The sequence below is a fragment of the Salmo trutta genome, chromosome 4, assembly GCF_901001165.1.
Source record: "Salmo trutta chromosome 4, fSalTru1.1, whole genome shotgun sequence".
Lineage (NCBI taxonomy): Eukaryota > Metazoa > Chordata > Actinopteri > Salmoniformes > Salmonidae > Salmo > Salmo trutta.
Genome location: NC_042960.1, coordinates 43,622,987 through 43,767,165, shown reverse-complemented (window position 1 = coordinate 43,767,165; position 144,179 = coordinate 43,622,987). Strand labels below are relative to the sequence as shown.

At 43.8% G+C, this 144,179-nt stretch overlaps 2 protein-coding genes and 1 long non-coding RNA gene across 4 annotated transcripts in view; 1 reads left to right on the top strand and 2 right to left on the bottom strand.

The window, feature by feature from the left end:
* Positions 1-42,603: 42,603 nt before the first annotated feature.
* LOC115192403 (PR domain zinc finger protein 5-like) lies at positions 42,604-109,513 on the bottom strand. The gene is made up of 16 exons (XM_029750875.1): positions 109,245-109,513; positions 108,402-108,485; positions 106,536-106,658; positions 105,028-105,196; positions 104,717-104,894; positions 103,977-104,075; positions 103,729-103,850; positions 101,435-101,514; positions 99,205-99,289; positions 98,947-99,104; positions 95,296-95,389; positions 77,646-77,806; positions 73,170-73,263; positions 57,526-57,611; positions 45,872-45,976; positions 42,604-42,922 (listed from the first exon to the last, which is right to left on the bottom strand). Exons 1-16 carry the CDS (start codon positions 109,341-109,343, stop codon positions 42,758-42,760), a joined length of 1,902 nt encoding a protein of 633 aa, XP_029606735.1. The 5' UTR covers positions 109,344-109,513; the 3' UTR covers positions 42,604-42,757.
* Positions 109,514-127,963: 18,450 nt separating this feature from the next.
* LOC115192406 (protein NDNF-like) lies at positions 127,964-139,483 on the bottom strand. 2 transcript variants are annotated; one of them, XM_029750881.1, is made up of 4 exons: positions 139,121-139,483; positions 132,172-132,375; positions 131,596-131,720; positions 127,964-130,099 (listed from the first exon to the last, which is right to left on the bottom strand). In XM_029750881.1, exons 2-4 carry the CDS (start codon positions 132,369-132,371, stop codon positions 128,706-128,708), a joined length of 1,719 nt encoding a protein of 572 aa, XP_029606741.1. In that variant the 5' UTR covers positions 132,372-132,375; positions 139,121-139,483; the 3' UTR covers positions 127,964-128,705. The 2 variants fall into 2 exon arrangements, with proteins under 2 accessions (XP_029606741.1, XP_029606740.1); XM_029750880.1 differs by lacking the exon at positions 139,121-139,483 and adding an exon at positions 138,416-138,817.
* A 3,164-nt stretch (positions 139,484-142,647) lies between these two features.
* LOC115192408 (uncharacterized) overlaps positions 142,648-144,179 on the top strand; it is a 7,221-nt gene continuing 5,689 nt past the window's right edge. Inside the window, exons 1-2 of the long non-coding RNA XR_003877922.1 lie at positions 142,648-142,849; positions 143,377-143,545. This is a non-coding gene — a long non-coding RNA (uncharacterized LOC115192408). The remainder of the gene's footprint in view (positions 142,850-143,376; positions 143,546-144,179) is intronic.

Genomic DNA, 144,179 nt, shown 5'->3' with positions numbered 1-144,179 from the left:
AATCAGGGGGGAGTTGTAACCTATAACAAACCTTGTTCAATCTCCTCAGGACTTCAAATGGCCCCACAAACCGCGGACCCATCTTCCAGCAGGGCAGGTGAAGGGGCAGGTTTCGGGTCAAGAGCCAGACCCAATCCCCCGGTGCATAAACCGGGGCCTCACTGCGATGGCTGTCGGCACTCGCCTTTTGCCGCCTGATGGCTCGTTGAAGACGTACATGGGCAGCGTTCCATGTCTCCTCCGAGTGCCGAAACCATTCATCCACCGCAGGAGCCTCGATCTGGCTCTGATGCCATGGTGCCAAGACCGGCTGATACCCTAGCACACACTGAAAAGGGGTAAGGTTAGTGGAAGAGTGGCGTATGGAATTTTGGGCCATCTCTGCCCAGGGGATAAACGATGCCCACTCTCCCGGCCGGTCCTGGCAATAGGACCGCAGAAACCTACCCACCTCTTGGTTGACTCTTTCCACCTTCCCTTTACTTTCGGGGTGGAACCCTGAGGTAAGGCTGACCGAGACCCCCAGGCGTTCCATAAACGCCCTCTATACTCTAGACGTAAATTGGGGACCCCGATCAGACACTATATCCTCAGGCACCCCGTAGTGCCGGAATACATGGGTGAACAGGGCCTCCGCAGTCTGTAGAGCCGTAGGGAGACCGGGCAAAGGAAGGAGACGGCAGGACTTAGAAAACCGATCCACAACGACCAGGATCGTGGTGTTACCCCGTGACGGGGGGAGATCCGTCACGAAATCCACCGACAGGTGTGACCACGGTTGTTGCGGAACGGGAAGGGGTTGTAATTTCCCTCTGGGCAGATGTCTAGGTGCCTTGCACTGTGCGCATACCGAACAGGAGGAGACATAAACCCTCACGTCCTTGGCTAACGTGGGCCACCAGTACTTCCCCGTAAGGCAGCGCACCGTCCGACCGATGCCAGGATAACCAGAGGAGGGTGACGTGTGGGCCAAACAGATCAAACGATCGCGAACATCAAACGGCACGTACATGCGCCCAACGGGACACTGGGAGGGAGTGGGTTCTGCACGTGACGCCCGTCCGATGTCCGCGTCCACCTTCCATACCACCGGTGCCACCAGGCATGAAGCTGGAATTATGGGAGTGGGCTCTGTGGACCGCTCCTCTGTATCATACAGCCGGGACAGTGCGTCTGCCTTGACGTTCTGGGAACCTGGTTAGTGGGAAAGAGTGAAAACAAAGCGTGTGAAAAACATGGCCCACCTAGCCTGGCGTGGGTTCAGTCTCCTCGCTGCCCGAATATACTCCAGATTTCGGTGGTCAGTCCAAATGAGGAAAGGGTGTCTAGCCCCCTCAAGCCAATGTCTCCACGCTTTCAGAGCCCCGACAACAGCTAACAACTCCCTATCCCCCACATCATAGTTTCACTCCACCAGGCTGAGCTTCTTCGAAAAGAAAGCACGGGGCGGAGTTTTGGTGGTTTACCCCAGCGCTGAGATAGCACAGCCCCTATTCCAGCCTCGGATGCGTCCACCTCAACTATGAACCCTAAGGAGGGATCAGGATGCGCCAGCACTGGAGCCGTAGTAAACAGAGCCTTCAGGTTACCAAAAGCTCTGTCCGCCTCAGCCGACCACCGCAATCGCACCGGTCCCCCCTTCAGTAATGAGGTAATGGGAGCCGCCACCTGGCCAAAACCCTGGATAAACCGGTAGTAGTTGGCAAACCCTAAAAACCGCTGCACCTCCTTTACCGGGGTTGGAGTCGGCCAATTACGCACGGCTGAAATGCGGTCAGTCTCCATCTCCACCCCTGACGCGGACAAACGGTACCCAAGGAAGGAGACGGACTGTTGAAAGAACAGACATTTCTCCGCCTTGACGTAAAGGCCATGCTCCAACAGTCGACCAAGCACCATTCGTACAAGGGACACATGCTCAGCGCGGGTAGTGGAGTATATTAGAATATCATCTATATACACCACTACACCCCGCCCGTGCAGGTCCCTGAAGATCTCATCCACAAATGATTGGAAAACGGATGGAGCATTCATTAACCCATACGGCATGACGAGGTACTCATAGTGCCCAGAAGTAGTGCTAAATGCCGTCTTCCACTCATCCCCTCCCTTGATACGCACCAGGTTGTACGCGCTCCTGAGGTCCAATTTTTTGAAGAAGCGCGCCCCGAGCAATGACTCTGTCATACTGGCGATCAGAGGCAGCGGGTAACTGTATTTAACAGTAATCTGGTTCAAACATCGATAGTCAATGCATGGGCGTAAACCTCCATCCTTCTTCTTCACAAAAAAGAAACTCGAGGAGACAGGTGAAATGGAGGGCCGAATGTATCCCTGTCCCAGAGATTCAGCGACATATGTTTCCATCTCCTCCTGTGACAGAGGATACACGTGACTCCTGGGAAGTGCAGCGCCCTCCAGGAGATTTATCGCACAATCCCCCGGTCGATGGGTGGTAATTGAGTCACCTTCCTTTTACAGAAGGCGATTGCCAAATCGGCATATTCGGGAGGAATGTGCATGGTGGAAACCTGGTTTGGACTTTCCACCGTTGTGGCACCTAAGGAAACCCCTAAACACCTCCCTGAACACTGACAGGACCATCCCTTGAGAACCCTCTGTTGCCACAAAATAATAGGATCATGAGAAGCCAACCAGGGAAGACCCAACACAACGGGAAACGCAGGAGCGTCAATCAGAAAGAGACTAATACTCTCTTCATGACTCCCCTGCGTTACCATAGCAATGGGAGCTGTGACCTCCCTAATCAGCCCCGACCCCAACGGACAACTATCTAGGGCATGTACAGGGAAGGGAACATCAACGGGAACAATAGGAATCCCTAATCTATGGGGCAAGGACCGATCAATAATGTTCCCAGCTGCGCCTGAATCTACTAGCGCCTTATGCTGGGAATGCGGGGAAAACCCTGGAAATCCTATAGATAACCACATGTGAGCAACAGGGGGGTCTGGGTGAGTCGTGTGCCTACTCACCTGAGATGTACCTCCAGTGTTCCGCCTACCACCTCGACTACCTGGAAAACCTCCCCAGCAGTGTGCCCTCTGCGGTCACCTCTGGTGCATGGAATGTTTCCCCCTCCGGTCTCCCTAGTACCAGCCCCGCCCAACTCCATAGGTGTTGGGTCTAAGGGACTGGAGGATGGAACCAACGGACCCCGATCCGGACGTCCGTGGGAGGCCAGCATGTTATCCAGCTGGATCAATAAGTCCACCAGCTGGTCCAGGTGGAGGGTGGTGTCCCTGCAGGCTAGCCTCTTTTAACTCCCCACGAACGTCCTCTCGCAAACCACACCTGTAGTGATCGATCAGGGCCCCCTCATTCCATCCCGCACCAGCCACCAGAGTTCTAAAATACAGTGCAAACTCCTGAGCGCTCCTCATCTCCTGTCTTAAATGTAACAAGCGCTCTTCCGCCGCTCTTCCTTCTGGTGGATAATCAAATACTGCCCGAAAGTGGAGAAGTCCTCGTAGTCATCCCGAATCGGGCCTTCCACTTCCCAGATGGCGTTGGCCCACTCCAGGGCTTTACCAGTCAAACAGGAGATGAGGGCGCTCACTCTCTCGCGTCCCGAGGGTGCCGGCTGGACAGCCGCCAGGTAGAGCTCCAGCTGGAGTAGGAACCCCTGACACCCGGCAGCTGTTCCGTCATACGCTCCTTTGAGTGAGAGCCGAATCCCACCGGATATTGACGACGGATGGGTATGATCTAGAGGTGCGCCTGGCGGTGGTGTGGCTGGGTCGACGGGACATCCTTTTCTCTCCACTCTCTCCATGGTCTGCAGCACGCAATCCATGGCAGTCATGAGACTCTGGATCATACTCGCCTGCTGCTGGACGCGCTCCTCTATACGAATAGGAGGGCTGGCTGCTCCTGCTGACTCCATTGCTGGTCGGTGATTCTGTAATGGATTTCTTTAGAGAAGTAGAGGAGTCAGGCGCAGGGATAAATGTAAACAAACGTGTTTACTCAAAATATCAACAAATCTTCTCATAGAAAAATACATGGTTTGGAGAAACACCTCCAACCACACAAAACAGGAAACAATCACCGACAAGACAAACAGGAAATGCAGAGGGTTAAATAATGAACATTATTAGGGAAATCAAAAACAGGTGTACACAATAAAGACAAAACCAAACGAACAGTGGAACATCGATTGGTGGCAACTAGTAAGCCGGTGACGTCGACCGCCGAACGCCGCCCGAACAAGGAGAGGGGCCGACTTCGGCGGGAGTCGTGACAACTTTCCTCATCATCCTTCCTTGTCTTCAATATACACTCAGTGGACAGTTTATTAGGTACACCGTCTAGTACTGGGTCGGACCTAGAGAATGACCGATATGGATATTTTGGTATTTTATTAGGATCCCCATTAGCTGTTGCAAAAACAGCAGCTACTCTTCCTGGGGTCCACACAAAACATAAAACATAATACAGAATGACATAATACAGAACATCATTAGACAAGAACAGCTCAAGGACAGAACTACATACATTTTTAAAAAGGCACACGTAGCCTACATATCAATGCATACACACAAACTATCTAGGTCAAATAGGGGAGAGGCGTTGTGCCGCGAGGTGATGCTTTATCTGTTTTTTGAAACCAGGTTTGCTGTTTATTTGAGCAATATGAGATGGAAGTTCCATGCAATAAGGGCTCTATATAATACTGTACATTTTCTTGAATTTGATCTGGATTTGGGGACTATGAAAAGACCCCTGGTGGCATGTCTGGTGGGATAAGTGTGTAAGAGCTGTGTGTAAGTTGACTATGCAAACAATTTGGGATTTTCAACACATTAATGTTTTTTATAAAAAGAAGTGATGCAGTCAGTCTCTCCTAAACTCTTAGCCAAGAGAGACTGGCATGCATAGTATTTATATAAGCCCTCTGATTACAATTAAGAGCAAAGTGTGCTGCTCTGTTCTGGGCCAGCTGCAACTTTACTAGGTCTTTCCTTGCAGCATTGGACCACACGACTGGACAATAATCAAGATTAGACAAAACTAGAGCCTGCAGAAATTGCTTTTTGGAGTGTGGTGTCAAAAAAGCAGAGCATATCTTTATTTGCCGGCTAGACCTCTCCCCATCTTTGCAACCATTGAATCTATATGTTTTGACCATGACAGTTTACAATCTGAGGTAACGTCAAGTAATGTAGTCTCCTCAACTTGTTCAACAGCTACACCATTCATTCCCAGATTGAGGTCTAGCACTTAAGGAATGATTTGTACCAAATACAATGCTCTTAGTTTTAGAGATGTTCAGGACCAGTTTATTACTGGCCACACATTCCAAAACAGACTGCAACTCTTTCTTAAGGGTTTCAGTGACTTCATTAGCTGTGGTTGCTGATGCGTTTATGGTTGAATCATCAGCATACATGGACACACATGCTTTGTTTAATGCCAGTAGCAGGTCATTGGTAAAAATAGAAAAGAGTAGAAGGCCCAGCGAGCTGGCCTGCGGTACACCACACTTTACATGTTTGACATTGGAGACGCTTCCTAAGTTTGCCCACTTTGCCAATAAAATAATCATTAAAATAATTGGCAACATCAAATGGTTTTGTGATGAATAAGCCATCACTTTCAATGAAAGATGGAGTGGAATTTGTCTTTCTGCCCATAATTTCATTTAACCTCTTATGGCTAGGGGGCAGTATTTTCACGGCTGGATAAAAAACGTGCCCGATTTAATCTGATTATTAGTCCTACCCAGAAACTAGAATATGCATATAATTATTAGCTTTGGATAGAAAACACTCCAAAGTTTCTAAAACTGTTTGAATGGTGTCTGTGAGTATAACAGAACTCATTTGGCAGGCCAAAACGTGAGAAGATTCTGTACAGGAAGTACCCTGTCTGACCATTTCTTCCCCTTCTTTATTATCTTTATCCATTACAAAGGATCTCTGCTGTTACGTGACACTTCCTACGGCTCCAATGGGCTCTCAGAAGGCGGCAAAAAGCTGAATGACGTAATTCAAAGCCCTGGCTGAAACACACGAGCGCTTTTGCTAAGTGGTCTATCAGAGGACAAAGGGCTTAGGCGCCAGCACTGCCCGCCCCCGCCTTTCTGTTTTTCCTTCTGTTTACAGACACGCAGATTCCCGGTCGGAATATTATCGCTTTTCTACGAGATAAATTGCATAAAAATTGATTTTAAACAGCGGTTGACATGCTTCGAAGTACGGTAATGGAATATTTAGAATTTTTTTATCACGTTATGCACCATGCGCACGACCGTGATTTACCATTCTGATAGTGTCTAGAACTCACGAACAAAACGTCGCTGATGGAACATAACGATGGATTATTTGGGACCAAACCTACATTTGTTATTGAAGTAGAAGTCCTGGGAGTGCATTCTGACGAAGAACAGGAAAGGTAAGACCATTTTTCTTATAGGAAATGTGATTTTGGTGAAGGCTAAACTGGGTGGGTGTCTAAATAGCTAGCCCGTGATGGCTGGGCTATGTACTTAGAATATTGCAAAATGTGCTTCATCCGAAAAGCTATTTTAAAATCGGACATATCGAGTGCATAGAGGAGTTCTGTATCTATAATTCTTAAAATAATTGTTATGCTTTTTGTGAACGTTTATCGTGAGTAATTTAGTAAATTGTTAGTAAATTCCCCGGAAGTTTGCGGGGGGTATGCTAGTTCTGAACGTCACATGCTAATGTAAAAAGCAGTTTTTTGATATAAATATGAACTTGATTGAACAGACATGCATGTATTGTATAACATAATGTCCTAGGTGTGTCATCTGTTGAAGATCATCAAAGGTTAGTGCTGCATTTAGCTGTCTTCTGGGTTTTTGTGACATTATATGCTAGCTTGAAAAATGGGTGTCTGATTATTTCTGGCTGGGTACTCTGCTGACATAATCTAATGTTTTGCTTTCGCTGTAAAGCCTTTTTGAAATCGGACAGTGTGGTTAGATTAACGAGAGTCTTGTCTTTAAATAGCTGTAAAATAGTCATATGTTTGAAAAATGGAAGTTTTCGGATTATAGAGGAATTTGTATTTCGCGCCACGCCCATCATTGGATATTGGAGCAGACGTTCCGCTAGCGGAACATCTAGATGTAAGAGGTTTTAAAGTACTCTAAAGTTTTTTTCATCATTCTTTATATCATTGATCTTGGCTTCATAATAAAGTTTCTTCTTCCTTTTGTTGAGTTTAGTAATATAATTTCTCAATTTGCACTAAGTAAGCCAGTCAGATGTACAGCCAGACTTATTAGCCACTCCTTTTGCCCCATCTCTTTCAACCATACAGTTTTTAAATTCTTCATCAATCCATGGAGCCTTAACAGTTCTAACAATCAGTTTCTTAAAAGGTGCATGTTTATCAATAATTGGAACAAGCAATTTCATAAATTCATCAAGTGCAGCGTCAGATGTTCCTCGTTAATCACATCAGACCAACAAATATTTTTAACATCATCCACATAAGAGTCACAGCAAAATATTTTGTATGATCTCTTATACACTATTTTAGGCTCAGCTGTTGGAACTTTGGCTTTCCTGGATACAGCCACTATATTGTGATCTCTGCATCCAATGGGTACGGATATAGCTTTAGAACAAAGTTCTACAGCATTTGTAAAAATGTGATCGATACATGTGGATGATCTTGTTCCTGTAGTGTTTGTAAACAACCTGGTAGGTTGATTAATAACCTGAACCAAATTACAGGCACAGTAAGAAGCTTCCTCTTGAGCGTACAGCTTGATGAAAACCAGTCAATATTCAGGTCCCCAAGAAAGTAGACCTCTCTGTTTACATCACATACACTATCAAGCATTTCACAATTATTATTTAGATACTGACTGTTAGCACTTGGTGGCCTATAGCAACACCCCAAAAGAAAAGGCTTTAGATGTGCCAAGTGAACCTGCAACCACAACACTTCAATAACACTTGACGTAAGAACTTCTCTTCTCTAAGCATTACAGGGATATGGCTCTGAATATATACAGCAACTCCTCCCCCATAAGCATTTCTGTCTCTTCTTGTCATAAATGGTGGGTGTAGCTGGTGTATGCAGTCAGGCGCAGGAGAGCAGAGAATTGGGAGCAACGTAACTTTACTTAGAATAATGAATGGTGCAAGGTAAAACACTACACTTGCCAAACACAAACACACGAACATCAACTTTTACGCACGGGCAAAAAACAGCACCCGTCGAAATAACCAGTCACCAACATTACCGAACATGACATAAAACAAGTCGTGACAGTACCCCCCCCTTGACGCGCGGCTCCAGCAGTGCGCCGACGCCGGCCTCGGGGACGACCCGGAGGACGAGGTGCAGGGCGATCCGCATGGAGACGGTTGAACTCCCGCAGCATCGAACAGTCCAACACGTCCTCCACCGGCACCCAGCATCTCTCCTCCGGACCGTACCTCTCCCACTCCACGAGGTACTGAAGGCCCCTCACCCGACGCCTCGAGTCCAGTATGGACCGAACTGCATACGCCAGATCCCCCTTGATGTCCAGAGGGAGCGAAGGAACCTCCCGCACCTCAAATTCCTGGAGCGGACCAGCCACCACCGGCCTGAGGAGAGACACATGAAAGGAGGGTTTAATACGGTAATCGAGGGGAAGCTGTAGCCTGTAACACACCTCGTTTATTCTCCTCAGGACTTTGAATGGCCCCACAAAATGCGGACCCAGCTTTTGGCAGGGCAGGCGGAGGGGCAGGTTTCAGGTCGAGAGCCAGACCCGGGCACCGGGGCCTCACTGCGGTGGCGGTCTGCGCCAGCCTTCTGACGTCTCACGGCCCGCTGAAGGTGCACATGAGCGGCGTCCCATGTCTCCTCTAAAGTGCCTAAACCAGTCATCCACCGCAGGAGCCTCGATCTGGCTCTGATGCCACGGCGCCAGGACCGGCTGGTACCCCAGTATGCACTGGAAGGGGGAGAGGTTAGTGGAGGAGTGGCGGAGCGAGTTTTGGGCAATCTCTGCCCAGGGTATGAACGCCGCCCACTCCCCCGGCCGGTCCTGGCAATAGGACCGCAGAAACCTACCCACATCCTGGTTCACTCTCTCCACCTGCCCATTACTGAAAACCTGAGGTAAGGCTGACCGAGACACCCAGATGTTCCATGAACGCCCTCCAGACCCTTGACGTGAACTGGGGACCTCGATCAGATACTATGTCCTCAGGCACCACGTAGTGCCGGAAGACGTGTGTGAACAGAGCCTCCGCAGTCTGTAGGGCCGTAAGGGAGACCGGGCAAAGGGAGGAGACGGCAGGACTTAGAAAACCGATTCACAATGACCAGATCCAATTTAGTGAAGAAGTGCGCCCCGTGCATTGACTCAATCGCCATGGCGATAAGAGGTAGCGGGTAACTGTACCTCACCGTGATTTGATTGAGACCTCGATAGTCAATACACGGGCGCAGACCTCCATCCTTCTTCTTCACAAAAAATAAACTCGAGGAGGCAGGTGAAGTGGAGGGCCGAATGTACCCCTGCCCCAGAGATTCGGAGACATATGTTTCCATAGCCGCTGTCTCCTCTTCTGACAGGGGATACATGTGACTCCTGGGAAGTGCTGCGTCTATCAGGGGATTTATCGCACAATCCCCCCGTCGATGGGGTGGTAATTGAGTCGCCTTCCTTTTACAGAAGGCAAGAGCCAAATCAACATATTCAAAGGGGATGCGCACGGTGGAGACCTGGTCTGGACTTTCCACCATAGTAGCACCGACGGAAACCCCTAAACACCTCCCCGAGCACTTTCGTGACCACCCCGTGAGAGACCTCTGTTGCCACGAAATAGTGGGGTCATGACAGACCAACCAGGGTAAGCCCAGCACCACGGGAAATGCAGGAGAATCAATGAGGAAGAGACTGATTCTCTCCTTGTGACCCTCCTGCGTAACCATGCCCAGTGGAGCGGTGGCCTCCCTAATTAGCCCTGACCCTAATGGTCGACTATCTAGGGCGTGTACAGGGAAGGGCATGTCCACAGGAACAATGGGGATCCCTAAACTATGGGCAAATGATCTGTCAATAAAATGTCCAGCCGTGCCTCAATCTACAAGCGCCTTATGCTGGGAATGCGGGGAAAAATCTGGAAAATGAATAAACAAAAACATGTGAGCCTGGCACCGACTCACCTGGGGTGACACGAGAGTGCCCTGCCTACTGCCTCGACTCCCAGAGGAACCTCCCCAGCACCGACCGTCAGTGTGCCCTCTGCGGCCACAGATGGTGCATGGAACGGCCCCTCCTCCGGTCGCCCTAAGTGCAGCACCTCCCAGCTCCATGGGCGTTGCAGCGGTGGTGCTGGGGGATGGAACCAACAGACCCCGATCTGGACGTCCGCAGGTAGTCAGCAGGTTATCCAACCAGATGGACATGTCCACCAGCTAGTCAAAGGTGAGTGTGGTGTCCCTGCAGGCCAACTCCCTACGGACATCCTCACACAAACTACAACAGTAGTGATCGATCAGGGCCCTGTCATTCCATCCCTCACTGGCGGCCAGGGTCCGAAAGTCCAATGCAAACTCCTGTGCACTCCTCAACTCCTGCCTAAGGTGAAAAAGCCGTTCACCCGCCGCTCTACCCTCAGGTGGGTGGTCGAAAACTGCCGGGAAGTGGCGGGTGAACTCCTCGAATTGGTCCAACACCGCTTCTCCTTCCCCCCATACGGCGTTGGCCCACTCCAGGGCTTTCCCTGAGAGGCAGGAGACAATGGCGGACACGCTCTCACGGCCCGAGGGAGCCGGGTGAATGGTTGCCAGGTAAAGCTCCAGCTGGAGTAGAAACCCCTGACATCCCGAAGCCGTCCCATCATACTCCCTTGGAAGAGTGAGCTGAATCCCACTGGGACCAGGTGAAGGAGGGGTGGGTAGTGGTGCCATTGGTGCCATTGGTGGTGTAGGCGGAGGTGCTGGAGGCACTCCTCTTCTCTCCCAGCGATCCATCGTCTGCAGGATGCGATCCATGGCGGTGCCGAGATGTTGCAGCATGGCCGCATGCTGTTGGATGCGCTCCACGACCCCTAATACAGGGTTGTCTGCTCCTGGTGACTCCATATTCTCATGGGTGAGGGATTCTGTCATAAATGGTGGGTGTAGCTGGTGTATGCAGTCAGGCGCAGGAGAGCAGAGAATTGGGAGCAATGTAACTTTACTTAGAATAATGAATGGTGCAAGGTAAAACACTACACTTGCCCAACAAAAACACACGAACATCAACTTTTACGCACGGGCAAAAACAGCACCCATCGAAATAACCATCGGCGATGGCTAGTAGATTGGCAACGCCGAGCGCCGCCCAAATAAGGAGAGGAACCGACTTCGGCTGAAGTCATGACACTTCTATAAATGGTATATCCTTATATCGCTAATTCAAATTAATTATCTAAGTGAGTCTCATGAATGGCTAATATATGAATGTTATCTGATGTTAGCAAGTTATTGATTTCATGAACCTTATTTCTAAGGCTACATATATTAATACGGGCTATTTTCATCCCTTTCCTGGGTAGCTATTTATGAGAGATAATATTGACATAATATTGAAAAGAGCAGATAAAGCAAGAGAAAATAATATACATTCTGCAGTCCATAAATCAATTGTTGTGTGTATGTGTGCACTGCGGGGCTACGAACCCATAGGCTTGGCTCTCTCATCCCTTTAGGGCCGATAACGATTTTTTGGGGGGTTAAAGAGGACGATGGCCAATATTTTAAACTGATATTCAACATCATTAAATGTGAAAAATTTGATGACAACATTTCCCAGAGACACCCATGTATGCATTAAACCCTGAAATCTCCATCCCTAACTATAACATTTATAGCTCAGTTGGTAGAGCATGGTGTTTGCAACGCCAGGGTTGTGGGTTTGATTCCCATGGGGGACCAGTATGGAGAAAAAATAATAATAATGATGTATGAAATGTATGCATTCACTACGGTAAGTTGCTCTGGATAAGAGTGTCTGCTAAATGACTAAAATGTGAAATGTATTTTCCGACAAGATAGAACTGTCCTGGCTATCCCTACCCCCATTAAACAGCCCTGCACCCCTCACAGCAACTTTCCCAAGCATCCCACCATTTCTCATTCATCCAGATAGCTGATGTTCTGAAAGAGCTGCAAAATCTGGACCCCTACAAATCAGCCGGGCTAGACAATCTGGACCCTTTCTTTCTAAAATTATCCACCGAAATTGTTGCAACCCCTATTACTAGTCTGTTCAATCTCGCTTTCGTATCGTCTGAGATCCCCAAAGATTGGAAAGCTGCTGCGGTCATTCCCCTAGTTCAGAGCGGGAGACACTCTAGACCCAAACTGCTACATATCAATCCTACCCTGCCTCTCTAAGGTTGTCGAAAGCCAAGTTAACAAACAGATCACCGACCATTTCGAATCCCACCGTACCTTCTCCGCTATGCAATCTGGTTTCCGAGATGGTCATGGGTGCACCTGTCACACTCAAGGTCCTAAATGAAATCATAACCGCCATCAACAAGAGAAAATACTGTGCAGCTGTATTCATCGACCTGGCCAAGGCATTCGACTCTGTCAGTCACCACATTCTTATCGGCAGACTCAACAGCCTTGGTTTCTCAAATGACTGCCTCGCCTGGTTCACCAACTACTTCTCAGACAGAGTTCAGTGTGTCAGATCGGAGGGCCTGTTGTCCGGACCGCTGGCAGTCTCTATGGGGGTGCCATAGGATTCAATTCTCGGGCCGACTCTCTTCTCTGTATACATCAATGATGTCGCTCTTGCTGCTGGTGATTCTCTGATCCACCTCTACGCAGACGACAGCATTCTTTATACTTCTGGCCCTTCTTTGGACACTGTGTTAACTAACCTCCAGACGAGCTTCAATGCCATACAACTCTCCTCCCATGGCCTCCAGCTGCTCTTAAATGCAATTAAAACTAAATGCATGCTCTTCAACCGATCGCTGCCCGTACCTGCCCGCCCGTCCAGCATCACTACTCTGGACGGTTCTGACTTAGAATATGTGGACAACTACAAATACCTAGGTGTCTGGTTAGACTCTAAACTCTCCTTCCAGACTCACATGAAGCATCTCCAATCCCAAATTAAATCTAGAATCGGCTTCACTCTCCTTCACTCAGGCCGCTAAACATGCCCTCGTAAAACTGACTATGCTACCGATCCTTGACTTCGGCATTTACAAAATAGCCTCCAACACTCTACTCAGAGAACTGGATGCAGTCTTTCACAGTGCCATCCGTTTTGTCAGCAAAGCCTCACATACTACCCACCACTGCAACCTGTATGCTCTCGTTGGCTGGCCCTCGCTTCATATTCGTCACCAAACCCACTGGCTCCAGGTCATCTATAAGTTTTTGCTAGGTATAGCCTGCCTTATCTCAGCTCACTGGTCACCATAGCAGCACCCACCTGTAGCAGGCGCTCCAGCAGGTATATTCCACTGGTCACCCCGCCTTTCCTTCCAGTTCTCTGCTGCCAGTGACTGTAATGAACTGCAAAAATCACTGAAGCTGGAGACTCATATCGCCCTCATTAACTTCAAGCACCAGCTGTCAGAGCAGCTCACAGATCACTGCACCTGTACATAGCCCATCTGTAAACAACCCATCCAACTACCTCATCCCCAAACTGTTATTTATTTATTTTGCTCCTTTGCACCCCAGTATCTCTACTTGCACGTTCATCTTCTGCACATCTATCACTCCAGTGTTTAATTGCTATATTGTGATTATTTCGCCACTATGGCCTATTTATTTCCTTACCTCCCTTATCCTATCTCATTTGCACACACTGTATATAGACTTTTTCTATTGTATTATTGACTGTATGTTTGTTTATTCTATGTGTAACTCTGTGTTGTTGTTTGTGTCGTACTGCTTTGCTTTATCTTGGCCAGGTTGCAGTTGAGAATTTGTTCTCAGTTAGCCTACCTGGTTAAATAAAGTTTAAATAAAAATTAAAATGCAGAAATTGTTTAAATCAAACAATTAATGTCACTTAATTTTTAGCATTATAACTATATAACAACATAATAGTAATAATTGTATTTCAATGGTAAAGCTCTTGACAGACTGGGTAAATTAAGATGGCATAGGTCTACTCACAATACAGTGAATGCTTCATTTTCAATAGGAGTGTGTGCATGCATTGTGTTATTGAGCTTGTTTTGGCTGATCAGTGGAGTCTGTGGTGCTACAGATGACAATCTGTTTGCCTTCCACTGATCAACAACATTGCATAGAAGCATCATTCCAGCATGTCACGCCTGTATGGAAGGACATCATATAAGCACTGCTGTTAGTTTGAGACTATAAAAGAACATCTATTCAATGCAAATGGGTCCAACGTAACGCCATGATTTGTGATCACCGATAGTTATGAAATTAGAATTTTTTGTCATTTTCCGTGATCGGGAAAAAGTTGTATTTTTCAGCTGTCAGGATGCATCTCTAAACAACTCAGCTGCCAGGATGAAATTTGAAACCACTCAATTGGCTAGTTCAGCTATCCGTTAAGAAATTGGCAGGTTGAAACTTGATCATACTCCATCGCTCATATCACTTGCTGCTGTTTACTGCTACTATGAGAACTAGCTCAATGGTGATGACATTTGCTACCAAGCCATGAATGTGCATAATATCTAGAGGCTAGGGAAAAAGATGAAACGACGATGCACGTTCTGTATGAATGACTGAAATCTACCCATAGTTTGAGAAGTGAGACTGCACACACATCTACAGCTTTCTTGGTCCATAAACATGCAGGCAAATTCTTAGTAGCTAAACCTATTGCCAACCTTTATTTAGGCATTTAAAACACTCCGTTCTTTCCCTATTTACGACAGTCATCTAATCTGACTACCAACTGTCCATTTACGGATACGATTGTGGCTGGTCAGTTCAGCACACCAGTAAATAGTTAACGTTACACTGCAAGTCAGATGGCTCGTTGCCAAAAATGTTGTGTGTTCAAAACCAGCTCCTATCTGATATCTTAGCACCAAGTTTATCTAGCCAGCTAGCTAGCATAGTAGCTAACACAGCTAGCTAGCTAACACCACAGATGAGAGGGTTAGTTATCGTAATCTTTGCTAACAGGTCAAGCTATCTGCTTAGCTAACTTGCTTATTGCATGCATGTCTGAGCACGCTGACACAAGCCATATTATTAGTGAATGAACTAAACTAATGTTTGCAACAGGAGTTAGATTTTGGTCACTGTGTCAATTTATCCATTTATCAATACTGCACCTTTCTGTTGAGAGAATGAGCTAGCTTGCTGGAGCTGATTTTCCCAGTTAGACATTCCTCTGCATTGTGCAGTAGCTGCTTTGCAATGTATAGGGACTATCGGCAAGTAGCCAATAGCCGATAGACAAGAAAAGGCCAATACTGACACAATATATCAGCTCGGCCGATTATTGGTCATTCTCTAGTCGGACCCTGCTTTGCCTACAGATCAGACTGCATTCTTTGGGGCATGGAAACATTGCCCAATTGGTATTAAGGGACCTAACGTGTTTCAGGAAACGTGTTGGCGATCGTGTGCCCACTGGAGATGCTTCTTCTTGTTTTTAGCTGATAGGAGTGGAACCCGGTGTGATCGTCTGATGCCCATCTGTGACAAGGACCGAATAGTTGTGCGTTCCGAAATGTGGTTCTGCACACCACTGTTGTACTGCTCCTTTATTTTCCTGTTTGTGGCCCGCCTGTTAGCTTGCATGATTCTTGCCATTATCCTTCGACCTCTCATCAACAAGCTGTTTTCACCCACAGGACTGCCGCTGACTGGATATTTTTAGTTTGTCGCACCATTCTCGGTAAACCCTAGACACTGTCATGCATGAAAAGACCAGGAGGACGCCCGTTTCTGAGATACTGGATCCCGCACGCCTGGCACAGACGATCATACCACGCTCAGTCTCTTAGGTCACTCGTTTTGCACATTCAAACGTTCAATCAAACAGTAACTGAATGCCTCGATGCCTATCTGTGTCACGTGTGCTCCCTCTCTGGCCTCTAGGTCACCGGGCTGGTCATTATGGCACACACCTGTCACCATCGTTGCGTGCACCTGCACTTCATCAGACTCACCTGGACTCTATCACTTCCCTGATTACTTCCCCTATATATGTCACTCCCATTGGTTCCTTCCCCAGGTGTTATTGTTTCTGTTTCAGTTTCATGTCTGTGCGTTGTTCGTTGCGTTTATTTATTAAAAACACTCACTCCCTGAACTTGCTTCCCGACTCTCAGCACACATCGTTACAGAATAACGCTTCATAAGCATCAGGGAGTGTTTTTTTTTTTTTTTTTAATTGTGTCAGGTGGAATGACATCAGGTCCGGGAGCCGCTACCGGCTTTCATGCCTCAGCCGGATCGCCAGGCTCCCCTGCCTCAGCCAGCACATCAGGCTTTCATGCCTTTGTCGGATAGCCAGGCTCCCCTGCGCCCACCGGCTCGTCAGGCTTTCATGCCTCAGCCGGATCGCAAGGCTCCCCTGCCTCAGTCGGTTTGTCAGGTTCCCGCGTCCCAGCCAGCGACAGGTTCCCGTGCATCAGCAGTGGTGACCAGTCCGCTCCTGATCCCCAGGATCGTCCCTTGGGTTGGCGTCCCATGTGTACTGTCACGTGTGCTCCCTCTCCGGCCTCTAGGTCACCAGGCTGCTCATTATGGCACACACCTATCACCATCGCTACGCGCGGCATCAGACTCACACGGACTCCATCACTTCCCTGATTACTTTCACTATATATGTCACTCCCTTTGGTTCCTTCTATAAGGGCACAAGGCGAGACCAAATGCAGACACAGGAGGCAGATGGTTGAGCTCCGATATGTATTATACCAAAAGTGGTAGGCAAAAGGCAGGTCGGGGACAGGCAAGAGTTCATAAGCCAGGTCAGAGTCCAAACAGTACCAGGCGATAGGCAGGCTCGAGGTCAGGACAGGCAGGGGTTCAGTGAACAGGTCAGAGTCCAAACAGTACAAGGGGACAGGCAGGCTCGAGGTCAGAACAGGCAGAGTGGTCAGGCAGGCGGATTCGGCGTCAGGACAGGCAAGGGTCAAAACCAGGAGGGCTAGGAAAAAACCTAGACTGGGAAAAATAGGAGCTAGGAGAAACACTGGTTGACTTGGAAAACAAGACGAACTGGCACAGAGAGACAGGAAACACAGGGATAAATACACCGGGAACTAATGGGGAAAACAGGAGACACCTGGAGGTGGGTGGTGACAATCACAAAGACAGGTGAAACAGATCAGGGCATGATACCTTCCCCAGCCGTTATTGTTTCTGTTTCAGTTTCATGTCTGTGCGTTGTTCGTGTTTCGTGTTATGTTTCGTTTATTTAATTAAAACACTCACTCCCTGAACTTGCCTCCCGACTCTCAGCGCACATCGTTACAATCTGCCTCTTCATATAGCAAATCACGTGACTCACTGTCTGTAGGTGCAAACCATTTTCTTGTACAGGGTGATGTACCTAATAAATTGTCTGGGTTGTATATTAGAATTACCGAGACGGCAGCCATATTAATCATCTGGCAGCGGCACAGCAACTGCAGGAAAGGTGTTCTCTCTCTTCACGGACAACCACACAAGTGTAGACATTTTAGAAAAACATTCCCAAGTTCATTATGGAACTGTTTGTTGCTAATGTACATTCATGCTGCGTCTTAATGAAAAACATGGCTGTGTAGCTTTGTTCCTGCCCCAACATGGTTAGAGGCAGTCAATGTTGAATTGCCTTTGATACTCTCATAAAAGCTGCTGGCTGTTGTGATTTATCACGCTGGTTAGGCGGTGATATGAGGATAGATATGGAAAGGGCCGACGTTTCAGTATATGACACGGCTTTCTAAAAATAACAGTCCCTCATCAAACCCTGAGCGCAGGCCATAACTCAAAAAGCATGTAACCAATTACAGGCCTCTCCCTGTATTTCAGATTTCTAACTAATAAATCATTTCTAATATTGTAGTGATGATGGTGAGCTGGAAGGCTGTGTGGCGTCACTTTGCCACCCGCCGTCCTCTCACTACACCAAAACATCTCTGAAATGCTTTGAACAGAACCTGGCCATGTTTAATCACCGGTGCTGAAAGACGGACATCAGGAAAATGGAGTGAGGTGATCACAACTCAGGTGATTTTACGCATCGAAGCATTTGACGTGGTGATGGACTCGAAATGACTCAGGGGCTCCATGTCCTAATGGGGCTGTGGTTACCTAGTGTGTGTGTGTGTGTGTGTGTGTGTGTGTGTGTGTGTGTGTGTGTGTGTGTGTGTGTGTGTGTGTGTGTGTGTGTGTGTGTGTGTGTGTGCGTGCACTATGATGTAAGGGCTGTGTATTCCATCATGGCTGTAGTGGAGAGAGGGCTCATAGGAGCCCCTGTCAGTGTGGAGTCATTGCCTGCTACCAAATAGGGTAATCTGTAAGAGGCTTGAGATTCTGTACAGTACATTAAGGAAGACTGGCTTGTCAGTTGAAACTTACTCTAAGATGTATGAGGCCTGTTGTATCATAGGCCTGACCCTAACCCTCTCCCTAAACCTAGCTTAATGTCCACATCCAGGCTCAACCCTAAACCAACCCTAACCCTAAGCCTATGATCCATGTTTTTTGGGGCCAAACCGGTAACAGGCTTGTAGACTAAACACTAAAGTAATCCCGTGGTGCCCACGGCAGGAGAGAGGGCATTCAGTGTTACTCACTGGCATCTGCAGACTGGGGACTGAGGTGTGAGGGGTGACATTGCCCTGCGTCAAACAGACATAAGGGAAAAGAGCACAGGGAAAACTGATGTCATGCAGCACACATGGCTGCGTTGGGGCGGTGAAATAAAACTCTCCCCCTGCCCAGGCCATGTGTTTGACGTGAAACATTCCAGAAGCGTTAAAATTATTCCTGAACGAAACCCAATCCATCCCCCTTCTTTCCCAGTGCTCACTCCGGTTCGGTCGGGTTTGATCATGCCACCGCAGTTCAAAGTTGTCCTCCATGAAAGGCTGCTGTTTTTCCCCTGTTTACTTCCTGCATTACAGGTAAACGTCCATAATAATTTATGTCTCCTGGTTTGGGAGAAGAACATCTTTGATGAATGAACCACCCATATGAAAGGAGACCAAGAAGTGTTTCTGAGGAGCTCAGGTTATTCATTAAAGACCCTCCACGCTCCACCAGAACCATAACATCAGTTACCTCCCTCAAACAGCAAAGACTTCTGGAGGATTCTCCACTGGAGCCTCACTAGCACACCTGAAAGACCTGAAAGGGCACAGACTGCTGGGAAATTCCCTACCCAGAGGCCTATCACAGAGACATGCCATAGAGAGGAGGTCTGTTGCTCTCTGAGCTCAGACTACTATGTAGCATGTAATTACCTGACTTAGATATATCCTTTACTCTATCTCAGAACTCACAAATCAAAGCCAATACTAAAAGGTGAGAAAATGAGACTACTCCTCAGCGATAATTAAAGGAAGTATTATTGAGAGCTATTTAGCGTAGAATGAGTAAGTGGATGTGACTTTACGCTATGTGCATGTGAATTGCCTGACTTTAAACTATGTGTTTCCTAACTATAGAGAGAGTGTTATTGCCTGTGACTAAAGAGCATGTGGGATTTTAGTTAGTGTGTGGACTGATGTTGGGTTTTCCTATTTTGCCCTGACTCAGGGTGAGACAGAGAGGGACAGAGGGCAACTTAATGAGATGTATGAGAGGTGACTTGATGACAGACGCCAACGGGGGACCTTATACAAACAAACCCACTGAAGACAATGTCAATCAACAGGCCCAGATTAGAGCTCAGAGTTTCAGGCTATTGCTCAAGACTAGAATCCTTCATCTCCCCTTGAAGAGGACAAAGCGCAAAGAACTGAACTAACCCATAGATAGACTACAGCACAGCAACCTAGAACAGGCCGCAGACATAACTTCTGTCCCGTATGACTGTGAGAAGACTGCATTCTTTAAGGCTCGTACATCCCTGTGTTTAAGGGAATCGTTCAACAACACCCACTGAGCACAGACGTCAATTCAACGTCTATTCTACATTGTTTCAACATCATTTTTGTGAAATGGAATGGAAACAATGTTGAATCAAGAAGTGTCTGATGATTGTTTTGTCCATAGAGCTATTATATCATAGCCTCCCATAGTGACTAATCTGATAGTGATTAGGGCGAGTTGATGGGCAAGTTTTGCTGTTTAAAGCATCTGGTCTCTGTGAAGTTTATAAAGGCTGTCTGACTGTCTCTGGCTATTCCCCAGAGCCCCACACATAGAGATTTCTATCACCAGAAACCAGGTGTTTATTTATAATTGGCTAGCTGGGCAAGCAATCTGAAATACCAGACTTATTCCCTGAAGTACCTAACTACCATGGAGATTGTATGTCAGACGTCAATTGAAATACAGTATTCTGTAGAATATTGATGCAGGAATGTTTACAATTGTTGTAGTGAACTACAGCATGGGCTTTGGTCTGGTCTATCTCTTGATGAGCGATGACAGTTGTGAAAATAATGCACAATCAGATACAAAAGAGAAAGTGGGAAAACAGCTTTCTGATAGCATCTGATTAAAGAAACATCTATGTTCTATGTTCTATGATTTATGTCTCCACAAGCAGCTGATCTGTCAATGTTTAAAAAGCCTTTGTGCTTTTGTCATCCTGGGAAGCCCCCTTTTGCTGGTGATGAGGTGAGGTGTATATTTGTGTTTCTTTGTTTTTAACGACCAGTAGTTATTGTTAATGTGACTTTGGACCAGTGGTGTGGTAGGATGTACTACTTGCACAGTGTCGATGTGGAAAGCAGGACGTTAATAGAAGTGACCTCAGCTTCTCAACAGTTTACGTTAGACAATGTGGCATTGGTATCAGGATAAGGGCGTGGAAGGCTACCTTTCTCTATAAACTAGAAAACCAGATCACTGTATAGACCGCATGCAGTATATCTGACGTAATGACAAACTGATGACATACACTATGTGATATCTGTATCGAACAAGAAGATTAACCAAGAAAAATATATTGTTTTCTGGTTTCGTAATATTGTTCTTTTACGATGGACAGGAACTTGTAGCATTACACACTATAATGCATGCAGTCACACGGACCCAGGCAAGCACAAACACAAACACACGCACATACACGCACGCACGCACGCACACACACACACACACACAGACACACACACACACACACACACACACACACACACACACACACACACACACACACACACACACACTCATACACTCATACATTCTCGCTCTATCTTGCTTCAGGGGTGAAGAGTGCATAAACACGTGTGATTTCCATGGTCTCTGCTGATAGTTAGCTTTGTTTTACAGACCTGCCTTACTCATAAATCTACAGCTGTTTCTTGGGTGTTTTTTTATAAAAGTGAAATCACCCATTTTATATTTATAGATCTCACAAGCTCTTTTCCACACTCCAGCAACACTTGTAAATGCAATCTCTCTGTGGAGGGTTTTATGGAGTAACCCAATGATTTGCAAGAGGAGCCAGAATGGATTTGGGTTATTTTTCAATAGCTGCATGTGTGTGTCAGAGCAGGTCCAGTAATGTACAGTCAGGTCCAAAATGATGTGCCTCCTTGATAAAGAAGAGCAAAAAAGATTGTATAAAATAGATAATACAAATACTGAGCTACAATGTGTGCTCAAACAATTAGACAATTTGATTATTTAATACTAATACTATTGCTCAGAGAAAAATATTTAGTTTAAAAGAAATACATATAAATATCTAAAAGGTAGGTTTAAAACAATTTGGTAGCCTTGTTTTCAGTAGTTTGAGCAAATCAAATCAAATGTTCTTGGTCGCATACACATTTTTAGCAGATGTTATTGCGAGTGTAGCAAAATGATTTGTAGAAAATATAAAATATATTTAGATTTGTTTAACACTTGTTTTGGTTACCACATGATTCCATTTGTGTTATTTCATAGTTTTGATGTCTTCACTATTATTCTACAATGTAGAAAATAGTAAAAATAAAGAAAACCCCTGGAATGAGTAGGTGTGTCCAAACTTTGACAGGTACAGTATATACAGTATATTTACAGTATACAGTGCGTTCGGAAAGTATTCAGATCTCTTGAACTTTTCCACATTCTGTTACGTTACAGCCTTGTTCTAAAATGGATTTAAAAAATGATTAAAAAATACCTGTTTAACTTAAGTATTCAGACCCTTTTCTATGAGACTCAAAATTGAGCTCAGGTGCATCCTGTTTCCATCGATCAACCTTGAGATGTTTCTACAACTTGATTGGAGTCCACCTGTGGTAAATTCAATTGATTGGACATGATTTGGAAAGGCACACACCAGTCTATATAAGGTCCCACAGTTGACAGTGCTTATCAGAGCAGAAACCAAGCCATGAGGTCGAAGAAATTGTCCATAGAGCTCCGATACAGGATTGTGTCAAGGCACAGATCTAGGGAATGGTACTAAAAAATGTCTGCAGCATTGAAGGTCCCCAAGAACACAGTGGCTTCCATCATTCTTAAATGGAAGAAGTTTGGAACCACCAAGACTCTTCCTAGAGCTGGCCACCTGGCCAAACTGAACAATCGGGGGAGACGGTCCTTGGTCAGGGAGGTGACCAAGAACCCAAAGCTCTAGAGTTTGTCTGTGGAGATAGGAGAACTTTCCAGACGGACAAACATCTCTGCAGCACTCCACCAATCTGGCCTTTATAGTTGAGTGTCTAGACGGAAGCCACTCCTCAGTAAAATGCACGACAGCCTGCTTGGAGTTTGCCAAAATGCACCTAAAGACTCTCAGACCATGAGAAACAAGATTCTCTGGTCTGATGAAAACAAGATTGAGCTCTTTGGCCTGAATGCCAAGCGTCACGTCTAGAGGAAACCTGGCACCATCCCTATGATGAAGCATGGTGGTGGCAGCATCATGCTGTGGGGATAATTTTCAGTGGCAGGGACTGGGAGACTAGTCAGGATCGAGGCAAAGCTGAACAAAATACAGAGACATACTTGATGGAAACCTGCTCTAGAGTGCTTAGGACCTCAGACTGGAGCGAAGGTTCACCTTCAAACAGGACAACGACCCTAAGCACACAACCAAGACAACACAGGAATGGCTTTGGGATAAGTCTCTGAATGTCCTTGAGTGGCCCAGTCAGAGCCTGAACTTGAACCTGATATAATATCTCTGGAGAGACATGATAGCTGTGCAGAAACTCTCCCCATCCAACCTGACAGAGCTTAAGAGGATCTTCTGTGAGGAATGGGAGAAATTCCCCAAATGCAGATGTGCTAAGCTTGTAGCACCATACCATAGACTCGAGGCTGTAATCGCTGCCAAAGATTCTTCAACAAAGTACTGAGTAAAGGGTCTGAATACTTACACTACCAGTCAAAAGTTTGGAGACACCTACTCATTACATAGTTTTTCTTTATTTATAGTTTTTTCTACATTGTAGAATACTATGAAATAACACATGGAATCATGTAGTAAACAAAAAAGTGTTAAACAAATCAAAATATACTTTATATTTCAGATTCTTAAAAGTTGCAAACCCTTTGCCTTGATGACAGCTTTGCACACTCTTGGCATTCTCTCAACCAGCTTCATGAGATAGTCACCTGGAATGCATTTCAATTAACAGGTGTGCCTTGTTAAAAGTTAATTAGTGGAATTTATTTCCTTCTTAATGCGTTTGAGCCAATCATTTGTGTTGTGACAAGGTAGGGGTGTTATACAGAATATAGCCCTTTTTGGTGAAAGACCAAGTCCATATTATGGCAAGAAGAGCTCAAATAAGCAAAGAGAAATGACAGTCCATCATTACTTTAAGACATGAAGGTCAGTCAATCCGGAACATTTCAAGAACTTTGAACGTTTCTTCATTTGCAGTTCCAAAAACCATCAAGCGCTATGATGAAACTGGCTCTCATGAGGACCGCCACAGGAAAGGAAGACCCAGAGTTACCTCTGCTGCAGAGGATACGTTCATTAGAGTTACCAGCCTCAAAAATTGGTTATTGGAAAAGTGGTTATTCTTGGAAAACGTAATGCACACGGCTACAGTAACATAAAGTAATGGAAATACTATTGTATTATTTTAAACAGTAACTTTGTTTGTATAGTAATGATACCCAAGACCTTCACGAACACGACCAAATTATTTTTTTTCCAATCGCATTTATGAAATATATTTATTAGACTGTTAGAATGTTGGAGTCAAAATGATTCCTCATTGGCAGGAAGGGGAGTGAAACGAGGCCTTTCTAGAGTTAACAAGGGCCCCAGGACCAGTAGAAGCAAAACAGCCCCATAACTTAAAAGATCCACCACCATATGTACAGTAGGTGTGAGGTTCTTTTCTGCATATGCATCCTTCTTTCGAGGTCCAACCAATCACTGGTGAGCCTCATCTGACCATAGCAATCCAACTGCCAATGCCGTTTAGCAATCTCCTGGCGTTTACATTTTTTGGGTGCTCTCATGGAGGTGGCGTCTATCTGCAGATTTGTAAACTTGGTGACCGCAACATTCGTCCAAGTTCTGTAATTCTCCAACTGTGGCCCTTGGACTTTTCTTTGCGTCCCGAACCATCTTCCTCACTGTGCATGGGGACAAGCTACACTTGGGTCGTCTACCAGGCAAGCTTACCACTGTTCCAGTGGTTTTGAACTTCTTCATTGTTGCCCTAATAGTGGTTAGTGTTTTTTTGTACCCATTAGCTGATTTATGAAAGTCAACAACCATTTGTCTCTTTTCCATTTGTAAGTTCCTTGCCTTTCCCCATGGTGATGGATGACAAAAGGATTGTTCATGCGTGTTGCCTCATTTTTATACCTCAGTGAAACAGGAAGCCATGGAAGGACACAATACAGTTCCTTAAACTGAGATTAACTTAAAAAGTTAATGCAGATTTAATGCAGTCTTTAGGGGTCTTTACATAGATTTTTTTTAACCTGTTGAACAAAATCTCTTTCTCTGAGCAATTGTATTAATATAAAATAATATAATCTTCAGCAAAACATAGCATATAATATAGCTCAGTATTTTCATTTTGTTTGCTAATCTTTTTCAATGGTGCCAATCATTTTGGAGGTCACTGTATATGTGACTTGATAATGATTGGGAAGTCAGACCAGAGTTGGAAAAATAGACCCACCTGGTGGGAAAAAGCCTATATTTTTAGTTTTCAAAATCAACTTTAACAAAACCGCAAAATAACAAATTTTCTGTAACAACACATTTCAAAACAAAGTTGTCCCTCAGTGAATGCTGTTGTAAGTCTGTCTGTTGTTTGATTTAGTGAAAGGGTAAGGTCACTGTGTCTATGACATTAGTACAGATGTAGGATCTTAATTTGATCACCCTGTTGCAGGAGAACTTTAAAATATGTATTTGAGGTTTAAAAAGGTTTCTGATGTTTGTAATTTCCACTTTAAAATATCAGACTTGATTTTACCTTACCAAAAATGTATCAAAGCCTACAGAAATATCCATTAATTATAATCCACATAATATTTCCGGTTTCCTGTTGCTGCATGAATGATTTTCTGCTGTGGCAAACTGGCTCAAATTAAGATCCTACATCTGTATGGACCTTATGGTCCTCACTGAAATCAAAACCACAGAAAAAAAACATTGGAGACATGAAATGTATTTTGGCACCACTGACTGCTCATGGGCCATTTGATATTTAACCCCAACTATGTGTTCATCAATATTCAATTAGTTATCTCAGTAATTAAGCACTTGATAAAAATCTCATCGTGTGTTAGACATCAGCGTCTTTGTCCAATTAGACACGTCTCATGTTGTAATTGTATGCATTTTTCTTACAGCACTCACAATCATAAAACCTGAAATCATATCATGATTCTTCCCAATTAGACACGTCTCATGTTGTAATTGTATGCATTTTTCTTACAGCACTCACAATCATAAAACCTGAAATCATATCATGATTCTTCCCATTCTTCCCATCTGCACCAGACAAATCCAACATGGCAGCCGAACACAGCCAACATAACCTAAACAGGCGATCCGATCACAGCCAAAGAAAATTTGTTACATGGCACCATAGAGTAAGACAGTTCCTCACTTCAGCATTGGCATGCAGCGGTATACATTTATACATAAACATCAGGCATTTCAGGGCTTCTGAAGGTTCCTCTCTCCACTTATAGAGGCTCAACTGTGACACATGATACGTACGCTGCTTATTAAACAGAGCTTACTGTAATTACCCTCACAGACACTTCAGTTGGAGCCGCTTTCTTCCATGTCTTCTCCTCCCAGAGTGATGAGTGAAGTGTAATGGGTTTCATAATGTGTTACAAAGAAATGACAGACTGTTGAAAACCGGGGGACAGCTACGACAAGAACTTGCTCCTTACAAACTCAATTAAGCCAAACACTTTTTGTTTAGCACTTGATGAACATGGTAAATGAAACCTAATCTTCAAAGTCGTGTTCTTTTAAACTGCCCCAGTATTTATTAAGTCTACGAAGTTAATGTAAGTGATATGGCAGTGTAATTATGTCTTATATGCAGTAATATAGGAGAATGAATGTATAAATGAATCAGCATGCTACACGTGATTAAAGCCGGAGCTGTGCAATATAGGCCTAGCTGAGGACGTGAAAAATCATCTTATCGTTCAACATACAAACCATTCATGATAGGTGAAAACAGAGGAGGCCATCGAGATTAAGGCAGGAGAGCCCCAAACCCTCCTGTAGTCAATGACATGATGCTGGATGCCACTGTGCTTCCCCAACTGACATCATGTACACAGTTTATGAAAGGAAGTCTTTCTCTGTGTTTACCTGTTTATACCGAGAAGACAGAGCAGATAAGGGCTTTGTGAAGCAGAACAAGTCAACCTGAAGATAATCGCCATGTTGAAAGATTACGATTAAGATTGAGATTGGGATAAATGACCCCGTTTTGAATCCATCAACATCCTTTGTTTAACCATGCCACTAAAACAAGGAAGTACTGTAATGGAATTAGTATAGCTTCAGTGTACCTTATGGACATCCAGAAGTCAATAAACATACAGGTACAGTATTATAGCTGACCAGTCAGACTAAATGTGATGCAACATGTAACCCAGCCGTGTAGAGGCAGGAAGCAAGGTTTGCCCTGTGCCCACAGCAAGCTAAAAATGGCATCAGGAGCTGGTCCTGGACTGCTGCGAGTGTTTCTGGTTCTACATGTGTAGGCTTCCGACACCTCACTCCGGACCTGCAGAACACACAGAACACAGAAATGTGTTTTACCGAAACATCTGGCAGCATGCAGGTCTTTCTCTGCTCCCTTGCCAATTAGTGTTTTTCATCACTTCAAAAACCTCACTCCTACACATTCCCATTCTGGCAGACAGAGCACATCACCTTCCTCTCTCTGTTCTGTTCTGAACCTGCTCTCCCTCACCAGGCTGGACACACAGGGACACAAACATGAAAGGAAACCCATAAAAAGGGCTAATCTCCCCATTTTAAAACATGGAGAGTTTATTTTTACAGTCTCCAGCTGGACTTCCCCTTCAGTGTTTGGAAACAATCAGTAAACAGAGAGAGAAAGAGAGAGAAAGAGAGAGAAAATAATTGCGCGATCACAGACTTGTGCGTCACCAAGCCCTTAGGATAACTTATGGAACTCATAAAGTGCTTGTTGAAATAAATTCTGGTGTGAGTGCTTGTGCAATTGTCTCAGCAATTGATGCAGCATTGTTGCCTTTTTGTCTGTGGAGGATGAAGGGTTGTTTTGTGAAAATTGAAACATTTGCTTTGTGTGTCTGGGCTACATGCCCATCATCAGCCCTGGAAAGCCACTTCAAAGCCCCTTAGTCACTCAACGGAATGTAAGAGAACACCAAACATTTCCATGTCTTTGTCTCATGTTGTTTCTATTGATGTACCCAGGAAGTCATTGTCAACCATATGACTGATATTATGTGACTGTGATGTGTGTGCATTGCATATGAGTGTGCCTCAGCATTTTTAATAATAGACAAACCGCCCATCCAATAATGACTTTTTATTGTCTGTGTTCTCTATCATCCAGCATTGTACGAACAGTGTCCCAGTGGAGTACTCTTGTAGAGATGTAGAACCATTAGCAGGAGGGGAAATCCCTCTTTGAACAGGGAAGAATGTCTTCCTCCAGCCACCACATGGGGTGTGAGTACAAATATATACAGTAGGAAGTGTTTAACATGTGCCACAGGAAGAATTCAAGTGTGAACTTCCCTGTGTGAGCATATGTTGTATGTACCTTTTTGCTTGCGTGGACTAGTATGTGGGCGTATGTCTGTGTGTAGCGTCGGTGAGATAAAGCCTCATTGAACCTGGCCAGGAACCTTGGTGCTCCCAGGGGCAGAGCATGACTCTCCTGTGCCCCTGTTGAGCCTGTTGGTCTGACAGGTTGTAGGTCTGATGGATGTGCTCTGTCCATGTGGCCCTGTGCTTTCATCAGGCCCTCTCTGGGCAGACAGGCCAGGAGCGATGGTGGAGCATCACATGCTTCCTGCACAGGAGATAAAACGACCATCCCGTGTCACCACGCGGGAGATAAAGCAATTCTGCTCTTCACAGATCGTGCATCAACGTTATGCAGACTGACGCCAGGAAACGGCAAGGCATGCTGGGTAGGTGACACACCTCAGAGATGGATGTCTTTAATCTGAGGCGTAAACACATAAATTATCCTACAACTCGGGAGACACTTAGCAATGGGAAGATGGTTTCAAGTCCGGAGATTAACAGATGTGTGTTGAAGTCGAACAGAGAATACCAGCAAAAATCACTAATAACCATAAAACTGTTGATAATAGTAATTATTTGATCTTCCCCGACATTATTTCCTCACTTGTGAACCTGGCATGATTTACAATAGAAATCTAACATAATAGGCCTCCTGAGTGGTGCAGCGGTCTACTACGGGTTCGATCCCGGGCTGTATCCCAACCGGCCGTGATCGGAATTCCCATAGGGCTGCGCACAATTGGCCCAGCGTCGTCCAGGTTAGGGGAGGATTTGGCCGGGGGGGCTCTACTTGGCTTGTGTGTTGCTGGAGATAGAGTTGTAGACGATAATAATGCACTCGGTGGAAGGGGGCTGACATCAGACTTTCATTGTATCGTTTGGCGGTTCCTCCTGTGTTCTCCACATTTCAAACACAATTACACTTGATTGTTCTGTTATCCTGAGTGCTCTGAGCTCCAGCCACCCCTCCTCCTCCTCCTTGCCACTTACCAAAATGTGGTTTTCATCTCCCTAACATGGTTTAGATTTCTCTTTCGAGGAGCAGGGCTGAGTTTTCCCCTTTCTGTGACCGTGAACTGGGCAACTGGGTGGATTACGGCGTGGTTGAGACACCCGCTGCTCGCGGGGGGACTGTTTATTTGGAGAGCTAGCCCTGCCGCAACACCACCGCCCAGATGAGAGCAGTACATGCCTTAATTATTGGAGTTTGAAATGAGGCACTATTAAAATGAATGACCTCCATTAAAGCAGTATTAGCTAGAGGACAGATGCCTTTACTGGTAGGGTGAACGTGGTGCGTGGGGTGGGGGGGGGGGGGGTGGGCACTTGAACAGATGCACAAGTGCCTGAATAAACAGCTTGGCAGCTTTTTTCTTTATCTCCATCAATTTTTTTGAAGCCCCACAAAGACTGACTTCGAGATTACAACCACCTGGCAGTGCAGTCCAGCTCACCCCCTTCACCAAACATTTTAATCATGGATGAAATTCATTTATATGTTGCGATAATTGTCCCTAATTGTTTCTTTGAAGGGGAGTAAGGCCAGCAGCATCTGGCTGACATATGGCTAGCTGCCTGCCTGCCCAGCCTGGCTGTTGGGAGAGTAACTTTGTGCCCAGCATGAAACTGCGGGTCCTAATCCTTTCCCTAATGCCATTTGAGCCAGAATGGACGTGTGCCCTGAATGATACCTTTGAGCCGTAATGGAGGCGCATGTCTTAGTGTTGACCTTCTGGCTGAGGAGGTTATACCCTGGGTAGGTGAAATGTGCTAATCCTCTCCCAGAGTGTGTGAGCCCCAGTGGAACTGTTCCATCACAGGGACTGGCTGTCTGGTCTGGACCTGTTCTCATGCTCAGGAATTCAGCATTCCTACTCTTTAGTCCTCTATCTGGGATTCCCCTGTCTGATTATACATTCCATTTGAGCCGCTTAGAGCAAGACGTGCTACTCACAAACACATCTACTGCAGTGTATGTATGCAAATGAACAGTATACACATGCAAACAGATACACACTTACAGAAAAGCACTGCCACTTTCACGCGCATAAACTGAAACATGCCCTTGAGTTGATAGATACACACAGGTTGGCACTGAAGAGGCGATTCTTTTTCTCTCTCTGCCTGAGTGATGTTTCAATCCACTTTGAGAGTATGTCACTCATCCCCCCCTTCATTGGGTGTCGTTGATGCTGACATGTCACATCTGGAAGCTCTTCTGTGGGTCTGCATTCTCATAGACATTTCTCTGCTTTCCTATAGGCTGGGACTGTGAAAGTCCTGCGATTATGTGTAGGGGCAAACCAAGACTTCATTGTGCTGAAGTTCAAGTAGTCGGGACACACATAGTACACCAGCTCAAGGATTTAGTTGTCCAATAAATAAGGATTTAAATCATTCCTATTATGCCATTTGGGCTATATGACCTTTCCTGTAAGGATGCGTTCACACCTGGTTTATGCTGAGGGGATTTCTCAGGACGGAATTTAAAAGTACGGAATGTCATTTTTTTTTCAAAGGTATGAGCATTTTTTGAAATTTGGTCTGCACCCTAAAAAGGCGTCTACAACTAAATTGGTGGAGAAACAACCCTTTGATTCCATTTGCATTGTACAGGTGTGGCAGCAACCTAAGTAAATCCAAATCTTACCTACATACAACATAGCAATAGCAGTGGGTTCAGTGAGTCTTGTACACTGTTGTCAGTGTCACCCTGGGCCAGTTAGTTCTGACAGTGAGCTGTTTGGGCCCTTGGTTCCTGTGGAAAGTGGATGGTAAGTGTGCTGTACTCTGTCAAGGTGTTTCCTTGGCCAGAGGAGCGAGTGAAATAACCATTAATGTGTCTGAGGGGTGCAATGTACTATGATGATGTCATGCACACTGAATAAATGTGTAGCCGCCAGGCCGTGTAAGACTAGGATATTGTTTCACAGGAGAAAGTGACACTTTGGTCCAGATTGACTCCCAGGTACTGAGACACACACACACGCATGCACACACACAACACTAATGTAACAACGTCCACACATCCGCCGAGATGAGGCCAGTCTGCTTCCAGTTAGATTGCACACTGTTCCTCTTGGACTAGCTGGTGTACAAAGGGATGGATCCAATTTCAGGACATGCTTTTAATGAAACTCAAACTGGAACACATTTCAGATCACAGAACAAAGAGGGAGAATCAAAAGCGTTAGAGGTGACCTGGGGTAGAGTGTGCTCTCGGCTCTAAACACAGCGCCTCACCATGATGGTCCAACTGTAAACAAGACGTCTCTGAAGCAGCCAGATCCCCATCTCTCTTCCAAACAGGTAGACAAATGAAAGCTGCATGTTTTAATGTTGGTGTCTAGAGTTACGTATTGTTTTTAAAGCTCAATGGCATAATCATAAACTACAATTAAAGTGGTTTTGACTTCCAGAGCAGTAGAGGCCGAGAGCAGAGGCTACTGAAACTAACTGGCGAAGCTTTGAAGATGAGAAACGATTTCAAAAATCTGTTAAATGAACGGTAATCCTTAACAAATGTGCTCTTTGGACATGAAGTGTTAAGTTATCTCAGACGCAGCGAGGACACATGAAAAGTATTGAACGCAAATGGAACAATATGTATGTCCGCCGATAAGTTATGACTTTTCACAGCAGCTTTAAAAAGTCTTACAACTCCATCCTACACAAACGTATGTTGCTGTGAAAAATGATGGAGTGAGAGATTTATTGGAAATGAAAATGACTTACTGAATGTTATAAATCACTAAAGTATCTGTTGTTAAGCAGTGGGGCGTTCCACCCAGAAGAACCAAAAGAAACGCCATGCAGCTTCAAGCCCACCTTGGACTGCCTCCACCCAAATAAAACAATCATTAAACGCCACTCAAGCTTTGTATCTTGCCAGTGCATCGTGGAAGGTTTCTGATTCGATGATTGGATTGTTGACCTGAGCAGATTATATTTCATTAGTCTAAAGATTCATAGATCTTCCCTTTAGATTGCAGATGGGTTTTGAGTGATGTGCGTTTGTTTATGGGAGTTACATGTGAGGTTGCTAGAAAAGCGCCTCAAGCAAGTTAGATTGAGGGTGCTGATGTGCTTTGATGTGCTTATCTATTGCATCTTGTATCCTCCATTTTACAGTAAACATCTTCAGCCCAACTACTCCACGTAGACTATAGGCCTTCAAGCCCTGAGGTCACAGTGAGTTCAGTGACCTGACCATTGGACCCCACAGTGTTGTAGGCCTACTGTACAGCCCTGCCCCTAATACCTCTCCCCTCTGAGACCCCAGTGTTTGGTGGGCCGCCCGGCCGCCCCTGGAGCCCTGGTCTGTAGGTCAGACTGCACCTGTGGCCAGCGACGTTCAGAACCGATAAATAACTCTGCCTCTGCTTAATGGAGCTTGGGAGGAGACGCTCACTGCTCATTGGCCGTGAAGAACACGCCGTTTGAAATGACTCGGAGCACAATGGTTCTTACAGAGTGGTATAGCACACCGCAGCATGAGCGGTCCACAGTTGTGTTGTGCATGAGTAAACTGGTGATGGTATCAGTTTAAACTAACCGGCAGGATAAAGAGATGTGAGATGTGAGATCAGTGATTGTAAAGGTTTGCTGCAGAGGTTAAATATGCGGGTTGCCCACATTCACGGGGAGAAACAAGTGGAAAGTCCTACACACACCATTGTGTGTTATTGAAGCAGACAGAGAGAGGTTTGGAGTTTAGACACAGAGCCCTGGTCTACCCCACACATCAAAGACTATCTCAAGGACATAGAGGTAAACAGTCTCAGTCACACACAATGAAACCTGAGGATAGGATCAGGGTGTCTTTCATTTGTTTTCAGATTCAATGGTTGTTTCGATTCAATGTCCGGTTGTAGTCTATCTGTCCGATGAACACAAACAACAGTAGGGCATGTCATGTTTCTGTGCCTGTTTTTAATCCCATCATCGTGCTCCGTTGTGTGTGATCACTTTCTTCCTTGCGAAGATGATGCACATGATGCTATCAGCTATTGACTGTGGCTTACAGTACACAGAAGCCTGGTTCTTCCAGTTGCAGAGTGTGGACAGCCAGGTTTGTATTTATAACAAGTGAATAATGGATGGTTGGTTGAAGGGCCCTGCCACTCTGTCCCCAGGTCAGCCTCTCTCTCTGTCTGTGTTTCATCCTTCAGGCTGACAGGACCGTCCAGGGCTGGGCTCTTGAGTTATGGGATCAAGGTTGATGGCTCCCAGACCACCGCTCGCTCCGGGAGCAGCTATCTAATACACTTCCTTATTTTAGCAGCTTACCAACAAGTGAACATGAACACATGCCTCCGTAAATCACCAGGCAGCACAGAGGCAGTGAGGGAGAGCACTATCTGATCTCAAACAGATGCACTATCTTAATTTGATCACTGTTGTCGCAGTTAATTGGAAATGCAAATTGTAGCATATTCAAGGTTTAAAAAGGCTTCTAAAATTGTAATTTCCACATTAAAATGTCAGACCTGATTTATCCTAAATAGAAATGCATCAACAAAAATGTGAATGAATTATAATCTACATAATAATTCACATTTTCTGTTGCTGCTGGATTATTTTCCTGCTGAAAGAAACTGGGCAAATGAAGAAAAGACATCTGTACTGTACATGTGTGCTGCTTTTTTTTACCGTGGCAACGTCCTGTTACAGTGCTGTCTTTTGTAGTACTGTTTTAGTCATCTTTAGTTTGAGTCCCAGGAAGTTGCTGGCACCTTCATTGGGGAGAAGGGGATTGTGGTAATGGCTGGAGAGGAATTGTGGAATTGTAACAATCGTCGTATATACTAGACCAAGGCGCAGCAGGTTGAGTGCTCATTTTATCTTTATTTTGAGACACGTAACAAAAACTAAACAAGAAAACCTACAAAACAAACAGTATTGCAGGCTAACACAGCAGTGCAACAACAACTTCCCACAAAGGGACAGGTGGAACAGGGCTACCTAAGTATGACTCTCAATCAGCAACAACGATGTACAGCTGTTCCTGATTGAGAGCCATACCAGGCCAACACAAAGAAATACACAACATAGAAAACCATAGAAATACAAAACAAGAACATTACCCCAAAACCCTGGAACACATAAATCAAACACCCCTCTTACATAAATACATAAATACATATCCCATAAACCCCAAACCACATAAAACAAATACCCCCTGCCACGTCCTGACCAAACTACAATAACCAATAACCCCTTATACTGGTCAGGATGTGACAGGAATGGTATCAAATACATAAAATGTGAGCTGTCCTCCGCTCAGCAGCCTCCACTGGTTGCAGTGTAATAGACAGGTGCCAGCCATTTACTGTTGAAAGTTTCTCAGTGGTTTTGGCATCTTGAGCTCATATAATTTCAATTATGTCCAGGGGCCACCATGGATATGACCAAATTCAATATGGTGGCCAAAATAGAATATTAGGTATGGGCAATTCACATCTAATGTGACAATACTACCAATATTTTCTGCCATCATAGTGTCATAATGTCACCCTTGATGTCCCCAGACGAAACACCACTAAGTAAATACACTTGAGAGTATGTATGTGTTCAGATAAGCTGCTCTCAGTGCAACAGAGGCAGTCTGGGTTTGCAAAGCACTGAAACCACAATGCATATGGGAGTGAGCCATCTTTTATGAAGCAGGACCTCGGCCTTGCTCTTCTGTCTCCACTCTACAGTAGCTGGGTGTGTATATAGGGAAAGGGGACACCTAGTCAGTTGCGCAACTGAATACATTCAACTGAAATGTGTCTTCCGATTTTTCCATCTAGCCAGCTCGGGGATTCAAACCAGTTACGGTTACTGGCCCAACGCTCTTAACCGCTAGGCTACCTGTGTGTGTGTGTGTGTGTGTGTGTGTGTGTGTGTGTGTGTGTGTGTGTGTGTGTGTGTGTGTGTGTGTGTGTGTGTGTGTGTGTGTGTGTTTGAATCATGTGAACTGTGTTTGAGTGTGTGGACAGTGTGTATAGGAGTGTGTTAGAGTGTGTTAGAAAGATGCAGTCACGGTCAAATGGCTCAAACAAAAAAGACAGAAACACTGGATTAATTACATTTGTTTGACCAATAACTTCCTGTGAAAGATAGATGTGTTTTGGCCCAGGCAGCTGTTCATTCTGGCAGCAGAGTCACTCCCCTTGCATAATGTCCCTGTATGCTGGGGGAATTACCATTCAGTGCACGTATGTGTGTGTGTCTGCCTGTGTGTGTGGTCTGGGAGTAGCAGGTTCAGCGTGTCTAATGTAAAGAGCTCAGACAGAGGCCCTGTCTCACCTCACATAGCTGTGAAAAGGACAGAGACACTGCATGACATTCTCAGTGTCTAATTCACAGCTTTGGGTGTGTGTGTGTCTGTGTGTGTGTGTGTGTGTGTGTGTGTGTGTGTGTGTGTGTGTGTGTGTGTGTGTTTTCAGTGCAGGCTAAGTCAGCACATAAAAGGTGTGTATCCCAGGGTTGCTCCTCTCCCTGCTCTGACGGGAAACAGACCTTCAGTCTGGTGTTTGGTTTCTCCATCTCTCCCACTAGTGGGACTCTGTACAACCAGCTCACTTTCAAACACAAACACAAATCTAAAACAGAGCTTCATCCTGCAAAGGGACAACTACAGCCTTATGTCAGTGTTAACATTCAACTCCCTGCTGTTTACTGATATTACATATCATTACATGTATTTACTTGTGGTTCTGCGCTCCTGTGTTGATAATGTATCAAAGCACAAATGGTGTGAGTCAGTCAATGGCTACATTTACCAGTGCTATTGTGCATGTCTGTGTGGGTGAGCCCTTGGGCCTCAGTGTATGTCTCTCTGTGTATTCTGGCGTTGAAACATTTTTTTGCGTGTCATTACCCTTGGCGTCTTGTCTTAACTGGTTCATGAGCTCCAGTGTGCTCTTGGGAGATTTGTGCGGGGCGTTTCAATGTAGCCGAACCCTAAAAGACGTGTTTAGGAGGGCAGAGAAAAAGAAAGAGAGAGGGAAGACTGAAGGAGAGGGAGGAGGCAGGTAAAGGGATGAGTAGAAAATGCGAAAGAGAAGAAATATGGTGGAACTCTCATCACATTCGCACAAATGTTTTGACTAGGCCAATTAAGACTTCTCTGTCATCGCCAATCACCTCATTCCCAGAACAGCGATCAGTGAACATTGTGGGAAGGAAATGGGATTTTGTAAAGATGGCTCTGGTTTGGGGAGAGGAGAGTCAGCCATTACACAGCAACAGCCTTCCCAAACATTCCCAAACGAATAAAAAATGATGTGTTGAATTAGATTATGCGGTGGCTCTTGACATTTGTTTCTAGTTTTGTGAGCTACATTCAACCTTGGCAACCGCTCAGAATTTGATAGGGTTTGCTGTTAAAGTGAGTTTTTGTCAAGAACATTTTGGATGGAGAAAAGTTAAATCCTCTTAGGGGCGATTCCACGACAGCGGAAAATATTTTTGGTATCTCAGATTGTCCTGCCAATTCTCACATAGAAACTTCATTGGGAGGAAGAATGTTTGACATGTTTTTACATTTGCATCACTAACCATTTTGTTGAAAATCATGATGAAAGTTGCCATTTTAGGTTCTTTTCTAAACCTACTGTATACATGCCTACTGTAAGACCCTATGATATGTGAACCGTACATGATACAGACAACATCTTAGTGTCAAAGCATTTCAAACACAATTCTTCTCAATGAAGTTTCTATGTGAGAATTGGCAGAACAATCTGAGATACCACAAATATTTTCTGCCCCTGCTGCTGTGGCATCGCCCTTAGTTGTCATGCGAGGTGTGAAGTTGAACCCTGGTCATTTTATCTGTATACTGTACAAGTTCTCTACACAAGGATCTCATCCTGAAGAACACACCTGATATCTGTTTCAGCTTAAAATGAATAGGGCAGAGGAGATTCTGCTTTTCTTTAGGTATAATAATGTGCTCGACGACATTCCCCAAGTCTCTCCCAGTCATGTCTTGTAAGGTGCAGACAGGGCTGTGGTCACTAACGACACTGCAGAGTGAAGACACACGCAATGCACCCGATGACAGGACTGGAGACCGCTGGGGCTATAGAGGTGGACTTACTGACTGATGCCCTTTACTCTTCAGACATTCATTATCAACATCCATGTTTTCTGTGGTATTTTACTTTTCTCTCATCCTGCCTCTAGACCTCTGTCCAATTCTCCTCTTTCATCATCCCCCTCTCTCCGCTGTGAGAAAAAGAGGGGAAGAGTGTTTGTTGGATCAAGAGAAACCTCAACACATTCATCAGATATTGGTTAGAGCCTGTATTTCAGAGCCCGGGCCTGAAATACAGTTACTGCTCAGAAGGAACAGAGCATTTGACAGAACTGGAAAAACAGTCATATAAAAGAAGCGGACATTCTTGAACTGAACATTCTGTTTTGGGACAATGCCTGTCCAGCTTTGTTCTCTGTACATTGCTACATTCAGGGCATTTCTCACGTGCTTCAGCCTCTGCCTGGAGTCTGAGGAATCTTGTTCAAATCAAGTGCCACATCCTGGCATTTACAGGGTAAACAATAAGAACACAATGTCTGACCTCCAAATCGGCATTTTCTCAAACAACGTGAGAACACCACTGTTCCTTTCTCACATTTTTCGGACTATGAAAAGCCAACTGATATTTGAGGTGTTGAACTGTTGCACCCTCTACAGCCACCATGGTTCTAATCTGACCCTGCTGGTCATCTATGAACAGATGTAAAAAGGGCTATATAAAATACATTTGATTGATTGGTTGATAAATGCATCTTGCTTGTGATACTGGGCTGAATACTGTTAGAGGAGGATATTATTTTCTAAAATGCATTTCTCATGTTTTGAATCTTCAGGAAGCGTTTATGTTGGTGTGTGTATGAGGTTGGGAATTGGGGGATATGCCTTTCCCAATTTGCTACTAATTAAATAATCCCTGTCTACCTGACCTGATAGACACCTCCTTTTCCATGCAGTCTGGGAGACTGGAGATGAGGTAAGACCGTCTCCTCATTTAAATACGTGCGCACGCACACACACACACACACACAACAAGGACAGATACAATTGTGTTGAGTATTTCACTGCAGTGCTTTCTTTGACCAGCAGAGGCTTTGAGGTCAAACTAGAGATATTTCATCTTTCTCCACCTACAACACTCAATTATCTTTACTACGACTCTTTTTACTGCTGGTGTTGTCTTTCTGACTGTCAAGTTCTTGACCTCTAAGTGGTTTTGGGCACCAGGGTTTTTTGGTACCCATGTGCCACTCCCTGTTTCCATGGACGCAGGCCCTCAGCTTTAAAGGAATGTCCAGGAATGTTGGTACAGAGGCCCAGAATAGACCCACACACCCTCCCTACACAAAATGCACATGGATGGCACCCTGCACGCGGGCACTCAACAACTCCGCATTCTCCTGTTCATGGAAGTGTTCCGGACTATCTGTTACCGCGGCAACGGTGGCCAAACAGCGTGGCGAGACAACACTGTCCGTGTGATTCCCCACGTGACGGTGGTTTTGCTGTAAACCCCAGCTGGCGTGGTAATGACACTCCATGGTGGTGGGCGTGGCTGGCGTGGGGAGCTGTGGGTGGACGCTGGTCTGGGCCCAGTCTGGTCACACTCACAGATGGGGAGGTAGAGCAGGAAACTGGGGCTTCCAGTAAAAACATGTAATTAGAAACACATTGACTCGCTGGAAGCCCCGGTGTGCATGATACTACAGCTCTGTATGTGAAGATGGGGGGCTGTCCCATGAAAACACACATTGGTAAGGGAAAAGCCAACATCTTTTAGAGCCATCAACCCTCTAAACTTTGCATTGAGGTGTGGGAAGGGTTATTCCACGGTTGAGAAAAGCCCCCATACTTTGTTTACAACATGAAAAAAAATGACACTGTTTGAGAGCCTCAGCTCAGCCCTGAGTCCTGCCCACTAAGAGCAGACAGCGGGCACAGACAGCGAGCACAGCCGGCCCAGTGGGCAGAGTGGGTGCAGGGACCTGTGTGCTGGCTGAACCACGCCCGGCCCGGACGGCCATGTGGTGAACCCAGCTTCAGAGGGAGTGGAGGTTAACATGGCCACATCTGATCTGAGAATCCTGCAGAACAGCCAGCCGCCCAGTCCTCAGGGACACTGGGACTTTGAATGGAGGCGCATGTACATGTCGCTTCCCATATCCACCGTCTCCCATGTGTTAAGCACGCAAGAGTAGCATATGCCTAATCAGTCTCTGGGGGGGGGGGGGGGGGGGGATAGGTGTTACCAGTTTAATACATCTGATTTATTGATGGATTTTGCAACAGAAAAAACACATAAACAAGCACCCAAACACAGAAAATAGACATGCCGAATGCATTGGTTTTATAAACCAGAGTATGTGTTTGCGGAGACTGACTGTCAAACATGACAGGATTTATACCCAGACTATTTGATGACAAGCTTAGAGACTCCCAGCTCTGGGAGTCTGATCCAGCATCCAGCTGCCATTCAGGAAATTCTCACAGACTCAGTAAACCCTTCAAAACAGACGCCTTTGAGCCTATCAGGAGCTTCAGCAGTGGATGAGTGTGAGAAATGAGTCCGGAGTGAGTCCCTTTATAGCGAGAGCAGAGCAGAGAGAAGAGAGAAGAGCAACCATCAGATAGCCTCTTTAGTGGGTTGCTTTAGATCAGGCAAAGTGGGAACTGTAGACATCATCAGGCAGCGGTGATCAGTGGTGACTGTGGCCACTGGGGGAAAAAAACACTTCAATTAGGCTCCCAGTAGACTGCCAGCCAAACCAAGAATAAGGGTTAAATTAACAACAACAAAGCGAACAAATTTAATCAACTCTCAAGTGTTTTCCGAAATACCCCAACGTCAACAGTTAATCAACACATACTTAGAATGAACAGAGTAAATGGCTGTTTGGTAAGTAATGAGGTTTTTATGAAGTACATTTCAAAACAGGGAAGTGTGATGTGAAATCTTCACAGTTTGAGATGAATAGTAAAAGAGAGGGAATGTGTAACAGTCTGTGGAACACAGGAAGGCTATGGTCTGGCCATATAAAAAGAACAGACAAACATACATAATTGCACCATCCATTAAATACATTATCCATTGAACATACAGGATATAAAAAACAGAAGTATAAACAGAAAGAAACTGATTGGTCCCTCAGTATATGAAATAACCATATAAAACAGTCTTAGCAGACAAGAAATACAGTATTATGAACAATTGTTGCTCTTCTTTTGACAAACAGTAACTTTGACAACAGTAATAAGGAATTCATTGCATTTCCAGACAATGTGTGGGCTGGAGGAAGGGAGTAGGCTGGCTGTGTTTGGTAAACATCTTTGTCTTCCAAACTCTTTGGAAAGTGTGTTACCTGGTCACAAGCATATAGCTGTAACAGAGTAAGGCACTGTACGGTTGGCATGAGATGGGAACCTAGAAGCCGATAAGTAGGAAAGAGACTTTTGGAGCGAGGCTAGTTATTGTATTGCGCTGAATTGTCTGGACACGCCACTCCCAAACTTTCCTATTAAAACTCAATTGAATGTAAAGTATAAACAGGAAGAGAAGGGCGGTTTGGAAGCAGATCAGAACAGCGTGGGTCTTGAGCCTCATCCAAACCCCCTGTGAATTGAATATGTACTCCATAATTCCTATGTGCTCCATAATTCCGATGTGCAGGATATGTTCCGATATTGAAATCTAATCTTTTCCATATTTTGCATTTGTATATATTTAATAGGAAAAAGAAAAGACTGCTTATTGCCACATCTGAAATGCATAGCAGGCCATCCTGTACGTTTAACACTGTAAATATACAGTGAACTCCAAAAGTGTTGGGACAGGGAAATGTTTTGTTGCTTTGGCTCTGTACTCCAGCACTTTGGATTTGAATTAATACAGTGACTGTGAGGTTAAAGCGCAGACAATCAGCTATAATGTGAGGGTATTTTCATCCATATCGGGTGAAGCGTTTCGAAATTACAGCACTTTTTGAAGATGTTCCCCTAAAATGGTGGGGACTAAAAGTACTGGGCCAAATTCACTTGTATGTGTTTTAAAGTAGCCAAAAGTTAAGTATTTGGTCCCATATTCATAGCACACAACGACTACATCAAGATTGTGACTCTACAAACTTGTTGAATGCATTTTCTGTTTAATCTGGTTGTGTTTCAGATTATTTTGTGCCCAATAGAAATGAATGGTAAATATTGTCATGTTGTAGTCACTTTTATTGGAAATAAGAATAGAATATGTTTCTAATACATTATTCACCATTCATTTCTATAGGGCACAAAATAATCTGAAACACAACCAAAACAAACAGAAAATGCATCCGACAAATTTGTAGTCACAAACTTCATGTACCGTAAATTCCCAGCTTTGAACCTCGCGGCTTAAACAATGACGCGGCTAATATATGGATTTTTACCGCTTTCAATTTTTTTTTCTCCAAAAAAACATTCTGTGACGTGCTCAGTTTTTGGGCGGCATAAAGCTTTCATTAGACCAATGAAATTGCCAAACGGGTTAAGGTCAAACAACTTTTTAGTTTACTGTTTAGATTAAATCGAGCGCTCTCAAACTTCCCATCATTCTGATTACGGTAGTCATTTTGTCACCCTCATCATGGCAAAGACACGGAGAAATGCATATGATGCAGCTTTCAAGTTGAAGGCGATTGATCTGGCTGTTGGAAAAGGAAATAGAGCTGCTGCATGGGAGCTTGGTCTTACTGAGTCGATGATAAGACGTTGGAAACAGCAGCGTGAGGAATTGACTCAGTGCAAAAAGACAACTAAAGCTTACTGCTAATTTTTTATTTTTTGTTACAAGCCGTGTTTCGTTAAAGCCTATTTATTTTTGTTACAAGCCGTGTTTCATTAAAGCCTATTTATTTTTGTTACAAGCCGTGTTTCGTTAAAGCCTGTGTAAAGTTAATTTGTTTCAATGTACCGGTAGGCACCTGCGGCTTATAGACATGTGCGGCTTATTTATGTTCAAAATATATATATTTTTTCTAAATTCAGTGGGTGCGGCTTATATTCAGGTGCGCTTAATAGTCCGGAAATTACAGTAGTCATTATGCGCTATGAATATGGCACACAATACTTAACTTTTTACTACTTTAATACACATACTGTAAGTGGATTTGTCCCAATACTTTTGGTCCCCTAAAATGGGGGGGCTATACAAAAAGTGCTGTAATTTTGAAACGGTTCACCCGATATGGATGAAAATACCTTCAAAGTAAAGCTGACAGTCTGCACTTTAACCTCAGTCATTGTATCATTTTAAATCCAAAGTGCTGGAGTACAGAACCAAAACAACCACAAATGTGTCACTGTGCCAAAACTTTGGGAGCTCACTGTAGTTTATCTTCAGTGGTATCATATACAGTAGATGGGTCCTAGCCCTCAGTCTCCCCGTGAACATTCTCCATGTGCACTTTGAGGTAGTCGTTCCTGGTGAACTTCTTATGGCACAGCGAGCATTCTGCCATGGGCCTGTTGGGGTTGTGGGTCAGCTTGTGCCTGCTCAGCATCTTCTTCAGACTGAACGACAGATCACACACCTACAGAGAGCAGAGGAAAGAGAAGTGTGTTAGTTAGCTCTGTTAGAGATTAGAACGGATTAGACCTTAATTACACTACATACACATCTCTGTTATAGTAGCTCTCTGATGGATCTTATGCTGCAGAGCAATATTAAGCTTTACAATCCTTACTATGGGTACAGCTAGCTGACTGAACCACATTTAGTTTGTACTGGAAATCACACGAGAGAAGGCTTAGATAGGAATCATATTTTCCCGACATAAAGAGGGAATAAATTAAACATAACATCCATCACAAATGGTCACTTTCACACGCGACAAACGACTCCATATCACACTACCAGTCATCTTAATCCTGCATTGGCGCAGGAGTTCAACACCCGGACTCGGGCTTCCCAGCATGTCTTCTTCACACTTAAATATCATCCATTCAAAATGCAAACAGTCCCCTGAAGTTCACAAGCGGTAACCCTTTCTGTGATCACATCATCAACCAGGTTTAATCACCATTTAGGACGCACGTCATAACACAGACGGCTGGAGATACAAAATACAAAAAAATTGCACTCAAAAGCCTTTAATAGTGAATCAACAATGCCTTTCATAAATTGAATTCAAACACATCCTTGAAATGATTACAATAAAGAGATGGCCATAACTGATAACAGTACTGTCCTTCGTTTCCCGAACCCCCTAGTGCTAACCCAGCCAGTCTGGGCTTAAAAGACCCATCATGTCAGAGGGTTCTGAGGGTTAAGGAAACAGCCAATTTGATTGGCTTTCAGATTTAAAACTCTAGTAATTTAAAAAAGACAGTTGTGGGTCTTCCATAAAACAGAATAAAAACAGTGGAAGGAAAGATGTTTTCAATTTCCAGACATGGTAAGAGGAAAGTGAGGGGGATCCAGAGACTTTAACAGGTCTTAAAAGATCCTTTCAGAGCATCAGCAGGACCCGTGGTCGCGTGTTTCTCTCTGAGAATCATTATTACTCCTGCGGTATTATAAACAGAGGGTAATTTCTCCCTCTGATCTTCTCAATGTGTTTACGTGAGATCAGTCGACTAGACCTCTCCAGAGGAGAGAGATCTTTATCTTCCTCATATTGAGTTTTAGCCCACATCTGGCCCCGTGCCACAGTCTGGCTGAGCAGAGCACATGCACACACAAGCACACATACATAAGCGTGGACACAAAAGCACGGACACACACATATGTACACATACATACAGTGCCAGTCAAAAGTTTGGACACACCCACTCATTCCAGGGTTTTTCTTTATTTTTACTATTTTCTACATAGTAGAATAATAGTGAAGACATCAAAACTATGAAATAACACATATGGAATCATGTAGTAAACAAAAAAACTGTTAAACAAATCAAAATATATTTGAGATTTGAGATTGTTCAAAATTGCCACCCTTTGCCTTGACAGCTTTGCACACTCTTGGCATTCTCTCAACCAGCTTCATGAGATAGTCACCTGGAATGCATTTCAATTAACAGGTGTGCCTTGTTAAAAGTTAATTTGTGGAATGTCTTTCCTTCTTAATGCATTTGAGCCAATCAGTTGTGTTGTGACAAGGTAGGGTGGTATACAGAAGATAGCCCTATTTGGTAAAAGACCAAGTCCATATTATGGCAAGAACAGCTCAAATAACAAAGAGAAACGACAGTTTATCATTACTTGAATACATGAAAGTCAGTCAATACGGAACATTTCAAGAACTTTGAAAGTTTCTTAAAGTGCAGCGGATAAGTTCATTAGAGTTAACAGCACCACAGATTGCAGCCCAAATAAATGCTTCCCAGAGTTCAAGTAACCGACATCAACACCAACTGTTTAGAGGAGACTGCGTGGATCAGGCCTTCATGGTCGAATTGCCGCAAAGAAACCACTACTAAAGGACACCAATAAGAATAAGAGACTTGCTTGGGCCAAGAAAAAAAAGCTATGGACATTAGACCGGTGGAAATCTGTCCTTTTGGTCTGATGAGTCCAAATTTGAGATTTTTGGTTCCAACCGCCATGTCTTTGTGAGACCCAGAGTAGGTGAATGGATTTCCGCATGTGTGGTTCCCACCGTGAAGCATGGAGGATGAGGTGTGATGGTGTGGGGGTGCTTTGCTTGTGACACTGTCTGTGATTTATTTAGAATGTCTTTATTTAGAAGGCACACAACCAACATGGCTAACACAGCATTCTGCAGCGATACGCCATTCCATCTGGTTTGCGCTTAGTGGGAATATCATTTGTTTTTCAACAGGACAATGACCCAACACACCTCCAGGCTGTGGAAGCGCTATTTGACCAAGAAGGAGAGTGATGGTGCTGCATCAGATGACCTGGCCTCCACAATCACCCGACCTCAACCCAATTGAGATGGTTTGGGATGAGTTGGACCGCAGAGTGAAGGAAAAGCAGCCAACAAGTGCTCAGCATATGAATTCCTTCAAGACTGTTGGAAAAGCATTCCAGGTGAAGCTGGTTGAGAGAATGTCAAGAGTGTGCAAAGCTGTCATCAAGGCAAAGGGGTGGCTACTTTGAAGAATCTCAAATATAAAAATTATTTTGATTTGTTTAACACTTTTTTGGTTTCTACATGATTCCATATGTGTTATTTCATAGTTTATGTCTTCAATATTATTCTACAATGTAGAAAATAGTAAAACATTTATAAAATTTAAAAGAAAAATGACTGCTACTGTATCCCCACACCATTTGGAGTTATGGTTAAAGTGGAAATATGTAACTTTTGGTGCCACCTGACCAAATTCACATTGAAATGTGAGTTATAGGATCTATAATTATACTTGAAAGCAAGTCTAAGAAGTGGTAGATCTGTTCTATGTGCGCTATTTCTATGCTTCCCATTCTTAAGTTTTGGTTATGCGTCTTTTACTTAGCAATCAGGAAACGGCGGAGCAATTTCTGCATAGTGCAACTTCAAAGGCCCAGAACTCACATCACACTGGAAGGGTTTCTCTCCGGTGTGGGTCCTCATGTGTTCGTCCAGACCTCTCTTCTGACTGAAGGCCTTGTTACATTCACTGCATTTATATGGCTTCTCCTGCAGGGACACACAAACAAACACACACTTACAGACAGATCACCTCTCAACACACAGCCAACCCGTATACTATACACAAATACTGTACTCAAACAGAGACATGGACTCTCACACAATGGACACCCACAATTACACACACACCCCCATATCCTCTCACTTCAACCCCCACCGCCCCTCCAGTGAGTGTATGAAGATATGAAATGAGAGATTGTACAGCCCCTGCAGTAGGGAGGAAATGGCCAGCGTATGGGGCCATAAGGAACACATGGATCCCTCTAAAGCGTAAGAAAACACGGCACAGAAAAGCCCTTTGAACATGTACCAGTGCGCCGGCTCACTGGGGCTGTAGAATATCACCCTCTTCTCCACACCTCATCAGTTTACCAAAGAACATTTCCTCTGTGCCTTTCAGAGGCCTGTCTGGGTGTCACTCAAAAGCTCCTATCGCTCTGTGGGTGTGGGTGTGTTTTGTGTGTGTGTGTGCGTGATTTTCTGGGTGGACAGTCTCTGTGGCTCTTTTTGACAAGACTCACTGATAGCAAAGTCTCTACCCATTTAGGGCTAAGTTGTCATGGGAACTGGGTGAATACAGGAAGTAAGGGTCCTGGGAAAAGAGCTATCATGGGGGCGGGACAAGGAGTGGCCAACGACACAGGATACAACCGGAGGTAAAGATCAGGTTCAATGCATATGTCTGTGAGTGTGTGTATGAGTGTGTGTGTATGAGTGAGTGTGTGAGTGTGAGTGAGAAAGAAAATGAGAGACGCCTAACAGTGTGTGTGGGTGTGTGAGAAACTTGGGTGTGGAGACCAAACCAGAACATAAGTGACGGTTTGTGTATTGTAAACTGCCAGATAAACCTGCTAGTTTAATTGGTATCACTTTTCTAATAAAGCATCGCTTCCACACTCAGGGGAAAACTTCCTCCTGAATGACATACAGAAAACCAAAAAAGGTTCAAGTTCAGAGGTCAAGAAAACACACAGATGTATAGGGGTGATGTGGAGGACCCAGAATGCATCACTGTGACCCCAGTAACATCTGTATCTGCTCTTCAGCAGATGGTCACCCTTGTGACATTCAACCGGACCCTCTGATTGGCTCATCTCTGAATATTTCCAGTCAGGAGCCAACAGGGTTATGAATGGAGGGATAAAGCTCTGTTTATGTACTCTAAGAGATCCAGGAGGATCACATTTCATATCAAACGTGTGGTCAATGGTCATCTCTAAACCAACATGGCCACATGGGATGTGCCCATCCTCTGTAATCCAATACAAAATCATACCCTTGTCCATATACCCCTAGGCACTTCTTATAGCTTTGAAAGAATTGGAGGTAATTAGCCATATGGTGATGATTCCGCCTAGCCTACTAGAGGGCAAGGTGGAGCAACTGCCGTATTGCTAATACCCATCTAAACTGGTCCGATCACTTAATGCTGTGATGAACCAATCAGAGACTGCTATATTGGACCAATTGGAACCAGCTATAACTGACCAATGAAAAAGTGTTACAGTAAAACCCGTTCAGAGGTTTCCAAACTGAAAACAGAGGAGCTTGGAAGATTCTGATGGAACTTCAGAACTCTGGGCCAAAGTCAAACAAAATCAAACAGGCACCCCCACAGAGGGAACCCGTGGAATTTTAATCAGTGTGTTTACAGTCAGATCACTCTTGTCACCATCAGAGAAACTTAAAGAGATTAATAAAAAATCTCTGACCAGGCAACATGTCAGACGCTTTATACGAATCACATGTGTTCTATTGTAGTTGCCGATGGTTTGCTATGTGGGATAAACACACAACTCTAAACAGATCCATCTCTAAACTATACATTAACACTGAGCTGGAGCCCCTTCAGCCAAATGGCATTTGTTCTGCTGAGGGGTGACTTCATCGTCCAGCTCTCTGCTGTGTGTCAGCTCAGCCCATATTTCACTACTGCAGTCACGGTGCTCTGAGCAAAGACAGAGCCGGGGACACACAAAGCCATGTCTCAATTCAAACATGAATGTTTCATCAAGTCCTCGCTAGAGAATAGGAGCTGATAGGAGTGTCCCTGTACCGCCAGCTGCCTGTTTCCACTGTACTGTTTTAGGCCAGAAGCTTTATACTGTACCTGCAGACCAGGTTCATAGAGTGCAATGTAATGACGTGTGCTTGAGCAAACAGGAAATGCACTTGAAATGTGTCAACAAAACCGACAGGCCATACTCATATGAATTAACGATCATGTAAAAAGTCATAAATAAATACTTGTACATAAATATACAGTACCATGGCTACACACACACACACACACACACACACACACACACACACACACACACACACCTCATGGAAAGCGGTGATTAGGTGGAGAACTTAAGTGGGTAGAGAAGTAGTGCAGAGGCACGAGCAGGAAATGACCTCATGAGAGACCAGGGTGACCATGCTCTTCCTCTCTCCACCCTGAGCAGCTTGCTCCAAGCACTGAGTCAGTGTACATTTACATGCTCATCATATCAACACTAACAACACTTGTAATGTCCTCACCAATCAGGATGTCCTAGCCGTGTCTGAATCCTGGCTTAGGAAGACGACCAAAAACCTTGAAATTTCCATCCCTAACTATAACATTTTCCGACAAGATAGAACTGCCAAAGGGGGCAGTGTTGCAATCTACTGCAAGGTAGGTACCCAGGTCTGTACCCAAACAATTCAAGCTTCTACTTCTAAAAATTAACCTTTCCAGAAACAAGTCTCTCACCGTTGCCGCTTGCTATAGACCACCCTCTGCCCCCAGCTGTGCTCTGGACACCATATGTGATTTGATTGCCCCCTCATCTATCTTCTGAGCTCGTGCTGCTAGGTGACCTAAACTGGGACATGCTTAACACCCCGGCCATCCTACAATCTAAGCTTGATGCCCTCAATCTCACACAATTTATCAATGAACCTACCAGATATAACCCCAAATCTGTAAACACGGGCACCCTCATAGATATCCTCCTAATGAACTCGCCCTCCAAATACACCTCTGCTGTTTTCAACCAAGATCTCAGCGATCACTGCCTCATTGCCTGCATCCGTAATGGGTCTGCGCCCAAACGACCACCCCTCATCACTGTCAAACGCTCCCTAAAACACTTCTGCGAGCAGGCCTTTCTAATCGACCTGGCCGGGGTATCCTGGAATGACATTGACCTCATCCCGACAGTAGAGGATGCCTGGTTATTCTTTAAAAGTGCCTTCCTCACCATCTTAAATAAGCATGCCCCATTCAAAAAATGTAGAACCAGGAATAGATATAGCCCTTGGTTCTCTCCAGACCTGTCTGCCCTTGACCAGCACAAAAACATCCTGTGGCATTCTGCATTAGCATCGAATAGCCCCCGTGATATGCAACTTTTCAGGGAAGTTAGGAACCAATATACACAGGCAGTTAGGAAAGCTAAGGCTAGCTTTTTTAAACAGAAATTTGCATCCTGCAGTACAAACTCAAGAGTTCTGGGACACTGTAAAGTCCATGGAGAATAGGAGCACCTCCTCCCAACTACCCACTGCTCTGAGGCTAGGAAAAACTGTTACAACCGATAAATCCACTTTAATTGAGAATTTCAATAAGCATTTCTCTACGGCTGGCCATGCTTTCCACCTGGCTACCCCTACCCCGGTCAACTGCCCGGCACCCTCCACAGCAACCCGCCCAAGCCCCCACCATTTCTCCTTCACCCATATACAGATAGCTGATGTTCTGAAGGAGCTGCAAAAGCTGGACCCCTACAAATCAGCCGGGCTAGACAATCTGGACCCTCTCTTTCTAAAATTATCTGCCGAAATTCTTGCAACCCCTATTACTAGCCTGTTCAACCTCTCTTTCGTGTCGTCTGAGATCCCCAAAGATTGGAAAGCTGCCGCGGTCATCTCCTCTTCAAAGGGGAGACACTCTAGACCCAAACTGCTATAGACCTATATCTATCCTACCCTGCCTTTCTAAGGTCTTCGAAAGCCAAGTTAACAAACAGATTACCGACCATTTTGAATCACACCGTACCTTCTCCGCTCTGCAATCTGGTTTCAGAGCCGGTCATGGGTGCACCTCGGCCACGCTCAAGGTCCTTAACGATATCTTAACCACCATCGATAAGAGACATTACTGTGCAGCTGTATTCATCGACCTGGCCAAGGCTTTCGACTCTGTCAATCACCACATTCTTATTGGCAAATGATTGCCTCGCCTGGTTCACCAATTACTTATCTGATAGAGTTCAGTGTGTCAAATCGGAGGGCCTGTTGTCCGGACCTCTGGCAGTCTCTATGGGGGTGCCACAGGGTTCAATTCTTGGGCCGACTCTCTTCTCTGTATACATCAATGATGTCGCTCTTGCTGCTGGTGATTCTCTGATCCACCTCTACGCAGACGACACCACTCTGTATACATCTGGCCCTTCTTTGGACACTGTGTTAACAAACCTCCAGACAAGCTTCAATGCCATACAACTCTCCTTCCGTGGCCTCCAACTGCTCTTAAACGCAGATAAAACTAAATGCATGCTATTCAACCGATCATTGCCCGCACCTGCCCGCCCATCCAGCATCACTACTCTGGACGGCTCTGACTTAGAATACGTGGATAACTACAAATACCTAGGTGTCTAGCTAGACTGTAAACTCTCCTTCCAGACTCACATTAAGCATCTCCAATCCCAAATTCAATCTAGAATTGGCTTCCTAATTCGCAACAAAGCCTCCTTCACCCATGCTGCCAAACATACCCTCGTAAAACTGACCATCCTACCTATCCTCGACTTCGGCGATGTCATCTATAAAATATCCTCCAACACTCTACTCAACAAACTGGATGCAGTCTATCACAGTGCCATCCGGTTTGTCAAATAAGCCCCATACACTACCCAACACTGCGACTTATACGCTCTCGTTGGCTGGCCCTCGCTTCATACTCGTCGCCAAACCCACTGGCTACAGGTTCTCTCTGCTAGGTAAAGCCCCGCCTTATCTCAGCTCGCTGGTCACCATAGCAGCACCCACTCATAGCACACGCTCCAGCAGGTATATCTCACTGGTCACCCCCAAAGTCAATTCCTCCTTTGGTCACCTTTCCTTACAGTTCTCTGCAGCCAATGACTGGAACGAACTGCAAAAATCTCTGAAGCTGGAGACTCATATCTCCCTGACTCGCTTTAAGCACCAGCTGTCAGAGCAGCTCACAGATCACTGCACCTGTACATAGCCCGTCTGTAAAGAGCCCATCTATCTACCTACCTACCTCATCCCCAGACTGTATTTATTTATTTTGCTCCTTTTGCACCCCAGTATCTCTACTTGCACATCCATCTTTTGCGCATCTACCATTTCAGTGTTTAATTGCCATATTGTAATTACTTCACCACCATGACCTATTTATTGCCTTAATTCCCTTATTTTACCTAATTTACACTCACTGTATATAGACTTTTTGTTTTCTTTTTTCTACTGTATTATTGACTGAATGTTTTGTTCATTCCATGTGTAACTCTGTGTTGTATGTGTCGAACTGGTATGCTTTATCTTGGCCAGGTCGCAGTTGCAAATGAGAACTTGTTCTCAACTAGCCTACCTGGTTAAATAAAGGTGAAATAAAAATAAAATAAACAATGTACAGTCAGGAACCCAATCACAGTCTTTCAAAACTTCTCAGACTGTGCTCAGTGTCTGCTGTGAGATTGCTATTACATGTGGATGTATTCTAGTCCACCATATACAGCTCTAAGTAGTAATCATTATCCTCCCCAGACTTTAAAAAAAAAAATCACTGTGGGAGAAGCCTACGTGAGTGTCCTGGAATCTCCTCATGGAAAAAAAGGTCCTTCAGCTTTCATGTTTGCAGAGCGAGACACTGACTGGCAAGACATGACTCCTCTCTATTCCTGGCTGCCTGGCAAAGGTGTGTGAACCTCTATTCCTGGGTGTTACGTTCTACAGCTTGGCTGAGCATGGAGCAGATCAACTAAAGCGTAGCGCTGGAGATGGGCAGATAAGCATTTATGGACACCTGGGACTGGTACACCATATATACACAAAAGTATGTGGACATCCCTTCAAATTAGTGGAATTGGCTATTTCAGCCACACCTATTGCTGACAGGTGTATAAAATTGAGTGCACAGCCATGCAATCTCCATAGACAAACATTGGCAGCAGAATGGCCTTACTGAAGAGCTCAGTGACTTTCAACGTGGCACCGTCATAGGATGCCACCTTTCCAGCAAGTCAGTTCGTCAAATGTCAGCCCTGCTAAAGCTGCCCCAGTCAACTGTAAGTGCTGTTATTGTGAAGTGGAACCGTCTAGGAGCAACAACGGCTCAAGGGGTAAAGTGGTAAGCCACACAAGCTCACAGAACGGGAACGCCCGAGTGCTGAAGCACGTAGCGCATAAAAATCATCTGTCCTCGGTTGCAACACTCACTACCAAGTTCCAAACTGCATCTGGAAGCAACGTCAGCACAAGAACTGTTCATCGGGAGCTTCATTAAATGGGTTTCCATGGCCAAGAGCCGCACACAATCCTAAGATCACCACGTCAATGCCCAGCGTTGGCTGGAGTGGTGTAAAGCTTGCCGTCATTGGACTCTGGAGCAGTGGAAATGCGTTCTCTGGAGTGATGAATCATGCTTCACCATCTGGCAGCCTGACAGACTAATCTGTGTTTGGCCAATGCAAGGACAATGCTACCTGCCCGAATGCATAGTGCCAACAGTAAAGTTTGGTGGTGGAGGAGTTACGGTCTGGGGCTCTTAGTTCCAGTGAAGGGAAATATTAACGCTACAGCATACAGTTGAAGACGGACGTTTACATACATCTTAGCCAAATACATTTAAACTCAGTTTTTCACAATTCCTGACATTTAATCTTAGTAACAATTCCATGTCTTAGGTCAGTTAGGATCACCACTTTATTTTAAGAATGTGAAATGTCAGAATAATAGTAGAGAATTATTTATTTCAGCTTTTATTTCTTTCATCACATTCCCAGTGGGTCAGAAGTTTACATACACTCAATTAGTATTTGGTAGTATTGCCTTTCAATTGTTTAACTAGCGTCAAACGTTTCGGGTAGCCTTCCACAAGCTTCCCACAATAAGTTGGGTGAATTTTGGCCCATTCCTTCTGACAGAGCTGGTGTAACTGAGTCAGGTTTGTAGGCCTCCTTGCTCGCACACGCCTTTTCAGTTCTGCACACACATTTTCTATAGGATTGAGGTCTGGGCTTTGTGATGGCCACTCCAATACCTTGAGTTTGTTGTCCTTAAGCCATTTGCCACAACTTTGGAAGTATGGTTGGGGTCATAGTCCATTTGGAAAACCCACTTGCAACCAAGCTTTAACTTCCTGACTGATGTCTTGAGATGTTGCTTCAATATGTCCATATCATTTCCCTGCCTCATGATGCCATCTATTTTGTGAAGTGCACCAGTCCCTCCTGCAGCAAAGCACCCCCACAACATGATGCTGCCACCCCCTTGCTTCACGGTTGGGATGGTGTTCTTTGGCTTGCAAGCCTCCCTCTTTTTCCTCCAAACATAACGATGGTCATTATGGCCAAACAGTTTTATTTTTGTTTCATCAGACCAGAGGACATTTCTCCAAAAAGTACGATCTTTGTCCCCATCTGCAGTTGCAAACCGTAGTCTGGCTTTTTTATGGCAGTTTTGGAGCAGTGGCTTCTTCCTTGGTGAGCGGCCATTCCGGTTATGTCGATATAGGACTCGTTTTACTGTGGCTATAGATACTTTTGTACCGGTTTCCTCCAGCATCTTCACAATGTCCTTTGCTGTTGTTCTGGGAATGATTTGCACTTTTCGCACCAAAGTACGTTCATCTCTAGGAGACAGAACGCGTCTCCTTCCTGAGCGGTATGACGGCTGTGTGGTCCCATGATGTTTATACTTGCGTACTATTGTTTGTAGAGATAAACTTGGTAACTTCAGTCGTTTGGAAATTGCTCCGAAGGATGACCCAGACTTGTGGAGGTCTACAATTGTTTTTCCTGAGGTCTTGGCTGATTTATTTTGATTTTCCCATGATGTCAAGCAAAGAGGCACTGAGTTTGAAGACAGGCCTTGAAATACATCCACAGGTACACCTCCAATTGACTCAAATGATGTCAATTAGCCTATCAGAAGCTTCTAAAGCCATGACATCATTTTCTGGAATTTTCCAAGCTGTTTAAAGGCACAGTCAACTTAGTGTATGTAAACTTCTGACCCACTGGAATTGTGATACAGTGAATTATAAGTGAAATAATCTGTCTGTAAACAATTGTAGGAAAAATTACTTGTGTCATGCACAAAGTAGGTGTCCTAACCGACTTGGCAAAACTATAGTTTGTTAACAAGAAATTTGTGGAGTGGTTGAAAAACGGGTTTTAATGACTCCAACCAAAGTGTATGTAAACTTCCGACTTTAACTGTAAATTCAAGACGATTCGGTGCTTCCAACTCTGTGGTCAATGCCCAACCTCATTAATGCTCTTGTGGCTGAATGGAAGCAAGTCCCCACAGTAATGTTCCTACATCTCGTGGAAAGCCTTTCCAAAAGAGTGGAGGCTGTTATAGCAGCAAAGGGGGGACCAACTCCATATTAATGCCCATGATTTTGGAATGAGACGTTCCACAAGCAAGTGTCCACACACTTTAGGTCATGTAGTGTATCTTAGACACACACAATTGCAAATATAAATAATAAAATAAATATTTTCCTACATAAAAACATAAAAGTATGTTTAAGGATATTTCATGTGACTTATGGGATACACCATAAGTCATGACATAGTAAGAAGTTATTTCCTAGCTCGTTTGGAGGTTAAAAATATCCGTTAGCAAAAACAGCTCTCAACAAATACAGATCCAGAATGTTACTGTTATTCCTTGGTAGGGTTGGGAATTGCCATAACATCACAATACGATATTATCACGATACGATATGTATTGCGATTCTCACAATCCTGTATTGTGATTTGATTAGGGCTGTCACTGACCCCTCAAAAAAATATATTTGTCAATCTAGCCATTTTATTTTCAACCAATCGGCCAAAATGTTAAAATATGTATTTTTCCATATATAGACACACCCTATGTGTTTTTATAAAATCAACTATAAGTAATAAACTTGTCTGATGCTTTAAGCACGTTGTTTGATTAAATAATTAAGACACACAAATGACTCAAGAGGGAGCCAGAGATGAAGATAGCCTAACCAGAAGGAAAAAAATATACACTGCTCAAAAAAATAAAGGGAACGCTAAAATAACACATCCTAGATCTGAATGAATGAAATAATCTTATTAACTACTTTTTTCTTTACATAGTTGAATGTGCTGACAACAAAATCACACAAAAATAATCAATGGAAATCCAATTTATCAACCCATGGAGGTCTGGATTTGGAGTCACACTCAAAATTAAAGTGGAAAATCACACTACAGGTTGATCCAATTTTGATGTAATGTCCTTAAAACAAGTCAAAATGGCCTCCACGTGCCTATATGACCTCCCTACAACGCCTGGGCATGCTCCTGATGAGGTGGCGGATGGTCTCCTGAGGGATCTCCTCCCAGACCTGGACTAAAGCATCTGCCAACTCCTGGACAGTCTGTGGTGCAACGTGGCGTTGGTGGATGGAGCGAGACATGATGTCCCAGATGTGCTCAATTGGATTCAGGTCTGGGGAACGGGCGGGCCAGTCCATAGCATCAATGCCTTCCTCTTGCAGGAACTGCTGACACACTCCAGCCACATGAGGTCTAGCATTGTCTTGCATTAGGAGGAACCCAGGGCCAACCGCACCAGCATATGGTCTCACAAGGGGTCTGAGGATCTCATCTCGGTACCTAATGGCAGTCAGGCTACCTCTGGCGAGCACATGGAGGGCTGTGCGGCCCCCCAAAGAAATGCCACCCCACACCATGACTGACCCACTGCCAAACCGGTCATGCTGGAGGATGTTGCAGGCAGCAGAACGTTCTCCACGGCGTCTCCAGACTCTGTCACATCTGTCACATGTGCTCAGTGTGAACCTGCTTTCATCTGTGAAGAGCACAGGGCGCCAGTGGCGAATTTGCCAATCTTGGTGTTCTCTGGCAAATGCCAAACGTCCTGCACAGTGTTGGGCTGTAAGCACAACCCCCACCTATGGACGTCGGGCCCTCATACCACCCTCATGGAGTCTGTCTCTGACCGTTTGAGCAGACACATGCACATTTGTGGCCTGCTGGAGGTCATTTTGCAGGGCTCTAGCAGTGCTCCTCCTGCTCCTCCTTGCACAAAGGCGGAGGTAGCGGTCCTGCTGCTGGGTTGTTGCCCTCCTACGGCCTCCTCCACGTCTCCTGATGTACTGGCCTGTCTCCTGGTAGCGCCTCCATGCTCTGGACACTACGCTGACAGACACAGCAAACCTTCTTGCCACAGCTTGCATTGATGTGCCATCCTGGATGAGCTGCACTACCTGAGCCACTTGTGCGGGTTGTAGACTCCGTCTCATGCTACCACTTGAGTGAAAGCACCGCCAGCATTCAAAAGTGACCAAAACATCAGCCAGGAAGCATAGGAACTGAGAAGTGGTCTATGGTCACCACCTGCAGAACCACTCCTTTATTGGGGGTGTCTTGCTAATTGGCTATAATTTCCACCTGTTGTTTATTCCATTTGCACAACAGCATGTGAAATTTATTGTCAATCAGTGTTGCTTCCTAAGTGGACAGTTTGAGTTCACAGAAGTGTGATTGACTTGGAGTTACATTGTGTTGTTAAGTGTTCCCTTTATTTTTTGAGCAGTATATATTCTCGACCCTCCTCCTCCCGCTGCTGCTGGCTTTCGCAGATTCTGCCATTACACTCCTGAAGTTGCTGGTAATAGGCTACACCAGCTTTGTAGGTTACACCAATTTATCTCACCATTTCTACCGACCAGTCGACTAAATGGAGTCAGCCCTAGATTCTATACTGTGATTTTGTTGCGATTTGATGTTCCAAACATATTGCTCACTATGTCTACTACAGAGAGACAAGAGAGAGCAATGAGTAAATGAGTTCTGATCAGTCATTAAATAAAAGCGCTGAAAACATGTTGGCTCACTATTTAAAAAGATGATGGAAAACACGCTATAGAATGAAAAATATCAGAGTTTTGGCCCCGGTACAGCCGACTAGCACTAGATAACGCTACCTACAGTAGCAAAAAAAAAAAAAAACTGGGGACTTGGGAGTCAAATATTGATATAATATTGTACAAACCTTATATTGTGATATGTAACTGTATACATTTCCCCCCCATCACTATTCCTTGGCTTTCATGACTGGTTTTTACACTCAAATACATACAGAGACATACATGTGTGAATACACACACACACACACGTTGGGGTGTGAGGATGGAAAGAGGAGGAGAAGGAGGTAAAGGGAAATAAAACCATTTCCATGTGGCAGAGAAACACCAACACCTCAAACTGTGCCTGGAGCAGAGAGAGGAGAGAGTGTGTGGTAGAAGTGAGCGTGGAAAAGAGACTTACCCGAGTGTGTGTGCGAATGTGCATCTTCAGTCCATCATTCTTGCTGAATGCTTTGTCACAGTAAGGACACTGGTATGGCCGCTCACCTAGAGAGAAGCATCAACAGAAGGATCAACATACATCAGCGAGAAGGAAACATCAAAATCAATACAGAGCGGATTACAAATACAGTGTGCAGATGCTCTTAAGTAGTTTAGATAAGCGCACATTTGTCTACACACTAGGCAGTATGCAAAAAACTCTTTGAAACACAAAATACTACACGATGATCAAACACTAGACATACATACACACACGTCCACCCAAAACTACTATGACCACGGTAATCTTCAAACAGAGCAGATCTAAGCTCAGAGGAATTGGAGGCATGAAAAAAATGTAGGGAGAAAATCCCAATTTTTGCGCTGCGGCTGGCCACATGCAGAGCCTGATCAAAGTTATCTGTTTCCTGCCGGCCGGGCCTCCAGCTCTGATGCAGCGCCGCAGAGAGAAGGGAGGGGAGACCTTCATGTTTATGCCACCCCTGCCCCTAAACTAGAGCTGCTGGCGCTGCCATGCACCGATGCACTACACTGCACTCTGACACTGATGGGGGCCACAAAAAATCAGAACTAATCATGAGGGCCGCAGTGGCTCATGGGTCTGCGTACCCACATCCATACCCTCATGCAGTCAGAGCCGGTCCTAGCCTTTTGGGGGCCCTTGCGAGCAAAACATTTGAACAGCCCCCTTCTTGATAGCAAAGGAAAAAAAACTTTTACACTACATTTCCTGCAATTCTACACATTTTGCCATGGGGCGTAGACAGTGCTTAATTTGAGCCGGATCCTGCCGGAACAGGATCTGGCACCTCCCAGTTTTGGACTGTTTCATTCCGGAACCCATTTGCCAGAATCTGGTACCCCTCAGTTTTGGACTGTTTCATTCCGGAACCCATTTGCCAGAATCTGGTACCCCTCAGTTTTGGACTGTTTCATTCCGGAACCCATTTGCCAGGATCTGGTACCCCTCAGTTTTGGACTGTTTCATTCCGGAACCCATTTGCCAGGATCTGGTACCCCTCTTGGCATACTTTTTTTTTTTCACTGTTTGCAATGTACAATTTATTATAAAAGCAATCAGGGTTCATTTGAGTTGCCTCCTCTGTAATTCCCCTTCCCCCTAAAAAACACTGTGAAAACGAGCCTGATATTCTAAGAATTGATTTGAGTTGGGCCGGCCCGGGATTTTGGTTTGCACAACATTGTAGCCTATAGACAAATGCATGTCCATTGCTGTGGGGAGAGAGAGAAGCACGCCTGTATCTCTCACAGAACTAGAATGACATTTACTTTCTATGACCGCTCTCCCTCTCTCTGCTCTGATAGACATCAGCCTGCAACTCTAATCTCTCCAGCGTTGTACTTATGTACTCATAGCCGCGGGAAGGGTTCTGGAGGTTCCGGCAGTAGCCCTGATAAATTGAAATACATTTGCCAAAAAGTTACAGAATTACTGCTGTCTGTTCAGAAAGAAATGTAATAATTCAGAAGACTACACCTGGAGTAGGCCTATAATTTAGTCACAGAAGATCAATAGCTTTTTCTTTTTTTAAATGTGTCTAGCTGTGGATTGTGTGTGGCCCAATAACAAGCCATGCCTACAGTCGAGAACACGTGGCAAATCTGTCAGTGAATAGCATGCAGCCAAAACAGGGCTTTCGCAATATTTCAAATACAATCGTGGGAAAACACAGATTGGAAAGCAAATAGCTCCTGCTGAAAAGAGAAGACTAATCTGCCTTTAGGATACCAAATATGTTATCAACTTCCAAATAGGCCTATTGAGCGAACAGCATTGTTTTGCAAAGGAAAACAAGAGCGAGGCTTTTGACACAAGGGCATCAGCCATCGCTGATGAGTGAACTGCGCATCATTGGATGATTCAGTTAAACTGGAAAGCTTTTTAGGACTATAATTTCCTCCTCATATTGTATAATATGTGTGTCTCCACACACCTAGGCCTAGGCTATTGATGGATTCAAGACGTTTTTAATGATCTCAGTTTCAGTGTCAAAGTGGCCTGTCATTTCAATAATTGTTGCGGTATTGAAAAAGATTCTGCCAAAGTCTGCAGTCATGTAAAATGATGTATAAATACATTTAAAAAAAGGTCAAAATCTTCCCGGACCCTAGGCTACAAACGTTTTGTTCCGGCACCTCCCAATTTTCAAATGAAGCACTGGACATAGAGAACACGTCGCAGTTTTATAACTAATTTCATGCAATTCTACTCATTTCGCCATGGGGAAGAAAGAAATGTTTGCAGTTTTTAATAGGATATCTGAGTGAGAGTGACTAACAAAATCAATGGGGTCCCGCGGTTGGTAATTTGACCATGATTACAAGTTTAGATAGCTGGCTAGACTAATTTACCAATCTAAAAAATGTTAGGTGACATGAGTGAGTGAATGTCAGTGACTGACATAAGAGGAAAAACTGCTGATGCACAGTCATATTTTGAAATTGCATCTTGTGTTTTCATTGTACGATTCTAATTTTCAATAGTAAGTTGCGGACCTGTGCTGAGCATAAATCTGGCTCTTCTCAAGCCCTTTTCTCCCTCTAGCCATGCTGTCTCTGGTGTGCTCTGATGCTTTTCTATGCAGGGAAACCCTTCTCCAGGCTGTAGGTCCTCACAGGAACTACAATTATGAAGGGATTCTATGGTTGTTAGGTTTGGATAGAGGTTATTATAATGTAGATGTGTTCTGAGAAGATCCTCACTGGCCAATGATGAAGAAAAGCAAACAGAACTCCCACAAACCTTCACAGAATCAGATATAGTCAAATATCCTTTTATCCAGCGTTTCCCAAACTTGGACCTCGGGACCCCAAATGGTGCACGGTTTTGTTTTTGCCCTAACACTACTACACAGCTGATAATTTGAATCAGCTGTGTAGTGCTAGGGCGAAAAACTAAACGTGCACCCCTTGGGGTCTCGAGGACCGAGTTTAGGGAACCCTGCTTTTATCTTATTCAAATAAAATAAAATGGTACACACTCACAAATCTGCCTATAGTTTTATGTGAGGAAATAACGATTGATTATTTGTCACACTAATCCATGTGTACTTTCTAGTGAGAGAAAAGGCTTCACAATCAGTAGTACCGCTTGTCTCATGAAAATACATTGTTCCAAAGTAAGAACACACTACAACCCATAGTCAGGCTGGCCCGGCTGAGCTGAGCCCAGGCCCAGTGGATCAAAGACAGGCCAGCCTAACTCCCAGAGATCCTATCTGAGCACGCTCTGTACGATGGCAAAGAGGATGTGACAGGCTGTCAGTCAAACAGCCAGCAGACACGTGGATGTATTTACCCCAGAGCTGATCCGCAGCCCAGATAGCACAACCAGCACTGATTACCAACCTATATATGGAATATGAGGTAACTCATATAACCGCAGTGAAAATACCCCTTCCAAAGGAAAATACAGTGCAATACTTGTAAGGTAGTATTTTGGGGTTCCACCATGGCTACAGTGCCTTCAGAAAGTATTGAGTAAAGCCTGAATTCAAAATCTACACACAATACATCAGAATTACAAAGTGAAAACATGTTTTAAGAAATGTTCAAACATTTACTGAAAATGAAACACAGAAATATCGAATTCACGTAAGTGTTCACAATCCTGAGTCAATACTTTGTAAAAGCACCTTTGGCAGTAACTACAGCTGTGAGTGTTTCTGGGTAAGTCTCTAAGAGCTTTCCACACCTGGATTGAGCAACATTTGCACATTATTCTTTTCAAAATTCTTGAAGCTCTGTCAAATTGGTTGTTGATCATTGCTAGACAACCACTTTCAGGTCTTGCCATAGATTTTCAAGTAGATTTAAGTCAAAACTGTAACTCGGCCACTCAGGAACATTCACTGTCTTCTTGGTAAGCAACTCCAGTGTAGATTTGGCCTTGTTATTGTCCTGCTGAAATGTGAATTCATCTCCCAGTGTCTGGTGAAAAGCAGACTGAACCAGGTTTTCCTCTACGATTTTGTCTGTGCTTAGCTCCATTCTGTTTTTTGTTTTATTTTATGAAAAACTCGCAAGTTTTTAATGATTACAAGCATACCCATTACATGATGCAGCCACCATTATGCTTGAAAATACAGAGAGTGGTACTAACTGTGTTGTATTGGATTTGCCCCAAACCTAACATTTTGTATTCAGGACATTGCTCTGCCACATTTTCTGCAGTGATACTTTAGTGCCTCATTGCAAACAGGATGCATGTTTTAGAATATTTTTCTATTCTGTACAGGCTTCATCCTTTTCACTCTGTCATTTAGGTTAGTATTGTGGAGTATCTACAATTTTGTTGATCCATCCTCAGTTTTCTCCTATCACAGCCATTAACCTCTGTAACTGATTTAAAGTTACTATTGGCCTCATGGTGAAATCCCTGAGAAGGACGCCTGTATCTTTGTAGTGACTGGGTGTATTGATACACCACCCAAAGTGTAATTCATAACTTCACCATGCTCAAAGGGATATTCAATGTCTGCTTTTTTAAAATCTGTTTAACAATAGATGTCCTTCTTTGCGAGACATTGGAAAACCTTCCTGGTCTTTGTGGTTGAATCTGTGTCTGATATGCACTGCTAGACTGCGTGACCTTACAGATAATTGTATGCGTGGGTTACAGAGATGAGGTAGTCATTCAAAAATCATGTTAATCACTATTATTCATACAGAGTCCATGCACCTTATTATGAGACTTGTTAAGCAAATGTTTACTTTTGAACTTGTTTAGGCTTGCCATAACAAAGGGGTTGAATACTTATTGACATTTCAGCTTTTCATCTGTAATTAATTTGTAAAAATGTCAAAAAAACATACTTCCACTTTGACATTATGGGGTATTGTGTGTAGGCCAGAGAGAAAATCTACAATCAGGCTGTAACACAACAAAATGTGGAAAAAGTCAAGGGGTGTGAACGCTTTCTGAAGGCACTGTATTTTACTGCTTCTGAACAATTGAAGTCAGGAGAATTAAATTCCTTCACAGAGAATCACAGTAAAATATTGTTAACTAGACCACAACAGTAACGACCAGGTAACACCAATGTATGAAACTAAAGACAAGACTATTTTGGCTAATTTCTGGGTTAATAGAATCAGGGTATTTTGGACAAAATTAGTCCCCTTAGAATAAGAACTGTTCCTGCCAGTGTAAATAGAACAGCTCCATGGGGAGAAGTGAAACAGCAAAATGGTAACTTAATAAAACACCGCCTTAAGAGAGATACAGATGTGTGTGTGTGTGTGCGTGCGTGCGTGCGTGTCCTTGCGGGTACCACAATCTAATTCCTCCTACACTTTGTTGTAGTCTAATACCTCTTTACTGACTAAAATTGGAAGAGGAAAAAGCGAGAGTGTTTTAATTAGATAGAGGAGGAATTGATGGAGATGTTTTGCTCCTGTATGTAATAAGGTTAATGAGCTGAGTGTCCCGGGGAGATAGGAGTTAACATGCAGAGATGCCTATTCAATCAGAGGAACCACAACTGCCCAGAGAGAGAGAGAGAGCGAGAGAGAGCGAGAGCGAGAGCGAGAGCGAGAGCGAGCGAGAGAGAGAGAGAGAGAGAGAGAGAGAGAGAGAGAGAGCGAGAGAGAGAGAGAGAAAACATCAGCAGAGAAATAATCACCCTTAATAAACATTTAGCTCTGTTTGGGGCCAATTCCCCACTGACACAAACTTAACTCAAATCCATCATGTACTGTACGAGATTATGTGGTTTTGAGTTAAACACTACATTATTGTAGGGCATTGTCTATTACCAGACTTTTTTGAGAGTGGAACAGTCAGCAAGAGTGCATCCTTTACAGATTCACTCATTTTCAGGGCAGGAAAAACATTTCCAATCTGTTTAAGTCCTCTCTAACTCAAGGATGGGATTATATTGGTTTGTTTTCAATTGTGTCTGACCATTTCTTCCAACCCAGTAAATTTTAGCCAAATCAAAGTTAGGCTAGCCATCACTTTTCTGTCCTCATAAACCAGCAGTGGCCACCGAGGTAGAATTGTCACACCAGACATCTCCACAAGGGAGCTAACCAGGACCAGGGAGGGACAGAGCAGTACTGTCCTGTTTCATCCATCCAACATATAGCTTGTAAAGGGATAACAACAGGCCTCGTACAGTACAGAATGATCACGCATTCAGAAACGGGCAGAGACAGCAGCTCAAAATCCCAACCCCCCAAAAATCCTTCTGCTCAATTTCAGTCTCTAGGAGGCCTTTGTTGACAAACAGGAAAATCTGAATCCCAGATGTGCATAGAGACGGAGGAGAGAGAATCTGTCTGTTATGTAGCATGGTAGGGTATCAGGTTAAGGCCTTGGAGAAGGCATTAGTGTGTTCTAATATGGTCGGCACAGTGTGCTCTGCTCTCCGGCTTAGAGCGCATCCCTCTGCGTAAGAGCAGAGGACTAGGCTGATATACTGTACAGACACCCACACCCTGCAAACAGAGAGCTCGGGCAGTAGTCCTCACCATTGGAACAGCAGTACAATGTGCTCGCTACAATCAAACGTACGTACATGTTCAGTAACATTATGCTTCATCCACAGCTGACTGACACACAACCCCAACTCTTTGGCACCGCTCACATCAAACCAGACCAGCTCTCTCTAACACACGCCTGACATCCAGAATTGTCAGAAAAGATCAGCTCAATCCTTTACAGGATACAAACATGGACCAGAAACAATAGCAATCATTTCAGGAATCACTTCCTTGAGCTTGTATGGTTCATATGAGAGGCGCTATGTCCTTTCAGTTGAACACTACCGTAATTGGAAACCATCCACTTATTATCTAGATTGAGTGAGATGGTTTGGGGATTGTGTGAGGAGGCTGGGCTTTGTGTGGTGGAGATGGTAACTGATTTAGCATGCGCTGAAATGGGACACCATCTCCCTGTGACCCTGAGAGTCTTCCTGCCACCCACCCCCCCACTGTGCTCCTCACACCCCTGGTCTGCTAATCGATCCGTTTGGCACCTCTGACAGTGTGTGTGTGTGCTTGTGTGTGCGTGAGTGTCTGGTAAACAGATGGTCTTGCTCGTCGCACGCCTGCCACACAGCATTCGTGTTACGGAGAACGCTTTGTAGCTCCAGGCCCTGGTCTGAAAGACATTAGCGCTGTCCATCAGAAATTAATTCCTGGCTTCCTCCAGTCCAGCCAGACATTGGCCCTCCTCGGCCCCTCTCTCTCTCGCTCTGCCTCTCTGCATGCCGACAGGGGCCACTGTGGTAATGCGATATCGAACCATTGGAGCCGATAAGCGATTTGACTTTGATCAGCCCCAGAAATGCCCAACAACTTTACACTTGACCTTTCTATTATGACCTGGGCCTCCAAAGATTGATTTACTTCCTCAAACGTTTCTCTTAAAACTGGCCCATGTGAGACAACCTGTATCAGAGAACTTCACACCCTGCCCTCTACCACACACCCACTAATGACCCACACCTTGAAACAACCCTCACCACACACCTTGTTCAGTGGAAACTATCCCTCAGTAGATATCAGGGTGAGAGAGAAGAGGAGGAGAGAAGGAGAGAGTCTCTGGGACAGACTGTACTAGGCATGGGCGGTATCCAGATTTTCAAACCGTCATACCGTTCTTCTGCCATCCCGGGATTTACGGTATTACCGGCATAGCACACAAGATAAAAGTAACAGCGAATTCTCATGGATGCTTTTAGCTAAATGCTAACGAGTACAAACAAACAAATTGAAAGACGGGCAAATCCAGCTCATAAAGTTAGCTAGTAGCTAGTATAGCTACTAGCTAAAGTGGTCCTTCAGTGTTCCCAGAGGTCTGCCAGATGTACATTTGGATTGCATCTGAATCCCGTTGTGCCCAGAGAGACTACTGCATACTTAACAACTGTGAAGACACTGGTCTCCAGCAGAGTACATGTCCCTTAGAATTACCGATCGTCTACAGTCCATTAGACACACCACTACTCAGTCTTTTCTGGCCGTTTAGAGGGAAACTAAAGACATCTGCTTCACTGTCTTTATAATGACATGCAGTACAATATCTTTACACACATCATGCAGAGTGATGGGTCAAAGGTGGAATGACTCAACCGTTTTACTCTACTCGTGTCTTACACGGAGGACACAGGGTTTTTAAACCAAACTGCCAATTTATCTCGATTTCAATGACGCCTGTTGGAACAATAACTGTAAAGTTCACTGTTTTACTGTACGTAATATGAGCCAGTCATACATTAGGAAACCTAACTGTTACATTTCCAGAAACTGAATCCAAAATATCACACAAAGAACTAATCTGTTTAGAGACACTAAATAGTTGAACTGGGTGATTCTATAATAGTGACAATTTGTGAGCGACAAACTATGACATGTGCTATGATGTCAGTAACACTCAGTGGGCACTGGGTTCTGTGAACACTTCCTTGGGTGTAAGCACCTTGGTCAACCCCAGGACTGTCATATAACATCACTGCACACTGTAGAAAACTGTCACACTGACCTATGATCTATTTATTAGAGGTCGACCGATTAATCGGAATGGCCGATTAATTAGGGCCGATTTCAAGTTTTCATAACAATCGGAAATCGGTATTTTTGGACGCCGATTTGGACAATTTAAAAAAAAATATTTTTACCTTTATTTTACTAGGCAAGTCAGTTAAGAACACATTCTTATTTTCAATGACGGCCTAGGAACGGTGGGTTAACTGCCGTGTTCAGGGGCAGAACGACAGATTTTTACCTTGTCAGCTCAGGGATTCAATCTTGCAACCTTACGGTTAACTAGTCCAACGCTCTAACCACCTGCTTTACATTGCACTCCACAAGGAGCCTGCCTGTTACGAATGCAGTAAGAAGCCAAGGTAAGTTGCTAGCTAGCATTAAACTTATCTAATAAAAAACAATCAATCAATCATAATCACTAGTTAACTACACATGGTTGATGATATTACTAGTTTATCTAGCCTGTCCTGCGTTGCATATAATCGCTTAGGTACACGTTGCTCCAACCATAAACATCAATGCCTTTCTTAAAATCAATACACAAGTATATATTTTTAAACCTCCATATTTAGTTAATATTGCCTGCTAACATGAATTTCTTGTGTCACTTCTCTTGCAACAGAGTCAGGGTATATGCAGCAGTTTGGGCCGCCTGGCTCGTTGCGAACTGTGAAGACTATTTCTTCCTAACAAAGACAGCCGACTTCGCCAAACGGGGGATGATTTAACAAAAGCGCATTTGCAAAAAAAGCACAATCGTTGCACGACTGTACCTAACCATAAACATCAATGCCTTTCTTAAAATCAATACACAGAAGTATATATTTTTAAACCTGCATATTTAGCTAAAGGAAATCCAGGTTAGCAGGCAATATTAACCAGGTGAAATTGTGTCATTTTGCGTTCATTGCACGCAGTCAGGGTATATGCAACAGTTTGGGACGCCTGGCTCGTTGCGAACTAATTTGCCAGAATTTTACGTAATTATGACATAACATTGAAGGTTGTGCAATGTAACAGGAATAACGTTTTGTTTTCGAGATGATAGTTTCCGGATTCGACCATATTAATGACCTAAGGCTCGTATTTCTGTGTGTTATTATGTTATAATTAAGTCTATGATTTGATAGAGCAGTCTGACTGAGCGATGGTAGGCAGCAGCAGGCTCGTAAGCATTCATTCAAAATAGCACTTTCGTGCGTTTTGCCAGCAGCCCTTCGCAATGCATTGCGCTGTTTATGACTTCAAGCCTGTCAGCTCCCAAGATTAGGCTGGTGTAACCGATGTGAAATGGCTAGCTAGTTAGCCGGGTGCGTGCTAATAGTGTTTCAAACGTCACTCGCTCTGAGACTTGGAGTAGTTGTTTCCCCTTGCTCTACATGGGTAACGCTGCTTCGAGGGTGGCTTTGTCGATGTGTTCCTGGTTCAAGCCCAGGTAGGAGCGAGGAGAGGGACGGAAGCTATACTGTTACACTGGCAATACTAAAGTGCCTATAAGAACATCCAATAGTCAAATGTATATGAAATACAAATCGTATAGAGAGAAAAAGTACTATAATTCCTATAATAACTACAACCTAAAACTTATTACCTGGGAATATTGAAGACTCATGTTAAAAGGAACCACCAGCTTTCATATGTTCTCATGTTCTAAGCAAGGAACTTAAACGTTAGCTTTTTTACATGGCACATATTGCACTTTTACTTTCTTCTCTAAAACTTTGTTTTTGCATTATTTAAACCAAATTGAACATGTTTCATTATTTATTTGAGGCTAAATTGATTTTATTGATGTATTATATTAAGTTAAAATAAGTGTTCATTCAGTATTGCTGTAATTGTCATTATTACAAATAAATAAAATGAAAAAAAATAAAATCGGCCGATTAATTGGTATCAGCCTTTTTTTGGCCCTCCAGTAATCGTTATCGGCGTTGAAAAATCATAATCGGTCGACATCTACTATTTATGCTCATTTGCATTTACACCAGTCTTATGCCAACATTAATCATCAAATAAGGGTGGGACTCTCTGGAAGAGTCATACTCTCTGGAATCACCTGTTAAAGAGAATATGAGGGAGTCCCCCTCTTTGCTTTAGTTTAGAATGAAATAAGTTATAATTGGAGTTCCAGACATGGAGTTTGATTGTGAGTGGCAGGGAAGGTTCCCTCTTCTCTAAGGTGAATGATGTCGCCACTCGCCAGGATTCCTTGACATCGTCGGCAGTACATTCTCTCGGGAGAAGTCCCACCCTGTCCTTCTGGCTGGTAGAATGTGTGGGAATCAATCAGCTAAATCCCATTTTACCTTGTGTTAGCCAAACCACATCCCAAATGAATGTGACGGCCAAATGCATAGACAATTTCCTCATGACCAGTGAAACATTGATGACCAGTGTCGAGTGACTGCTCACGGAAAATCGCTGTGAGAAAAACCTTACAAAGCATCCTGTGTGATTAGTGTTTACCAGGTAAATAAGCGAAGCTGTGCTGTTCCTGTGTGGGGACACTGTAAAAACAAACAATACCAGGCGTTTAACTTTGTACCATCCAGAGAGGCTGTCGACACACAGGCCTTTAACCTCAGCTGGAGGCTTCCTTTAAAAGAGATTATTGACAGAAAGAGGAGCCACGTTAAAGGTTTATTTACAGAACGAGCAGCCACATGGACAAAACTACACCTAGTGGAGTACTGAGACAACACTAGTCTTTCAGAACCTTGCTTTTTAACTGTACTTAACAAAGCCAACCAGACATCTAGCAATTTACTAGTCACTCCTCCATCTTCCTCCCTGCAGGGAAGTCAAACACAACTAGAAGAGAGACTCTACCAGTGGAGGCTCCTCATGGGAAGAAGGAGAGGACCATCCTCAGTGAATTTCAGAAAAATGTAAGATAGTTTTATCTAAAACTATACTTCATATATTCATGCCACCAAATAATTGATTAAAACACACTGTTTTGCAAAGAAGGTCTACAGCAGCCTCAACAGCCCTCTGTAGGGTAGCACCATGGTGTAGCTGGAGGACAGCTAGTTTCCATCCTCCTCTGGTTACATTGACTTCAATACAAAACCTACGAGGCTTGTGGTTCTCACCCCTTCCATAGACTTACACAGTAATTATGACAACTTCCGGAGGACGTCCTCCAACCTGTCAGAGCTCTTGCAGCATGAACTGACATGTTGTCCACCCAATCAAATGATCAGAAAATGAATCAAGTACTGAGAGCATAAGCTACAGCTAGCTAGCACTGCAGTGCATAAAATGTGATGAGTAGTTGACTCAAAGAGAGACAATTCTTGAACAGTTTTGAACAAATTAATTTCTTCAAAAATGAAGGAGAAGCGAGAGATGGAGAAAGCTAGCTGTATTTCATAGTTTTGTTTAACTTTCACATACTTAGCAAGAGAATGCAGCTAGCTTGTTTAGCCTACTCAAAACACTCGGCTCAAACAGAGGGGGATGCTGTGTTGGCTAGCTGGCTATCCAACACTGGAACTCTTCCAAGTCAAGGTTAGCTTTTGGTTTTATAGATGTATTGTCAACGGGGCCCGCCGGTGTAACTGCTAAATGCTTTTGTGACTGTACACTGTACTGTATGATTGTAGCGTGTTTATTAATGCATTAGTTCTAGTAGCTATGTTGGCTATGACATTATATGGTGACAACGATGTAGGCTGTGTGTAGCAGTTAGCGGTTATGATAGTGAACTGTATTTGCGTGAGATCAGGGGTGTATTCATTCCGCCGATTCTGTATAATTTTATTTTCCTAAACAGAAGCAAACGTAACAAAAACAAGGATAAAAATACCTGAATTTGTCCAATAGACACTCTCGTTGTCAACTGTTGGGACTAATAATTACACCCTAGATCAGCTAGATGCAGGCAAGAGTGTGCAAGGCGGTATTGAATGTGTCAATGTCTGTCACCTTGATTACTCAAATGTCTCTCGACCTGTGCACCTACGTTGTAAACTTTCATTCATAGGTTAGGTTGTAGCAACCTCATGATGGGTACAGGGAACATTTGAGTATTATGTAGTAGCCTAAACCTATCTATGTTACATTGAACTGGGTGAATGGAATATGAATGACAGTCATCCAATATGCTGTAATAGAAATAAGGCCATGCTCATTAAAAAAAAATGTGCGTCCTCCCTCATCTTAAACGGCACCGACCACCACTGGACTCTACCCCAATTAAAATACCTCAACCACTGATTCAGTTCATACAGAATCCTTTGTAAGCCCATACTAAGCATCCAATGTATATTCAATGTATTATGCTACACTAACTAACACTTCAAATTACTCTGGAAAGAACTGTATGCCCAACCAATTACTCATCAATGTGAGAGAACAAAATGAGCATTGTCGAGGTTTTTTATGGGAACTACTCACACTTTTCCTCAATCTTATTTTTCTTTACTCAAGAAACAACAAAAGCTTGGGCGAGTGAGTTCTGGGCTATAGAATGAGAGGACAGATTTATAGCCAGTCAGGGTCAAGGGTCATCCTGCTGGATGCTTTCTTTGGAGTGGTCTTTTCTCTCCTTCCTCCTTTCTTTCTTTGAGGTGTCCCCTCCGCTCCCACCCTTCCCCCTGCATTCCCCCACGGCCCGCTCTTTTGTTTAGATATAAATACAATCAGACTCAGCCATGTCCCACACTGCCACACACACAAGCACATACAGTGCACTTGGAAAGTATTCATTTCCATATTTTGTTACGTTATAGCCTTATTCTAAAATTGATTCATTTATTTTTTTACCCTCATCAATCTACACACAATATCCCACAATGACAAAGCCAAAAACGTTTTTTTTTTAGATTTTTTTTGCTAATAAAAAAAACCTAACTGAAATACATTATTTACATAAGTATTCAGACCTTTTGCTATGAGACTCGAAATTGAGCTCAGGTGCATCCTGTTTCAATTGATCATCCCTGAGATGTTTCTACAACTTGATTGGTGTTCACCTGTGGTAAATTCAATTGATTGGACATGATTTGGAAAGGCACACACGTCTATATAAAAAAAACAAGCCATGAAGTCAAAGGAATTGTCCATAGAGCTCCGAGACAGTATTGTGTCGAGGCACAGATCTGGGGAAGGGTACCACAACATTTTCTGCAGCATTAAAGTTTCGCAAGAACACAGTGGCCTCCATTATTCCTAAATAGGAGATCTTTGAAACCACCAAGACTCTTGCTACAGCTGGCCGCTCAGCCAAATTGAGCAATCGGGGGAAAGGGCCTTGGCCAGGGAGTTGACCAAGAGCCCGATGATCACTGACAAAGCACTAGAGTTCCTCTGTGGAGATGGGAGAACTTTCCAAAAGGACAACCATCTCTGCAGCAGTCCACCAATTAGGCCTTTATGGTACAGTGGCCAGACGGAAGCCACTCCTCAATAAAAAGCACATGACAGCCCGCTTGGAGATTGCAAAAAGGCACCTAAAGTCTCTCAGAACATGAGAAACAAGATTCTCTGGTCTGATGAAACCAAGATTGAACTCTTTGGCCTAAATGCCAAGTGTCATGTCTGGAGGAAACCTGGCACCATCCCTATGGTGAAGCATGGTGGTGGCAGCATCATGCTGTGGGGATTTCTTTCAGCAGCAGGGACTGGGAGACTAGTCAGGATTGAGGGAAAGATGAACAGAGCAAAGTACAGAGAGATCCAAGGTTCACCTTCTATCAGGACAATGACCTTAAGCACACGGGACAAGTCTCTGAATGCTTTGGGACAAGTCTCTGAATGTCCTTGAGTGGCCCAGCCAGAACCCGGACTTGAACCCAATCTAACATTTCTGGAGAGACCTGAAAATACCTGTGCAGCAACTCTCCCCATCCAACCTGACAGAGCTTGAGAGGATGGGAAGAATGGGAGAAACTCCCCAAATACAGGTGTGTCAAGCTTGTAGCGTCATACCCAAGAAGACTCGAGGCTGTAATCGCTGCCAGAGGTGCTTCAACAAAGTACTGAGTCTGAATACTTATGTAAATGTGACATTTCCGTTTTTTATTCCGAAAAAAAACTGTTTTTGCTTTGTCATTATGGGGTATTGTGTGGAGATTGATGAGGAAAAGGTCAAGGGGTCTGAATACTTTCCGAAGGCACTGTACATATGTATGCAAGTATGCAGACACTCCCCCCCACACTCTTTATTTTGTGCTTTTGAAACCTAGAGGATGAGTTGATCTGAGCTGGCAATAAGATGGTGTTAGACTAAGTCCTTAACAAAATAAGTAGGACTAGGTATTAGGCTAATAAATATTTAGTTCTAGATAAATGAGCAAGCTCATTAAAACTGTCAAAAGGCATTTTGATTGCTTAATCATAGTCTAGAGCCCTGATTAGGTAGCTATGATTGGAAGATGAGACATAGTTAATTCAATGGGATGGTGGTCAGTGATAGTGATAGATGCCCTAGTGAGGATGTGATAGCACCGATTGTGTGCTTTGGATCTCAATGGCAGAAAAGCCTGGGGAAAATCGTTAGTACTAAAGCTGCAAACACATTCCCGAGATGAAGGGATTGGGGAAAGGAAACAACCATTGTTTGTTGGGAGCTACTTAGTTTGAGATGATTTCAGCTGATGTATCTGTGGCATGAAAACAAGATGAGTGGACTGGAGTGAGGATTCAATCTCAAATACAGGGAGGGTAGGAGGATAGGGAGAGAGCAGGAAAGATAGGTAGGGGAGAGAGTCTCTAAGTGGGAGAAAGACAAGAGCCAAACAGACAAGTAGATGTAGAGAAACAGAAAGAAAAGGAGGGAGGGAGTAGGGGGTAGATGGAGTGTGTGTGACTGTGCCAGGTCCCTGCACTAGTCTGTTGGTAAGGAAACAGACTGGAATGTGTGGCTCTCCAGTTAAAGGCAATTTAATGAACATCCACTCTGGGATACTGTTACCACTCTGGGCTCTGGGGGAGCAGACTGGCCTTGTGTGGATCTGGTAGACTGGATTGGTGTTTATCTTACACCGTTTTATGTGACGTTCAATGACAGTTGATGAATTTAACTGAACAATGATGATAATATATTTGAACTTGTCTTGTTATGGCAGGGCCACTGACCTGTATGGCTCCGGATGTGGACCCTCAAAGTGCCGTTGCTGGCAAACTTCTGTCCGCAGTATGGGCAGATCTTCTCCTTTTCCCCTGTGTGCGTCTGGTACGGCAAAGATCAGAAAACATATTGTTGGTATTTAGGAAAGACAATTGTAACATTCAGTAGTACATCTTTCCCTCATTACAAAGCACATGATGATCACTGGTAGAGCATACCCACCACTTGGATACTATGAACTCTGCTAAAACTCTTGGATACTAAACAGAGAAACTTTGATAGGTTCCATTCCAGTTAAATGCCCTATGGTTATATGCCATTTACAACGTTTTTTAAATAAAAGTGTTGGATAAGCTGTCAAAGTTGTTTAATATATAGTCACTCAAAAGCTACAAAGCCTCAAAGCCGACCCCCTTTCAGGGTGTAATCAAGGGTGGTCTTCTGAGAAATATTTGATGTCAGTCATTTAACAAGAGATCTGTTCAACACTGGGAGTGCCCACTGAGAGACCAGACCTCCCTGGTGCTAGGCAGGAATCGGCATGCCGCTGATAGAGCTAGACACCGCTACTAAACACTGGTGTTCATATGAACTGTACAGCTCTCCAATTGGAACTCTACAGGCTCTGAATTCTACAGCTCTCCAATGGAAACTCTACAGGCTCTGAATTCTACAGCTCTCCAATGGAAACTCTACAGGCTCTGAACTCCACAGCTCTCCAGTGAGAACTCTACAGGCTCTGAATTCTACAGCTCTCCAATGGAAACTCTACAGGCTCTGAATTCTACAGCTCTCCAATGGAAACTCTACAGGCTCTGAACTCCACAGCTCTCCAGTGAGAACTCTGTGAGCTCTGAACTCTCCAGCTCTCCAATTGGAACTCTACAAGCTGACTTTAGGGTGGTTTCAGTCTCTCTGCGGAAAGCTGGATTAAGAATCCAAACGATTCGTCAGGCCTATCATTAGACTCAAAGAGCCAGGAGGTTGAGGGTGAGGAGCAGGGTGGAGACCAGAGGGATCTGCTCTGCCTGCATTCCTCTTCCCCTCCTCGACCTGCCCTCTCCCTCCTCCTGTCCTCGCTTCTCAAACACACTCAGGTCAGTCTTTTCTCGGAGGTCCAGATTGACGGGCACTGTATGTATACACAGCAGAAAATGTGCGCAAAAAGAGGAGCGTGCTGCACCCCTCAGTAAGGCTAAATGTCTCTCACTCTCCCTCTCTCCTCCTTCATTCTCCTTGACTTCCTCTCTCTCATTATTTATTTCTTTCTCTTTCTTCCTGCTGAAAGGTAAGTATGAAGTGAATTCTGCTGCTGGCCTGATGTAAATTCCCCAGAATAAACACAACTATTAGAAGCTCAAATTCTGTGTGACAGTTTAAACAGCAATACAAGAATACAAACAGGAATACAACCTTTCCTTTCCACCATCCTCTTCTCTCCATCCCCCCCATGCTATCTGCATTACGTTACATAAACCCTTTCCTTCACTCTCCCTCTCAGAGACACACAAACTCGGACAGATGTCTCCCAGATGCCTCAATGTACAGTTGTTTGGTTTGTTGTTTGTATTCTTACTTCATAAAAGGCTTCATATTTTTCACTGGGGAACATTATGTTCCAAAACAGACCTTGGGAAAGTATTGGGGTTATACATAACCATTACATCACCGCCATCATTTTTTCACACACAATACAAACACAAACAAATGCAGTGCAGAATAAACAATGTACAGGTATTGCACACACACCGCACAGCAGATACAGAGAAAACAAAATGTTCCATGTACACACATCTCTGCCTTTAAGAAGAATGATTACGGCAATTTAAGGGTGTTCTGAGAGGAAGACTAAACTAGGGCTGCCAGAGAACCACATCATTACTGTTCATTTTCAGATCAACCTGGCAGCGGAGAGGATACCCAGACAGCACACTGCTAAAAGCACCTGGAGGAAAACAAACGCTGATGACAGGAACAAGACGATCCAGTCTCTTGCCATGAGTGGAATAGGAAATGGAGGATAAAGACTGTCCTCTGTATAGTATACTACAGCACACAGAGCCCTATGTACTCCATGTTTTCCCCAGATCCCCAATCAGAGTTCTGGGTTGTGTCCCAGATGGCACCATTTTCCATATTTAGTGCACTACTTTTAACCAGAGGTTTAGGCTCTTTAGACCAGGGCCCTGGGGTAAAAGTAGTGCACTACAAAGGATATAGGGTGCCATTTGGGACCCGGACCTGGTGTTCAGTCCCAGCCAGGTTTCTGGGCTCAGCTACCTGTCTTTAATCACTGCCAGAACCGAGCACTCTCTCAGCAGTCTCCAGTCTCTGAACACCGACCGACCGAGAGAGAACTCATGTGCCTGTCTGTTTTGAGTCCTACTGTACTAAGGCCATGTTATGTTTGATTTGTTTCTTTTGCCGTGTGCCAAGAAACTGTTTGGTCTCAATCTGATCCATAAACCAAGCGGACAATGTCAGATTGAGGCTGGTAATCTGCTCTGGGATCTGTCCTGTGCTTTGAAACCCTGTGGAGCTAATGGACTAAATGCCATGTGTAATTTACAAACAGAGACCGGATGATTCCTGGGCTGCATGGGGAACAATGGTGGAGGATGACTATATACTGTAGCCCAGTTCCGGTCCAGTATACAAGAGAGATCACAAGAAAACATCAATGTAAATTTCCTCTCCTTTTCTTTAAAGGAAAAATCCACCCAAAACCACTCATTTCTTTAATTTACAGTGTTAACACTAATATGTGAGAAAAAAATTTGTGAACATATGTTTCCTTTTGGCGTTATAAATAAGGTTGGTAGCAACATGGAAATTCATCGTGGAAATCTGTTGCAGCTCAAGTCGACTAGAAAATCCACAATGTAATGCCCTCTCTATGAGCTGGCTAGCTAGTGAGTTAACAAACGTAGCCACACACATTCAAACCAAAGACAATATCAGCATGTGACGTAGTTAGCTGTACAATCGCCTAAACAAATTGCACTATCAGTTTAGGAGTCTACAATCTCACCATGTTCAACCTGCATATCGATGTGCCTCACAGTGGAGTCTAACATTCGCAACGGCAGATATAATTTTGAGGAGATGGGAATGTTGCCCGTACTACGTCAATGGGGGCACCGGTGCATTCTGGACAATTCTGGGACAAGGAGCGCTCTCCTTCAAGGAGTGAATGAGAGTCTATTGGGCGACAGCTCAAAAACTCAACATTAGCACTAATTTCATCAACAAGAAGTATAACGTTGCAAATCTTTTCCGGGATTGGAGATAATTAACTCGCCATTTGTAGTATCATACAGCTTTGGAATCGTGACAATAGGCACGTTCCTCAACATATACACTTACTTTGAAAATGCATTGTGTGACGATTAGCTTAGCAACCGCGTGACGCAGCATGACAACGTGAACGCGATTGGTCAACAGTCTGCTGGGTGGGGCGTTATACGTTCCTTGATTTATTGAATTCTGCAATTTAAGGGAACTTTATTGGCATGGGAAACATATGTTTACAATGCCAAAGCAAGTAAAATAGATAATAAACAAAAGTGAAATAAACTATTATTTTTTTTTACAGTAAACACAAATGTTCCAAAAGAAGAAAGACATTTCAAATGTCATATGTCTATATACAGTTTTGTAATGATGTGCAAATAGTTAAAGTACAAAATGGAAAATAAATGAACATAAATATAGGATGTATTTAGAATGGTGTTTGTTCTTCACTGGTTGCCCTTTTCTTGTGGTAACAGGTCACAAATCTTGCTGCTGTGATGGCACACGGGTATTTCACCCAATAGATATGGGAGTTTATCAAAATGTGATTTGTTTTCTAATTCTATCTCCTTTCTATCTCCAGGCGGCAGGTAGCCTAGTGGTTAGAGCGTTGGACTTGTAACCGAGCTGACAAGGTAAAAATCTGTCTTTCTGCCCCTGAAAGAGCCGTTAACCCACTGTTCCTTGGCCATCATTGAAAATAAGAATTTGTTCTTAACTGACTTTTAGTTAAATAAAAATTTATAAAAAATAATATCTAAAAAGTATGTTCAATGGCTCATTTGAGAGAAGACATCGACCAGTATTGAAATCTGACATGTAATGATGGATGTTTTTCCCTATATAAAAGTCGTATTCTTATTAACTTCCAGTGTAGTGATAGAGACTTTACCATGGTGGTATGTAATACTGGCCATATTTCTACCTGCTTGAACCCCTATAACTCAGATACACATGAAAACATGAAATGACCCAGGGAATCGAGAGAACATCGCTCAGAGATACACAAAAACAATATAACATTTAAAATGGGTGAACCTATCCTTTAACATTTGAAGGACATTCTTACATACGAAATGTAGGAAAAAACACAAACATACAGGACCATTATTTTGAAAGAGGATTTGCTCTAGGAGAGACTGACAATGTCTGGACTGGGCTCTACAGTACGTAAGACTGGCTGAACTCACCTTCTTGTGGCTCTTGAGAACAGAGGGGGTGACGAAGGCCTTCTCACACAGGTCACATTTGTACTTCTTGTGTCCGTCGTGCACCACCTGGATGTGCACGTTGAGCGTGTCTTTCCTCTTGAAGGTGGCGTCACACTGGTCACACTTGAATGTCCTCTCACCTTCAGAAATGACAAAAGACCAACCCAACACAGTAAAGAAAGAGCAACTTTCTGTCACTCTCATTTCTGCACCCTCTTATTTTCTGGGGAGAATGACAAGAAAGAGAGGGATCCATTGTTGTATCTGTGAAAGCATAACCATCACTCACAGTAGGCCTGAAAACAATTTCTCCAGGCCAATTGTATGGGCTAAAGAACATTGTGTGTTACATTACTGCTCCCTGCAATTTTCTTTACAAATGATCTGGACTGTACTTGTTTTTTTTACCGTTACCTTGTACCCTTTTTCTAAAATGATGCTCATCTTGCATCCATAGCAACCCAGACTGAAGGAGAGGACAGAAACAGACGGACGCTGATCATATAGAGCTGCTTGCTCTTCGAATGGGTCTCTTATTTCACAGCAATAAAAAACACCAACCAACACTTACATTTTTCATTCACTTAAAAACATTAAAAACACCAGACATCACTCTGACATTAAACAAAAGCACAACTGTCAGCTGTTCCCAAACCAGAGCCATATAGACTATAGCATGGTGTTATTATTTACGCCTTAACTCAGTGACTCCACACAACAGAGGCTTTTGTTGAAAAGTGCCTTTTTCCATTATAGAGGGATCAGTGGGTTGGTTTCCATCGAGTGGTTTGGAGAGCGTGTATGCTTGGCAGAGTGAGCCTTGGCCCCAAATGTGTGTTCATTCTCCCATTACGAAGAATGAACATGATGGTCAGCACAATAAAGTAGGACACAAGTAGAGGCCTGTGTCCATTAATGCTCTAGTAGTCAAATAAAACCCTTCCCTCCATTACTTTTAAAGTCAGGTACTCAACCAAACACCGACTTCATTAATGCTGAGGTTTTAAGTCATTCACAAACATGACTGATTATGAGATGAAGGTGTATTCTGTGGAGGGCTTAACACAGAGTGACATTTTGACCCTACTTTAAAGGTAAAATCAAATCAAAGTGTACTGGTCACATGCACAAGGTCTTTGGCGTGTATTCATGGATGACAAGGGAAGCCAGGTTTCCCCAAAAATTGTACCAAGAAATGTTGTCTCTGTGTTGTCATAACTGTCCTTCAATTCGCAAGAGGCTGAATGTATCTCACTGGAGAAAGCATCAGAGCGAGCGAAACAGAGCCCCTCTCTCTCTGTACGTGTAGGTCATCTATCTGATGCGGTCTGGTCATAAAGAGTATGACATTGTTGCCTCCCACAGCAGTGAATGCAAGGGAAGCCAGCGAGTATTTGGCCTCCCATGATAAAAAGAGCTCAACTGTTAATGGTCCTACTGCACCAACAAAAAGTGTCAAGACATGCCAGCTTGGATTTGGCTTCACTCCTATCACAGAGAAATATTTAAATCGACAGAAACAACTTGAATTGTTGTGTCTCGTTGTGTTATTGCCCTCCGGTGGCTGGCCCAACCAGCTAAAATTGTCCCTTTCCTAAATTAGCCATGGATGGCGATCGGGATTTGAACTTGTGTTTTTACTTAATTCTTCATACTGGCCAATGATTATAACGGCAATTCTGATCCTACCATAAAATACATTGTGCCCCTGGACTGAGAGGATGAAAGTTCATTATGTAGCTAGATGTAGAATACTAATGTTAACTAGCTAACGTTGCTCATGAAAGGAAGTTCAGCTAGGGAGCAAGCATTTTAGCCAGGTAGGCTAGGACAACAAAAAATAAAAGACTGTACTGTATAACAGTCATAGACTGTTTCGTCAACATGAAAGAGAGGAGGATGGCATTGGCGTTTCTCTACAAGTAGGGTGAGTCAACATGTTTTTTCTACTTGCACGAACGCGCTCACACACACACACACACACACACACACACAAATCAGAACCATGGAAAGCCACATCATATTTAGCTTACGTTGATTAGACTAAATTGTTTTTGGTATCTTTTAGTTGTCACTGTATTAGACTAAGTGTAGGTGTTTTGATGTTGAAATGGTGCTGGAATAGTGGAGGCAGCTCCTGTTTCCTTTGAGACTTTCGGTAACTCTCCATGGTTCTAAATCAATAGAAGTGTAGTAATCTGAATATGTAGGAAACATTAACTTTCTTGACCATGCTGTAGGTTATGTAACTGTTTGTTACATGCCATTTGCTTTGTGGACTTCACCGAATAGATGTTGCTCTCCGGTTTTGTGATGAAACAAAAGGTGTGGTTGAATTAATTCTTATTTCGGGCTTTGGAGTGGCACAGCGGTCTAAGGCACTGCATCTCAGTGCAAGAGGCTTCACTGCAGTCCCTGGTTTGAATCCAGGCTGTATTACATCTGGCCGTGACTGTGAGTCCCATAGGGCAGCGCACAATTGGCCAGCGTCGTCTGGGTTTGGCCGGGGTAGTCCATCATTGTAAAAAATAATTTGTTCTTAACTGACTTGCCTAGTTAAATAAAGGTCAAATATATATATATATTATTATCTCTGCCTTTAGGCCTATTTACAGTATCACGGTCACAAGGCATATGAACTAACAGGTTATAGAGAAAACACATAGGTTGTAATATCACTTTTTTTTCTGGCTTGGCTACTGCACACACGCTTTGCAAAAATAACAATTTCCCTAATAATGCTGTTTATTTACATGGACACATCTGAAATCAGGCCACCTGATGGGACTGCAGAAAATCACCAATCAAAATAAAAGTTCTACCACTGTGACCATGTTATTTTTGGGAAGCCTATTTGATTCTTTTGAGTTCAATAGGAAGAAAACAAACAAATTTAAAGACAAATATGTTTCAGTATTTCCAAATTCAAATCGATCTATTCAAATTTAATTCTCAAAGGCTACCAACCCAGAGCCACATAGGAAAATAGATTAAAGACCGAGCAGGGCAATGCTATCTCTCATCCACAAGACCAAACATCGTTGTTAAATTAGCTCTTGCAAGTGGGAGATACCATGTGACCAATTGACCAGAGTTTCGGGCTTGGCCCCACACAGTCTGGCAGTGAATCTTTCCAGCTGTGTAATGTCCAAGTTCATAAGCAACCAACATCTGCAAAGGGCAATACCCGGTTCAAACCGACTCCTTAGAATCGTTTTTCTTCCTGCTGTTATTGCAGCCATAACAATCCGCCTCTCTTCATAAGATAACTGAATGCTAGGGCTGCAACCCAGCAGGAGGAGGGCTGGGCAAACAGGTAGGCTCCTGCCAAGAATAACAATTCAAATATTAACTAAATGAACCCAAGAGAGACTTCACTGGTACACAGCTCCAAAACATAAACATATAATTGCCCACCTCAGATTGGGTACATTTATTACATAAATCACTATCCATAGGCTTCATCTTGAACTTTCACTCTGGGGTAAAATAAAACCTGTTAGTAAATTGAAAATGAATACATTTATGGGCAAGGATCTTAGAAGAGGCAAAAATATTTCCCTATATCGTAGTCCAATCCCTTCAAAACTCTGCATTTGTAAGTCCTTCTCCCAGACCTTCAGAACAGGCAGATTTTTATATTATGAGTCACTAACCAATCATACAGTAAAAGATTAGGCAGTTTTTTGCTTTAACCCAGAATAAGGAAGGTGCTGTATTCTAATTACGTGAGACTTGGACTCCTCTATTTTCCACCCAGGCACATCAGATGAAGAGTCAAGCCAAATACTCAGTGACCTCAGCTGAAATGCCCCATAGTAGAGTTTAAAGGTAGAGAGAACCCTCCAAACGTTTTGGGGCATTGTAAGGTGGAGAGACTAATTCTCTGACGTTTCCCCATTGTCCTCAAGATATCCATGTCCTTAAAGAATGAAGATGGGGGGGGGGGGAGCATTGAAAACAGGACATTTATTTTTATAACCAAAACCTTTTTTTCCCAATATCATTATTTTTTCTTCTCATTCATCATGAGTTGCAAATTGGATCGAATTTGAATGTCCAAGTATATAAATCCCTTATATTCTAAAGTGATAGGTAAAGAGGGTAATGTGACTTGTTTGGCTGTGGGGTTTAGAGGTGTAACGTGGGTTGTCTAAAGGGGACCAAGGCGCGGCGTGTAGAGTGCTCATATTTACTTTATTAATGAAACACTTAACAAAAACAACAAAACGACCACCAACAGTTCCGTCAGGTAACACATACAAAACGGAAAACATAGAAATAGAAATCTAGAAACCCCACAATGAAACAGAAACCCCAAAACACACCCAAAACAACCCCCTGTCACACCCTGATCACTCTACTATGGAAAAATGACCTCTTACAAGGGTCAGGACGTGACAGTACCCCCCCCCCCCAAAGGTGCAGACCCCGACTGCACCCAAACAAAACCCAACAAAACAATCCCAAACACAAAGGGATAGTAGGGAGGGTGACAAAAGTCTATGGCGGCTCTAGTACTACACCCAGAACCCTCCTCTCCCTCCGATCCTCCAGCAACGGAGGTGGCTCCGGCTCAGGGCGTAACCTCCATTCCGCCCACAGATCCTTCCGCTTCCGTAACACTGACATGTGGATCATTATTGGAGAAATCGGACTGTAGATCATTACCGGAAGCTCTGTGCAGTAAACCGCCGCTGAAGGTTCCGGGCTGCGGGCTCCGGAGCGCCGCTGGAGGCTCCGGGCTGCGGAGCGCCGCTGGAGGCTCCGGGCTGGGGAGCGCCGCTGGAGGCTCCGGGCTGGGGAGCGCCGCTGGAGGCTCCAGGCTGGGGAGCGCAGCTGGAGGCTCCGGACTGGGGAGCGCAGCTGGATGCTCCGGACTGGGGAACGTCGCTGATGGCTCCAGACTGGGGAGTGTAGCTGGAGGCTCCGGACTGAAGAGCGTCACTGGAGGCTCCGGACTGGGAGGCGTCATAATAGGTTCCGGCCTAGTGACCGTTGCTGCTGGCTCCATGCCATGGATCATCTCTACAGGTTCCGCGCCAAGGATCCTCACTGGAGGCTTCTTACCATGGATTATCTCTACAGGTGCCGGGCCATGGATTATTCCCACAGGCCTCGTACCATGGTCCATCCCTACAGACTCCGGACCATTTATAATCCCTCCAGGCCTTTTGCCAAGGATTATTTCTTCAGGTTCCGGGCCATAGATTACCTCTTCAGGCTTCGTGCCATGGAATATCACTACAGGATCCGGGCCATGGATCATCACTAGAGGCTTAGTGCCATGGATCATCTCTACAGGCGTCGGACCATCGATTATCACTGGAGGCTTTGTACGAGGAGCAGGAACCGGTCTCACCGGACTGGGGAGACACACTGAGGACCGAGTGCTCAAAGCAGGCACCGGCCGTACTGGGTTATGGATGCGCACTGGAGGGAGATTGCGAAGAACAGGCACAGGACGTACTGGATTCTGGAGGCGCACTGGAGGGAGAGCGCGAGGAGCAGGCACAGGACGCACTGTGCAATGGGGGCGCACTGGAGAGAGAGTGCGAGAGGCAGGCACATGCTCACCACAAAAAGCACGGGTAGTTGACTCAGGCCTCACCCCTGGCCCAGCCAAACTACCCGTGTGCCCTCCCCCCCAAAAAAATGTGGGGCTGCCTCTCGTTTTTCCCAGGTAGGCTCCAATATCTATCGATTACCTGGCCCCAAGTCCAGTTCCTCCTCTCCATCCACTCCGCATGTGACCAGGTGTCCATTTCTGCCCGGGCATGCCGCTTGATCCAGTCATGGTGGGTAGTTCTGTATCGCGGGTCGCCTAAAGGGGACCAAGGCGCGGCGTGTAGAGTACTCATATTTACTTTATTAATGAAACACTTAACAAAAACAACAAAACGACCACCAACAGTTCCGTCAGGTAACACATACAAAACGGAAAACATAGAAATAGAAATCTAGAAACCCCACAATGAAACAGAAACCCCAAAACACACCCAAAACACCCCCGTCACGCCCTGACCACTCTACTATGGAAAAATGACCTCTTACAAGGGTCAGGATGTGACAAGAGCATTAAGATACACTTGGACAAGTTCATTTTATAGCCATTGAAAAAGCCGAATCCTTAAAGAGATCAAGTACGTGTGGTATAGAATTAAAGACATCGGACAAATATAGTAAGATGTCATCAGCGTACAGGGAGATATGGTGGACTGTTTCTTTGATCTTAATAGGCAATATGTTTATATTTTGCCTAATGGCCTGGGCTAGCAGCGGTTCTAATGAAAGGGCAAATAGGCCAGGACTCAGAGGACAACCCTGTCTTGTGGATATTTTTAGGACAAACTCTGGGGCGACGGAATGGCCAGTCTGGATACGGCCAGTGGGGTCGATATATAGGGTGCGGATCACACTAATAAATGATAAACCGAACCCAAAACGTTCCAAAACAGTCCATTAATACCCCTATTCCACACCATCAAATGCCTTCTCTATATCTAATCAGGACAGCAGAGTTTATAACCAATGATGATATGCAAGTCTCTAATCTTTTTGACAAGACCTTCACAAAGAGTTTAAAATCAAAGTTCAAAATTGATAAGGGCCTGTAGCTTGAACAATCAAGCAGGTCCTTTCCACCTTTCAATAGCAAGGAAATAAGATATGTTTTTGGTCCCCTATGGAAATTCCCAATCTCTAGCGAGTGGCTGATTGAGTCCAGTAATACAGATCAGACTAAATCCCACACAGCCAACAACAATTTAGGAGGGATACCATCCAACCCTGGCGACTTGGATTTTGACATTGAATCTAAGGCAGTCTTCAGTTCTGCCAAGGAGATGGGGGCATCTAATAGACTGACTTGATTAACAGAAAGGGAAGGAAGTTCCAAGGAACTTAAAAGAGATAATATCTTCAAAGATAACATCTTCCTAGAGTCTTCAGGAAACTCCAAGGTAAACAGATTGGAATACAAAGTAGTGAAAGTATGATTCATTTGGGAGGGAAGGGTAAAAAGTTCACTGTTATTGTTCCTAATGACATCAATAGATAAAAAATGTTTCAGTTTGCTTCAGTTTCATTGTGCCTACTCAGTCTATCCACATTCTCATAGTCACATTATCACATTCTCATAGTCTTGTTTTCAAATTAATAAATTCAGCCCTAGAACTAGTCACCATCTTAGGCTCAATTTTAAATGTGGTGAGTTCTATCTTCCCATTTTTTTACCTTTATTTAATTAGGCAAGTCAGTTAAGAACAAATTCTTATTTTCAATGACGGCTTAGGAACAGTGGGTTAACTGCCTTGTTCAGGGGCAGAACAGATTTTTACCTTGTCAGCTCTGGGATTTGATCGCGCAACCTTTCGCTTACTAGTCCAACGCTCTAACCACCAGGCTACCTGCCGACCCATCTTCAGTATAGTTAGACTTTTGCATCAACTCTAGACGGGCTATTTCCCTCTCCAATGAAGAAATCTGAAGGTTGCGTTTTTTAATGTGATGAGAAGGAATTACAAATATTTATCTAATGCAACACTTAGCTACTTCCCATAATGTATGTGGGTCTACCCCTGGTTCTGCATTAACCTGTAAGAAATCCTTATTGCCAGTCAAAATTTGGGAAGTCTAGAAAGCTTCAGGGATTAGAAAAATAATTCATCAAAAGAATTTGGTGCATAAATGGAGGACAAAAAACATGATTTAGTGCCATTAATAGCAACAGAGGCATTATAATACCATACTTCAGTGTCTCCCCCAGAGACCCCCACCTTCATATGAAGTTTCCTGTTAATTACAATCATAACGCCCTTTGTCTTTTGGGGGGTCACAAGAGTACGCTATTATCTTATTTAAAACAAATCTGAAATCTATTTATATCATTGGCTGTCAAATGGGTCTCTTGTAGGGAGGTGAAATCAATATTCTACATCGTAACTACTCTAAACATCAAATTATCTTGATAGGGCTGTTCAAGTCTCAAACACTTAAAGTTAAAAGGTTAAACATCTGTCTCTGAATGGGTCCAATAATAGCTAATGCAGTCGAAGTGTGGAGACAGGCCAATAGACATCTCATGATGTCATGATCTCATTCCCTTTTCACAGCCATTCCCTATTATGGAACAATAACCTAATCTTAATCAGGCTCAAACCCTTTGTTTTTCCTCAATGGTCTAGTAGAAATACTTTCACCCTCAGTGACATCTTTGATAACTTCGATCTTGGAACTTTTCCAAGACCTCAAAGAATCATATAATCTCCCAGTGATTTCCTTTTTTGTTGTTGCTTAGTCTCCGCTCGGATCTAAAAGCATACGCAGTACCCTGGGATTCCCTTGTTGCCACCCATCCCATGGTTGAGACTCTTTTGAATACTCCCAAATCTGTTGGACTGGTCTCCACTCTCTTCTCCAAACTTAACTCGTCCGACACCTGCGGTCACTTCCATCTGTAACAGAACTCCTAGGTTTTGGAGAACAGATGAACTGGAAGGTGACATAGAACAATATTTTCTCATCATAATTTTTTTTCTTCTCACCAGTTAACTTATTCATTAATTCCAAAATCGTAATAATTCCCAAGAGAAAGCTGGCCGGTAGACCTGAGTTGGTAGTCCTTTGGATGCTGACACAATATGGGGACACCCTGCAAACCTCACATTTAAAATGAATAAAAATAAAAGCTTCTACTGTTATTCTATATCAGATATAAACGCAAGCCACTATAGAGGGGATACTGCTACAGTCAAAGAATAACCCAGCCTGAGTTCATCAAGACTCCAAGGAAAAAAGATAAACACATCAGAGAAGAGCCAAAAAATTGAAGTGCACATGCTATTTTACTAGATTCAATAGAACAATGACTTTAGAATACATTAGAATACTTTTTTTGTGTGTTTCGAGCCTCACAATTAAGGATAGGTAGGTCAGAAATTGTATAAGGGATGTACAGGGGGACAAAGTAAACCTGTAAGGCTTAAGGATGTGTCCCAAATAAAATATTGTTCCTGCATAGCAGTCAGACGTCCTTTGTCCTCGTCTTGTCGTGTCCCCGTGTATATATATGTTAACATATTTTCTTCGCATATATTTTCATATATTTTTTTCTAAAAACTCAACTTCAAAACACTCTCCTGCAACCCGCCTCACCAATTTAAAAAAAAGTATTATTTACCTCAAATCTGAAATCCACAACAGAAGCTAGCCAGAAGTTAGCCAGTTCACTAGCTAACGTTAGAACTCAGCTAACCACGGTTGGCGGTCATCAGCTATCCCTTAGCTCGAAAATGCTATCACCAGTTTTGTACAACGCGACTCAGACCAGAGCATACCGGACCTATTTTCTCTCCATATCCCCGGATTTCTACCGCAAGCTCTGGACATTTACACCTGGATCTTGCAGCTGCTATCCGAGTGACTATTGGTTAACGTCGGTCCAGGAGCTAACATCAATTATTCCGGAGCTAGCCAGCTGTAGAGTTCCATCAGCCACTCCTGGGCTACAATCACCTATCCGGACCCGTTTTACTGCCGATGCGGAGCCCCATCGGGCCTTCACGACTGGACTATCCAACGTTATCTGCCCGAGGGAGTTATCCAACTGTCCCCTCCATCGCGACGTAACCTGAACGCCCATCTGCGGCCAGCTAATCGTTAGCTGTGTTATCGGCTGCTATCTGAATAGGTCTATCAGCCAATTTTCTTGGGCCACTATAACTATAACTATTTTGCCAATTGGATTGGTCCCCTCTACCACACGGAACCCCACTAATCTACCGACGGAAATGCAGGAGGTGGCTAAAAACAGACCATCTTCTGCCAACTTGCTACCCATGGCCCAGCTAGCTGTCTGACTCGCCGTGACTGCAACCGACCTCACTACTCACTGGACCCTTTTGATCACTTGGCTAAGCATGCCTCTCCTTAATGTCAATATGCCTTGTCCATTGCTGTTCTGGTTAGTGTTTTTTGGCTTATTTCACTGTAGAGCCTCTAGCCCTGCTCATTATACCTTATCCAACCTCTCAGTTCCACCACCAACACATGCGATGACATCACCTGGTTTCAATGATGTTTCTAGAGACAATTTCGCTCTCATCATCACTCAATGCCTAGGTTTACCTCCACTGTATTCACATCCTACTATACCTTTGTCTGTACATTATACCTTGAAGCTATTTTATCGCCCCAGAAACCTGCTCCTTTTACTCTCTGTTCCGAACGTCCTAGACGACCAATTCTCATAGCTTTTAGCCGTACCCTTATCCTACTCCTCCTCTGCTCCTCTGGTGATGTAGAGGTGAATCCAGGCCCTGCAGTACCTAGCTCCACTCCTATTCCCCAGGCGCTCTCTTTTGATGACTTCTGTAACCGTAATAGCCTTGGTTTCATGCATGTTAACATTAGAAGCCTCCTCCCTAAGTTTGTTTTATTCACTGCTTTAGCACACTCTGCCAACCCGGATGTCATAGCCATGTCTGAATCCTGGCTTAGGAAGACCACCAAAAACTCTGAAATCTCCATCCCTAACTACAACATTTTCAGACAAGATAGAACGGCCAAAGGGGGCGTTGTTGCAAACTATTGCAGAGATAGCCTGCAGAGTTCTGTCCTACTATCCGGGTCTGTACCCAAACAATTTGAACTTCTACTTTTAAAAATTCACCTCTCTAAAAACAAGTCTCTCACCGTTGCCGCCTGCTATAGACCACCCTCTGCCCCCAGCTGTGCTCTGGACACCATATGTGAACTGATTGCCCCCCATCTATCTTCAGAGCTCGTGCTGCTAGGTGACCTAAACTGGGACATGCTTAACACCCCAGCCATCCTACAATCTAAGCTTGATGCCCTCAATCTCACACAAATTATCAATGAACCTACCAGGTATCACCCCAAAGCCGTAAACACGGGCCCCCTCATAGATATCATCCTAACCAACTTGCCCTCTAAATACACCGCTGCTCTTTTCAACCAAGATCTCAGTGATCACTGCCTCATTGCCTGCATCCGTAATGGGTCAGCAGTCAAACGACCTCCACTCATCACTGTCAAATGCTCCCTGAAACACTTCAGCGAGCAGGCCTTTCTAATCGACTTGGCCCTGGTATCCTGGAAGGATATTGACCTCATCCCTTCAGAAGAGGATGCCTGGTTATTTAAAAAAAAAGCCTTCCTCACCATCTTAAATAAGCATGCCCCATTCAAGAAATTTAGAACCAGGAACAGATATAGCCCTTGGTTCTCTCCAGACCTGACTGCCCTTAACAAACACAAAAACATCCTGTGGCGTTCTGCATTACCATCGAACAGCCCCCGTGATATGCAACTTTTCTGGGAAGTTAGAAACCAATATACACAGGAAGTTAGAAAAGCCAAGGCTAGCTTTTTCAAGCAGAAATTTGCTTCCTGCAACACAAACTCAAAAAAGTTCTGGGACACTGTAAAGTCCTTGGAGAATAAGAGCACCTCCTCCCAGCTGCCCACTGCACTGAGGATAGGAAACTCTGTCACCACCGATAAATCCAATATAATTAAGAATTTCAATAAGCATTTTTCTACAGCTGACCATGCTTTCCACCTGGCTACCCCAACTCCGGTCAACAGCACTGCACCCCCCACAGCAACTCGCCAAAGCCCATTTTTCCTTCTCCCAAATCCAGTCAGCTGATGTTCTGAAAGAGCTGCAAAATCTGGACCCCTACAAATCAGCCAGGCTAGACAATCTGGACCCTCTCTTTCAAAAATTATCTGCCGAAATTGTTGCAACCCCTATTACTAGCCTGTTCAACATCTCTTTCGTGTCGTCTGAGATTCCCAAAGATTGAAAAGCAGCTGCGGTCATACCCCTCTTCAAAGGGGGGGACACTCTTGACCCAAACTGCTACAGACCTATATCTATCCTACCCTGCCTTTCTAAAGTCTTCGAAAGCCAAGTCAACAAACATATTACCGACCATTTCGAATCCCACCGCACCTTCTCCGCTATGCAATCTGGTTTCAGAGCTGGTCATGGGTGCACCTCAGCCACGCTCAAGGTCCTAAACGATATCTTAACCACCATCGATAAGAAACAATACTGTGCTGCCGTATTCATTGACTTGGCCAAGGCGTTCGACTCTGTCAATCACCACATCCTCATCAGCAGACTCAATAGCCTTGGTTTCTCAAATGATTGCCTCGCCTGGTTCACCAACTACTTCTCCGATAGAGTTCAGTGGGTCAAATCGGAGGGCCTGTTGTCCGGGCCTCTGGCAGTCTCTATGGGGGTGCCACAGGGTTCAATTCTTGGGCCGACTCTTTTCTCTGTATACATCAATGATGTCGCTCTTGCTGCTGGTGAGTCTCTGATCCACCTCTACGCAGACGACACCATTCTGTATACTTCTGGCCCTTCTTTGGACACTGTGTGAACAACCCTCCAGACGAGCTTCAATACAACTCTCCTTCCGTGACCTCCAACTGCTCTTAAATACAAGTAAAACTAAATGCATGCTCTTCAACCGATCGCTGCCTGCACCTGCCCGCCTGCCCAGCATCACTACTCTGGACGGTTCTGACTTAGAATATGTGGACAACTACAAATACCGAGGTGTCTGGTTAGACTGTAAACTCTCCTTCCAGACTCACATCAAACATCTCCAATCCAAAGTTAAATCTAGAATTGGCTTCCTATTTCGCAACAAAGCATCTTCCACTCATGCTGCCAAACATACCCTCGTAAAACTGACCATCCTACCGATCCTCGACTTCGGCGATGTCATTTACAAAATAGCCTCCAATACCCTACTCAATAAATTGGATGCAGTCTATCACAGTGCCATCCGTTTTGTCACCAAAGCTCCATATACTACCCACCACTGCGACCTGTACGATCTCGTTGGCTGGCCCTCGCTTCATACTCGTCACCAAACCCACTGGCTCCAGGTCATCTACAAGACCCTGCTTGGTAAAGTTCCCCCTTATCTCAGCTCGCTGGTCACCATAGCAGCACCCACCTGTAGCACGCGCTCCAGCAGGTATATCTCGCTGGTCACCCCCAAAGCCAATTCCTCCTTCGGCCGCATCTCCTTCCAGTTCTCTGCTGCCAATGACTGGAACGAACTACAAAAATCTCTGAACTGGAAACACTTATCTCCCTCACTAGCTTTAAGCACCAGCTGTCAGAGCAGCTCACAGATTACTGCACCTGTACATAGCCCATCTATAATTTAGCCCAAACCACTACCTCTTCCCCTACTATATTTATTTATTTATTTATTTATTTTTGCTCCTTTGCACCCCATTATTTATATTTCTACTTTGCACTTTCTTCCACTGCAAATCTACCATTCCAGTGTTTTACTTGCTATATTGTATTTACTTCGCCACCATGGCCTTTTTTGCCTTTACCTCCCTTATCTCACCTCATTTCCTCACTTTGTATATAGACTTATTTTTCTACTATATTATTGACTGTATGTTTGTTTTACTCCATGTGTAACTCTGTGTTGTTGTATGTGTCAAACTGCTTGCTTTATCTTGGCCAGGTCGCAATTGTAAATGAGAACTTGTTCTCAACTTGCCTACCTGGTTAAATAAAGGTGAAATAAATAAAATAAAAAATAGTTCCTCAGACACATATATACAATCATTAGCCAGTTTATTAGGTACACCACCCCATTCATTAAAATGGTTCGCTGCTATGGCCGGCTTCCTGAGCTTTTCACGCACTACAGTGTCCAGGGTTTACAGAGGATGGCGCGACAAACAGAAAACATCCAGACAGCAGCAGTCTTGTTGGCGAAAACAGCTCGTTGATGAGAAGTTGAAGGAGAATGGCAACAATTGTACAAGCTAACAGGTGGGCCACAAGCAGGCAAAAAACGGCGCAAAACATCCGACGTGCAGAACAGCATCTCGGAACGCACGACTTATTGGTCCTTGTCACGGTTGGGTTATTGCAGCAGACGACCACAGCAGGTTCCACTCCTATCAGCTAAAAACAAGAAGAAGCGGCTCCAGTGGAAACTCGATCACCAACACTGGCCAAATGAGGAGTGGAAAAACATTGCCTGATCTGACAAATCCCTGTTTCTGTTGTCTCATGTTGATGGCAGTGTCAGGATTTGGCATAAGCAGCATGAGTCCATGGCCCCATTCTGCCTGGAGAAACTGGGGAATTTAGGAGGAACCAGGTTGGACAAGCCCCCACCCTCATCAATGGGCCCACTGTGGAAACAGTCAATAACTTCAAATTCCTCTGCACACACATCTCAGAGAAGCTGAAATAGTCCAACCAATAGTCCAACCATACCGACACCGCGGTGAAGAAAGCACGACAGCAACTCTTCAACCTCAGGATGCTGAAGAAATTCAGCCTGTGTAAGAAGACCCTCACAGTGTTCTACAGGAGCACCATCGAGAGCATACTGTCGGGCTGCATCACAACTTTAAAAAAAAAAGGCCAATAAAATACATTTTTAAAATGATAAATTCAAGCATTGCATTTCCAAACGCACTGTTGGGTGTACACTACCTCCCCTACAGGACACCTAAAACACCAGGTGTTGCAGGAGGGCCAAGAAGATCATCAGGGAACCCAGCCACCCAAGCCATGCCCTGTTCTCCCCGCTTGAATCACTCAGACACATCATGCCAACAACTGAAAGACTGGCCAATAGTTTCTACCCTCAGACCACCAGTCAGCTGTCCAGAAGGACAACCACTCTGCAACACTCCACCAATCAGGCCTTTATGGTAGAGTGGCCAGACGGAAGCCACTCCTCAGTAAAAGGCACATGACATGCCTCTTGGAGTTTGACAAAAAGCACCTGAAGGACTCTCAGACCATGAGAAACAAGATTCTCTGTATTTCCCTAGAACTGTTAGCAGGGTAGCTCGTCTGGGTGAGAGGCACCGGGGTTCGCCACACAGCTGGTTTTCCCTTTACAAACCATAATCGTTAGTAGTCCTTGCCACATGCGTCTGGCGTCAGTCATTGAATTTTGATTAGACTTTGTCCCTGTACTGCCTTTTCTGTTTGGGATTTGTACCATTGTCACTATTGGGCCAACGTCTTCTATGAATTTCCTAATGAACCACGTGACTAAGTCTGTATACTCGTTGACGTTATTGTCGGAGGCGACCTGGAACATTTCCCAGTCCACGTGATCAAAACAGTTCTGTAGCATAGATTCTGATTGGCCAGAACAGCTTTGTACAGTCATTACCACGGGTGTTTCCTGCTTTAATTTCTGCCTATAGGCGGAGAAGCAGAATGGCAGCATGATCTGATTTGCTGAAGGGGTGGGGAGGGAGGGCCTTGTGACCGCCCCAGCTAGGCAAATAACATCAGGTCTCTTTTCTACCATCGGGCCATCAGACTGTTGAACAGCTAGAACCTAGCTGTCTACCGGCCTGCACCTTACAACCGCCTGCACTGACTCTCCACACATGCACATTCACCACTGCTGTTACTATGTGTGCCACTGATTTTAAATCAACAACTTTATTTCATGTCAAAATGCTATGACAGCTGTGGTTAATTTTCTCACTATGAGGGGCACACACAAATCTCATAAACATACAGAACACATACACTGATATTTACTGTCTCTGTGTATACAGTACCAGTCAAAAGTTTGGACACAGCTACTCGTTCAAGGGTTTTTCTTTCTTTTCACTATTTTCTACATTGTAGAATAATTGTGAAGACATCAAAACTATGAAATAACACATATGGAATCATGTAGTAACCAAAAAAGTCTTAAACAAATCAAAATATATTTATTTATATTTGAGATTCTTCAAAGCAGCCACCCTTTGCCATGATGACAGCTTTGCACACTCTTGGCATTCTCTCAACCAGCTTCATGAGGTAGTCACCTGGAATGCATTTCAATTAACAGGTGTGCCTTGTTAAAAGTTAATTTGTGGAATGTCTTTCCTTTTTTATGCATTTGAGCCAATCAGTTGTGTTGTGACAAGGTAGGAGTGGTATAAAGAAGATAGCCCTATTTGGTAAAAGACCAAGTCCATAATATGACAAGAACAGCTTAAATAAGCAAAGAGAAACGACAGTCCATCATTACAAGACATGAAGGTCAGTCAATTTTCAAGAACTTTGAACCTGGCTCTCATGAGGACCGCCACAGGAAAGGAAGAGACAGAGTTACCTCTGCTGCAGAGGATACATTCATTAGAGTTACCAGCTTCAGAAATTGCAGCCCAAATAAATGCTAACAGACACATCAATATCAACTATTCAGAAGAGACTGCGTGAATCAGGCCTTCATGGTCAAATTGCTGCAAAGAAACCACCACTAAAGGACACCAAAAATAGGAAGAGACTTGCTTGGGCCAAGAAACACGAGCAACGGACATTAAAGTTGGAAACCGGTTTGGTTCCAACCGCCATGTCTTCGTGAGACAGAGTAGGTGAACAGATGATCTCTGCATGTGTGGTTCCAACCGTGAAGCACGGCGGAGAAGGTGTGATGGTGCTTTGCTGGTGACACTTTCTGTTATTTATTTAGAATTCAAGGCACGCTTAACCAGCATGGCTACCACAGCATTCTGCAGTAATACACCATCCCATCTGGTTTGCGCTTAGTGGGACTATCATTTGTTTTTCATCAGGACAATGACCCAACACCTCCAGGCTGTGGAAGGGCTATTTTACCAAGAAGGAGAGTGATGGAGTGCTGTATCAGATGACCTGGCCTCCACAATCACCCAACCTCAACCCAATTGAGATGGTTTGGGATGAGTTGGACCGCAGAGTATGGGAAAAGCAGCCAACAAGTGCTCAGCATATGTAGGAACTCCTTCAAGACTGTTGGAAAAGCATTCCAGGTGAAGCTGGTTGACAGAATATCAGGAGTGTGCAAAGCTGTCATCAAGGAAAAGGGTGGCTACTTTGAAGAATATAAAATAAAACATATATTTAGATTTGTTTAATGTTTTTGTTGGTTACTACATGTTTCCATATGTGTTATTTCATAGTTTTGATGTCTTCACTATTATTCTACAGTGTAGAAAATAGTAAAAATAAAGGAAAACCGTTGAATGAGTAGGTGTGCCCAAACTTTTGACTGGTACTGTATAGTATATATACGGACTTTCACTCACTTTCTTCCCACATGCCGTTTCTCTCATTCTCTTTTTCCCCCCCATACACACACACTTAAGCACCTGATTCATAATACCAGCCCCCATGGTCCAGTATCCCACTGATTTGTGTGAATAGTGATCTGTATCCAGAGACACAGGAAGGAAATGCCTTGAGCTTCACAATCTCTGTGTCATCTGTCTCGACTCGGAGACCATACAGGACTCCATCCTGCCAAGACCAACTGTCTGCAAGGCTCCTCAGTCCTCAAGGACCACTGTCTCTGTCTGAAGGACTATGACACTCAGGGCTAGGAGGACCACAAAAGCTCAGAAGGAGGCTGTGGAAGCCCTCAGTATTTGCTGGTAAAGAGAGGTTTGAACTAAGGGCTATAGCATCTATGGGGATTTGGAAACCGTATGCTTATGTGTTGGTAGGGGCCTTGAATGTAGGTACTAGTGGCTACAGTCAGTTAAGGTAGTATGAACCCACTCTTACACTCAGAGATACACACACAAACACATTTATACTTACTGTTGTGGATGAGTAGGTGGCGCTGTAAAGAGAAGGGGGTGCGGAATAGGGCTTTGCACTCCTCACACTGGAAGGGTCTTTCCTCCGAGTGAGTCTGGAGAAAGAACAGGAAAGCACTCATGGTTAAAGGGATACTTCAGGATTTTAGCAAATGAGGCCCTTTATCAACTTCCCCCAGAGTCAGATGAACTCGTGGATACAAATTTTAGGTCTCTGTGTCTAGTGTATGAAAGAAGTTTGAGGTAGTTTCATGAGCCAATGCTAACTAGTGTTAGCGCAATGACTGCATGCTAGCTAACTCTAGTTAGCATATTGGGCTGTGGGCAGGTGTGTGTGTGTACGGGGAAAAAAAGTGTCATTGCTAAAATCCAGAGGTATGCCTTTAAAGTACATGGCATCACTAAACACTACTCCTCTTTACCAGTGGAGGCTGCTGAGAGCTCTTAATAATAGCTGGAACAGAGCTAATGTAATGGCATCAAACCATGTGTTTGATGTATTTGATACCATTTCACATATTCCGCTCCAGCCATTACTATGAGCCCGTCCTCCCCAATTAAGGTGCCACCAACCTCCTGTGGTCTCTACATATTGGTATATACATAATGTACCAGTTTCCTTCTTTTCTATTTAAATGTATTGACATAGAGTGAATAAGTATTTAATGTTTGCGGTCGGTTCATGAGAACAGCTAGCCGAGCTAACATGGAGCCCTGACACCCCCTAAATATAACTAAACAGTTCTCTAAACTTCTCATCGTAGTTCAATCTGAGCGCTGTCTCCAGTCTGTGTTGATGTGGGATCAGATGTGTGACCATTGGGGTTGGGGATAGAGTTTGGGTTAGGCTCCATGGCTGATTTGGTTTGTTGACTTGATGAAGACAAGTAGCTTGAAGGGCTTAGGTTCAAAGTGCTTGTGTTTATCTGTTCCCCCGCTCCGACCTGTGTTTGAGTGACACCCCATTCCCTTAGGTAAACATGGGAGTCTTCAGGGGGGAGACAGGCCACTGCCCCTACAGAACCCCAAAGACAACTAAAGAGACCTCTGGTTTTAGGCTACCAATAATAATATTAGCTCTGAACCAGTGAGAGTATGCTTGTGTGTTTGCTTATGTGTATGTACAAGAGCATTCGGAAAGTATTCAGACCCCATTACTTTTTCCACATTTTGTTACGTTACAGCCTTATTCTAAAATGTATTAAATTGTGTTTTTTCCTCATCAATCTACACACAATACCCCATAATGACAAACCAAAAACAGGTTTTTGCAAATGTATAAACTGAAAAAAACTCAGTACTTTGTTTAAGCACATTTGGCATTGATTACAGCCTTGAGTTTTCTTGGGTACGACACTATACGCTTGGCAAACCAGTATTTGGGGAGTTTCTCCAATTCTTCTTTGCAGATACTCTCAAGCTCTGTTAAGTTGGATGGGGTGCGTCGCCGCACAGCTATTTTATGGTCTCTCAAGAAATGTTCAATTTGGTTCAAGTCCAGGCTCTGGCTGGGCCACTCAAGGACATTCAGAGACTTGTCCCGAAGCTATTTCTGCGCAGTCTTGGCCTTGTGCTTAAGATCGTTGTCCTGTTGGAAGGTGAACCTTCACACCAGTCTTTGGTCCTGAGCGTAATGGAGAAGGTTTTCATCAAGGATCTCGATGTACTTTGCTCCGTTCATCTTTCCCTCGATCCTAACAAGTCTCCCAGTCCCTGCCACTGAAAAACATCTCCACAGCATGAGGCTGCCACCACCATGCTTCACAGTAGGGATGGTGCCAGGTTTCCTCCAGACATGACGCTTGGCTTTCATGAGTTCAATCTTGGTTTCATCAAACCAGAGAATCTTGTTTCTCATGGTCTGAGAGTCTTTAGGTGCCTTTTGGCAAACTCCAAGCGGGCTGTCATGTGCCTTTTACTGAGGTGTGGCTTAAATCTGGCCACTCTACCATAAAGGCCTGATTGCTGGAGTGCTGGTTGTCCTTCTGGAAGGTTCTCCCATCTCCACAGAGAAACTCTGGAGCTCTGTCAGAGTGACCATCGGGTTCTTGGTCACCTCCCTGACCAAGGCCCTTCTCCCCTGATTGCTCAGTTTGGCCGGGCAGCCAGTTCTAGTCTTGGTGGTTCCAAACTTCTTCCATTTAAGAATGATGGAGGCCACTCTGTTCTTGGGGAAGGCAACGCTGCAGATATATATTTTTTACCCTTCCCCAGATCTGTGCCTCAACACAATCCTGTCTCGGAGCTCTAAGGACAATTCCTTCGACCTCATGACTTGGTTTTTGCTCTGACATGCACTGTCAACTGTGGTACCTTATATAGACAGGTGTGTGCCTTTCCAAATCATGTCCAATCAATTGAATTTACCACAGGTGGACTCCAATCAAGTTGTAGAAACAGGATGCACCTGAGCTCAATTTCGAGTCTCATAGCAAAGGGTCTGAATACATATGTCAGTAAGATATTACTATTTTGTATTTGTAATAAATTTGCAAAAAAAAATGTAAACCTGCTTTCGCTTTGTCATTATGGGGTATTGTGTTTAGATTGAAAAAACTATCATACATTTTAGAATAAGTTTGTAACATAACAAAATGTGGAAAAATTGCTTTATTGCACCTTTATTTAACTAGGCAAGTCAGTTAAGAACAAAATTCTTATTTACAATGATGGCCTACCAAAAGGCCTCCTGCGGGGACAGGGGCTGGGATAAAAAAAAAATAGGAAAAAACACACATCACGACAAGAGCGACACCACAACTCTACATAAAGAGAGACCCAAGACAACATAACATGGCATCAACACCACCTGACAACAACATTAAGCAAACACAACATGGCAGCAGAACAACATGGCAGCAGCACAAAACATGGTACAAACATTATTGGGCACAGACAACAGCACAAAGGGCAAGAAGGTAGAGACAACAATGCATCACGCGAAGCAGCCACAACTGTCAGTAAGACTGTCCATGATTGAGTCTTTGAATGAAGAGATGAAGATAAAACTGTCCAGTTTCAGTGTTTGTTGCAGCTTGTTCCAGTCGATAGCTGCAGTGAACTGAAAAGAGGAGCGACCCAGCAATGTGTGTGCTTTGGGGACCTTTAACAGAATGTGACTGACAGAATGGGTGTTGTATGTGGAGGATGAGAGCTGCATTAGGTATCTCAGATAGGGGGGAGTGAGGCCTAAGAGGGTTTTATAAATAAGCATCAACCAGTGGGTCTTGCGACAGGTATACAGAGATGACCACTTTACAGAGGAGTATAGAGTGCAGTGATGTGTCCTATAAGGAGCATTGGTGGGAATTCTGATGGCTGAATGGTAAAGAACATCTAGCCCCTCGAGAGCACCCTTACCTGCCGATCTATAAATTATGTCTCCGTAATCTAGCATGGGTAGGATGATCATCTGAATCAGGGTTAGTTTGGCAGCTGGGTTGAAAGAGGAGCGATTACGATAGAGGAAACCAAGTAAAGGGGTCTGAGTACTTTCCGAATGCACTGTATGTGCTTGATTATACTAGGCTATACATGCCATCACTTAAAAATCTTGCCTAAGTTTCAGCCTTATCTCCATCAGTAGAACTTGCATATTAAAAACCACCCATTTAAATCTGGAGCTTTCCGACCCTTCCTGTTCCCTGCTCACCTTCTTGTGGTTCTTGTAGACATTCCGGTGGGCAAACTCCTTCCCACACAGCTTACACTTGTAGGGCTTGTCTTCGCTGTGGATGATCTTATGGGCCGTCACCTGATCCAGACGCTTGAACGAACGACTGCAGATCTCACAGGTGTACGGACGTTTCTCTAACCAGAGACAGACAGACAATCAGAGCGAGCGAGAGAGAGATAGTGAGATAGTATACAATGTCTGAGTGTAGCTCTGAGTGCACGTGTGCCCTCTTACCTGAGTGAGTGATCATGTGGCGTTTGAGCTGATTGGTAGAGATGAATTTCTTATCGCAGGCAGTACAGTCAAATATCTCGTGTACCTAGAGATACATACAGTACCCAAAAGACCAGACACACAGGGTGGTTAAGTAAGCGTTAGAGATCGTGGTGTGAAGTGATCAGTGTTGAGGTCAATTCTGAATTGAGTTGCGAATCGCTCTTTAATTCCAAGGAAGCAGAATTGTAATTCAACTTCAATGAAAGGAAGTAGAATTCAAATGGCTTATTTATCTACACATCACCATAGACATTTTTATTTTGACATTATGTATGGTTACCATAACCATGTAACGTAAGGTTGAAACATTTGATTTTTAAAACTCATTCTTCTAAAAAAAATGTAATAATTACATTGGTAAGGAAAGAAATTCAGAAATTCCTAATTGACCCCAACCCTGGAGGTGACACAGAAAGAAAGAATTTCTTGGCTCGCTGTATTCTGTACATGACACTGTGTGACCTATTCCACACTTGCAGGTAGGAGAGTACATTCAGAGACACACAGTGACACTTTTACTCCTTACTCAACTACGTCTGCACACAGAAATATAATTAAACTGCTGAAAACTTTGAATCCCTCGTCTGCTCCGAGCATGGATGTAACAATAGCACATTTGATAGCTCTTCTGCCTAATGCTACAAAATGCTAAGACTGAATAGCTCCTCTGCTCAGAGCTTCTATAATAAAACGAAGATTGAGCAGTTCAGGCAAATTATCACAATAGCTGGTTTAAGAAGCTTTTGTGCAAACTTGTCTTTATGGAAAGTTTGATCACTCTTGTGCTACGTTGTAAAGTGTCTTTGTCTGAAGTTCAGCTGTAATACGTCTTCTGTTCCATAGAACTTTGGTCCAACAATTTTTTCTCTTTCTTTGCTTAATGCTTTTTAAACCTCAGAAAATGATTCTTCCAATGACTTTTAAAACATTTCTGAATAGCCTAAGTCATACAAGAGAAGAATGAAACACTCATTGAATTCAAGTTTGTGACTGACCCACATCTCCCTATCAAATCACATTTTTCTGTGACTACTGTCAATGAGGAAAGAGCCTCTCACAAAGACAGAGACATTAACACAGCAAATTCTGCTAAAAACTTCTTCAAGTTCACATGTACCACATATAGAATTTATAGAACTGGCTTTTGACAGCATGAAAAGGTCAGAATATGGCAACGCACTCAAATACATAAGGTGGAAGTTTAGAAACACAATATGAAAACTGATCGATTGACTGGCAGGTTGGTTGGTTGGTTGGTTGATAGGTGGATTGATATGTTGTAGAACTATCTAAACATTTCTTAATGATTAACAGTTGCTGATAAAGTGTTTTCGTGATGAATCACTTCTAACCCTGTTCAGTTCATTAGAGTGGAGGAATAGTAATGTCTTCTGATGAATCTATTGGATAGATGTTGACAGGGAAAATGAAGCCTCACCCAAACACCAGCTGAGTTCACTGGTCATAAATATCAAACCCTCATTTGGATGGGAAGCCAAACCAATCGCAAAACAATCAAATAACTCACTGCAAACATATTTCATTTCATGCAGATGAAAATGCCTCACTGTGAGATAGTTTGTGATGGGAATACCTTACCTCCATTAATCTCTAAAAGTAATGTAATATAATGGTTTTGTGGTCCTGTCATTTTTCCATTTGATTTTTTTTCCTAAAGAGGTCAATCTCTGAGAGGAAGAATCCTGACGCCAGGGTTGGCCTTGTCTACTCGCTATGCCTCTTAAGTTTCATGAGAGTCCGTGGGGATGAGCTTGTGAAATGAAAACCAACCTTTCTCTACTGTCACACGGTTTGAAAATGTAACAACTTCAACATAAAGCCAACCTCCTACTGAGAGAGAAGAAGAGTGAGACAGGAGCAGACGGTGAGCATGGGATTAGGAAAGGGATAGGGACGCAAAGGAATGGAAGAAGAGACGGATGGATATGAAGGAAATAGACCTTAAAGGAAGAGACATGGCCAGTGTGAAACCAGCACTAGCCCTGGACCCTAATACCAGAGGGATAGGTGGGGCCAATAAAACATACAGCTTACACCTATCCAGTCCTTCCAGATCTCTGAAGGACCAAACTGTGTCTAGGAATACGGGCTAAAGGTTGGCCAGAGAGAGTGTAACAGTGAGACAGTTAGGTAGGTGAGACAGTGATGTTGTAGGTAGGAGCCAGACCTTACGATGTTCCTGGAGATTCAGTAAGGAGGAGCATTTCCTGTTGCAGATGGTGCACATAAGCTTCCGCCTGGAACTTCCTGAAACACAATGATTGGACAAGCAGAGTGACCAATCCTGCTCTACATGTCTCAATTTACAGTGTGATAATGTGGTGGCTAGCAATGGCAAAAATGGTCAGGGCATTCCACATGTTAGTGAACAGCATCATCGCTCACCTGATGGCAAAGCCAATTCCATCTGAAGCACAGCCAGACAAACACACACAATGAATCAGATAATCACCTGAGGTCAAAGTTGAACTACCAGATGTACAGTCAGGTCCAACATTATTGGCACCCTTGATTGTATGTTAAAAAAAAAAGAATCTGAAAATTATATTATTTTATACTAATACAATCGCTCAGAGAAAGAGATTTTGTTTGACAACCTTTAAAAAGATAGGGGTCAAAATTATTGGCAAACCCGTTTTCAGTACCCCAGAACCCTCTCCTTGGGAAGATAACGACACAGCCTTTTCTAAAATGTTTTCTGAGAAACATTGGGAGGGATCTTAAACCATTCCTCAATAAAGAATCTTTCCAGATCCTTGATATCCTTCGTCTGCTCTTATGGACTGCCCTCTTCAATTCAGACCACAGGTTTTCAATAGGGTTCAAGTCCGGAGACTGAGCTGGCCATTGAAAAATGTTGATAGTGTGATTAATTAACTATTTATTTGCGGATATTGATGGGTGCTTAGGGTTATTGTTGATGGGTGCTTAGGGTTATTATTAAGATCAGCTATGAAAAAGCCAACTGACACTTACTCTTGAGTTGCTGACTTGTTGCTGGTCATTTATGAACATTTGAACATCTTGGCCATGTGCTGTTATAATCTCCACCCGGCACAGCCAGAAGAGGACTGGCCACCCCTCATAGCCTGGTTCCTCTCTTGGTTTCTTCCTAGGTTGTGGCCTTTCTAGGGAGTTTTTCCTAGCCACTGTGCTTCTACACCTGCATTGCTTGCTGTTTGGGGTTTTAGGCTGGGTTTCTGTACAGCACTTTGAGATACCAGCTGATGTAAGAAGGGCTATATAAATAAATTTGATTTGATTTGATATTGTCTTGCTAGAAGGCCAAGTGTCAGCCTCCTGGCAGAGGCAACCAGGTTTTTAGCTAAAATGTCCTGGTACTTGGTAAAGTTCAAAATGCCATTGACCTTAATAAAGGTCCCAGGATCAGTGGACACAAAATAGCCCGATAATATTGAAGATCCACCACCATATTTGACAGTAGGTATGAGGTACTTTCTGCATATGCTTCCGTTTTTTGACACCAAACCCAGCACTGGTGTGCGTGGCCAAAGAGCTCTATTTTCATGTCATCTGGCCATAGCACCGCCTGGAGTTCGATAAATGGCATTGGCACTTGGATTTGAACCGATGCTATGGATAGTTGACAAGAAAATAGAGCTTTTTGGCCACGCACACCAGTGGTGGGTTTGGCCTCGAAAAACGGAAGCAGAAGCATCCACAAAGAAATCGTTAATTGACCCCAAAATCAACATTTTGCAATGGCCATCTCAGTCTCTGGACTTGAACCCCATTGAAAACATGAAGTCTGAACTGAAGAGGGCAGTCCATAAACGCAGACAAAGGATATCAAGGATCTGGAAAGATTCTGTATGGAGGAATGGTCTAAGATCCCTCCCAACATGTTCTCCAATCTCATGAAACATTTCAGAAAAAGGCTCAGTGTCATCCTCGCAAGGGGAGGGTGCTGGAGTGTTATTGAAAACAGTGGTGCCAATCATTTTGACCCCTATCTTTATTTTATTTGTATTACTTGTTAAACAAAATCTGTTTCTCTGAGCAATTGTATTAATTTACCAATGTATTTTAACATACAATGTTGCTCAGTATTTGTATTATTTATTTTATACAGTCTTTTTTGCTCATCTTTATCAAGGGTGCCAATAATTTTGGACCTGACTGTATGTTCTCTTCCGAGTAGCATAAACAAGACACTAATAAAAGCCGCCTGCCACCACTGTACTCATCTAGAAATGTACTGGACAATTACAGCTCACTTCTTTATAGTGACAAAACCTGAACTCCCCCATTCTCAACATTTATTTATGAGTCACGTGTGTCACATCTGTAGAGCTAAACCACATCCCCCCTCGCCTACACACTCCTGAGACTGACCAGACCGGTTAAAAGATCAAGGCAGATACGTATTTCTACTCATCATCATTGTTGGCTGCGTCTGTATATATTCACTACCTGCGTATGTGTGAGACGGAGACCGACCTGTGTGGACGTTCCCTTTGTGTTTCTTCAGAGCGTCTTTGCTCTTGAACCTCTTCCCACAGCTCTCAGCCTTACAGATGAACCTGGCGTCTCCTCTACACGCCTCCTTGTGTTGGTCATAACTGCACGCACGGGGAATACAGACACAGTCACACACACACAGGAAGTCAGACAACTCAGACAGATAGCAGCCCCTGTGTGCATGTTATGCTACTCTGTAGGTTTGTGTTCTAGTTATGTAGGCCTACCTGGACTCTGAGCTGAAGGTGATGTGGCAGAGGGAACACTGGTGGTGGCCTCTGGAGGAGTCTCCTGAATGACCCAGGGTCTCAGCACAGTGCAGAACACTGAGGGGCAGATAAAGGAGGTGTAGAGATATTAACCGAAATACTGTAGAAGATAATACTAGTCACAAAAAAAAAATCAAAGTGGCCTACATTCAAAGATTCAATCATGGACACCCTTACTGACAGTACTGGCTGCTTCGCGTGATGTATTGTTGTCTCTACCTTCTTGCCCTTTGTGCTGTTGTCTGTGCCCAATAATGTTTGTTCCATGTTTGGTGCTGCTACCATGTTGTGCTGCTGTCATGTTGTGTTGCTACCATGCTGTGTTTTCATGTGTTGCTGCCATGCTATGTTGTTGTCGTCTTAGGTGTCTCTTTATGTAGTGTTGTGTTGTCTCTCTTGTTGTGATGTGTGTTTTGTCCTATATTTAAAAAATGTATTTTTAATCCCAGCCCCCTTCCCCGCAGGAGGACTTTTGCCTAAAGAAGCATTTGTTCTTAACTGACTTGCCTAGTTAAATAAAAGGTTACATATTTTTTTTAACAGGAAACTAATAGAGAGGCTGAATCGGGTGGATACATTTTTTACTGGAGTGTGTGCAAATCTGTCAGTTCCACTATATGATCCACTTGGTAGCATACTTCTGTGGAACTCAAAGAATGTCAGGTAAGTAGAGTAGAGAGATGATGTAGGCTACACACTGGCGCTGCAAGGCTTGTTTGATGGGGAACTTCTTGCCACAGTTCCTGCACTTGTACTCTTTCTCCTCTGTGATTGGTCTCTGGTGCAGGCTCTGGAGGTGGGCTGCTAGGATCTCCTCGCTAGGGAAGCTGCTCTCACACAGCAGGCACGGGTGGTCCTCCTTCTTGATCACCAGTTCTATACACACACACACACACACACATTACACACACACGGACGCGCACACATATTACCCACTTCAAGCAAACTGTTGAACAGACAAAACAGGGTTTATTGACATGGTTGGTGTAAAACTTTGGTAGGCATGTACCCATTTCAATAAGATGTTTGGCCTCTTTGCTGTCTTCATCTTCCTCTTTGATGATTTCCTCTTCCTCATCCTCTTCCTCTTCCTCCATATCACTGTCCAGGTAGCCTATCAGCATTTCTGTGTCTGTCTCAATGTCGTCCACTGCCAGGTAGAAGATATTCTCTCCGTCCTGAGAGATCAGAACACACACACACACACAGAGGAAGAAAGGGGTTAGCTGAAGGTTAAACTCATTGAACCTAGACACTCGTCTGCTAAGGCTTGATTAAGGTCAGAGGTCAAGCACTCAAACATGTCGTCATTACCTTCCATATACCTAAAGGCCCCGCTCTAATGAAATCAAAGCGTAATTTTCTTTTGGCTAAGGGATTTATAAATACACATATATATTAATTTAACAGGGAAAAACACAATAAATGTCACTTTTGATGTAACACAGAGCTCTAACACACATGAATGACCTTTGAATAAGTAATCACTTTTAGCACTCTGGAATGAATGACAGAACCTCAGCCAGACGACCACAGATCCTGTTCTTCTTCCCTTCCTTCTACAGTTGTTTTCCCTTCTTCCTCTAGTGAACCATTACGTTCTTAGAGAGCTGACATTTCCCAGGCCAAACCGTGACTGTGTGTGTGTGTGTGTGTGTGCGTGTGTGTGTGTGGTTTTACTATCCTTGAAGTTCTCACAAGGATAGTAAAACAAAGGAAAATTCAACAATTGGGGACATTTCGCTGGTCCCCACAAGGAATATTTTTATTTTAGGCTTAGGTTAGGTTTAGGGTTACAATTAGGCTCAGGGTTAGGAGTTAGGGTTAGGTGTTTAAGTTAGGGGTTAGGGGAAATAGGATTTTGAATGGGAATCATTTGTTTGGTCCCCACAAGGACAGTAAAAGAAAGGTGTTTGTGTGTTTAAGCGCATAAGCTAAGGCCCTGTACACATGATGTGTGTGTTCATGACTTTGGCTAATAGATCTGATTGTGAATGGGTTGTCTGTGTTTGTGGGATTATGGATATAATGAATCTGATCTTAATCACAGTGACTGACATGGTTTGTTCAATTTAGAAGGGATGTTCATCTGTTAGAATGTAAGCGATGCACAAGGTACTAAGAGAAGATTTACATCGTAATTTCAGACACCGAGTGGGAGTTACTTACAGCTACGAAAGACACCTCATGTTATAGTCATCAAGCAAAACCACCTTCATATCTCCTTCTGATACGGCAGGCTTGATCAGCAGCACATGGTGCAATCTGCACAGGCAGACGAAACAAAAAAAATCCATATTCTCCATCTTCACTTCACTCCCACTATCTATCTCAACTCACTAACTAACTATCCCTCTTCTATCTTTTTCTCTCCGATGTCCATCTTCTCTCTCGCTGCTTTTCTCTCTCTCACCCCCTTCTCTCTCTCGGAGATGTGTGCTCACACAGAGCTCTTCCTGTGTCTGTCCCTGTGGAGATAGTAAGACCTTCAGACCTATCTTCAGAGTGGGGCTGTACCTGGATGGCTGCCAGGTTCTTCTCTTCTTGCGATGGCGCCTGGTGGACAAAACGCAGCCAGTTGGCATGGCGAGGGTTACTGGCATCCAAAACATAGAGCACATCACCTTTACTACCTCGGACCTGCAACAGAGAAACAAACAAGCCTATCAAGGACATGAAATAGCGTTGGCTCGCATTCATGTCTTATTTCCATTCAGATTTAGCATCTTGACCTAGCTTTCTGTTCATCTGGACATGCAGTTTTAACAAACTAAATCACAGTTGCTATGAAGAAAAACCTGTGATATAAAACAATGTGGTTCTATCCAATATAACATGAATGTTATAGGCTACTAGATGATTATACTGTAGTTTCACATGTAACCACGCCTGAATTCTTTATGGCTGACAGATATGCAATTACAGATACACATAATCTCACTGATCAGAAATGTTATTAAGCGTGTCCCTTATATCAAATCAATTCAAAAACTCGTGATGGGGATAAAACAGAACTGCACTTTGATTAACAGAGGCACAACATATGGGTGGAGTTTGCCAAACCAAGACTCATTAGAAAACCAAGACTCTACAGTCAAGAAGAGTATGTGCATCAAACTAGCTGCTCCGATTAGGCATCCCCTGTGCTGTATCTGAACTGCCACAGAATTCAAGAGAGTGCATTTATTCAACTATTTATCCTTTCATTTTAATGGTAGGCCTACACTGAAAATAAATATAATGCATTGTATTATACACTGAGTGTATAATTGAGTTGCCCTCAGAACAGCCTCAATTTGTCAGGGCATGGACTCTACAAGGTGTCGAAAGCATTCCACAGGGATGCTGGCCCATGTTGACTCCAATGCTTCCCACAGTTCTGTCAAGTTGGCTGGATGGTGGACCATTCTTGTTACACACGGAAAACTGTTGTGCTTGAAAACCCCAGCAGCGTTGCAATTCTTGACACACTCAAACCGGTGCGCCTGGCACCTACTACCATACCCCGTTAAAAGGCACTTAAATCTTTTGTCTTACCCATTCACCCTCTGAATGGCACACATACACAATCCATATCTCAATTTTCTCAAGGCTTAAAAATCTTTGAGAAGAGCTTACCAAGAAAAACATCCAAAAGGACTAATTCAAGGCAAAAAGGAGTTGGAACATTCAGCCAAAAAAAAGGCAGAGATGGATTAAAGTGAGCAAAAATAAATCAATTGTACAGGACGCGAACAGGTGACTGACGTTTGGACGTCAAGCTGACATCTTCCTCAGTGACCTGACCATTGTACGTAGCTCCTATTTATATCCCAGTGACCCACTGAGACACAACAATGTAAACCAAGTATAATGATAATATCTTCAAGGTAAATGGTCAATAATAACACAAAATAATAATAGAAAGGGTGTGTCTCGTTAATCAATATGCCATGTCAAAATATACATAGGTGATTATGTCAGTACTCAGACACTGTTGATCCTTAAGGGGCTAAACACTGCCTTTGTTTTGGTTGAGTGCTCCAACTCCTTTTTACCTCAAATTAGTCCTTTTGGAAGTTGTTCTTGGTAAGCTCTTGTCATGATTTCTGTCATTGTTGTTGAACAACCCTCCTTTCCTTTGTTCGCTGAAGCTCGAAGGCCCATCTGAACGCTAAAAATCCTTCTTTAATATGTAGCCTTCCCTTCATCCACACGGATCAACATGGATTTAACAGGGGACAGTAATAAAACGATCATACAGTAGCTTTCACCTGGTCAGTGTTTATCATGGAAAGAGCAGGAGTTCCTGATGTTCTGTACACTCAGTGTATATAGTATATTTATCATCTATCTATTGTGCTTTATGAAGAGAAATCTGTGCTGTGACTGCAGTGCCATCACCTCCCACATCAGTCTGGTGTCCGTGCTCTCATCCAGCTCACTCTGCAGTTTCTTTTCTCCAGCGAAAGGGCCAAACTTTTCCCCCTGGGAAAAAACACACATTGTCAGAATTAGTGTACAGGATATTTATTTTCTTTTTTACTAGAGGTCTTTTCCAGAACTGTCAGGGGTTATGTGAAGGTAACCATATATAAATTGTGCTATGTAATAAAGCCCCCCCCCCCCCCAGTACAACAGTATAGGACTCTATAGTATTATAATAAATAGTATTGTCCATGAATTTATCCTATGCATTTCACTTTGGACCCACTAGTAGTAGTAGACTAGTTAAAACACGCTACACGGGGGTGTGAGCAATGTGTTCCAAATGAATGAAGCTTTCACGTTTAAAGTTTTGAACAATGTGAGATTACATAATGAATGAACTTGAAGTAATAAAAGATGGTTTGCACCATTGTCAACTTTGCTACAATATTGTGGAATAGCCTACAAACCCCGATGAATGTTGAATATGAAAGTTAAATGACAGCATTATGCAATGAAGCAATGTTATAATGTATCAACAAATGTGTTAAAGTGTAACATACGACAGTCCTGACTGGGCATAGTGGAGTGAGTTACAGTAGTGCTGAAATCACAGTTACAGTATCTAGCTACGTGGCACTTTACGTCAGAGCAGCATTCGTGTACGCTACGGCTTTAGGTTTTGGAAGCGACTTGCAAAAGAACACAAAATGCGAACAGAAAACTGCCTAGTTCTCTATTTCACCGACTTAGTTTTGCACGTTGGTAAATATATTCATACCCAAAACATACAAAGTTGTCCTGGCCTAAAGAACAAACCTTTTTCACTCGTCTCGCCGTGTAAAGCCCGATTCCATCCTGGACCTTAGATGATTTCAAAGAAAATCTATCTGGCACGTACATACCCAACATTGTCATTACTCTGAACGAATCCCTAAAGTGATCATTCGAAACAATGCCGCCGGCAAAAGTAATGAATATTGTCTGTTTTCGCAGGGAGTTTTCAGCGGGTTGTTTTTCCGTAATTTGGTCCAGGTTCAACTTCCACTCTTGCTGCAAGACTGTAGCGGAACGTCCTGATTGGTTGAAAGTTTGTTACCAGGAGCTACATATTTAGTGAAGGATGCTCGTGCACTTTGAAGTCCCTCTGTCCCCTAACTTTAGATGACAAACGGTAACCAGAAATGCGTGCCAAATCTAAAGTTAAGCAGGTCATCACGGTTACCCTTTATATAAAGTTGAAGTCAGAAGTTCACATACACCTTAGCCAAATACATTTAAAATCTGTTTTTCACAATTCCTGACATTTAATCCTAGTAAGTTAGGATCACCACTTTATTTTAAGAATGTGAAATGTCAGAATAATAGCAGAGAGAATAATTTATTTCAGCTTTTATTTCTTTCATCACATTCCCAGTGGGTCAGAAGTTTACATACGCTCAATTCGTATTTGGTAGCATTGCCTTTAAATTGTTTTACTTTGGTCAAACGTTTTGGGTAGCCTTCCACAAGCTTCCCATAAAAAGTTGGGTGAATTTTGGCCCATTCCTCCTGACAGAGCTGGTGTAACTAAGTCAGGTTTGTAGGCCTCCTTGCTCGCACACACTTTTTCAGTTTTGCCCACAAATTTTCGACAGGATTGAGGTCAGAGCTTTGTGATGGCCACTCCAATACCTTGACTTTATTGTCCTTAAGCCATTTTGCCACAACCTTGGAAGTATGCTTGGGCTCATTGTTCATTTGGAAGACCCATTTGCGACCAAGCTTTAACTTCCTGACTGATGTCTTGAGATATCGCTTCAATATATCCACATAATTTTCCTTTCTCATGATGCCATCTATTTTGTGAAGTGCACCAGTCCCTCCTGCAGCAAAGCACCCCCACAACATGATGCTGCCACCCCTGTGCTTCACGGTTGGGATGGTGTTCTTCAGCATGCAAGCCTCCCCCTTTTTCTTCCAAACATATCGATGGTCATTAGGCCAAATAGTTCTATTTTTGTTTCATCAGACCAGAGGACATTTCTCCAAAAGGTACGATCTTTGCCCCCATGTGCAGTTGCAAACCGTAGTCTGGCTTTTTTAATGGCGGTTTTGAAGCAGTGGCTTCTTCCTTGCTGAGCAGCCTTTCAGGTTATGTCGATATAGGACTCGTTTTACTGTGGATATAGATACTTTTGTACCTGTTTCCTCCAGCATCTTCACAAGGTCCTTTGCTGTTGTTCTGGGATTGATTTGCACTTTTCACACCAAAGTACGTTCATCTCTAGGAGACAGAACACGTCTCCTTCCTGAGCGGTATGACGGCTGCATGGTCCCATTGTCACGTTTGTCGAAATGAGTAGACCAAGGCGCAGCGTGCATAGAGTTCCACGTTTATTAGATGAAACTCACAGAAAACAATAAAGTGCAAAACGAAACGTGAAGCTGATGTAGTGATCGCAGGCAACTAGACATAGACAAGATCCCACAATAAACAGGTGGGAAAAGGCTGCCTAAATATGATCCCCAATCAGAGACAACGATAGACAGCCGTCTCTGATTGGGAACCATACCAGGCCAACATAGAACTACAAAACTAGAGTACCCACCCTAGTCACACCCTGACCTAACCAAAATAGAGAATAAAAAGGCTCTCTAAGGTCAGGGTGTGACACCCATGGTGTTTATACTTGTGTACTATTGTTTGTACAGATGAACGTGGTACCTTCAGGCATTTGGAAATTGCTCCCAAGAATGAATCAGACTTGTGGAGGTATACAGTTTTTTTTCTGAGGTCTTGGCTGATTTCTTTGGATTTTCCCATGATGTCAAGCAAAGAGGCACTGAGTTTGAAGGTAGGTCTTGAAATACATCTACAGGTACACCTCCAATGGACTCAAATTATGTCAATTAGCCTATCAAAAGCTTCTAAAGCCATGACATCATTTTCTGGAGTTTTCCAAGCTGTTTAAAGGCACAGTCAACTTAGTGTATGTAAACTTCTGACCCACTGGAAAAATTACTTGTGTCATACACAAAGTAGATGTCCTAACCGACTTGCAAAAACTATAGTTTGTTAACAAGAAATTTGTGGAGTGGTTGAAAAACAAGTTTTAATGACTCCAACCTAAGTGTATGTAAACATTCGACTTCAACTGTATATATACTGCTCAAAAAAATAAAGGGAACACTTAAACAACACAATGTAACTCCAAGTCAATCACACTTCTGTGAAATCAAACTGTCCACTTAGGAAGCAACACTGATTGACAATACATTTCACATGCTGTTGTGCAAATGGAATAGACAACAGGTGGAAATTATAGGCAATAAGCAAGACACCCCCAATAAAGGAGTGGTTCTGCAGGTGGTGACCACAGACCACTTCTCAGTTCCTATGCTTCCTGGCTGATGTTTTGGTCACTTTTGAATGCTGGCGGTGCTTTCACTCTAGTGGTAGCATGAGACGGAGTCTATAACCCACACAAGTGGCTCAGGTAGTGCAGCTCATTCAGGATGGCACATCAATGCGAGCTGTGGCAAGAAGGTTTGCTGTGTCTGTCAGCGTATTGTCCAGAGCATGGAGGCGCTACCAGGAGACAGGCCAGTACATCAGGAGACGTGGAGGAGGACGTGGAGGAGGGCAACAACCCAGCAGCAGGACCGCTACCTCCGCCTTTGTGCAAGGAGGAGCAGGAGGAGCACTGCCAGAGCCCTGCAAAATGACCTCCAGCAGGCCACAAATGTGCATGTGTCTGCTCAAACGGTCAGAAACAGACTCCATGAGGGTGGTATGAGGGCCCGACGTCCACAGGTGGGGGTTGTGCTTACAGCCCAACACCGTGCAGGACATTTGGCATTTGCCAGAGAACACCAAGATTGGCAAATTCGCCACTGGCGCCCTGTGCTCTTCACAGATGAAAGCAGGTTCACACTGAGCACATGTGACAGACGTGACAGAGTCTGGAGACGCCGTGGAGAACGTTCTGCTGCCTGCAACATCCTCCAGCATGACCGGTTTGGCGGTGGGTCAGTCATGGTGTGGGGTGGCATTTCTTTGGGGGGGCCGCACAGCCATCCATGTGCTCGCCAGAGGTAGCCTGACTGCCATTAGGTACCGAGATGAGATCCTCAGACCCCTTGTGAGACCATATGCTGGTGCGGTTCGCCCTGGGTTCCTCCTAATGCAAGACAATGCTAGACCTCATGTGGCTGGAGTGTGTCAGCAGTTCCTGCAAGAGGAAGGTATTGATGCTATGGACTGGCCCACCCGTTACCCAGACCTGAATCCAATTGAGCACATCTGGGACATCATGTCTCGCTCCATCCACCAACGCCACCAACGCCACGTTGCACCACAGACTGTCCAGGAGTTGGCGGATGCTTTAGTCCAGGTCTGGGAGGAGATCCCTCAGGAGACCATCCGCCACCTCATCAGGAGCATGCCCAGGCATTGTAGGGAGGTCATACAGGCACGTGGAGGCCACACACACTACTGAGCCTCATTTTGACTTGTTTTAAGGACATTACATCAAAGTTGGATCAGCCTGTAGTGTGGTTTTCCACTTTAATTTTGAGTGTGACTCCAAATCCAGACCTCCATCGGTTGATAAATTGGATTTCCATTGATTATTTTTGTGTGATTTTGTTGTCAGCACATTCAACTATGTAAAAAAAAGGTATTTAATAAGATTATTTCTTTCATTCAGATCTAGGATGTGTTGTTTAAGTGTTCCCTTTATTTTTTTGAGCAGTGTATATATATATATATATATATATATATATATATATATACACAATATGCTTTCTATAAACATATAAACAGTGTAGGCCTATTAAACCTGACTAATTGAAAGCTTGATGACAATAATTGCATTTCCACCATGACATTGCTTTTTCCATGATTCCAGTTTTTTCCAACTGCTTACACACAAAATCTTTTCATGTCATACGATTTTTGAAACCTCTCACTCAAAGTGCAAAACTACACACCAAATATCCAAAACCATAAGCTATTTCTCAGCCTTTGACGCAGTTGTCAATTGCATAAAACACTTTTTCAAAATACTACACACAATTCTCTACCTAAAACACAAAAATCTAACAGGAAGTGACTTACTTTCCTTTTCAAAACACAATCATTCAAAATGCTACACTAATTCACCAGGTCACACACACACTCCTCACATGTGCAAACACTAATTGCTTAACTGATCACTAACCAATCCCTGCTTTACTGTAGTATAGGCCTATAAATAGGTCAAAGGTCAGATTACCTGTTTTGAACAATGGATGCCAACAATGGACAGAGAGCAAGAGGAGTAGGAGGGAGAGGCAGGGGACAACAACGAGGACAAATTCAAAGACGAAGAGGAGGAGGAGGAGGAGGAGGATGAGGACTAGGATGAAGAGGAAGAAGAGGACGAAGAGGACGAGGGCAAAGAAGAGAAGGAAGGAGAGCCATCTCTGATGAGATTAGGGCAACACTTGTTGATCATGTGATCAACCACGGTTTGACCATGAGAGAGGCTGGACTGAGAGTCCAGCCCAACTTGAGTCGATTTACAGTGGCGTCCATAATTCGAACCTTCAGAAATGAGAACAGGTATGCAACTATCTAATGACTATTTTAGCATTACAGTAATGTACTGTCAAATACGTATGACTGCATAGTATTGCATAAACATTTGTAACTCTAAGCCATCCATTTACTGCACTGCATTGAATGAATGAGGTTGGTTATCATGCTGTACTACATGTTTTTGTACATTGTTTACAGTTCCTATGCTGAAAACATACTGTGTTTGAATTCTGTACAGAGTGGAAAGGCAAAGACATCATGGAGGACGAGGACGCTTGTTTACAGATGTACAAGAGACTGCAATTATAAATATGGTTTTGGCCAACAATGCAATTATGATTCGAGAGATAAGAGAGCATATCTTGAATAATGACACCATATTTAACAACATCAATGCTGTAAGCCTGTCGACCATACAACGCATCCTCCAACGGCACCGAGTGACGATGAAACAACTTTACAAGGTGCCATTTGAGAGAAACTCTGACAGAGTCAAGAATATGTGACATGACTTTGTGGAGGTATGTATGCAACACTACTTCCAGTACTTCAGACATACCATATTTACTCATCTGTATATCCTTTTGTCTGTTACAGAGAGTATTGGAGCTGGATGCCCATGTAATTCGCCATGAATTTATTTATGTGGATGAGGTTGGCTTCAACCTCACCAAAACCAGGCGCCACGGAAGAAATGTAATAGGACAGAGGGCAATTACCAATGTCCCTGGACAGCGTGGGGGTAATATAACTATGTGTGCTGCCATCACTCAAAACGGGGTCCTCCATCACAATGCCACACTGTACAACGTACAACACCGGCCATATGCTCACTTTTCTGGATGCAATTTACACTATGCTTGTCCCTGATCCAGATCAGGAGCCTGCTAGATTTGTGGTTTTATGGGACAATGTTAGTTTTCACCAGGCTGTTCTGGTCCAAAACTGGTTTGCCACCCATCCACAATTTGTAGTTTTGTACCTACCCCCATATTCACCTTTTCTAAATCCCATAGAGGAATTCTTCTCAGCCTGGCACTGGAAAGTGTATGATCGCCAACCCTATGCCCCCATGCTGCTTCTCCAGGCAATGGAGGACGCATGTGGGGACATAGAGGTTGCCTCTGTCCAAGGTTGGATACGCCATGCTAGGAGATGCTTCCCTCGATGTTTGGCAAGAGGAAACGTATCTTGTGATGTGGACAAAGTATTGTGGGCAGCCCCAGCCCGGAGAAGAGATAAAACGAAGCTTAGCACTGGTGACTGTCACTGTAGAACATTGTATTGAAATGTAGATATAAGCCTATGAAAGACCAAAGAGCTTTAGATTTAGAACAACAGTGTTTACATGGTATATCCAAAAATGTACTATTATGAAAGCAGTGTTTGCCATTTGATGCAAATGCTTCATTCTGACATGTGTTTGTGGCATTTTGAATGCAGTGTTACATTTTGAAGGAGATGTGAGGCATTTTGCATTTTGTGTGCAGTTTTGGGAATTGTGTGTAGAGTTTTGAAAAAAGGAGAGTTTTGAAAACGTGTGTAAGCGGTTGGAAAAAACTGTAATACAGATAAATGTAACGTAAAGGCATAAACAGTAATGGCAGCTGTTTCATGCTAATTGACTCGGCCTACCTTTACCAAACTAGCTTACCTGGATATGGTTTGTGTAATGCCTCTGTGACAGTTATAATGACAGTTTTATGAACCCCTTATGATAGAAGGTAAAAGTGTTGGCCTAACAGTAGGAACCCACTCATGGTGGGTGTACAGCATGATATCTGTTACTGCTCTAGGGCCAACACTGAGCCAAAATCAGTATTTTGTTTCCACTGCTTTAAAATAACCTTTTCAAGGAACTATGGTACTCTGATCCAATTGCTGTCTGTATATTCTCTTTATGGATTCTGGTGTGTGTGCATTTGTGCATGTTAATATGGTGGATTTGCTATCCTTAGCTAAACATCTTGCACTTTTTCTATGTTGTACATCTCATGTACCTCCTTATCTGCCTATCTAGGTCAGAGTATGATACTACGGCCAATTAACTAGAAAATATACCTTTCTGTATTTAGAAACCATCTGTGCAGGCAGACATCACACTGTCTAAGTGACTTCACATGTGAAAGGTGGATGAGAGACTATACACATACATTAGGTCTCAGTTCAAACTCAATCTCAGACCACTAGTGAGGGAGAAATACATCACCCACCTTGATTTGTTGACTTTTACCCCGCAGGACAGAGATTAGTGTAATCAAGTATACATATACTCTGGTTCTGTTGGTGTGTTTGTCTGTCTGAAGGACTGTATATGTTGTTGGATGCACATCTTCAACAAATTTTCTTTCTCTCTAATCAGTGTTGTGTCAGCATTGTGATAGTGTTTACAGTGTTTGTAGTTCTTGTTTATCTTAATGACTTCCTGTGGCATTATGGGTCCGTGTTCCACACTGCCATGATTGAGTCACATGATCAGTGTGAGTTGACTAGGTTACCACAGTGCCTTTGCGTCATGATGTTCTTGTTTACTGGAGAGTCAATGAACTGGCATAAATCTCTGCTCTGTTTCTTTGAAAAAGGATGAGTTTCCATGGGTAGGAACATTTGTTTAAGACTGGACTCCATCGTCCAAATCCTTGTAAAGCTGGTGATTGTTTGTTTCCCTTTCAGTGTCAAATTTAAACCGTGTCTATTTTATGTATATTTCTCCTTTCAAAGACACAAAAACAAAACATTTCATTACTACAAAAAAAAAATTCTCACATAGTATACGGGCAATTCATTGGTAACAGAATGACGCTGAAGTGAAAGTTTTTTTCACTTTAAAACAAAACAATTGATTGCAAAGTTTAACAAACCATACAACTATGCACAAGGACTACTTTTAAAAAATTCCACTGAAAAGTTTACAAAAACACAAATACTTGAAGAACAGTGCAGATGTAAAGTTCCTACTCTGAATTAAGATTCCAAGATGTCTTCAGAAAAAATACGGAGTGAGCTATGATAGGACACCTTGAGTTTGAAAAACCTCTTAATTGAACAACAGTAAGTGAAGTGGATTAACACCTGATAACATAGTGACAGTAACAGAATGACTTCATGGGTCCCTGATCTGTACTATACATACAGTGCCTTCGGAATGTATTCAGACCCCTTGACTTTTTCAACATTTTGTTAGGGTACAGCCTTATTCTAAAATTGATTAAATATTTGTTTTCCTCATCAATCTACACACATTACCCCATAATGACAAAGCAATAACAGGTTTTTAGATAGTTTTTGCGCATAAAAAAAAAAACACAAAAAAGGGAAATATAACATTTATATAAATATATTCAGATCCTTTACTCAGTACTTTGTTGAAGCACTTTTGGCAGTGATTACAGCCTCAAGTCTTCTTGGGTATGACGCTACAAGCTTGGCACACCTGGATTTGCGGAGTTTCTTCCATTCTTATCTGCAGATCCTCTCAAGCTCTGACTGGTTGGATGGGGAGCATCGCTACACAGCTAATTTTGGTTCCGGTTTCAAGTCCGGGTTCTGGTTGGGACACTCAAGGACATTCAGAGACTTGTCCCAAAGCCACTCCTGCGTTGTCTTTACTGTGTGCTTAGGGTCATTGTCCTGTTGGGAGGTGAAGCTTCGCCCCGGTCTGAGGTCCTGAGTGCTCTGGAAAAGGTTTCATCAAGGATCTCTCTGTACTTTGCTCCATTCATCTTTTCCTCGATCCTGCCTTGTCTCCCAGTCCCTCCCGCTGAGAAACATCCCCACAGCATGATGCTGCCACCACCATGCTTCACCGTAGGGATGGTGCCAGGTTTCCTCCCGACTTGGTTTCATCAGACCAGAGAATCTTGTTTCTCATGGTCTGAGAGTCTTTATGTGCCTTTTGGCAAACTCCAAGCGGGCTGCCATGTGTCTTTTACTGAGGTGTGGCTTCTGTCTGCCCACTCTACCATACAGGCCTGATTGGTGGAGTGCTGCAGAGATGGGTGTCCTTCTGGAAGGTTCTTCCATCTCCACAGAGTAATTCTAAAGCTCCATCAGAGTGACCATCAGGTTCTTGGTCACCTCCCTGACCAAGGCCCTTCTCCCCCGATTGCTCAGTTTGGCCGGGCAGCCAGCTTTAGGAAGAGTCTTGGTGGTTCCAAACTTCTTCCATTTAAGAATGATGGAGGCCACTGTGTTCTTGGGGACCTTCAAAGCTGCAGATATTTTTTGGTACCCATCCCCAGATCTGTGCCGTGACCTAATCCTGTCTCGGAGCTCTACGGACAATTCCTTCAACCTCATGGCTTGGTTTCTGCTCTGACATGCACTGTCAACTGTGGGACCTTATCATGTCCAATCAATAGAATTTACCACAGGTGGGCTCCAATCAAGTTGTAGAAACATCTCAAGGATGATCAATGGAAACAGGACAATTTCGAGTCTCATAGCAAAGGGTCTGAATACTTATGTAAATAAGGTATTTCTTATTTATATATATATATATATATATATATACATTTGCAAACATTTCTAAAAACAGCTTTTGCTTTGTCATTATGGGGTATTGTGTGTAGATTGCTGAGGATTTTTTGTTTTTTAATCCATTTTAGAATAAGGCTGTAACGTAACAAAATGTGGAGTCAAGGGGTCTGAATACTTTCCGAAGGCACTGTAAATGCGTAATTATAGATATGTGATGTATTCACTGTGATGTATCCTGACTAGACACACAAATGTAGAAAAATGCAATGTCCTTCATTGCATTTTGGGGTATTATTCTGTTGTTATTCTTCACTCATGGGGGAGGGAAATTAGAAAATATCTTAATGATTTGCAGGTTTTTTGTAACACGATGACAATATACAATGCAATATTTCTTAATCTTACAGAAGGCAAATCACTTCTGCAAAATTAAATATAAATGTTGAAATTAGTTGGCAGGGGTCTTAACTTCAACATTACTGTGTTTTGATGTATTTCTAATACCTTTTAAGACTAATTCTGGTAGATGTGGTCTAAGACTCCTTTTTCATCTGTTTGACCAGAAATGAAAGCCTTTGCTTATTCCTAATTTTAGGATGGAAAATGAAGTTCACATGTTGGTGCTCATTTGGGTTTAATGCCGCATTCATGTGCTGGTTGGAACTAGGAACCTCTGAAATGTCCAACTTTGTAATTGGTTGTAGATATACACGTGCCACGTTCAACCCGTTAGCGAGTCAGAAATTTCAGAGGTTGCTAGTTCCGACTAGTACCTGAACGTGGCATGCTGGCGGGAACCGGGTGACCTGGATTTACCAAGATTACCCACCCAAACCCACTTCTCTTTCCCGAAATGAATAATTGTGAGAAACCGGTCAATTATAGGCAAATACATTCTTTCTATCAACAGTGTGATGTGAAATGGAACTGTTAAATTATATGCAATGTCTAAATCTGTCTTAATACAGCCTTTTCTGCTCTGCTGTCTGCATCTGCTCTGCTGTCTGCATGATCAATAATCAATGGTCTGCGTGTGTGTCTGTGTGTGTGTTATAGCCTACCATATTTACTTACACAATATCGCCATAAATTCAAAGCGGACACATTGTTTATGCTGAAACTGTACATGCCACCTTGAAATGCAGTTGAAACGGTAACAAAATTGGCTCCAACTTGTCCCTTACTTTATATCACACGAGACCTGAAGGAACTAATCTTTGTATTCTTTCAAATTCTTGTCTGTTTCTCCTCGTCTGTTTGTGTATTGTCTCAGTTCACCTTTGTATTTGAGGTTGTCTAACCAGTGTTCCAGGTGTGCTATAAGACCCCACTGACATGATAGAAGAGCAGTAGGCCTATGGAAAGTGTCAGGGGGAAGTCTAGCTGGACCTATTGGATGACAGGAGTGACCAGTGGACTGAGAGGCTCTTTGTGTGCCCCCAACCCCCCTTCCCCTCCTGTCCCCCCTGTCCCCTTCTGACATCCCTGTCAGTGCCACAGTCTGGAGGGTCAGGACCAAGATGATTAAAGGCCATGAACCCTTTCTCCACCATGCCTTCTATAGACCCCTGTAGAACCCCCTACCCATAAACTTTCACTCAGCTTTCATGACTACCCCTAGGTGATCCAGACCAACCCTGGTCATCTACTGTTGACCAGTAACCATACACACACACACACATTCAGATACACAGTCAGACACACAGTCAGACAGACACACTATCATAACATGGCCACCGGTTTCCCTGGGCTTTTCATCAGGTCTTGTGTTAATGTGCCTCCTTCAGTAGGTCGCAACAAAGTTGGATTTACCCGGACTGCTAAATTCAGGTTAGATCAGCAACAGGGTCCTATCATAACATCTATCAGACCATTATACTGAATCATAAAAAGGCCAGAAGATCACTAATACAGCAGCGCCAGGATTTAGAACACAAAGAGCAGTGAGCCATGGAACCCAGGATCCAGCCATCCTCTCTCTGTACTGCCAATGACGACTCAGAGGGCCACAGAGCACAGAAATCACATTTAGGACATGGCAGAAGATTGCACTGAAATAAACACTTTCAGTTTCTTTTTTTCTAAGTAAATATTTTCACTGCAGGGAAACCTCAGTTTGGCAAACACACAAATGGTTCCATACAGGATTTTCCAAATGTATGAGTGCATTTTTGTTGAAATACCCAAACCTGATACTGTAGGTTTAGAGGCCAGACCACCTTTTCATGTTTCACAAACCCCCTCAGTCCCCTACCACCCCAACTCCCTATTTCAAGGCTATTGTGAAACAGCCAGCAAACCATTTCCTGCAGCTCCGAGGTCACTGGATAAATTATGTTTTCGTTTGTCAACCCCTGGTCCCCGACGGACCCTGTTAGAGAAGGTTCTTCAGAGGGCGTCTACAGAGATTACAGTACTGATGAAGGGTGAGAAATTACAGGCACTTAGGAGTGAGCAGAGAACCGAGGGACCACCCCTACGAGGGTCCTACTAGGCCTTCATACTGTAATAAGTGTACACAAACACATATTTCCTTTCATGTTCATGTATTTCACTCATGAGCAGGCGCACACACACACACACACACACACACACACACACTCATACAACACACGTTCCATACACGTACACAAAACCAAAATAGACTTAGTACACATTACACACATACATAGACACACTAAAACACACACACACACAAACACTCCTAGATGGTAAATGACCTGCAGTTAAACAGTGAATTCAGTGTTAGTGTATTATCACAGCAGCCATACATTGGTTGAGTCCTTCAGCTGGGGTTTGCAGATGGAGGTCGTTTGAAGTCTGGGGGTCACAGGTCTCTCCCTGACATGGGACAGGACACTGAGTGCTGGGGATGGCTCTGGGCATCAGCCCCAGACTTCCGCCTGCCTGACCTTATGTTGGTTTGTAGCAGAACCCCAACAATGATCTATACCCTGAGACGCAAAAGTGGAATCATGTTCATCATAGTCTACCCCTCTGTATTGTCCTGCCAGGGCTCAGTATGAGTGTGTTTGTGTGTGTTCGTGTATGTTCGTGCGCATGTGTATGTGTATATGATTAATATTGCACTAACTTAGAGCATCGCAATGCCCACGTTATGGTGTTGAGTTTCTAGAAAAAGATTGAGTTGGCCCCAGTGTGGAGCTGAAATGTCTGACTAAACCCGTACTCAGTCCACATCTTATTTTCCCATAGTAGCCTAGGTGCCTTGGATAGTTGCCTAGGTGCCTTGGATAGTAGCCTAGGTGCCTTGGATAGTAGCCTCGGTGCCTTGGATAGTTGCCTAGGTGCCTTGGATAGTAGCCTAGGTGCCTTGGATAGTAGCCTAGGTGCCTTGAATAGTAGCCTAGGTGCCTTGGATAGTAGCCTCGGTGCCTTGGATAGTAGCCTAGGTGCCTTGGATAGTAGCCTCGGTGCCTTGGATAGTAGCCTAGGTGCCTTGGATAGTAGCCTAGGTGCCTTGGATAGTAGCCTAGGTGCCTTGGATAGTAGCCTCAGTGCCTTGGATAGTAGCCTAGGTGCCTTGGATAGTAGCCTAGGTGCCTTGGATAGTAGCCTCGGTGCCTTAGATAGTAGCCTAGGTGCCTCTCTCCATTGGGATTCTCTGCCTCTAACCCTATTACAGGGGCCGAGTCACTGGCTTACTGGTGCTCTTCCATGCTGTCCCCAGGAGGGGTGCGTCACTTGAGTGGGTTGAGTCACTGACTTGGTCTTCCTCTCTGGGTTGGCGCCCCCCCTTGGGTTGTGCCGTGGCGGAGATCTTTGTGGGCTATACTCGGCCTTGTCTCAGGATGGTAAGTTGGTGGTTGAAGATATCCCTCTAGTGGTGTGGGGGCTGTGCTTTGGCAAAGTGGATGGGGTTATATCCTGCCTGTTTGGCCCTGTCCGGGGGTATCATCGGATGGGGCCACAGTGTCTCCTGACCCCTCCTGTCTCAGCCTCCAGTATTTATGCTGCAGTAGTTTATGTGTTGTGGGGCTAGGGTCAGTCTGTTATATCTGGAGTATTTCTCCAGTGTCCTGTGTGAATTTAAGTATGCTCTCTCTAATTCTCTCATTCTCTCTTTCTTTCTTTTTCTCTCACGGGGGACCTGAGCCCTAGGACCATGCCTCAGGACTACCTGGCATGATGACCCCTTGCTGTCCCCAGTCCACCTGGCTGCTGCTCCAGTTTCAACTGTTCTGCCTGCGGCTATGGAACCCTGACCTGTTCACCGGACGTGCTACCTGTCCCAGACCTGCTGTTTTCAATTCTCTAGAGACAGCAGGAGCGGTAGAGATACTCTCAATGATCGGCTATGAAAAGCCAACTGACATTTACTCCTGAGGTGCTGACCTGTTGCACCCTCGACAACTACTGTGATTATTATTTTTTGACCATGCTGGTCATTTATGAACATTTGAACATCTTGGCCATGTTCTGTTATAATCTCCACCCGGCACAGCCAGAAGAGGACTGGCCACCCCTCATAGCCTGGTTCCTCGCTAGGTTTCTTCCTAGGTTTTGGCCTTTCTATTGAGTTTTTCCTAGCCACCGTGCTTCTACACCTGCATTGCTTGCTGTTTGGGGTTTTAGGCTGGGTTTCTGTACAGCACTTTGAGATATCAGCTGATGTAAGAAGGGCTATATAAATACATTTGATTTGATTTGATGATCGTAGCCTAGGTGCCTTAGATAGTAGCCTAGGTGCCTTGGATAGTAGCCTAGGTGCCTTAGATATTAGCCTAGGTGCCTTGGCCTCATTCTGCTCCACAAAGCTTATAATAGTCATCAGAGAGTCTACAGTTTCACTGCTTTCCCTGCCAAAGGGATAATCATCTCTGAGAAGCGTTCCATGTTCTTCTTTAGTTTCAAATCACATGAGAGTGTCATGAACAGAGGCTGTGTGTTAGTGTGTGTGTGTGTGTGTTTGTGTGTGTGTGTGTGTGTGTGTGTGTGTGTGTGTGTGTGTGTGTGTGTGTGTGTGTGTGTGTGTGTGTGTGTGTGTGTGTGTGTGTGTGTGTGTGTGTGTGTGTGTGTGTGTGTGTGTGTGTGTGTGTGTGTGTGAGGTGCATGGCTGTCTGTCTCTGTGGGTCTGTATGCATACCTGCCACTCTAGTGGCTATTTCTCCTTCACAAACTCGCCAAAATTGTACATTAACGATTACTGGGATCCCTGGAGTGTCAAATCTTCCAGAAAAAATAAAATCACAAGACCTGGAAAATTACAAAATGTGTCCCCCAATGTCGAATTTATGCAATTCCACAAAATACACAACATGCCAGCAGCAGATTTTCAAAAAAGAAAATAGTACATTTTCCAAACAGGTTGTTGCATGGAAGCTTTTAGCCTAGCTGATTTATTGAAAGCCCAAGCCCAGGCCTGGTTCTACATCACATCAATGAAATGCTCCCAAACCCGATAAAAAGCCAGATTTCTAGAAAACACTACAGTAGGCTATATTGATTTAAACTGGGTTTGAGGTGGGCTGTAGAGGAGTGAGAAAATGAGAAAACAGCCATTAGGCCTAGAAAAAGCGCAGAGAGCAGAAAACTCACCTTAGTGATGATCAACTGAATGAAAATACTGGAATAAAGTAGGCTAATACAATTGAAGGCATTTAGCAAATTCTTACTTATGCTGGAACTCCCAAAATCGTTTCCAACCGTTATACTAATATAAAGCAATAGTCGTGTGTGGTCACCTAGGTTATTCCAGCACTGTTTTGACACAAGTATGGGGCGACTAGATAAATCAGAACTGATCAGATCAATCAGTGTCAGATTTTTGTTTTCACTGAATCTCCCTTTGGATATTTGGTAACAATTAGCATGGGGAAATGTTAGCTAAATTGAGATGAGTGCTAATGATTTTCTTTATTCTAGTTTGCTCATATATTAGCTGACCAGAACATTTTTCTAGCATGTTATACAATTGGATGTTGATCTTCCACTCCTGAACAAAAGCCTGTGACTTGTCTGAAAATCAATCAATGTGATTTTGTTGAACTGAATCTCTGTCTGTATATTTGGTTAAAAGATCTTTGGCTGGACAAGTGGAAGTGGTAGCTCATTTATTCGTTTGCTCATCTATCAATGATCAAAACAATTTAGCATGAAATAATGTAGCCTAAATCAAGTGAATTATCTATGTAGTGACTCATGTAGTAGCCTTATATAGAGCCTAGGCTATTTTCCTATTTTTCCAATCCCACTGAAACCCAAAATCCTGACTCATGTCTCGCATGAACATTCCTAACTTTATTCTGTAATCCATAGGTTTCATTATCAAAGCACGTCTCGCCTATGCATGTCAAAATACCGCTATAACATTTCCCCTGTCTCGTCCCTGTCTCGTTTTGCTGCCCTTATGAGAGTTTCCGTAGACAATGTGTGATCAACTAACGGTACGAGAGTAGGTAGATATGGATAACAACAAAAAGAGTTGGTCCCGTTAAGATACCTTAACATTAAACAAGTTTCTCTATTCATCTCCCCGTTATTCATGAGCTGATCTGCTATCCGTATAATCATCAACTCCATTTTGCCAAATAGAAGATATTCTGTAATTCGTTGGAGGTTATGTAGCAAGTTTAGCAATTTTAGTCGATTTACTTTTGTTTGACTGCAATTAGAACGTTTGTATGATTCGAAAACGCTATAGTCTACTCCGGGTGTACTCTCCGAGTCCTGCGCACGCTCTTGTCTCTAGGGCCTGCTGAAATGCGCTGAAATTATTGAGGAACACGATAACGCTCGCGATTTATGAAAGGCCTGTTTCGCAATTCACAACAATGTCATTAGCGATCAGTTACTCTATGATTACTTAATAGATGTGAAATCTTTACATAGTGGAGCAGCCAAGCCGGTAATGTGGCGCAGGAACAATCTAATTTTGAGAGACCCTGGCATAGTGACCATATCTTGATTGTAAACGCTTTAAAATAGGCACTTCCGATTTATGCGGTACATTCCGAGACTCTCGGGATAAATATAAATAAAATGATCAATTATTCCCTGTATTTTTTCGGCAAAAAATGACCGTACATGCTCACACACTGCCATGTATCTTTTGTAATTATACATCTAACATAATAGTATATTGTTTCTCTAACAATATATTAAGGCCTATCTGCTGCATTTATGCTGCAGTCCTGTGATTGTTAAACTGGCCCTTGCTCCAGAGCAGTCTGCCATGCCTCACACTGGCCTAGGTAACTTCCCGACACCAGCATAGTGAATTTGAGGGGCAGGCAAATCATGCTAACCCTGGCCAAGGATCAAAGCTGGGTCTCCGGAGCATAGGCAACGCCATTATACCATACCTGCAGTGTTATGGATGTCTCCACTCTTCATTCAGCTGCAAATATACATAACTCACAGATCAAAGCATGTTAAAAAACAAATATACACAGCCCACCAGACTGAATTACACCTTGACTCTGATGTTTTAATAAAATATGTATGTCAAACAAAAAACATTTAGTCTATTTAAAAGTTTAACAAACCAAACTACTCTATGCAAAAGGACTTTATTTGAACAATTTACTCAGAAAATGTCACAAATATATCTGTCCAGATGCAAAGTTCAGTGATTTTTTATTTAACTAGGCAATGACAGCCAACACCAGCCAAACCCTAACAACACTGGGCCAATTGTTCTCCGCCCTATGGGACTACCGATCACAGCCAATTGTGGTACAGCCTGGAATTGAACCAGGGTCGGTAGTGACACGTCTAGCACCGAGATGTAGTGCCTTTGATTGCTGCGCCACTCTGGAGCCCAGTGATAGAATTAGGGTACAATCTCCATGTGTTTTTTAGGCGACCACGTTTTCCAAAAACTCTGTTAAATATCGGCTCTGAATTGAGATTCAAAGACGTCGGCAGAAAGAATGGTGTGTCAGCTATGACATGACACCTTGAGTTTGAAACATTTATTTTGGTTATTGAACTACAGTACAGTAGGTGAATTGGATTTACATCTGCTAAAGTAATTAAGTAACGGAATTACATCGTGGGTCCCTGATCTGAACTATACAAAAGTGCATAAATATGGAAATGAATATCATTCTCTTCCTGGGTATTATTGGGTGTTATTCTACACACTGGCTATTATTGTAATAAGCTCTGCCCCCAAACAAGACCGTATTTGTATGGTCCAGACCAAATTTCAACTACTTTTCAACGTCCATGGATGTCCGGTGTTGGGCGGTGCTCAGTGGGTGAGGATGCTTCTTACAGGCGGCAGGTAGCCTAGTGGTTAGAGTGTTGGACTAGTAAGCGAAAGTTTGCAAGATTGAATCCCCTGACCTGACAAGGTAAAAATCTGTTGTTCTGCCCCTGAACAAGGCAGTTAACCCACTGTTCCTAGGCTGTCATTGAAAATAAGAATTTGTTCTTAAGTGACTTGCCTAGTTAAATAAAGGTTAAAAGGAAAGAGGGTAGATGTCAGTATGATCTGGGAGAGGTGACATTACCTGGAGAGAAAGCAGCATCTCTTCTCCGTGAGCTCCAGAAAAGAGGCTTGTTTGTGTTTTTTTTTTCAGGCTTATACCTCCTAAGTGACTAGTACAGAGAGAACGAAGGAGGGCCTTGGCTTCATTAAAACTCCATCTACCGCCATTCAGACCTTATTCATGAGTGTATTGACCCTTAGAGCATAGCACTAGCATTCCCTACTTACTGGCTTTATTAGTAGGAGTTTACAGGCCTATCCATGACATTCCCACAGCTCTCTGGGAGCTCCACATTATTCCAGGGCAACAGCAGGTTAATGTAAGCCAGGTGGAGCCTCCTCTACGCTTCCTCTGAACGGGGTTGTTTGATTGACAGGGAGTTGTGGTGGAGAATCGGAGCGTTACTGCTCAGAATCGGGTTGTGATGGAAACATGGAGAGTCACAAGGAACAGCTGTTTGTCTTAGCCACAACAGTCAGGACTTTTCCACTCAACTGTGACCACTCTTAATTACAACGTGTGGATGTGTGTGTGATCGGGTCTGTGTCGGTGTGTGTCAGTGCACGCTGAACTCCTCCTCTTCTCTTATATGTGGCAAGTGTACTGTATGTGTGGTTAAAACTGTTACCCTACATCCTAAAACACATGTAAACACGAAACGATCGCAGACACTGATGTGACATTAGTTCTACGTTGTTCCGGTGTAGAGAGTACCTTTTGGCAACTTTTGACACCTGGCATATGACAACATTTACCAACATTCAAATACGTTCATCCAAATAATTCACTCTGGCAGTCCCATTCACTCTGGTACTGTATGTCCATGGGAAATTGTTCTTATGTCAGTAATCATTTATATCAAGGATCATGTTATGCGTACGTGGACATGATGTAGGCTTAATGTAAAATCTATAAACACTCCTATTCTCCTTTCTGCTGATACACTGCTGCAGAGCTGCCTGACACCCTCCATATATCTACAGTATGTGATGTTAACTAGCCCACAGAAGAACATGACACCCAGGGTGACACAGGGATTACTCGTTCTATATTTAGTGTTTATGTACATGAATATTGGCAGGACAACTCTGTACATGTGACACACACAGCGATACAGCGGCAACACACAGACCTCCAGCACAGAACACATTTACAGACAGGCTCTAGAGTGCACACTGGCTGAGCTACACAACGGAATGTCTCCACAATTACAATTTCCTCGTAGAATTTGAATTATTTCTTCATAACAGTAATAGTCATCATGATCAATAAAAACAAACAATCAAATCAAAAGAGGCAAAGTATAAAATAATTTAAATCTCTCCTAAATGTAAATGATGCACTGAGAGAACTATACACGGCTGGTATCTATTTTATCTCTGCAGGTCAACTTAAATTGAAACTGAAGTAACAAATCATTTTGACAGAGGAACGCAAGAGTCATGCAGCGACAGAGAGATGTACAAGATGAAACGGTCTCTTCTCTGAAGCTCTGAAGTCTCCAAGTTGGCAACGAGATTCTGGGACCCCAAGCACAGGGCGATCCATAGGTGAGCACCTCTGACCTATGGATCGCCCAAAAACATGCCAACAATGAAATGTAAACATAAATATACAGGTTGATATCTCCCTCTGCAAACAGTTAAGTCTCTGACACAGGCTCATCAGCTGTGTGAGTGGTCAGTCTGTATACACTCCTTAGTAGAATATCACTTAGAGTTAAATAAAACTTTTTTAATATATATATATATATATAATAGATTTATTCTGTGCAGTCTTTTAGCAGTACTTCCTCGTTTTCACCAGTTTGCTCTGGTATTTGACTGAGTGACCACTGTGGCCCACAACATAAACGTCCAGCAGATAGGTCTTGCCCGGCTCCAGCCCTGTGATGGTTTCCGTGGTAACGGCCTTCTGCAGGTTTGGGCTGTGGAAGTACTTGCAGAGGACCTTCTCTGACTTCCTGCGCGTCTCAGGCCCGGCACACTGGTTCTGCTCACGGCGCCGCTGCTCCTCACCGTAGCTCTCGGACACCTCTTTTTTGTAGACGCAGAACTTGTTGCGGTCCTGCGTTCCCAGCCAGGCCACAGTAGCAGAGGAGCAGGTACGCAGCTTGTCGAAGGCCTTGATGCGTGTGTCCTCGGGTAGCGATGGGAAGGGCTGCTTGCTACTGGGCTTTGTGGTGGCCAGCACCTTCAGGGTGGACGCTCCTTTCCTGCTGCCTCGCAGACGGATGAGGTACTTGGCCTTGGGCTTCCCTCGCAGCTGGAACTGCCGTATACCCTCCACATTCTGGGAGAGCAGCAGCTTGCCATCACGCCTAACCTGCACCTGAACAGAGTCCAGACAGGCATGTACAAACAGAGTGACCCTCTGGTGGGAGGAGACAGGGGCGAAGCGCAGGAATTTACTGCTCTTCCTCTTGATGAAGACGTCGGACACTTTGCCATCCTTCAGTTCCACCGTCTTCTGCCGAGCCTCCTCCTTGGTGCGGGCGAAGGTGCCCACATAGGCGGTGCTGGTGTTGGTGGCAGAGTTCACAGCAAACACGTCAAAGTAATACTGAGTGTCCGGCTTCAGGTCCGACACGGTGAAGATGTTCTTGTTACCAATGCAGACTTTCTGAATGTCAGAGTTCTTGGGTTTGGCTGTGTAGGAGCGGGAGATTTTGTTGCTGGTGAGACCTCGGTTTAAGTTATTGTCTGAGGGGACAAAGCCAAAGTGAGCAAAGTCGAAGGGGCTGAAGTCCCGGCCTGGCTTTGGAGCGGCCATGAAGGCATCGTCAGCGCTGATCTTAGCCTCAGCAGCACACAGGCTCTTGAAGTTGTGCTCCTTGTTGATGACCACACAGTACTGGACGGGCTGGCCCATCAGAACGCCCGTAGGGGTGGGCTTCCAGGCCAGGGTGACAGTGGTCCGGCCCAGGGCGGTGACGTCCACCCGGGGATCATAGGGCAGCTCGGGGTAGGGCTGGTCAGATGCTGGGGTGGTGGTAGCGTACACCTTGAAGTTGCTGTCCTTCTCTGTGGAGAGCATCTCCAGCTGATAGAGGCCGGAGGGAGAGCTGGTGGCCACGTAGGACTCCACATCGTTCCCCTTGTAGGAGAAGAGCTCTGTGCCCTCATCTACTGTCACCTGCTGCTGCTTCTGCTGGTCCAGGGGCTCTGGCTCACCTGGAAAACACACAAACTTAACATGAGTTCCTTTCATATCACAGCATCCCCATCACCTCCTGAGATATTTTTTGCTAAACTCCCTTAATGTTTATTTAATTTTTTTCGGCCTCTGAAGTAAAATAATTTCCACAGGTGGCTAAAAATGACCCGTTTAATGTGTTGATCCTGATGAGGTCATGGTAAAGCTCTCTCCGAGCTGTACGGACGATTAGCCCCTCACGAGCCAGCGACCATGTTTTCACTCTAAACATCCCCAAAAATCCCAGGCTGGTATTCACTTGGCCCTTCCTGGGAACTTGTGAAGCTATGCTACAAAGAGGCACCTTGTAGCCTATCCATGAGGGAGTCAGTCGCAGGCCTTATTTCAGCTGAGCAAGGAAACATAATATTATGCTTGTCAACCAGAGAGTGTGCTCAACGGTGTTCTAAATTAATGCTGAAAGATCCGATCCGAGGCCGAGACATTCAGCAAAGAGCGGAGCAAACATATGAACAGACAGAGAGGTTGTGCATTTGTGTATTTACACTGGAAACTAATGCAATCCTGACGGCTAGTGCTCCACTCAGCCTCTGTGAATGGCTGCTCGGTCTATGTTAAGCTGCCATGTGTAGCACATATTGGAGATTAACTGTGTTACAGTATTTAGTCTCTATTCTATAATCTATTGGGACAGGGCGTGAACATCAAAAAAGCAGGTGGTATCAGGCAAGGAGCCCATTTATTCATTGGCACAGACACATGCACACCCATATAGTCCTACACGTGCACACATGTACTTTCACACCCTCACATTATGCACACTCTAAAACCACCGCTGCAGTCCATGTCTGTGCTCTAATGGGACTGGGCTTGAGGGAGTTGATTGATTTCTTGTGTTTCTAAGACAATGTCCAGATGGAGAGAGAGTGACTGAGTGTGTGAGAATGAGAGGGGAGGGAGAGAGATAGTCTTCCCATTGGAGGACAAAGGGAGTATACGTTAGGAATGGACATAGGGGGTTATTGTACCTAGCTATATAAATATGTTTATGGGGGAGGAACGAGGAAGGCTTAATCACATTCTAAACTCTTTACTCATACACTGTGTTTGTCTGCCAGCCAACCAGCCAGCCAAGGGCAGTCTGTTCTACTCAGAGCTCTGTGCCCTTTTCACAGACTACAGAGGTGTGGTCAATTCAGACTTCAGTGTGGTCAGTTCAGACATTGTGCCACTAGTTAGTTAATAACCATATCACAACCACACCAAAAAAGCCGACCAGCAACGCGGCCCAACCACAACAAAATGTACAAAGTCTTTCTCATTTTATTCAAAACTATATCAATCAAATGTTTATGTTGCTGTTAGTTAATGTTCATCCCGATGAATTAGTGAGATGATTGTTTATGTACTTGTTGTACATCAAACATATATTTCACAAGTTTTACAATGTACTTATTGTAATAGCCCAATTTACATTAGCTATCAGTTCTATAAATCATATTTATGTAAATACCTGATCCCTCTCCGCTGGCCTCCTCAGGCAGCTCCTGCAGAGTTAGCTTCCACTCCAGAGGAGCATCACATGGTGTCACCGTCACAGACAGTGGGGTGTTGTCCTCCTCCACCACAAAGTAGTACCTTCAGAAAGAAGAAGTATTGCCCAGGTAAATGACAGGGATCCAACAAAATGCAGGGTTAACTGCAGGGTAAACTACTGAAATCACCCTACACACTAAGTCTATGGTCACTCTATGGAATGCTAATGACCTGGGTCTCTATCAGCAGACATTACCTAAATCACATGAACATCTCTTTCTCATCTATAATGCATTTCCTCATCCTAGTATACATTACACAATGCATTCCATATTCCCCATGCATCCATTAGCCATAAGTCGTCATACAGAGCCTACAGTGCTATTTAGTGTGGGAAGGCTACGACGCTGTTTTTTAGCGATACACAACCTGGTCTCATGCATTTGGTAAGATAAGACATACAGTGCATGTACATGTTTGGAGCAGTAAACCTACATGTTGGTAATGGTTGTTGATAGTGACGGCTGTCTTTACATAGACCTAAACTCATTACCTTTTGGGCGTGTCTCTGAACAAGTATCCACTGATCTCAGCTCCGTCTGGGATGACGGAGGAATCATGGAACAGGGTCTTGTCTCTGATCTGCATCTGGAACAGGCCCTCGTCTCGCGTGGGCAGCTTCTGGCCCACTACAACCCCCAGCAGTAGAGCCAGGGCCAAAGGCCAGCCCTGAGGTCCAAAATCCAGCCTCATCCTCCTGTAACACATAAAGCAGATATGCAGGACCGTCAGAACAAGTAGAATTCATGTTAGAAAAGCCAAAGTAGTGAATATTGGACATCTTTCAATAAATACTTGGAAGAAGAACTAGAAAATGTACTTCCAGTTTTGCCTGTTAAGTCTATCAGAATGGAAGGGGAACCAGTAACACGCTGCCAAAGAGAGGAAAGTGAGAGACAGAGATGGACAGAGAGAGGCCCCATCTCTTGGAAAAAGAGAGAAAGTGGAAGGCAGAGAAAAAGAGAGAAGACACTTTGGACCAGAAAGAGGGAGAAGATCAAGAGGAATACAGCGGCTAGTGTGAGAAAGGTTCCCCAAGGTCAGAGAAACAAGATTGAAGAGGATAGAAGAGGAGAAGAGATTGGCACCAGCCGCTACACTGTACTGTTCAGTAGATATCCCCACGGCTATGGGACGTGGCTCAGTACACAGGTCTTTGCAGCTCACTGAAGATCAGGAACACTCAGATATCCTCTGTCTATTGATTTGGCCACATTGATTGCAGCTGATGGGAAAGCCAAATCCCTGGTGATTTAATCAGGATAAGGATAGCAGATTAGCCAGATACTTTACTGCCATTTACAGCAAGTGAGAGTGTGTCCTTTTAATGACCCTCTCTCTCCCTCCTTGCTCTCCTTTTCTCTCTCCCTCTTTCTTTTCCACCCTAGCTCTCCATCTATTTTTCTGTTGCATCTTTGTCTCTTGCACACAAATACAATCTCTATCCCTCCCTCTTTCTGTCCTTGTCACACAGACATCCTATCATTCCTCCCTCCCTCTGGAGAGACAGATAAGTCAAACCAGAGAACCCAAAGCTGGACATGCTTCCATGCTACAAACATGGCTTCATTACTACATTGTTTTCCTTTTAAAACACAAGCCAGAGAAAAGCCCTTGACAGCTGTGTCAATTTTTCCCTTTAGGCCTCTCGTGTCTGAGCTGAGCCTTCCCTCATTCAGCCAGACTTCAGAGAGGTGGAGGAAAGCCTTCTAAGTGGTACTTTGAGATTTGACTCACAGAGAGGAGATCCTTATCTCCGCTTGTCTTATTCCACTTCAGAAGCGTGTCGGGCGGAACAAAGACATGTCTATTAATACTCGAGACAGTCCTGAGGTGGTATGTACAGAGCTCTACAGAGTTGTCTCTCACTCTTCAGCCCCAAAACAAAGCACAGAGGCTCCCAGAGGCCCCAGTCTCTGCTGCACCAAGCCCACATAATGACACTACTGGACTGATGTCATCAGACATGGGATATGTGCGCTCTCAATTATTAATTAGTATGGAATCGTCCAGCAGATTTGCTTGCGAACATTTGTGGCATAACCCAACATGCACTTGATGTGCTGTTTCCAAGGTAAGCAACTTGCCCACCGCGTGTGATATTACTGATTCAAACTAATGGCTTGGGTTTGAGTTGGCCAAAGTGCTGCAGTATCCCAAGTCTGAGAAGCGTTACCACTAAATGCTACGTTCCTTTATCCAGACTCAGATCCCATGTATGAGCCACTACTGAAAGATGACACCTGCACATTAAAACAGTTGGATTCGACTGTGCTAATGTCTAGACCTTGAGGTTGTGCGGTGCAGCACAGGCAGTATGTATGGGTCATACAGGCTGGAATCTGGAATGTTTGTGCATGCATGGGACTGCAGGCCTGCCTCTACCATTCACAGGCTCCCTTTACCAAAATAAAACTTCAAAAAAGCTGCATCTGGAACAAATAAAGCCTAATGTTTAATTAGAGTGAGGGAGAATGTATGATAGTAATTTGGGGGGAGGATAATTTGAAGGCAGAGCCGGCCACAATCGTGTCAACTTTGTTTTGCTGCTGTTTTTTGTATATTTATATATTCATTTATTTTTCAGTTTCACTCCGACTGGAACTTTGTTCAAAACTTGAAGCTCTTTTGGTTGTTAAAGAAAAAGTCTAATGCCTAATAAATGGTAAGTTGTGGCAGCTCGAGGGGTGGGGAGGGGGAGGGGGTAAGGATAACACTGAACAGGTTAGGTGCACAGAGCATAATTAAGATAGTAATTGATGGAAATAAAGGTGTCACAGTTCAACTGTTTAACCCATAGTACGACAACAACAAATGAACCAGTGTTTACCCTGTGCCTATATCATGCCTTTACCAGAACTATGTGAATGACAACTCAGCCAGATAACAATGTTAAAGGGATACATCTGGATTTTGGCAATGAGGTCCCTTTATCTACTTCCCCAGAGTCAGATGAACTCGTGGAAACCATTTTTATGTCTCAATCAATCCATACATTAAACAAATGAAATGTATTACATGATAAAGAAGTCATTGTGTGTGGTCAGTTTGGTTGTAGGATGTAGGTGTTTGTTCATGAATGTTTTTATGGGTGTGTTCCTAAATTTAATCTGGAGTGCCAGAGCGTGCTCAGAGTGCGCTCTGGGCATTCGTAAATTCACAGCATTGTCAGATTGTCCGTTGGTAAAGTCGGAGCGTTTCGCACTACACTGGACACACTGACCGAGGAGTAGGGCTGATCTGAGCGTTCTGATCTCACAACGGCAGTCAAGCACCCAAGCTGGCTAACGTTGGCTAGCTTGCTAGCTACTTCAAGACACAAATCAGAGAACACCTCACGCTGACCATTTTACTCGCCCTAGCAGAGCTGGTTAGGCTGTTTTCATGTTATCCAGAGCGTTGATGAATGTAACTGGGCTGCTGGCAACAATTGAATTGCAATTTTTTTGCCGACTTTTACTGACACGTTCAATGGGTGTTGCGCGTTCATAAATTCATCAGTTATTCTGCGCTCTGGCACACTCAGACGAGAGTGCTCTGAAATCAGAGTAGATAGCCAGAGTGAATTTACGAACGCACCCTATATGTATGTACGGTTTGAGATCAGTTGGTGAGTCAGCTGGTGAAGTCAGTCAGTCAATGTGAAGCTAGCCCAGCACAGCCTGATGACCAGCACACCTAATCAGTGTTCCTGAGTGACAGAGAACACGTATGCACAACGGAGCAGCTTACGCCCGTCATTCACACGGCCCTACAATAGTCTTGCCCTCCAACTGTCCAACATGAAAGACCCGTGGGAGTGTGTGCGAGGGCCTCTGGTTGCGTGTGTATATGAATGTGCTCACACGTGTGTGTGTGTGTGTGTGTGTGTGTGTGTGTGTGTGTGTGTGTGTGTGTGTGTGTGAGTGTATAAGCATGTGTATGTAAAAGAAGATTGTGTGTGCGTGTCTGCGTTTTTGCCTGCCAGTGTGTATACTAGGCCTCCGACTACCCCTACACTACCACATCGCCCCTCCATCTCTCCATCCCTCCAATGTCTTCTCTGGGTTGCCCTCTCCATCCAGCCGCAGCCCCAGCCCCATCCTCCCTCCAGCCTCCCACCCCCAGCTCCACGACTCCCTGTCAGGACGGGTAAACCTCATGCCTGCTCCCACATGGAGCTCATTAGCAGGACGGGAAGGAAACAAATACACTTTAATTTCAACACAAATAAAGAGACATTTAAGATTCTCCCCAACGAGACGCCTGGCAGGGCTCACAGGACCTGGAGCCTTTGTTTGATTTCTTAAAGCTGCTCTGAAGGCAGATTTACAGTCGGTAGGTCTTCAGTAGTAGACTCCATCACTGCTGTGCTGTCAATTCAGGGCCAACCAGGGGATTGGGGATACAGACAGGCAGGCAAGGGCTGAGGGCTAAGAGCCTGAGATGGAACCAACCACACATAACCTGGGCCCATTCTGACGGAGAGCCAAACCCAGAGCACGTCTGGTGCTCTTGGAGAGCCAAACAGCTCATTAATGAATTGGTAGAGACTGTGGTTTAGGCTCCTGTCCAGGGGCAGAACTTTTGTCTGTGCACAATGTGAGTTTCTCTGTTTGTGTATGTCTTCTAAACCGTCAAATTCCTCGGAGTGTGTATAAGTCTACATCATCACTCATATTCTGTCTCTAAAGCACCCACATCCTCCTCATCATCAGCCCACAAAGACTCAAAGACCTTGCTACTGCTGGCACAATAGCGTGTTCAGGAAGGGGAGCCTATTTTCCATCCATGCCTGCCTGCCTCTCTCTTGTTCTGTTTTATGGTCCATCTCTGAGCGAGGCAGCGGTTAGCACGGCATCCTGGAATGTTGCTTAGTGGAGCGGGTCAGGTCATAGGGCACTTTCTATTACTGCACAACAAATGAGCCATTCAAATGAGGGGCGCACCTTTGACTGATGTGCACTTCGTTGCTGTCATTATGACTAAAGGGAAGCGCACACAAGATTAGCCCACAAAAAGCCCCATGGGAAAGAAGTGGTCCACTCTCTGCCCATCAGCATATCAACGATAAGGGCATAGACCAGCATCGTGGGAAATGAGGCAGTCATGTATCCATTATGTTCTGCTGGGCAGAGAGATCCGTCAGTCTGAGGGCACTGCCTCTGGTTGTGTCCATTTGAAGAGGCATAATGAGGGATTTGCAGAGGGAATGTTTTGGACACTGGGAGAGGGTGTGGGTGGATAAAATGAATAGTTTAATGAAGGGAATAAAAACCTGTCGCTATGTCCTTAATCTTCCAGCAACGACTCTGGACGTGACATCCCACTCCAGCGGTCCGCACAAAGCAAACGCAACGAGAAGACTGTATATACCGCAGCTCGTCACTTCTCCGGACGCATAAATTGCAGTAGCAACACTGGCGGAATTCTTTCAGCCCAGAGTTTTCATATGCAAATCACGGTTTAGTTACGGTATGCAACACAGACCTTCCCATTTTCAGACTTTTTGTTCATGATTCATTCTCCTGAGAAAGTACGGGAGGCAGTGTGGCTTCTCTCTGCTACTAAATACAGTTATTCAAATTCCCATTCTGAGTCTGTCTCTCATTATACTCCTGAGCCCAATGGGGAATGCAGCTGGGGGAAAAAACAAGTCTCACCAAGGGATGGATGAGGTGAATAACAGAAGCACAGAACTTGGAATTCCTTCCTTTCTGATTTCCTTGCGTAAAATTCATAACGTAAAATGCATTAATTTATACAAATCATTTATTAACGATTAACTCGTTTTATCAATCAAAAATATATTATTACGACTCAAATAAACGTATTTCTAAAAAAAAGTAAATAAGAAAGGATTAATATGATCAATGATCAATTGTTAAAAAAATGCAGTAGTTTGTTTTAAATTTAAGAGGATTTTTAAGGGTCTCCAAATGTGAATATATGTGTGTGAGAGAGTAATCAGAGCAGGATAGCGGTTATAGTGCAGGTGCGGGGGCTCGCACAGGGTTGAGGAAAACTATTCTAAAATACTGATGTCCCAGTTTTAAAAAACGGATGTCCCAACGTGTGTGGTATGTTGCATCGGCAGCACCACTATAAAAAGGGGCAAGTGAAGAGAATGTATGCCACGCACTATAGAATGGGGTGAGAACGCATCTTGGTGAATTGCGTCTGGCGGCTTTGGAGGGTGCTCCGTCACCCCTGAGAGCATGGGAACCCCGTTAAGAGCACAAAGCAGCGCGCCTCAGATCCAGAGCCCCGAGCCCGTGGAGACTGCCTCCCGCGTGTCCTTTTCAACTCCCTCAAAAGTTCATCCTTTTTGCGCGATATTAATCGTGCCAAGTGAAATAGTGGCCACAGCCAAACTAAGGGAACCAAATTAAAACAGCATGCGAGCCCGGGCTTGATTGAAATGTGTTTGAAAACCTTAACTTCCCGGAGTTGTAAACCACAAAACCCTTTCCCCTCTATCTGGCAGAATTTTCAAAGGCAAGCGTTATTTAATCGGAGAGTCCCTTTCTGTTTTTCTTTTTTATGGAACCGTCTCATTATCTTCAAAAAGCGCTCCACAAACCATATAGAGTAGTCCAGGCTACTACAAAAACGCAAGCATGTTGCCTGAAAGCAGCGTTTTCAATCGATGTGATTTGGCATTCATAAGTTTAGGCTATTTCATGAGATATTTATATAAAACAGAGATCTAATGAGCCACGGATACACTTAAAATATTTTGTGAATGAGCGTCTTACCTTTCAGTTTTAGGGATGATGAAAATAGTTGGAAAGTTGTATGAATATGTAGCTTTTTCCTAACCTGCGCAACAATTATGAGACCACAATAAAAAATGTAAAAAAAATGAAGAAAAAATACAAAACAGTTGTCCTTTTCACTGTCCAATAGATTCCTCGAGTCAGTTCTTGTGTGGTGGCAATCGGATTACAGGTCTGGTTAGTTGGTGGCAGTTCTGGAGGGTTGAGCCTTGTTTCAGAATCTGAGTTGGTAGGTATCCTGAGTTCTGGTTGCGCGTCCGTCCCCTGCCGCGCGGCTGCTATTGAGACTCCGACTGGCAAACTGGTGCGAACTTCTGTCTCTGCGCTCTCCCTAGGTGCACTCCGATAACCAGCCCACTCCTCCTGGACATCACAACCCCAACAAATAAAAAAACCAACCAGAGACCAGCCAGAACCAGCAACGGACCTATCACAGACATTAACTTAAACTGACATCACTTTATGAATGAAAAACCTATATTTCTACATTACTTTGGATTTACTTTGAATGGCTATAGCCATACCAAGTATAACTAATTTGTATAAATTGGATGACAATTACACACGTTTTTACATACATTGTATTAAACCTTTTTTCTTTGCATTCAAAATAAAACTTTAAAAACATTTTTTCCATCGAATAAGGTAATATCCCTACAAGGCGAACACTGAGGTTTAACTTACCAGAAATACTTGAGAGACGTGTCTGTAAACCTAGAGCAAAGCAAAACAAGGCATCGATCTGGTGTCTTCACCTGTGTTATTTTAAGAGCGGGGATCCCCTGTGAGCTGTTTACGTACGTCGTAATGCGCGCAGAAAACGAGCAGACTTGGGTAGGACCCTTTTCAAAGTCACGCAACCCTCGGGTTACATTTTCTGTGTTGTCAGTGAGCAAGTTTTATCATGAGCCTAGATAGATGTGTAAGCAAAACCATTTTATTCCTTCATCTGTCGTGTGTAATTTATGTGTAATATATCCATAAAGAGCGATTTCTCTGGGTTGCTTTCGTTTGTCCGGAGTGTTTACACCAAACCAATTCGACTGGGCCGAATGTGTTTTTGTTGCTTATACATGACATTATTCCGTTTAGCCTAAAGGTGTGAAACGCCGGCGGTACAGAGACGCTTTTGTCTGTTCCCGGGCCATAACCCGGGGAAGTAAATATTTATCCAAGATAAGAGCCTTTGACTGAATTCTGTCGGTGATGTGAATTGTAAATAATGTACGACTTTATGGGGGCTGCCGAGGTCAGCAGAGTAGCCCGAGTAAAACGATGCCTTTATCCAACCCCGTCCAGAAAATAGATAGGAGCGTTAGCGTTTAAAACTGTTGTTTCATTACCCCGAATCCCTTGACGCATTAGCAGACACACGTGTAGCAATAATGCATAGTCTATATAAAGGGTAGACATACTCTACCTCGTTAAGGGGAGAGGGAAAGGAAAGCAACGTTGGATAGGAGAGAACTTTGCAATTATTTAACATTATGTTAGAGAGCAGTTGGCCTAAATATGTAGATCATTTTCCATCATACATTTCCAATTTGACCTCTAGCCTAATCATATCATTTAATGCAGTCTAATTCAATATGCGTAGTCTATTCTATATATTATATATTTTTCAGGCAAAATCAAATATATATGCGTAATTTCGCATTAAGCATATTCATTCGACATTATAGTATCAGTATCAGTATAGACAGTAAGTAGGCCTAACAAACATTTCGCAATTAAAGTAAAAACCATTGAGTGAGACGCCTTGGTGCAACAGCATCATCTAGCGTCAGTGGTCTCTCTGGAGGCGTAAATCCGCGCACACTAGCCTACACTGGTTAGCGCGCTGGCTAGGTAATTACCGAGTGGACTTTCTATCACAGGAAATTGGTGGCACCTTAATTGTGGAGGACGCGCGCGTGGTAATGGCTGGAGCGGAATGAGTGGAATGGTATCAAATACATCAAACACACGAAGTTTATGGACATGGCTCTTGTTATGTCCACTGTAAACGAACGGTTTTCCAGGCACATTGCTGCCGCCATGGCGAAGTGGTCTCGTCAGCGCACAGGGTTTTATGCGTTTGAGTCATTCGGACAGACTATGCTGCCACAGTGGTAGGTGGGCAAGTGCTGGCCACTCCTGGCTCCTCGCATGGTCTGGACTGTCTGGATCCTGTAGAGAAGGTTGTGTCAAGTTTGATAGATTATTTGGGAGCAACTTGAAGTAGAGCTCCAGACCCCTGACTTCCTGACCTCGCATCTCACATCCTGCTATCAATCCGCATAATGCAAAGCCCTTCTCTCCCTCTCTCCCTCCCTCTCTCTCTGTCTCTCTCTCTCTCTCTTTCTCTCTCAATTTCAATTTAAGGGGCTTTATTGGCATGGGAAACATATGTTTACATTGCCAAAGCAAGTGAAATAGATAATAAGCAAAAGTGAAATAAACAATTAAAAAATTAACAGTAAACATTACACTTATAAGTTCCAAAATAATAAAGACATTTCAAATGTCATATTATGTATGTATACAGTGTTGTAATGATGTCCAATAGTATTTACAATGGTGTTTGTTCCTCACTGGTTGACTTTTTCTATTAGCAACAGGTCACAAATCTTGCTGCTGTGATGGCACACTGTGGTATTTCACCCAATAGATATAGGAGTTCATCAAAATTGGATTTGTTTTCAAATTCTTTGTGGGTCTGTGTAATCTGAGGGAAATATGTGTCTCTAATATGGTCATACATTTGGCAGGAGGTTAGGAAGTGTAGCTCAGATTCCACCTCATTTTGTGGGCGGTGTGCACATAGCTTGTCTTCTCTTGAGAGCCAGGTCTGCCTTCAAATGCCTTTCTCAATAGCAAGGCTATGCTCACTGAGTCTGTACATAGTCAAAGATTTCCTTAATTTTGGGTCAGTCACAGTGGTCAGGTATTCTTCCACTGTGTACTCTCTGTTTAGGGCCAAATAGCATTCTAGTTTGTTCTGTATTTTTTGTTATTTTTCCAATGTGTCAAGTAATTTTCTTTTTGTTTTCTCATGATTTGGTTGGATCTAATTGTGTTGCTGTCCTGGGGCTCTGTGGGGTCTGTTTGTGTTTGTGAACAGAGCCCCAGGACCAGCTTCTCTCTCTCTCTCTCTCTCTCTCTCTCTCTCTCTCTCTCTCTCGCTCTCTCTCTCATTCACATACACTCACACAGACCAGATTCAAATTGGACCAGATTCAAAGAGAGAGAGAAAGAGAGACAGAAAACAGTTTGGCTATTGGCATGACAAAGATTTGGAAAAGTATCCACACTAAGGACATTTTACCACAGATGGGAAAAGGACTGAGGGGGATAAAGAGGTGAAAACTGTTCATGGCATAATTCTCTCCACTGTTCTTCAACCCCATTGCAGGGCTGATTAGTATCTCACTTTCACACACATTCACTGACAAAAGCATTCCAAGCACATACCGGTAAACTATTAGACACCTTTTAGCATTACACTGCCTATAGCCAATTGTGATTAAAAACATTATGTTAAAGTGGTGTACTTTTTCTAGACATACATTCCATTCAAATGCTTACTGTAATGTTGAGTCAGCTTCAGCCCATACAGTATTATAGCCCACTCCTAACATTCATCAGCATGCATCTCTATGCACCTGATCCTGGATTGGTCAGCCTGTCAGAGTGGAGATGCGTTCTCTCTGAGAGTCATTGTTATCACTGACCTGGAGTTTGTTAGCATTGGGGGATGCTGTGAGGCAATGACTGATTGTTACCTCCTTTAAATGTTCCCCTTACACACTTCTCAACTACTCCCCTAAGCTATTAATGCAGGGAGGATGGAATGCCATAGCTTATCAGGCTGGAATGTATTTAGTGTGTGTGGATGTGGTGGCTAGTGGTGTGGGGTGGGGGGGGGGTTTATTCACACTAGATACAATAAGATAATTGTTAGGGAGAAACATGGACACCAGACAAAAAAATATAAACATACGAAATCAGAAACACACACTCTGAGATACACACGCACACACTCTCTAGGTTATCTATGGGTCTCCTCCTCAGAGCTGTGGAATGCTAACTAGGAGGCTGTTCCCTGGCCAGTGTCCCCTGCTGGCTAACAGAGCACTCCACTACACATCACAGCTAATCATTTACTTTGGACAGACAAGAGCTTGTGCCATGGCAACAGTTGCTGTGTAAACAGCTTTCACCATTTATGGTTTCCCCTTCCTGTTGTCCTGTTGTGTTTGTGACAGGACCAGACGGACCAGGGACGGATTAGGCATAAAGGCTGAACTCTGACCTCCAATGGCCACTACTTCTTCTTCCAGTCATTCAAAGACATTTGGCAAAATATATTGTTACAAGGTTTCCAAAGAAGAGAGCAGAGTGGGAGAGAAGCAAAGGGGGCTACAGTTCAAGGTAAGGAAAGAGGCAGGGGAGGATGATAGCAGTAAGTAAACTTTATCTGAACACAACTTGTCTTTCAGTAAATATCGCTCAGATGAAAGACACCTGTAAAAGAACATAAACTATGTGGAAGAGCCCCTTCTGTTGGACTAACAGTTTTAATATATCTCTGGTTGTGTCAGCAATCCATCCATTTTTTCTCTAATTGGTCTTTGGAACAATCCAAGCAGCTCTGAAAAAGATCTGCTGTGAAAAGATCTGATGTGAAAAAGACCATTTAGTAGAAAAAAGATCAGAATTGGGCTGCCTGTTTAAACGCAGCCGAAAATGCTTAGATACAGGACACACAGATAAACATCGCTGGACTTTTTAGTGACATGAATGGTTAATTGTTTGGAAAAATGTGTCTGTCCTTCGCGCCCTTCTCTCTAAAAATTATATTTCAATCATGGGGAAAGGGGGATACCTAGTCAGTTGTACAACTGAATGCCTTCAACTGAAATGTGTCTTCCGCATTTAACCCAACCCCTCTGAATCAGAGAGGTGCGGGGGCCTGAGGTAGAAGACGAAAAGCTACAATTGAAGCCAGACGAAAGAAGACAAGGGTGAAGAGTGAATATCGTGTCAGTGTCTAACTTCCTCTTATCCAATAAGAGCGCGGTGTGTCAGCGGCCGACTTCATCTTATTATCCAATAATGGAGCAGCAGGTCAGTGGTACCCAAAATACCCAGGGGACAGCAGACATAAACATTGCCCAAAGTTTGGATTCACAATCACACACAGACACACACACACAAGTATACTGTATACACACAGACGTTTAGTCCAGGCCTTTTTACTGCAACTCTAGAGCACAGCAGCCAGAGGCATGGTATGTGCATTGTAAACACAGCCGGGGAGAGTCAGAGTGAGATGAGTGGAGGAGAGCTTGACTTCCTACTCTGCCTCTCGTCCAGGCCACAGGAGGACACACTCAATGGAAGCATTGCATCACTGGCAGCACAGCAGCATGGTTACACAACGCACCCATTTACAGAATTAAGATGAAGTTCAAATAAACAATGTGTCGTTGAAGAGCTGCTAACAGGAAAACACTAGGGGGCCATACATGCAAACGCTAGAAAAAGATCAAGGTTAAGTTTAAGAATCAGCCAATTAAAATTGTCAAAGTAGTGGCATTTGATCAAAGGCTACATGTTAGCTGTTCCGATTAAATAAACCTGCAGATTTAGCCCTATGCTAACCTCACCAGATGGCCGTGATTATTTCCTGTAACAAATTCCATATCAGCCAACTAAAATCGTAGACGTAGTTGGACGTGTTTCAACACTTGTTCATGGA

Excerpts from the sequence above, each read along its gene's own strand:
- LOC115192406 (XM_029750881.1), bottom strand. The coding sequence starts at position 132,371 with ATGAGGCTGGATTTTGGACCTCAGGGCTGGCCTTTGGCCCTGGCTCTA. Across the intron at positions 131,721-132,171 it reads TTCAGAGACACGCCCAAAAG|GTACTACTTTGTGGTGGAGG; the intron begins GTAATGAGTTTA and ends TTCTTTCTGAAG. Across the intron at positions 130,100-131,595 it reads GGCCAGCGGAGAGGGATCAG|GTGAGCCAGAGCCCCTGGAC; the intron begins GTATTTACATAA and ends TGTGTTTTCCAG.
- LOC115192403 (XM_029750875.1), bottom strand. The coding sequence starts at position 109,343 with ATGACAATGTTGGGTATGTACGTGCCAGATAGATTTTCTTTGAAATCA. Across the intron at positions 103,851-103,976 it reads ACCTTCAGCTCAGAGTCCAG|TTATGACCAACACAAGGAGG; the intron begins GTAGGCCTACAT and ends CCGTGCGTGCAG. Across the intron at positions 99,290-101,434 it reads ATCTCCAGGAACATCGTAAG|GTACACGAGATATTTGACTG; the intron begins GTCTGGCTCCTA and ends ATGTATCTCTAG.